Source organism: Oncorhynchus mykiss, chromosome 9, assembly GCF_057628025.1.
Source record: "Oncorhynchus mykiss isolate SJ-2025 chromosome 9, ASM5762802v1, whole genome shotgun sequence".
In the NCBI taxonomy this organism is placed as follows: domain Eukaryota; kingdom Metazoa; phylum Chordata; class Actinopteri; order Salmoniformes; family Salmonidae; genus Oncorhynchus; species Oncorhynchus mykiss.
Window position 1 is genome coordinate 73573189 of NC_143030.1, and position 144179 is coordinate 73717367.

Genomic DNA, 144179 nt, shown 5'->3' on the forward strand with positions numbered 1-144179 from the left:
CTGTATATTCATTGGAATATAAATTGGAATGGAATATAACTAATAACATGAAATAACATTGGAATATAACATTTAATAACAATAACTTAAATAATTAACTCAGTGTAACATTGATGTGGCAACTCTCTTATGTTCTGCTATTGCACGATTCTAATTTGTACATACAGTAAGTCATGAGCACAACTCCTGCACTGCTCACACCTAATCCAGTCCCCACTGAAACAGGGGGACTGAAAAAAGGGGGAGAAATGCCAATGGAAAAGCTCGCTATTAAAAATGTAGCTAGCTATCTAGCTATATGACACAAATGCTGTGTAAAATAGCTAAAAGGCTATAAAGTCTGGTAGTAAGGTTTCTAGCTAGCACTCCTAGCAGCTTATGCTAATTAGCTAGCTGGCTAGCATTTACTGCTAGTGAAGTTGCTAGCTAACAAGTTAGCATAGACTAGCGCTAACTGGGCAAGTCATTGTTTAAATGACAGGTAGAAATACATTCATAACCATAAAGGGCCAGTTACCCCCTAGGAGGGGGAGTTGCCCCAACACACTCATCCAACATATTACTACTTTACAAAAAAGTATCTATATTTTGTATTATTTATCTTAAGGCTTTCCTACTTGCATATTTTAAAAACAATTATAGATCTAACTTCATTGGAATATATAAACTTACCACACACTCGTTTGGTTGAAATATCTCCAAAAGCTGTGAAATGTTTTGTTGATCAAGACCAGTGGCAGCCAGGGAAAGTTTGGAGAAAATAATTTGATGATATCTTGTGGTTTAAATGTTACCCCAGGCAGTTACCCCAGGAGTCTAGTCACATATTAGCATATGATATTATTCACTTTTTTTTTATTATAATATATATTTTTAATTATTGTATTATGCACTTCTAAGAGTGATTTGAAACAAGTACCTTGCATTGTTTGCTATTGGATTAACTGGTAGTTAAAACGACTAAATTGAAAATATATCATTATGTTGTGTTTTGGTGATTAAACCAATGTTCTCATTACATTTCGCAATAAACATATTTTGAATCAATGGTTGTGTGGTGAGAGATGTTTACAATCCAAATTAATGCAAAATGACAGATTTTGAATGAAAGACTGGCTTCATAACAAGTGTGACCAGTTTGGAGTGCTGTACTAAGAGTTGTGAAAATGTACCACATACAGTAGCCCTACTTGTGAAAATAGTACCAAAGCGATTAAAAAAAGACTGTAATATTTACTACATATAATATTGAGGTATTTGCAACAGCAGGATAGGATTATCCCTAGGCATAGGGCTACAGTGGAGAAGTAATTGTGAAAATTGATCATTCAAGAATGCAGAACGTTCTAGAATTGCCATTTGAAACGAGGAAGGCAACACTAGAATTCGATGTTGTGGGCAACACAAAACTGGGGTAAATATTTCATACCAGGGATGGCTTGAGTGAATATTCAAATTCATTATCATGGGAAAAATAAACCATTATTGACTACCATTATGTATTGAACTATAACCTAACGTTCGATAAAGTGCGACTGCATTCTTGAATGCTCAATTTTCATAATTCCTTCTCCACTGTAGCCCTACGCCTAGGGCTAATCCTATCCTGCTGTTGCGACCAGTTTTACCTCAAAATTATATGTAGTAAATTGTATATATTTTTTATTCCTTTGTAAACATTTCCCTGTAAACTAAGCATGTCACTGAAAGGTCTGTTGTATTCGGCGCATGTGACAAATAGCATTTGATAGCATTTGATTTCAGGCCCAATTCTCATTCAATAGGTAGCCAACATCCAATTTATTCATTGTAGACGGCCTATGCCAGACAGGTTCACTGCCATCTATCGGATCTGTTGATGTCGGGTTAGCTCACGTAGCTCTACATCTTGATCAATTGTGACGCTCCAGCCATGTCACGGCGATTGCCAAATCCATAATCAAAATGTTTACATAATTGCAGGTCGCCGGTGAGATGCGTCATAATCAATACCCTACAGATAGCCTTAGTCTATGAAGACATTTACTAAATAGTGTACTTAAAATATATATATATTATTGTTTATAGGAGCATAGCTATAACAACAACTTCACAAAGTAAGGTAGGCTATCATTTTAAATGAATTATTTGCATGAGCCTATTTAAAGAAAAAGGCCACAATTGAGGCTGTGCAACATAGGATGACAGCCTAGCAGTAGAATATTTGCATAATTGGACTCGAACGATTAGGATCCATACTGGCCAATGTAATTGCTTTTTCTTCATGGATGCTCAAGAAGAGATGTCTGTGAAGGATACCGCGGAAGCTGAGTCCCCGGACAGCATCGAAGACAGACCCCCAGCAATTTATAGTAAGTGAGAAAGCCGTGTACTGGGTCTGACGCTCAGTGTCACTACAGTAGGCAATATGCGCGATGACTGTAGAATACAATATAATATAATTCTAGGGTGAAGAGAGGTCTAGATAGTGCAGTTCAATTGTCTTACCCCATTAGAACCGAAAATATAAGTTTGTTTTACTCCAATGTTTGTAAACAATGTAATTGTAAACACACATTGTGGATGGTAGGCCTACCTTCAAAACATGGTTAAAACCATCATTTTGATCTCATGGATCTCTATGAACTTGGCTACATTTCTCCAGCCCCATCCCTGAGCTTTTTACCCAAACAGTAGAGGGTGACAGCTTTGTTATGGTTTACATTTCAGTTTGCACAAACAGGTAGGCACAATGGTAAGCTACTTTGTAACACTGAAATTACACTATTCCCTATGCTGCCATTGATCAACCAAAACCTCACTTACAGACACTCACACACACTTGTAGACTCATTACATGCTGCTACTCTTTATTCTTCTTCTTATTATGATCTATCCTGATGTCTAGTCACTTTACCCTGTCTTCATGTACATATCTACCTCAAATACCTTATTATGATCTATCCTGATGTCTAGTCACTTTACCCTGTCTTCATGTACATATCTACCTCAAATACCTTATTATTATGATCTATCCTGATGTCTAGTCACTTTACCCTGTCTTCATGTACATATCTACCTCAAATACCTTATTATTATCTATCCTGATGTCTAGTCACTTTACCCTGTCTTCATGTACATATCTACCTCAAATACGTATTATTATCTATCCTGATGTCTAGTCACTTTACCCTGTCTTCATGTACATATCTACCTCAAATACGTATTATGATCTATCCTGATGCCTAGTCACTTTACCCTGCCTTCATGTACATATCTACCTCAAATACGTATTATTATCTATCCTGATGTCTAGTCACTTTACCCTGTCTTCATGTACATATCTACCTCAAATACGTATTATTATCTATCCTGATGTCTAGTCACTTTACCCTGTCTTCATGTACATATCTACCTCAAATACGTATTATGATCTATCCTGATGTGTAGTCACTTTACCCTGTCTTCATGTACATATCTACCTCAAATACATATTATTATCTCTCCTGATGTCTAGTCACTTTACCCTGCCTTCATGTACATATCTACCTCAAATACGTATTATGATCTATCCTGATGTCTAGTCACTTTACCCTGCCTTCATGTACATATCTACCTCAAATACGTATTATTATCAATCCTGATGTCTAGTCACTTTACCCTGCCTTCATGTACATATCTACCTCAAATACGTATTATGATCTATCCTGATGTCTAGTCACTTTACCCTGCCTTCATGTACATATCTACCTCAAATACGTATTATTATCTCTCCTGATGCCTAGTCACTTTACCCTGCCTTCATGTACATATCTACCTCAAACGGCCTATGCCAGACAGGTTCACTGCCATCTATCGGATCTGTTGATGTCGGGTTAGCTCACGTAGCTCTACATCTTGATCAATTGTGACGCTCCAGCCATGTCACGGCGATTGCCAAATCCAAATCTCTCCTGATGCCTAGTCACTTTACCCTGCCTTCATGTACATATCTACCTCAAATACCTTATTATTATCTATCCTGATGCCTAGTCACTTTACCCTGCCTTCATGTACATATCTGCCTCAAATACCTTATTATTATCTATCTTGATGTCTAGTCACTTTACCCTGCCTTCATGTACATATCTACCTCAAATACCTTATTATTATCTATCCTGATGCCTAGTCACTTTACCCTGCCTTCATGCACGTATCTACCTCAAATACCTGGTACCTCTGCACATTGATCTGGTACTGGTACTCCCTGTGTATAGCTCCACATTGATCTGGTACTGGTACTCCCTGTATATAGCTCCACATTGATCTGGTACTGGTACTCCCTGTATATAGCTCCATTCTTGTGTATTTTATTTAATTCCTTATGTTACTATTTTATTTTAACAAGAATTTCACTGTAAAGTCTACACCAATTATAATCGGCGCATGTGACAAATCAAATAATTTTTCTTTCTAACCCCCACTGTAACCCCCATTCTAACCCCCACTCTAACCCACACTATCTATAGAGAAACAAACAGCCTTCAGACTAGCAGGTCCTCTCATCTCCTGCAGTGACACCAAGCCTCCAGTCTCAGGTGACCTGACATCCTGGTGCATTAGTGTCGATAGACAACTAGAGATATATGGAGATGCAGCTCTCTGGTATTTACCTTTCAACAACCAGTGTTCTGTACGCTTGTGTAAAGTATGGAAATGTTTATGTATGTTTATGCAGAGAGACAGAGAGAAGAGACGACAGCGAGGAGGAATCCCTTCAAACTCCCGGCAGACAACATCTTCCTCCTGAGAAACAAGGAAAATGAACAAAGGAAGCTGGTGAAGAAGTCATGTTGTGTTGTCTGTAGTGTTTGAACATTCTCTGTTTGACTCTATCAGGGTTTCATTGCATTCGTGATCCTTTTCCACTGTGACTGTGGACCTGACCATAATATTTGATCAAACTCTGATCCTCAGTGCCATCTTTCAACATGCCATCTTGACCATGCTCATTTGTGTGATGAACCATAGGAGCGCCAGCAACAGAAGACGCTGAAGGTCCATGAGAAGTCCACCTATGCTGGGAGGATACAGGCCAAGCAGGCTAACCTGAGGCAGGAGCTGAGGCAGGGGCAGAATGAGGTGTACTCCACCTCCTGCAGCAAGGCTGTGTCCACCCTCAGGGATGATCCGGCATGGAGGAAAGCTGCCACCCTGAGTGAGTGCCCATCAGGCCTTTCATGACCACCAGAGCCATTTATTTAGAGAGTTTGGACAACTTTTAGAACAGAGGCCATGTTAGTACCTTTGAGCATTTCCCTTAATTCCTCCATTCATTATCAGTATTTAGAATCTTGTACATAGCATTGTTTGAAATTTAGAAGATTCTGTGAACTGCTATAGGTCAATATTGCCAATGGGGAGCTAACATGGCTGTCATGGAATGTAGGTAATGTAAATGCATCATAATGTAGACCCCTCAACATCCTAACTCTCTAATACATGGCTCTGATGACCAGTATATTATGATGCTTCTCTGAGTCATTTTACTGTAGTCTCAGGGGGGTGAATCCTAACTTCCACTGAAGTCAAATCTTCACTTATTCTCCAATTGACATCAGTGCTTGACTAAGTGGAAGCCTAGGATTATCCCCAGAGACATTGAGGATAAGTTGATAACTTGACAAGTTACTGAATCTGACTATTGACGCATAATGAAATTATGTATGCTCTGTTGTTTTCCAAGACCAAATCAAATCATCAAATCAAATCAAGCTTTATTTATGCAGCACATTTCAGAATGCAACGCAATGTGCTTCACAGGAAAAAAACAAAAAAACAATGAAAATAAAAACAGACATATTTACTACACAGCAAACAGAAGAGGATAAAAAAACAAAAGAATAACAATAAAAACTGAGAGATTAAAAAGCACCCTAAGGAAAAGCAAACCTAAAAAGGTTTGTTTCAAGATCTCTTTTAAATATGACCATGGTTTTGGCCCACCTCGTGTTCTCTGGCAGGCTATTCCAGAGGCTGAGGGCATAATAACTAAAGGCTGTCTCTTCATGTGTCTTGGTCCAAGGCTTTGTGATAGTTAAAAAGGCCATTGTCAGAGGACCCGAGGAACCTACTAGGTACATAACTCCAAAGCATGTCTGACATGCTTTGGGGTGCACAATCATGGATTGATTTAAAAACCAAAAGAAGAATCTTAAAACTAATTCTAAAACTCACTGGCAGCCAGTGCATAGACCTTAAAACTGGTTTAATGTGTTCTCCCCATCTGGTCTTGGTCAGTACCCGTGCTGCAGCATTCTGTATGTTTTGCAGTTGACCAATGGCTTTCTTGAGTAGACCAGACATGAGACCATTACAGTAGTCAAGCCTGCTTGTAATAAAAGCATGGATGAGTCTCTCTGTATCTGCCTGAGAGAGAAACGGACACACATTTACAATGTTTCTCAGGTGGTAAAAAGCTATTTTGGTCACATTCCTAATGTGTGATTTCAAAATTGAGTTCAGAATCTAAAATGACACCTAGGTTTTTTTACCTGGTGTTTTATCTTTATTACCAGTGAAGTAAAATGTGAAGCCAAATTCTCTCTCTGTGCTTTGGCTCCAACAATAAATACCCTGTCTTGATTTAGCTGGAGGAAGTTGTGAGCCATCCAAATATTTAAATCACTAATACAGTCTAATAATTTATCTGTGGAACTAAAAATCCTCTGGTGACACACATGTAAAGTTGTGTATCGTCTGCGTAACAATGAAAATCAATGCTGTGCCCTTCTGATAACGCTGCCAAGGGCTAACATATACAGTATAAACTGACCAGTACCGGACCCAAAATCGAACCTTGTGGAACGCCACATGTGATATATATTTTCTCGGAATTGTGTTCAGGAAGGGTGACAAAAAACTCTTGACAGGTTAAATAGGTCCTACACCAATTTAGAACTCGAGCAGAGAGGCAAACCCACCTCTCCAGTCTTTTCAGAAGGACATCATGATTAACAGTGTTGAATGCAGCACTTAAATCCAAGAGTACAAGGACAGAGAGCTGTTTGGCATCTGTGTTGGCTCTAAGACCATTTACCACTTTAATTAAGCCCGCCTGGCATTTCTAATTGCCTTATATATGCCAAGTTGCTCTCTCAGAATATCATAATGGATGTGCAACTCTGACTTTCTCCACTTCCATTCTGCCTTTCTGCAAATTTCTCTTTAATTGATACGTTTCCTCACTCATCAGGATTACTTAGCTATTGCTAATTTCCAAGACAAAAAGTGTTTTGTGTTACTGTAGTGATGATGCTCCAGAGAGAACGTGTCCTCTCATATTGGACCTGCTCTCCTAATTCTAATCCTAACCATTTAGAGAAGAGAACAAAGACGGTCCTGTATCCAAAGTCAAAGGGACTTCATATGTATTCAATCTTCTGTCTTTGCCTCAAAGTATTTGAGTTTGCAAAAAAGCATTTGACTTAGCATAAAAGCATTTGAGTTAGCATTAAAGTATTTGAGTTAGCATAAAAGCATTTGTGTTAGCATTAAAGTATTTGAGTTAGCGTTAAAGTATTTGCGTTAGCATAAAAGTATTTGTGTTAGCATTAAAGTATTTGCGTTAGCGTTAAAGTATTTGAGTTAGCGTTAAAGTATTTGAGTTAGCATAAAAGTTTGCTAAAAGGACAGCCAGTAATCAATGAGAGTTTGTTTCCTCATCAGACTCCAATGACAGGGAGAATATTAGTGAGTACATCACTAAGAAGAGAGAGATGTTTCTTATTGAGGTAAGAAATGACATAATGCTTAGTACACCAAACCAACCACTGTCCGGTTATGAATGATTACTGTCTCACACTCACAAAACCCCAAAGACATATCAATGCACTTCCAGAAGTTAACATGGCATTGTTGTTTTCACCACGGGAGTATATATTTTCTAATCATTCAAACCAGGCTTCTGAGCTTCAGAGTTAATAACAACAACAAAAGCTGTTTTATACGTAAATCAGTTCAGAGATGAGGTAAGTGGAAAAACAGAAAGGCGCAATTGCTGTTATTGGTAACACAGCGCATGGCTTGGTTCAGCTTCGTGTGCGTCCCCTTTTTGCTTGAAGGCTCCGTTTATATTTGCCCAAAGTTTCCCTGAGCTAAGCTTGTCTGACCTATTACCCAAGCTCTGACAAAACCTGCATTGTCCCTTTAAAAACACACATTTTCGTCCCTTAATTCTTTCCACAGCCTCATAAAAAGATGTAAAAAAAACTAAATAAGGAAAAAGGGCACAATTACATCAGGATATGCTTGTTGTTGTCCAGTCCTAACCATTTCAGAGAAAGTAAATAGCTACATGAACATGAAAACTCTTTGAGGCAGTAGCTTACTTGAAAGGCATCAATCCCCAGGTCTCAAGCTGCATGTCTAATAGGTCCCCTGGCATCACATTTCACCCTCTTAAGTCCCAGAGCTGCAGACATTTACATTTCCTGAGATTACTCACTCTCCAGACCTAACAAAACTACAGTCACTTCCTTCACTGAGGAGTCTGTTTGCCTCAAGGGAGAGGCAGCTCTTTAACTTATTACATGTACAGTATTAGCATATCACAGCATGGAGAAGACGCAAATCATCTCTTCAAATGTGACCTTTTGTCACGTTCTGACCTTAGTTCCTTTGTTATGTCTTTGTTTTAGTATGGTCAGGGCGTAAGTTTGTTGTCTATGTTCCGTTTTCTATGTTGTGTTTTTGCGTTTGGCCGGGTATGGTTCTCAATCAGAGGCAGGTGTCGTTAGTTGTCTCTGATTGAGAATCATACTTAGGTAGCCTTTTTCCACCTGTGTTTGTGGGTGTTTGTTTCCTGTTTTTTCACCTTACAGGACTGTTTCGTGTCATTCACTCTCTTTGTTGTTTTTTGGTCATTCAGTGTTCAGTTTATTTAATTAAATTTACTATGAACACTTACCACGCTGCGTGTTGGTCCGATGATTCCTATTCCTCATCATCAGACGAAGAGGAGAGCTGTTACACCTTTCCTGTTGTGTCTTTCCATTGCTATACCAACAAAACAATAAACACTCTCCGTCTCCGTTCTTACTTGGACCTGTTCTCTGTTTTGAACAGAGAAGTCTCTCCTCTCCTTCCTTCCTGTGGTCACTGACCTTTAACCCTTTCTCCCCAGTACTCCCTGGCTGTGAAGAGGGAGGTGATTCACAAGCTGGCTGAGGTGGCCACCAAGGAAGAGAACAGGCTGCAGCAGGCGGAGACATTTCTGGACGAGGACACGGCCATGTTTGACGAGTTCCTCGAGGAGAATGACAAGAACTCAGTGGAGGCAATCAAAATGTACCAGACTACAGTCCACTGTCTCTACAAAACAGTTTTCATATTGTGTGATTTCACAGTGTTTGTTTTATGGGTATAATGATTATTATGAATAATAACAATAAGATACCTTTTGAATGACTGAACCAACCAGAAGACTGTATTTCCCTCCATGTGCTTCCTTTAAATCATCATTCGTGTTGACTGTTGTAGTGCTGAACACGAGACCAAAGCCAAACTGGAGAAGGTTGCAGAGATCAAGAGGATCTCGGGCAAAATGGTGGCAGTGAAAAGGTAGTATGGCAGACAGTAAAGGGTCCTTTCTTTTACTATGTACTGTGCATGAGTTATGCATAAGTTGACATACTTTGTGTGATGGCTTCTGGATGTGTGCCATTGTTTGTGGTGGGTGTAAGCTTTACAAATGTTATTGTGTACATGCAGTTGAGCATGATGGCACATGTTCATACGTGTCCACAGTGACATCTCCAAGAACGAGGAGATCCTGAAGGAGTACACCCTGTACAATGGCTTCCTGCTGAAGCTGTCCCCTACAGAGTGGCAGGAGAGACAGCAGGCTCGCCGGGCCATGGTGGACAAGATCAAAGCTGCCATCAAGATGAGGGAGGCTCAGCTAGCCGAGCCAGCCAAACCCGGCAGACGTATGTCAATTACAGTAGTTGTCACATCATATCACACCAGTCACATTTGACAGACTGTGATTATGGGTCTTGTTCATTAGAGATCTACATTCTCTCTGTTCAGGTAAAGAGAGTATGGCCAGGGACCTGCCTCCTGTATGTGACCCCAGGACTCCCCAGAGACAGAGTATGATGGGAACCAGAGAGAGCATCAAGCCGTGAGTGGAGCCCCAGTACAGGATCATTAGTCCAGAGCAGGGCTCGCCAACCTTGTTCCTGGAGAGATATCCCCCTGTTCCCTACAACCCCAGTTGTAACAAACCTGATTCAGCTTGTCAACCAGCTAATTATTAGAATCAGGTGCGCTAGATTAGGGTTGGAGTGAAAACCTACAGGACAGTAGCTCTCCAGAAACAGGGTTGGAGTGAACCTACAGGACGGTAGCTCTCCGGGAACAGGGTTGGACTGAACCTACTGGGCGGTAGCTCTCCAGGAACAGGGTTGGAGAGCCCTGTTCAAGAGTGTTGTTGAGATGTCTCTGTTGCATCGTTTAACTGTATCTGTGACAAATAAAATTTGATTTGATTTGATAACTGTATCCCTGTCACGAGGTTGGTAGCACCTTAATTGGGGAGGACGGGCTCGTGGGAATGGCTGGAGCAGAATAGGTGGAATGGTATCAAATACATCAAACACATGGCTTCCATATGTTTGATGCCATTCCATTAACCCTGTTCCAGCCATTATTGTGAGCTGTCCTCCCCTCAGCAGCCTCCACTGCTGCCTATGTCCTTATGTCTCTAACCAAGATGGCGTAGCAGTCAGACGTGTGTTTTGTCTTGTCCCGTGTAAATATAGTTTTTCCTTGTTTTTTTTCATATATATTTTAATATCACTTTCCATCTACGGACTGAATATATTCTCCTGCAACCCGCCTCACCCAACGTGGTGGGGATCTGCTATTTTTTTATACTTAAGAACCGGAACCCCCATCAAAAGTTAGCCAGCTAACGGGCTACTAGCTTGTCGTCAGTTAACCATTGCTAGGCCCATCTGCTAGGCGCATCTCCCGGCTAGCCCGCTAGCTGTCTAGAGCACATCGGACTGTTCCCTTAAGAGGTCCAACGGACATGTTCTTTGGCCACTATATCTATTTTGCCAATTGGCCTGGTTTACTACACGGAGCCCTATTGATCCGTCTGCCGACTTCACAGCACGAGGGGGCCACAACAGACTTTATTCCGTCGCAACGTCCCTCAAAGGCCCTTCTGCTAACTTGCTATTTCGACCCGCTAGCTGCCTGCAGCCACTCACTGGACTCCTGTGATCACTTGGCTACGCATGCCTCTCCCCAATGTCAATATGCCTTGTCCATTGCTGTTTTGGTTAGTAATTATTGCCTTATTTCACTGTAGAGCCTCTAGCCCTGCTCAATACGCCTTAGTTAACACTTTAGTTCCACCTCCCACACATGCATCACATCACCTGGTTTAAATGATATTTCGACAGACAATATCTCTTTCATCGTCACTCTATGCACAGGTTTACCCCCACTGTATTCACATCCTACCATACCTTTGTCTGTACATTATGCCATGAATCTATTCTACCGTGCCCAGAAATCTGCTCCTTTTACTCTCTGTTCTGAACATACTAGACGGCCAGTTCTTTTAGCCTTTAGCCGTACCCTTATCCTACTCCTCCTCTGTTCCTCTGGTGATTTGAAGGTTAATCCAGGCCCTGCAGTGCCTAGCTCCACTCCCATTCCCCGGGTGCTCTCATTTGTTGACTTCTGTAACCGTAAAAGCCTTGGTTTCATGCATGTTAACATTAGAAGCCTCCTTTGTTTTATTCACTGCCAGCCCGGATGTCCTAGCTATCTCTGAATCCTGGTTTAGGAAGACCACCAAAAACCCTTACATTTCCATCCCTAACTATAAAATGTTCCGACAAGATAGAACTGGCAAAGGGGGCGGAGTTGCAATCTACTGCAGGGTAGCCTGCAGAGTTCTGTCTTTGCTACCCAGGTCTGTGCCCAAAATTTGAGCTTCTACTTTTAAAAATCCACCTCTCCAGAAACAAGTCTCTTACCGTTGTCGCTTGCTATAGACCACATTCTGACCCCAGCTGTGCCCTGGACACCATATGCGAATTGATTGCCCCCCATCTATCTCCAGGGCTCGTGCTGTTAGGACCTAAACTGGGACATGCTTAACACCCCGGCCATCCATTATCAATGAACCCACCAGGTACAACCCCAAATCCGTAAACATGGGCACACTCATAGATATCATCCTAACCAACCTGCCATCCAAATACACCTCTGCTGTCTTCAACCAGGATCTCAGCGATCACTGCCTCATTGCCTGCGTCCGTAATGGGTCTGCAGTCAAGCGAACACCCCTCATCACTGTCAAACGCTACCTAAAACACTTCAGCGAGCAGGCCTTTCTAACGACCTGGCCCGGGTATCCTGGAATGATATTGACCTCATTCCGTCAGTCGAGGATGCCTGGTTATTCTTTAAAAGTGCTTTCCTCACCATCTTAAATAAGCACGCCTCATTAAAAAAAAATTGAACCAGGAACAGATATAGCGCTTGGTTCACTCCAGACCTGACTGCCCTTGACCAGCGCAAAAACATCCTGTGGCGTACTGCATTAGCATCGAATAACCCCCGGGATATGCAACTTTTGAGGGAAGTTAGGAACCAATATACAGGCAGTTAGGAAAGCAAAGGCAGATATTTGCATCCTGTAGCACAAACTCCAAAAAGTTCTGGAACACTGTAAAGTACATGGAGAATAAGAGCACCTCCTCCCAGCTGCCCACTGCACTGAGGCTAGGAAACACTGTCACTACCGATAAATCCGCGATGATTGAGAGTTTTAAGTTGCATTTTTTACGGCTGACCATGCTTTCCACCTGGCTACCCCTACCCCGGTCAACAGCCCTGCACCCTCACTGCATCTTGCCCATGCCTCTCCCATTTCTCCTTCACCCAAATCCAGATAGCTGATGTTCTGAAAGAGCTGCAAAATCTGGACCCCTACAAATTAGCAGGGCTAGACAATCTGGACCATCTCTTCCTAAAATTATCAGCCAAAATTGTTGCAACCCCTATTACTAGCTTGTTCAACCTCTCTTTCGTATCGTCTGAGATTCCCAAAGATTGGCAAGCTGCCGCGGTCACCCCCCTCTTCAAAGGGGGAGACACTCTAGACCCAAACTGCTACAGACCTATATATTTCCTACCCTGCCTTTCTAAGGTCTTTGAAAGCCAAGTTAACAGACAGATCACCGACCATTTCGAATCCCACAGTACCTTCTCCGCTATGCAATCTGGTTTCCGAGCTGTTCATGGGTGCACCTCAGCCACGCTCAAGGTCCTAAACGACATCATAATCGCCATCGAAAAGAGACAATACTGTGCAGCTGTATTCATCGACCTGGCCAAGGCTTTCGACTCACCACATGTCAATCGCCACATTCTTATCGGCAGACTCAACAGCCTTGGTTTCTCAAATGACTGCCTCGCCTGGTTCACCAACTACTCCTCTGACAGAGTTCAGTGTGTGGCCCTCTGGCAGTCTATGGGGGTGCCACAAGGTTCAATTCTCAGGCCGACTCTTTTCTCTGTATACATCAATGATGTCGCTCTTGCTGCTGGTGATTCTCTGATCCACCTCTACGCAGACGACACCATTCTGTATACTTCTGGCCCTTCTTTGGACACTGTTAACTAACCTCCAGACAAGCTTCAATGACATACAACTCTCCTTCCGTGGCCTCCAACTGCTCTTAAATGCAAGCAAAACTAAATGCATGCTCTTCAACCGATCGCTGCCCACACCTAACCACCCATCCAGCATCACTACTCTGGACGGTTGTGACTTAGAATTAGTTAGACTGTAAACTCTCCTTCCAGACTCACATTAAGCATTTCCAATCCAAAATTAAATGTAGAATCGGCTTCCTATTTCCTACATCCTTCACTCATGCTGCCAAACATACCCTCGTAAAACTGACTATCCTGCAGATCCTCGACTTCGGCGATGTAATTTACAAAATAGCCTCCAACACTCTCAGACTGCATCCAATTTGCTATCACAGTGCCATCCGTTTTGTCACCAAAGCCCCATATACTACCCACCACTGCGACCTGTATGATCTCGTTAGCTGGCACTCGCTTCATATCCGTCGCCAAACCCACTGGCTCCAGGTCATCTATAAGTTGTTGCTAGGTAAAGCCCCGCCTTATCTCAGCTCACTGGTCACCATAGCAGCACCCACCCGCAGCACGCGCTCCAGCAGGTATATTTCACTGGTCACCCCCAAAGCCAATTCCTCCTTCAGCCACCTTTCCTTCCAGTTCTCTGCTGCCAATGAACGAACTGCAAAAATCACTGAAGCTGGAGACTTATATCTCCCTCACTAGCTTTAAGCACCAGCTGTCAGAGTAGCTCACAGATCACTGCACCTGTACATAGCCCATCTGTAAATAGCCCATCCAACTACCTCATCACCATATTGTTATTTATTTTGCTCCTTTGCACTCCAGTACCGCTACTTGCACACTCATCTTCTGCACATCTATCACCCCGGTGTTTAATTTGCCATACTGTAATAATTTTGCCACTATGGCCTATTTATTGCCTCAACCCCCTTATCCTACCTCATTTGCACACACTGTATATAGACGTTCTCTACTGTATTATTGACTGTATGTTTGTTAATTCCATGTGTAACTCTGTTGTTGTTTGTGTCACACTGCTTTGCTTTATCTTGGCCAGGTCGCAGTTGTAAATGAGAACTTGTTCTCAACTAGCCTACCTGGTTAAATAAAAGGTAAATAAAACATATTGGTTGTGTTTTAGGAAGGAGGTTACAGTACCAGTGGATGAGAGCAAACTGCCTGAATATGAGGTCAGATACGTTTTATGCTATATCATTCACCTGGTGTCAAAGTAGCCTTAACGTTGACCTAAGTAAAGGTTCACTGTGTGTATGTATTACCCCACAGGAGCCGGAGCTGTTCTTCACTGACCCTCAGCAGCTGTTGGACCTGCTGACAGACCTGGAGAAGCAGAACCTGACTCTGATCCAGAACTCCAGAGAGACAGAGGAGACCATGGAGGAGTTCAAACACACTTTGGTCAACACTCGCAACAAGATGTTAGAGAGCCCAGCGACTTTATGTCCTCATATCTACATACAGTGGTCCTTCCTTTAAAATTTTGGATCTTATGCCGCGATCGTTTGTGGTAGATGGTGTCAGATTGTGGTAAATTGCGTCATTCTGGCAACAATGTCTGACACAACGTATAACGTGCCATATCATTCTGTGGCACTCCACACGCTGTGCTGCAGTACGCCAAAACTTTTGAAGGAAGAACCATTGTAGTGGCGATAGTGATTGAACTACCTGTATTCAAACTGCCATTACCTCGGAGGAGCATAATCTGTTGGCGTTTATTAAAAATACTGTGCATTCTCCTGTTTTTACAAGAACGATCTTCAAAGAACACCTGAAGGAGCATACTGTCAAGAATACATGAATGCAAAGCATTCAAAATTGGTCAAATTTTAATCATTGTGTGTGTATCCAGGGACCAGGAGACAGAGCAGCTGACCCAGCAGATTGACATAATTACCCATGCCATCCAGAGAGAGAAGGACACTGCTGCTGAGCTGGAGCTCAAATCGCGACTCTTCTCCTTTGGGAAATACAAGGCAGAGGACCAGGTAAACATGAACTGTTCACAGACAGACAGACAGACAGCACACACAACTGCTTGCATTCATATGTATACACACATACAGTACACAGAGTGAACTCTACTTGGGCAAAGTCACCATACAGACCTAATATAGAGAAAATGAGGTACAGTGGGAGTGTGAAGCAGTGAAGTTGAACTTGATCACCCTCAAATGGCTCTTACACTGACTGACTGACTTCCATTATCCCTCTGTACAGGATGTGATGCTGGAGGCCCTGGGCAGGAAGGTGGCCGAGGTGTACAGGAGCTATGCGGGGGAGAGTGGGGCCAACCTGACCACGCTACAGATGCTGACCAACATCGAGGGCCGCCTGGGGGAGTTGCTGGAGAACGTGGAGCTGGTTCCCAAGGACCGTGTGCTCATGGCCGAGAGGGCCAAGGAGAAGGAGAGGAGACTCAGGTGGGTCATCAAGAGTACAGTCAGTTAGATAACATATCAGTCGTCAGTCAGTTAGCTAACATATCAGTCGTCAGTCAGTTAGCTAACATATCAGTCGTCAGTCAGTTAGCTGACATTTCAGTAGTCAGTCAGTTAGCTGACATTTCAGTAGTCAGTCAGTTAGCTGACATTTCAGTAGTCAGTCAGTTAGCTGACATTTCAGTAGTCAGTCAGTTAGCTGACATTTCAGTAGTCAGTCAGTTAGCTGACATTTCAGTAGTCAGTCAGTTAGCTGACATTTCAGTAGTCAGTCAGTTAGCTGACATTTCAGTAGTCAGTCAGTTAGCTGACATTTCAGTAGTCAGTCAGTTAGATGACATTTCAGTAGTCAGTCAGTTAGATGACATTTCAGTAGTCAGTCAGTTAGCTGACATTTCAGTAGTCAGTCAGTTAGCTAACATATACTACATAACAAAAAGTATGTGGACACCTGCTCGTCGAACATCTCATTCCAAAATCACGGGCATTAATATGGAACTGGTCCCCCCTTTGCTGCTATAACAGCCTCCACTCTTCTGGGAAGGCTTTCCACTAGATGTTGGAACATTGCTGCGGGGACTTGCTTCCATTCAGCCACAAGAACATTAGTGAGGTCGGGCACTAATGTTGGCTGATTAGGCCTGGCTCGCAGTCGGCGTTCCAATTTATCCGGAAGTTGGTCGATGGGGATGAGGTCAGGGCTCTGTGCAGGCCAGTCAAGTTCTTCCACACCGATCTCAGCAAAATATTTCTGTATGGACCTCGCTTTGTGCATGGGAGCATTGCCATGCTGAAACAGGAAAGGGCCTTCCCCAAACTGTTGCCACAAAATTGGAAGCACATATTTCTCTAGAATGTCATAGTATGCTGTAGCATTAAGATTTCCCTTCACTGGAACTAAGGGGCCTAGCCCGAACCATGAAAAACAGCCTCAGACCATTATTCCTCCTCCACCAAACTTTACATTTGGCACTATGCATTGGGGCAGGTTTAGTCCAGATTAGTCCGTCGGACTTCCAGATGGTGAAGCGTGATGATTCATCACTCCAGAGAGTGTGTTTCCACTGCTCCAGGGTCATTGATGATCACAATGATCATACCAAGCTCAAAGTTGCTTAGGTCACTAGTTTTGCCCATTCTAACATTCAATTGAACAGTACCTGAATTCCTCGGTCCTGTTTGTCTGATTTATATAGCAATCCACGGCCACTTGATTCACTGTCTGTAGGAATGAATGGGGTGGTGTACCTAATAAACTGTATGTGTCTGTGTTTCCAGGCTAAGGGAGGAGAAGGTTCGTGTGCAGAAGATGCAGCAAGAGGAGCGCCTGCGTAAAGCCCTGGAGAGAGCTCAGGCTAACACCAAGAGACCTGTGAATCAAACACCCAACAATACAAAACACAACACACTAAATGTTGGTGACAGACCTTACAAAAGAAAGCATCATACATGACAACCCTTACCAGATAGATGTCAGTGTATAGACATAGACACAGACACTAATATTAATTTTGTGATTTCAGACGGGGAAGAAGCTGATGCCTCGCTCACTACCTCCGGTGACTGAGCAGTTAGTGAACAATGATGACAGAGACACTGACACGGAGAAGGAGAAGCAGCTCTACTTCTTCACCTGAACCCCTCCAGCCTAGACCATGGTCCCTGATGGATCTTCAGTAGTTGATGTGTTCTGTATGTTAATGTTAAATTAAAATTCAATTGTCGATATGTGCAGATTATACTTTGGAGAGTTGATACTTTGCCAGTACATTTTCACTGCCACGTGGTGGCATCAAGAGATCCTGAGATCAGGAGTATGTGTAGAGGCTAAAGAAGAAGACATCATGAACGGTCCTGTAAACTGAAAGTACAGACCTCCAGAAATACTGAACACAAATACTTCCACACACTTTGGAACTCTGTTTTAAAGTGCTTTAATGTCACCTGATGCGTTCACGTAAAGCTGAGTTGGTTCAGGATTCAATCCAATACATATGTTGTGGGCATTACAATCCAATACATATGTTGTGGGCATTACAATCCAATACATATGTTGTGGGCATTACAATCCAATACATATGTTATAGACATTGTGGCTTTTAAAGGCAATTTCCGATTGAGCCGACATACGCAGCGTTTACTGTGAATGGGATCTCTACGAACGTGGGAACATTGCCTTTAAAAACCCACAATGCCTAAAATCCCAAGATCGGTTTGAATCCCAGCCTTAGGTATCTGAAGACCACGGGAATGGATCTCAAGGCATGCATACTGTGTGAATTTCAACATCTTAACCAGACCGCCAACTCACAGACATGACAGGTTTACAAAAAGGTTTATTTTATGTGCATTCATTTAGCCTTTTACATTACTACGGGCTCTCTTTTGATAGAGTTCCCTCCCACCTTCTGTAGCCTATAAATGTGTAATAATCGCTCAAATTAAATCAAGATGATTGAATCATATCCAATATGGTAAACTAAAGTTATTCACATGAGTTGGCTGTCCTTGGTTGAAATACATGAGTTGGCTGTCCTTGGTTGAAATACATGAGTTGGCTGTCATTGGTTGAAATACATGAGTTGGCTGTCAATGGTTGAAATACACGAGTTGGCTGTCATTGGTTGAAATACACGAGTTGGCTGTCATTGGTTGAAATACACGAGTTGGCTGTCCTTTTTTGAAATGCACAATCCATTTGACACAAATAACAACGGATTACTATAGGTTTACGTTTACATTCATAACACATCAAAATGTGAAGACACCCTGATAGAAAAAGTAACCTACTTCCTAGCGTAGTACTGTAACAAAGTCATCATTTGATGTTCCTATTTACAATGGATGGACATTCAAATCATATCCATTGCATTATACATCTGCATAGAGAGACAACATAGTATTTACATTAATTTATCTATTCACACGTGTTGTTCTAAACACTTAACTAAATCCCATGGCGTAAAACATTTAGCATTCTCTGTTTGAAGGAAATTAAGTTGATCAAAAGGAGAATGTTAAGTAACACAAGTGAAATGCATATTAAGATATATATATTTTCAGCTGTAGTGGACAGTGACCAAACATCATCATCAAACACCAAGAACAAGGATTGTATAGTATAAGTCATGCGAACTCTCCTCTTCACTGCACAAGACAAGGTATGATCAAGAGACGCACAACTAACTGTGGCACACACACATACATCCCTAGCCACACTGACAAGACATGGCTTTGCAAAGTGAGGGATTGTAAGGCCACACAACAGTCCACATATTCAGTTAACCAGTATAGCATGAGCCAGGGTCAACCCAACCTCACCGTAAAGGAGCCAGGGTCAACCTCACCTCACCGTACAGGAGCCAGGGTCAACCTCACCTCACTTCACCGTACAGGAGCCAGGGTCAACCTAACCTCACTATACAGGAGCCAGGGTCAACCTAACCTCACCTCACCATACAGGAGCCAGGATCAACCCAACCTCACTATACAGGAGCCAGGGTCAACTTCACCTCACCTTACAGGAGCCAGGATCAACCCAACCTCACTATACAGGAGCCAGGGTCAACCTCACCTCACCGTACAGGAGCGTTATCAGCTCAACACATCTACCAGGAAATCATGTCAGTCTGTAGCATCCTCATACTGTACTGAGCTCAGAAGAGCCTCAATTAGCAGTGACCGCTAGGTGGTAGAGCTGAGCCACTCTACAGAACAGTTAGTTGAAAACATTCTTGAATTATTGCTGTATCTTAGTGATTACCTCAGTTTCCATTCCATCTGATACTGTGCAAATAACATTGAAAGTAGGATGTACAGTGTTCTCAACATTGGCAACGTGAGGGGGTGGTCAACTCCTACTGGTGTAAAAAAAAATGCTTTGCTGTATACATTTTAGGTTGGTGAACATTTTGAGATGGGGATTCTAGTATCCTGCGAGTTTTTTCTGACATGCTTTTTAATGAGGTCACAAAAAGGAGATTTAATGACAGTGTATAATTGATTGTAATGCTTTGATGTCAGAATCAGAACCATAGAAACTATGATCAGAACTAAGCCTGGAGCTTCAGGTGGCAACAGGGTTGCTAACCTGATTTCTCCAATGTATTATGACAACAAGAAATCCAAGAAATCTTTCCTCTTTCATTTCTGACAAACACACAAAAAATAAAAACATCAACCAAACCGCTGGAGCCCTACTGTCACAGCCCTTAACCTCCCCTCCCTCCCTATCTCTCCTCAACCTCCCCCTACCTCATCGGTCTCCCTCTCCCTCACTGCAGGAGGGCACTGAGACTGGCATTTCTGTTCCAGCAGGGTGTAATCTGCGCCCAGCATCATCCCATGCTGGGCAGGATGGTATGATAGACAGGGGGGTGAGAATGACTGGCGCTAACGAACATGTGACCTGGGCCCCATGCCAGCCGTGTCAACACTCTCCAGGGCCACATGTTCAGTTGCCAAACATTTCAGATAGAAATGCCTTGAATAGAGCCAACATGATTGCTTGTTTTACATGTCGGAAAGGCATGCTTGTTCTACATAACATATTTCTATCCGAACGTTCCAAAACGCTGTGTCCTGCTGAACCGACCCCTAGTTCATGACACAAGACAAGCTTCAGATAAATCATCAACAAAACAAACACATAATAAAGTTTGCCCAGGATAACCACTTCATTCACCTCCCCAAAGACAGTCAACTGCACTCATGTGTTTTGGTGCTTGGTTTTTATAAATCACTCTGAGTCATTTAGTTTCAGAAAATCAAATGAAAGGCAACAGAAAACACCCATTGTGCATTATAACATGACACTCAGAGAGAGGGAGTGGATACAGTAATTGAAGAAGATTTTGTGTGGAGGTATGGGCTGAAAGCAATATGTCAAGTTTGTTTAGCAAATCAATAAATCAGCAATGATCATTGATTGAAGTTTTTTTACCTGTTCTCTCCAGTTGATGGCTAAGCTGCTTTGCATATACAGTGCCCTCAGAAATTATTTTTCCACATTTTGTTGTGTTACAAAGTGGGGTTAAAATGGATTTAATTGTCATTTTTTATTTATTTATTTATTTAAATTGACTGATTTCCTTATTTGAACTGCAACTCAGTAAAATCTTTGAAATTGTTGCATGTTGCGTTTATATTTTTGTTCAGTATATTTTCTACATCAATAACTTTCACAGACTGTAAACTCCTCCCTCTGCATATGCTTGTGAACGTTATAAGTGTACAGCATGGCATCACGGCATAGTCAGTTATATTTCTCCCTTCTCTTCAGAAGTGACGGTGCTTGTGGCTATTGCATTGGGTGCTCAATCTACCCGCTCCTACGTGTTCAATGGCACAATGTATGAATACATTCATTCTATGTGTAGATATAAACTGTGTTAAGCATGCGCAGTTGTAGGGGGAGGCGACATCGGCTTGCAATGAAATGGCAATGGCATAGGGTTAAAAGAGATGAGAGAGATGTCAAGTGTGTGTGTGTGTGTGAGCATCAAATATGTGTAGACCCAAGGGGGGGTGGGGGGGGGGGGTTGAAAGGTGCTGTCCCACTACAGTGGGGGTGTCAGATGTGCCTGTGGAGGTCGGGCAGGTCTGAGGTGGTGAGGGCGGGCCGGGGCTCGATGCCTCTGGTCTTCATGAACCCCAGCAGCTGCTCAGGGATCTCAGCCAGCACGTCCTTAGCCAGCCGGGCCATGCTCAGGACCTGGTTCCCCGACCGGTCCATGTAGTCCCGGAAAGGAACGAACTGTAGGGGGGTTGGGGGGACAATGACAGGAACAGGACACACTGTAGTAGAGCACGGGAAGTCCTCCCTAACGTCTGGGAGAATAAACTCGTTGGTCCTTGTGAATAAATACATGACTGTAACAGAACTACTACAGCGTGTGGTTTTCCTTCTGTCAAATATAACGTTATTGCACATACATAAATGTTTAACATTTCTCGGTTGTCTGGCCACAACCTACCTGCACAATGTCTCTTTCAGCAAAGTGCCCCCTGAAGGACACTCTGACCTCATCACCATCTAGCTCCTCCATGGCTAGACAGAGAGGGGGGGTAAAGGTCCAAGCAAATAATATAAAAACAAAGATAGGGAACACAAGTCAGTTTGACACGATACATGACACGTTTTCAGACTAGCACTCCTGGGAACAGCTCAAGTCAAACCTTCTGCAGATAGTAGAATGGGACTGTTAAGTGCTGCTAGCAGTTATTTAAAATCAGACTAACCAGTTAAAGGACCGTCGACCCATTGATACTGCGTGGCTCAGTTGGTGGAGCATAACGCCAGGGTTGTGTGTTCGACTCCCATGGAGGACCAGTATGAACAAATATAAAAATTTATACACACTACTGTAAGTTGCTCTGGATAAGAGCGTCTGGATAAGACTAAAATGTCAAATGAATAGAAGGGTAATTCTAATGGTCTTACAGAACATCTCATTGAGTCTGATACTGAGACAGATCAACCCTGACATAAAGAAGTATTCATAACCGCACACAGGATCGGACAAATAAACCAGACAAGCACACATAGACACACATTTTCTCACAAAGCTACTGGTGAAGAGTGGCTCCCCTGTGCTGCTAACAGGCAGTCTGACCGTGTGACCTGAGCAATTCTTGGCTGACTTCAATGCGTTCGATTGCCTAACCAAGGGGAACATTTAGCCAAATCGAGCGCAGATGATGCCTAGGATAATGCCTCGGTGGGCTGGAACGGAGACTCCCCTCCCTCCCTTCGTTAAGGAGACATTGATCTGAAGAGGGCCACACTGATGTTCTAAAGGAACCCTCAAAGGAGAAAAGCTCCTTATAAGTAGTCCAATAACAGCTGACAGGAGAGTTTGCTCCTCTGTCCTACCTCTAGGGGCGCCATGCTCACCGTCAAACTCTGCAGGTCCGACCCCGATGATGATGATGGACATGGGGAGAGCAGCTGCCTGTAGGTAGAGAAAGAACTAGGAGTTACAGACAGACAGTAGTAGGCTATGCTTGGTTTGCAGACAGCCGCAACTCAGAACAATGCACTGTCCGCAGATAAGATGAACTGTACTGTACTCACATTGACTACAGCCTCCTTGGTCTGCAGCATGTCAGAGATAACTCCGTCTGTGATCATCAACAACACAAAATACTGAGAGCCATCCGTCACATCCTGCGCAGACCTGAGGGGAACACGCACGCACACACTGGAGAGTTCAAACTCAGGGAGGACTGTGTGCCTAAATGGGATTGAGAGTATGTGTGTTAACGTCAATTTATGTAATGACAAATGTTTACAGCCTCTCACTAGAGACTAAACGAAGGACCGTTTTCCAGTGAGCCTTGACCCTTTGACCTCTGTCATTACCCAGCAGTCACCTCTCATCTCAGAACGAGAAGATTGAGCCCCCCCCCAAAAAAAATTATATATAAAAAAATACAAGAGAAAAATGTCACGTGGTAGTTTTTTTCCAAAACAATTTTCATCAAGAGAGCCACAGGCACTGCAAGAAATAAAATGAACAACAGAGAGACTAGATACATTTCAGGTCCAATCTGTTATTATGTTAGACAAGCTCCAAGACGTGTGTCACAGTTGTTTGTCTGTAGGCCATCGACAAAGTCCTCCCTGGACTTTCCTTCACCTGGTTTAGGCAAAATACACCCCTAATAAACATGGAATTAAGGTGTTCCACTTAACTGAGTGTAGCATGGATCCTTGTCTGAGACCTTGGCTGAATGAGGTCTTTCCAGTGCTCTGACATATCTAAGAGCCAGGTAGCAGTGTGCTGTGAGGGTCTAGGGATGAGACACAGGGGCTGTGATACAGGGCTGGTTATTACAGCACACAGAAGAATTAAAAAACAAACCCCTTGCCTTTCATATTGAACCTTTATTTAACTAGGCAAGTCAGTCAAGAACAAATTCTTATTTACAATGACTGCCTAACCCAGCCAAACCTAGACGACGCTGGGCCAATTGTGCGCCGCCCTATGGGACTCCCAATCACGGACAGAAGTGAAACAGCCTGGATTTGAACCGGGGACTGTGGTGAAACCTCTCGCACTCTGATGCATTGCCTTAGACCGCTGCGCTACTCAGGAGCCCCCTGAGTGATACTGTGTCATGGATGGTCAGTCCTTGCATCCATCCATAGCTATGTCTATGAATTTGACAGTGGTTACATTTCTCCAGGCCCATCCATCAGCTGTTTACCAACCAGGTGAGGGGATAATGCCTTGTTATTATTTATACTGTTGATTGACGCTTTAAGATAGCTAGGTGAGTCCACCACATAGTAAACATTTTCTCCACTCAATAAAGCAGCTATCAGCAAAGTCAAAGCATTTTTTACATTTTAGCAGACGCTCCTATACAGAGCGACTTGGTGCATACATTTTCATACTTTTTAATTTTTTTTTATTCTGGTCCCCCGTAGGTATCAAACCCACAACCCTGGCATTGCAAGTGCCATGAGGTACCAACTGAGCCACAGTTAGTATGAAAAGACAAGTAGTTAGTATGAAAGTTAGTTAGTATGAAAAGGCCTTTATGTAGTTGAATGTGATTGCTTAAATATGTTTATTTTGTTATTGTGTGCTGAATTATATTGTTTTGTACACATGTGTATGTTTTATTATTCTGTTTTAGGTTCAATAAAAAAAAAAAAAGTTAGATCTAACCATATATTGTTTGTTTACATTTACTCTGTTTACAAACATTGGAGTAAAACAAGGTAATATTTTGGATTCTGATGGGGAACGACAGTTGAATAAAGTTCACGAGGCATTTATAAGTTATAATCTTCAAGAATCAATGGGTACATATCATTAAAGGTCATGAGCATGAAAAATCATGTTTTTCATGAAATTGGATGATATTTGAATGAAGGAAACCTAGATCAAAGTATGATGACCAAAGCATGAAAAATGACTGTTGCTTCTACAGTGGGGAGAACAAGTATTTGATACACTGCTGATTTTGCAGGTTTTCCTACTTACAAAGCATGTAGAGGTCTGTAACTTTTATCATAGGTACACTTCAACTGTGAGAGATGGAATTTTATCCCTGATGTCACTGATGTCCTTACACAGCTTTCTGGTCTTGGCCATTGTGGAGAGGTTGGAGACTGTTTGATTGAGTGTGTGGACAGGTGTCTTTTATACAGGTAACGGGTTCAAACAGGTGCAGTTAGGTCTGTGAGAGCCGGAATTCTTACTGGTTGGTAGGTGTTCAAATACTTATGTCATGCAATAAAATGCAAATTAATTACTTAAAAATCATACAATGTGATTTTCTGGATTTTTGTTTTAGATTCCGTCTCTCACAGTTGAAGTGTACCTATGATAAAAATTACAGACCTCTACATGCTTTGTAAGTTGGAAAACCTGCAAAATCGGCAGTGTATCAAATACTTGTTCTCCCCACTGTACATTGATCAAGTCTGGTTACCTCCCCCATGTCAAACACTTGGATTCATTATTAAGGGGACTAGGTGACATCACCTTACCTCTCATTTTAATACACCAACGGTAACATGATATTCTCTTATCTAATTTAATTTAAATAAGTGTCGGCTTGTATAAATTATATCACTGACGCAAATGTCAATGTTTGAGTTGCTTTGTGTTTCACCAAATTAGATTAAATTAGATTTGACTGCAACACTGCTCAATGCATCCAAGTTGCTTGACATAGGCGTTTCAAAGAGCTGTCAGTCAAGGCGTGCTCATGAATGTAAGCTCCCCACCCTTTCAGCAGGTCTTTACAAAGTTCCTGGTAGTTAGCCATGAGAAAAATATATTTTTCAGAATGACTGTTCAGAACCATTCATTTCTAAGTCCAAAAATGGATTTAGCAACTGCTGATTGCCCCTTTAAGATGAATGCACTAGCTGTAAGTTACTCTGGTAGGTCTGCCAAATGACTAAAAGGTTCATTGTAATTATTCGGGTAAATTTACACATCTGCTAGAATGGCCTTCCAATGCCATGTTGTCTTCAATTTCCCATCACATGGTCAGTAACCTGAATGCAATTAAAAAAATACATCTTAGCCAGAGCTCTCTTGAAATGACTGCTTACACGACTTGAGAAGCACCAAAAACTTCTAAACCAGTTGTTTTGTTTATTCCCCAAAAAAGATCCCATAAAATTACTCCCTGCCTCCCTGTTTCAGAACTACCAGAAACTTCTTAATGACACTTGAGGAATCAAATGCTCTCAGCACACATGAAGACTACTCTCAGCAGAAGCTACAGAATAACATCACTAGTCTGAAATACACATTCTTGAAACATTTCTCCAGACACCTCCACATTGTACCTTTGGTGCAGCAGTCTGCTAGAGGGAGAGGGAGAGCAGCAGTCTGCTAGAGGGAGAGGGAGAGCAGCAGTCTGCTAGAGGGAGAGGGAGAGCAGCAGTCTGCTAGAGGGAGAGGGAGAGCAGCAGTCTGCTAGAGGGAGAGTGAGAGCAGCAGTCTGCTAGAGGGAGAGTGAGAGCAGCAGTCTGCTAGAGGGAGAGCAGCAGTCTGCTAGAGGGAGAGCAGCAGTCTGCTAGAGGGAGAGCAGCAGTCTTGCAAGAGAGGGGAAAACATCAGTCTGCTAGTCAGAAAGGGAGAGCATTGTTGCCTAGGGGTGAAAAAGTCTGGCAGAGAACACAGCTTCAAGTACATAGTTTAGCCTTGCAACTCCAGGGGATGTGTGTTTCTACTCTAGTATGTATGAATGTGCTGCTATGTGAACCATTAGGCAGCAGTGTTCTGTATTGTCTCCTGAGATCATAATGAACATATATAGTGGGTCAGAGATCACCAGGTCTAGCCCATTGTAATCTCCTTACCGTGCCACCTGGTTGATGACTGGAGAGAAGTTGGTGGGTCCGTAGAGTTGGACTGTCCTGAGGCTCTGGAAGTACGCCTCCAATACTCCCTCTATCCCCACACAGTTTGGGTTTTCATTGTCACCACTCTGCAAGGAACAGGAAGAGATGCACGTCACCATGTCAGCCTTTACGTACTTCAAGACATTCAGTTATCAATAACGCCATGGTAAATTGTTTCACCGTTGATCCAAACCTCAACCATCAACCCACTTTTTACACATCCACTTCTTTCAAAGACAAGGCTCAGGAAAAGTAAGATCTAAATGTGCATTGTGGTAATAACAATAAAAAGTCAAGTGCCTGCCACAAAAAAAATGTAAATAATAAATAAGGTTCTATTTATAATTAATATGGGACGTTAATATTCCACTAGCCACTGGAGAGCGACCAGCCCTGTTCACGGAGCTCCTGTGCTTGTTGTTGTTGTTGTTTGGGAAGTAATTCTGCAGGTCAGAGAGAGATAGAAAGCTGTTGGCTTGACAACAGCAGCCAGCGGAACAGAGCCTGTGATTGGAGAGGCTCCTCAGGAGGAAGTGAGAGGATGCTGGGAGTCCCCCGCAAGGCTGGGAGATGAGCTGGCTGCTGAGCGCGTGTGGCCAGCTGTCACCGAGGCGATGAGGTTTGGCCCCTGCGCCACACCCTGTCCTCACTCAGGTCCTCTCTCAGCGAGCTGAGCGCTCTCACAGCTGCATTGAGACAATGTCTGGGCACGCTTACTGCTGGTGGTGAAGATATCTGATCCTACAGACATACACCTTCAGGGGTGACCTTGAGACGTTCACTTACAGTATATACACCGAACAAAAATATAAACGCAACATACAATAATTTCAAAGATTTTACTGGGTTAATGTTCATATGAGGAAATCAGTCAATTGAAATAAATGCATTAGGGCCTAATCTTAAACGTTTACCTAAAATAAATTATTTCTCATTAATTCAGTTTCAGAAGAAAAAGACATTGTGACAATGTACACTGAACACAAATAAACGCCACATGGTAACATATACCCTCATAATGGGCCTCAGGATCTCATCATGGTATTTTTGGGCATTCAAATTGGCATCGATAAGATGCAATTGTGTTTGTTGTCCGTAGCTTATGCCTGCCTATACTATAACCCCACCGCCACCATGGGGCACTCTGTTCACAACGTTAACATCAGCAAACCACTCACCGGTTGGACGTACTGCCAAATTCTCTAAAATGACATTGGAGGGGGCCTCCCGAGTGGCACAGTGGTCTAAGGCACTGCATCGCTGTGCTAGTTGTGCCACTAGAGATTCTGGGTTTGAGTCCAGGTTCTGTCGCAGCCGACCGCGACCGGGGGACACATGGGGTGGCGCACAATTGGCCAAGCATCATCGGGGTTTGGCCGGTAGGGATGCTCTTGTCCCATCGCACACTCCTGTGGTGGGCCGGGCACAGTGCACGCTGACATGGTCGCCAGGTGTACGGTGTTTCCTCCGACATATTGGTGCAGCTGGCTTCCGGGTTAAGGGGGCATTGTGTCAAGAAGCAGTACAGCTTGGTTGGGTTGTGTTTCGGAGGACGCACGGCTCTCGACCTTCGCCTCTCCCGAGTCCGTATAGTAGTTGTTGCAATGAGACAAGACTGTAACTACCAATTGGATACCACGGAATTGGGGAGAAAAAGAGGTAAACATTTATTTTTTTAAATAAATAAAATAAAATGAAATTGGAGGCAATTTATGATAGAGAAATTAACATTCAATTCTATGGCAACAGCTCTGGTGGACATTCCTGCAGTCAGCATGCCAATTGCACGCTGCCTCAAAGCATGAGACATCTGTGGCTTTGTGTTGTGTGACGCACTTTAGAGTGGCCGTTTATTGTCCCCCAGCACAAGGTGCACCTGTGTAATGATCATGCTGTTTAATCAGGTTCTTGATATTCCACACCTGTCAGTTAGATTAATTATCTTGGCAATGGAGAAACGCTCACTAACAGGGATGTAAACAAATTTGTGCACAAATTTCGAGAGAAATAAGCTTTTTGTATGTATGGAACATTTCCGGGATCTTTTATTTCGGGCTCATTAAACATGGGACCAGCACTTTACATGTGGCGTTTAGATTTTTGTTCAGTATACATTGTCACAATGTCCTTGTCTTCTGAATCTGAATTATCTGAGAAATCATTTCTTTTACGTAAACGTTTAAGTGGAGAGAAAGTATTTAAAGCCAAACAATGGAAATGTACAGAGTAACTTTTATTTGTCTGCCAGTCTCTCTCTCTATTTGTTTTTTCATCATTCTTTTTTCTCTCCATATACTTCACTGTGTGCTGCAATGGCCAAAAACCTCTCTGCGCCCTGTCAGACACATTCCAGCACCTTCCCAGCCCGTGATTGAACCCAGCTGAGGCTCTTAGGCCAAACAAGGGCATGATTGGCAGCACAATCAGCCCCATCCCTTTAAAACGCCACTCTTATCCTGAAACCGAGTAGCCAATTTGATTGAATATGGCCCTGAGACAGTGTTCTCTCTGGCATTTCCTCCCACTTTCTTTCCCTGCTTCCTTTTCCTGCCTCTCCCACACATGAAACACAGATTATAGCACACACTAACACTCACAACTACACACATTAATCCCCCTCCTCCCTCCTCCCTCCACACACACACACACACACACACACACACACCACACACACACACACACACACGTATTGAAGGTGCTAATAGGAGAAGTACAGTATGAGGATCTGATATATGATACTAGAGGTGTTTTACTCTAATCTGATACATGATACAATAAGTGTTTTACTCTGATCTGATACATGATAGAGGTGTTTTACTCTAATTTGATAAATTATACTAGAGGTGTTTTACTCTAATCTGATACATGATACAATAAGTGTTTTACTCTGATCTGATACATGATACTGGAGGTGTTTTACTCTCATCTGATATCAAATAAAATCTTATTTGTCACATACACATGGTTAGCAGATGTTAATGCGAGTGTAGTGAAATGCTTGTGCTTCTAGTGCCGACCATGCAGTAATATCTAACAAGTAATCTAATCTAACAATTTCACAACAACTACCTTATACACACACAAGTGAAAAGGAATAAATAAGAATATGCACATAAAAATATATGAATGAGTGATGGCCGAACAGCATAGGCAAGATGCAGGAGATGGTATAGAGTACAGTATATACATATGAGATGGGTAACGTAGGGTATGTAAACATTATATAAAGTGGCATTGTTTAAAGTGGCAAGTGATACATTTATTACATACATTTTCTTATTATTAAAGTGGCTAGAGAAGAGTCAGTGTGTTGGCAGCAGCCACTCAATGTTAGTGATGGCTGTTTAGCCTTGAGATTGAAAAACAGCTTTTGTCTCTCGGTCCTCGCTTTGATGCACCTGTACTGACCTCGCCTTCTGGATGATAGCGGGGTGAACAGGCAGTGGCTCGGGTGGTTGTTGTCCTTGATGATCTTTTTGGCCGTCCTGTGACATCGGGTGGTGTAGGTGTCCCGGAGGGCAGGTAGTTTGCCCCCGGTGATGCGTTGTGCAGACCTCACTACCCTCTGAAGAGCCTTACGGTTGTGGGCGGAGCAGTTGCCGTACCAGGCGGTGATACAGCCCGACAGGATGCTCTCGATTGTGCATCTGTAGAAGTTTGTGAGTGCTTTTGGTGACAAGCCAAATTTCTTCAGCCTCTTGAGGTTGAAGAGGCGCTGCTGCGTCTTCTTCACCACGCTGTCTGTGTGGATGGACCATTTCAGTTTGTCTGTGATGTGTACGCCGAGGAACTTAAAACTTTCCACGTTCTCCACTACTGTCCCGTCGATGTGGATATGGGGCTGCTCCCTCTGCTGTTTCCTGAAGTCCACGATCATCTCCATTGTTTTGTTGACATTGAGTGTGAAGTTATTTTCCTGACACCACACTCCTCCCTGTAGGCCGTCTCGTCGTTGTTGGTAATCAAGCCTACCACTGTAGTGTTGTCTGCAAACTTGATGATTGAGTTGGGGGTGTGCATGGCCACGCAGTCATGGAGGAACAGGGAGTACAGGAGAGGGCTGAGAACGCACCCTTGTGGGGCCCCAGTATTGAGGATCAGCGGGGTGGAGATGTTGTTACCTACCCTCACCACCTGGGGGCGGCCCGTCAGGAAGTCCAGGATCCAGTGGCAAAGGGCGGGGTCGAGACAAAGGGTCTCGAGCTTAATGACGAGTTTGGAGGGCACTATGGTGTTAAATGCTGAGCTGTAGTCGATGAACAGCATTCTTACATAGGTATTCCTCTTGTCCAGATGGGTTAGTGCAGTGTGCAGTGTGATTGCTATTGCGTTGTCTGTGGACCTATTGGGGCGGGAAGCAAATTGGAGTGGGTCTAGGGTGGAGGTGATATGGTGCTTGACTAGACTCTCAAAGCACTTCATGATGACGAAAGTAAATGCTACGGGGCATTTAGCTCAGTTACCTTCATTTTCTTGGGAACAGGAACAATGGTGGCCCTCGTGAAGCATGTGGGAACAGCAGACTGGGATAAGGATTGAGTGAATATGTCCGTAAACACACCAGCCAGCTGATCTGCGCATGCTATGAGGACACGGCTGGGGATGCCGTCTGGGCCGGCAGCCTTGCGAGGGTTAACACGTTTAAATGTTTTACTCACGTTGGCTGCAGTGAAGGAGAGCCCGCAGGTTTTGGTAGCGGGCCGTGTCAGTGGCACTGTATAGTCCTCAAAGCGAGCAAAGAAGTGGTTTAGTTTGTCTGGGAGCAAGACATCGTGGTCCGCGACGGAGCTGGTTTTCCTTGCATTTAAGAGCAGTTGGAGGCCACTGAAGGATAGTTGTATGGCATTGAAGCTCGTCTGGAGGTTAGTTAACTCAGTGTCCAAAGAGGAGCCAGAAGTATACAGAATGGTGTCACCTGCGTAGAGGTGGATCAGAGAATCACCAGCAGCAAGAGCGACATCATTGATGTATACAGAGAAGAGAGTCGGCCCGAGAATTGAACCCTGTGGCACCCCCATAGAGACTGCCAGAGATCCGGACAACGGCCCTCCGATTTGACACACTGAACTCTATCAGAGAAGTAGTTGGTAAACCAGGCGAGGCAGTCATTTGAGAAACCAAGGCTGTTTAGTCTGCTGATAAGAATGTGGTGATTGACAGAGTCAAAAGCCTTGGCCAGGGCAATGAATACAGCTGCACAGTATTGTCTCTTACCGATGGCGGTAATGGTATCATTTAGAACCTTGAGCGTGGCTGAGGTACACCTATGACCTGCTCGGAAACTAGATTGCATAGCGGAGAAGTACTGTGGGATTTGAAATGGTCGTGATCTGTTTGTTAACTTGGCTTTCGAAGACCTTAGAAAGGCAAGGTAGGATAGATTATAGGTCTGTAGCAGTTTGGGTCTAGAGTGTCTCCCCCTTTGAAGAGGGGGATGACCGTGGCAGCTTTCCAATCTTTGGGGATCTCAGACGATGCGGAAGAGAGGTTGAACAGGCTAGTAAATAGGGGTTTCAACAATTTCGGCTGATAATTTTTAGAAAAGAGAGTGTCCAGATTGTCTAGCCCTGCTGATTTGTAGGGGTCCAGATGTTGCAGCTCTTTCAGAACATCAGCTATCTGGATTTGGGTGAAGGAGAAATGGGGGAGGCTTGGGCAAGTTGCTGTGGGGTGTGCAGGGCTGTTGAACAGGGTAAGGGTGGCCAGGTGGAAAGCATGGCCAGCCATAGAAAAATGCTTATTGAAATTCTCAATTATTGTGGATTTATTGGTGGGGACAGTGTTTCCTAGCCTCAGTGTCATGGGCAGCTGGGAGGAGGTGCTCTTATTCTCCATGGACTTTACAGTCCCAGAACCTTTGGGAGTTTGTGCTACAGGATGCAAATTTCTGTTTGAAAAAGCTAGCCTTTTCTTTCCTAACTGCCTGTGTATGCTGGTTCCTAACTTCCCTGAAAAGTTGCAGGATGTTTTTGTGCTGGCCAAGGGCAGTCAGGTCTGGAGTGAACCACGGGCTATATCTGTTCCTGGTTCTACATTTTTTGAATGGGGCATTCTTATTTAAGATTGTGAGGAAAGCACTTTTAAAGATTAACCAGGCATCTTCTACTGACGGAATGAGGTCAATATCCTTCCAGGATACCCGGGCCAGGTCGATTAGAGAGACCTGCTCTCTGAAGTGTTTTACTAGAATCTGATACATGATACTAGAGGTGTTTTACTAGAATCGGATACGTGATACAATAAGTGTTTTACTCTAATCTGATACATGATACTAGAAGTGTTTTACTCGAATCTGATACATGATACTAGAAGTGTTTTACTCGAATCTGATACATGATACTAGAAGTGTTTTACTCGAATCTGATATATGATACTAGAGGTGTTTTACTCTAATCTGGCACATGATACTAGAGGTGTTTTACTCTAATCTGATACATGATACTAGAAGTGTTTTACTCGAATCTGATATATGATACTAGAGGTGTTTTACTCTACCGGTAATCTGATTCATGATACAAGAAGTGTTTTACTCTAATCTGGCACATGATACTAGAGGTGTTTTACTCTAATCTGATTCATGATACTAGAGGTGTTTTACTCTAATCTGATTCATGATACTAGAGGTGTTTTACTCTAATCTGATACATGATACAAGATGTGTTTTACTGTAATCTGGTACATGATGTGTACGTCCTTCTGGGTTTGGGACTGACAGTGTGTCTAATCATAGCAGTGTGTGTGTGTGTCTAACCAGAGGGAATGCGTGGGATATCTTTCCATCGGGAGGTAACTTGGCTCCGAAGCCGTAGGCAGGAAAGAGCTTGTCACTGTCATAGTCCTGGATGATGTCCCCTACAGCCTTCAGGGCCATGGCATACGCATTCATCTGGTACGGGTTCATGTAGTGGAGGGAGGTGGGCTGAGACGGGTCACCTGTCACATAGCACAAATTCAACGAATCAAAATTATTTTATAAAGCCATTTTTACCACCAGCAATTTTCATAGTGCTTTACAGATACCCATCTTAAAACCCCAAAGAGCAAGCAGTACACAGCCACAGTGGCTAGTTAAAACAGACACACAAATAGCTACAACTGAAATGAAGCTAGATCCATGTCTGATCCCTGCTGATGCATGTAGTTACCTACAGTATACCCCTGTTATTTAATGTGCATAAATGACCTAAATATACTGTATACACAAACTTATGTGGAGACCACTTAAAGTTAGTGGATCCTGCTATTTCAGCCACACCCGTTACTGACAGGTATATACATTCGAGCACACAGCCATGCAATCTCCATTGACAAACATTGGTATTAGAATGGCCTTACTGAAGAGCTCAGTGACTTTCAACATGGCACCATCATAGGATGCCAACTTCCCAAAATCGTCTGTCCTCAGTTGCAACGCTCACCACCGAGTTCCAAACTGCCTCTGGAAGCTACGTCAGCATAAGAACTGTTCGTCGGGAGCTTCATAAAATTGGGTTTCCATGTCAGAGCAGCCGTACACAAGCCTAAGATCACCATGCGCAATGCCAAGCATCGGCTGGAGTGGTGTAAAGCTTGCCGCCATTGGACACTGTAACAGTGGAAATGCATTCTCTGGAGTGATGAATCACTCTTTACCATCTGGCAGTGCCAACGACAATACCTGCCCCAATGCATAGTGTAAAGTTTGGTGGATAATAAATAATGGTCTGGGGCTGTTTTTCATGGTTCAGGCCCCTTAGTTCCAGTGAAGGGAAATCTTAACGCTACAGCATACACTGCCATTCCAGACGAATATGTGCTTCCAACTTTGTGGCAACAGTTTGGGGAAGGCCCTTTCCTGTTTCAGCATGACAATGCCCTGTGCACAAAGCGACGTCCATACAGAAATGGTTTGTTGAGATTGGTGTGGAAGAACTTGACTGGCCTACACAGAGCCCTGACCTCAATTCCATCAAACACCTTTGGGATGAATATGAATGCCGACTGCAAGCCAGTCCTAATCGTCCAACATCAGTGCCCAACCTCACTAATGCTCTTGTGGCTGAATGGAAGCAAGTCCATGCAGAAATATTCCAACATCTAGTGGAAAGCCTTCACAGAAGAGTGGAGGCTGTTATAGCAGCAAAGGGCGGACCAACTCCATATTAATGCCCATGATTTTGGGATGAGATGTTCGACAAGCAGGTGTCCATACTTTTGGTCATGTAGTGTAATTAGTATGCATTTGCATTTGAAATTCATCTACTGTGTGTTTAAATGTTTTAGATGGCCAATGACCGCCCTGAGCTCCACTTACCATTAGAAGCAGTGAAGTCGATGGCTACTGTGAAGTTGAGTTGTGTCCTGTTGGGAAAGAAGGGGTTGAAAATCATTAAAAAGATAAACTTGATCCAAATTAGAATACTGCCCTCTGAGGACCAAACCTCTTCAACCAGGACGTTGATCAATAGTTTATTGAGTAGTTGTTATATTACTCTTGCCATGACCCTAATTGACTAACTGGTTAGATGAAGCAATGTGAGTTCAAGGCCTGTAATCACAGGGGTTCCCAAGCTGTTTATCCACACAGGCATAGGCTTAATTGACCCTGGGCTAATTAACATTCCACTCACCCGCCTCGGATGAAATCCACAAACGTATATTCCGACTCCACTTTGAAGGACAGCAGTGTTACCTGATGATAGTAGTGATGGGGGCAGGGGGAGGGGGGGGGGGATAGTATGATGACAATAGTGACCCATATAAATCATTACAATGTTGAAGCTGACAGGCAGATAAGCAGAATGTACTTACCGTGCCAGATAAGTACTTACCGTGCCAGATAAGTACTTACCGTGCCAGATAAGTACTTACCGTGCCAGATAAGTACCTACCGTGCCAGATAAGTACCTACCGTGCCAGATAAGTACCTACCGTGCCAGATAAGTACTTACCGTGCCAGATAAGTACCTACCGTGCCAGATAAGTACTTACCGTGCCAGATAAGTACTTACCGTGCCAGATAAGTACCTACCGTGCCAGATAAGTACTTACCGTGCCAGATAAGTACCTACCGTGCCAGATAAGTACCTACCGTGCCAGATAAGTCCTTACCGTGCCAGATAAGTACCTACCGTGCCAGATAAGTACCTACCGTGCCAGATAAGTACCTACCGTGCCAGATAAGTACTTACCGTGCCAGAGTTAATGTATTTCTTTTTCTTGCCCTTCTTTTTCGGATTTAGAACCTGGTTTATGAAAAATAAAAGCATGGATAAGAAAACACAGTAAGTAGTTATTTCAAAAGCAATATGAACTTAAAATGCTTGTGGTAGATATTTTTCATAATGTGTACATGGATGTACACATCTATTCAAGGATATTCATGACAATAGTAACCACATATACTGGTATATACTGGCATTAGAAACCCCTCGACTTTTTCCACATTTTTTTTACGTTACAGCCTTATTCTAAAATGTATTAAAAAGTATTTGTCCCTCAATCTACACAAAATACCTCATAATGACAAAGCAAAAACTGGTTATGAATTTTTGCAAATTTATTTCTAAATAATCAAATAAAATATAACATGTCCATATGTATTCAGACCCTTTACTCAGTACTTTATAGACGCACCTTTGGCAGCGATTACAGCCGAAGGTCTTCTTGGGTATGACGCTACAAGCTTGGCCCACCTGTATTTGGGGAGTTTCTCCCATTCTTCTCGGTTGAACCTCCAAAGTTCTGTCAGTTTGGATGACAGAGCTTTTCAGGTCTCTCCAGAGATGTTCGGGGTCAAGTCCAGGCTCTGGCTGGGCCAGTTAAGGACATTCAGAGACTTGTCCACAAGCCACTCCTGCGTTGTCTTGGCTGTTTGCTTGGAGTTGCTGTCCTGTTGGATGGTGAACCTTCGCCCCAGTCTGAGGTCCTGAGCGCTCTGGAACAGGTTTTCATCAATGATCTCATTCTATTTTGCTCCTTTTATCTTTCCCTCGATCCTGACAAGTCTCCCAGTCCCTGCCGCTAAAAAACATCCCCACAGCATGATGCTGCCACCACCATGCTCACTGTAGGGATGGTGCCAGGTTTCCTCCAGACGTGACACTTGGCCTTCAGATCAAAGAGTTCAATCATGGTTTCATCAGACCAGAGAATCTTGTTTCTCATGGTCTGAGAGTCTTTAGGTGCCCTTTGGCAAACTCCATGCGGGCTATCATGTGCCTTTTACTGAGGAGTGGTTTTGTGTCTGGCCGCTCTACCATAAAGGCCTGATTGGTGGAGTGCTGCAGAGATGGGAGAACCTTCCAGAAGGACAACCATCTCCACTGAGGAACTCTGGAGCTCCGTTAAAGTGACCATCGGATTATTGGTCACCTCCCTGACCAAGGCCCTTCTCCCCCAATTGCTCAGTTTGGCCGGGCAGACAGCTCTAGGAAGAGGAAGAGTCTTGGTGGTTCCAAACTTCTTCCGTTTAAGAATGATGGAGGTCAGTGTTCTTGGGGACCATCAATGCTGCAGACATTTTTTGGTACCCTTCACCAGATCTGTGCCTCAACACAATCCTGTCTCGGAGCTCTACGGACAATTCCTTCGTCCTCATGCCTTGGATTTCTCTCTGACATGTACTGTCAACTGTCTGACCTTATATACACAGGTGTGTGCCTTTCCAAATCATGTCCAATCAATTGCATTTACCACAGGTGGACTCCAATCAAGTTGTAGAAACATCAAGGATGATCAATGGAAACATGATGCACCCGAGCACAATTTCGAGTCTCATAGCAAAGGGTCTGAATACTTATGTAAATAAGGTATTTCTGTTTTAAAGTTAATACATTTGCCAAACATTCAAAAAACCTGTTTTCGATTTGTCATTATGGGGTATTGTGTGTCGATTGATGAGGAAATTGTTTTATTTAATCCATTTTAGAAAAAGTCTAATGTAACACAATGTGGGAAAAGTCAAGGGGTCTGAATACTTTCCGAATGCACTGTATGCTCCTGAAAATGAACAAACATTTGTGGCTCACCTCATAGACATTAAACTGGTTTTGTCCACGTGAGAAATCTCTGTAACTTGTGGTGAACTCACCAATGAAATCATGGCTGCAGGAAAGAATAACTGACGGCATGAGACACATTCACAAAGCATTAGATATTCATGTGGAAATCAAAAAGTGCACAAAAAATACCTTCCATCTCTGTCCCAGTCATATACATCCACCTTCACTGTTCTAGGATGGGAAACAGAAGAAAAAAATATTGGAAATACCCTAAAAATTAAAGCTGACAGTCTGCACTTTCACCTCATAGTCATTGTATCATTTCCAACCCAAAGTGCTGGAGTACAGAGCCAAAACAACAACAAAATGTGTCACTGTCCCAATACTTTCAGAGCTCACAGTATTTCTTTTGTTCAACATGACCTTTGACACAACCACCATAGATCTATTCCTTCTAAAGAAAAAGGTGACATTCTGATACATGTTCATGAGAGGTAGGCTTCTGTCTTGTCAACACAACACTGACTCACAGAGACTCCATCAGCATCGTTGACAGTGTATGGTGTGGTAACGTGGTGTGAATACTCTGAGTCAATCCCAATAACACCAGTGCTGGCCCCTAGGAAACCAGGGCCGACTGCTGGCATTATTCTGATCGCCCCCAGTGACTGACAGTCGAAGTCATCATTCTGCTGCTCGTACTGTAGAGGTCCCCCATTGGTTCCCCCAAAAAGTGTCCCAATGTTTCAACGTTATTGATATCCTACAACATACCTGACCTGACGAAGGTCCTTGTGTATTGAAACGCTGTCAATAAAGGTAACTGGGAGCATATTCATACACGTTTTTTATGGATGTGCGAATGACCACAATCCTTTCACACAACATAGTCATAGATTGTCCTTCAGGCTGGGGGTGTGACTATCATTGGTCATGAAACCCAAAGCATACTGTCCCTCTGTCCTCTCCACTCTAACCTGTCATAGTCCCCATTACAGAGGGCCCTCACTGGGATGGTGAAGGGCTGCCACACAGGATTCAGTGTGTTCTTAACCACCTCCGTCTTATGACAGATAGTGAACCTGGAACAGAGTTGAAGAGAACATTACAGAGAGGAACTCACAATGTACTTAGGTGATATCACTAGCAATCACTAGAGACAATCCCAAGATGAGGACAAATGATACTCAGAGCTAGAACCGAACCCACAGACTACATTACATACTGTGGTTAAGCATAGGAAAGATGAAGATGTAGATGAAACTAGACATTACTAGGAAACTAGGACATTTCCTCGGACGCTACACTCACGTTCCATCCTCGTTACTTCTGTAGAAGACCAGGAAGGGGTCAGACTTCCCAAAAAAGTCTTTCTTGTCCAGCTTGTTGGCACACAGCTGCATGGTAGCAATGTCCTGGAGAAGAACATCAACAGAGAACCTTTGCATAGCATCTCACCGTAGCACACCATAAACAGCCAACTGGGCACATACTGTACTTGTTGAATCAATGTTGTTTCCATGTCATTTCAATGAAATTACGTTGAACCAACGTGGAACATCAAATAAAATACAATTTGATTTGTCACATGCCCCGAAGACAACTTACAAGACGTTAACCAACAATGCAGTTAAGAAAATATTTACTAAATAAACTAAAGTAAAAAATGGTCTATAACAAAATAACAATAATGTTAATCTGTCTGTAAATAACTGTTGGAAAAATTACTTGTCATGCACAAAGTAGATGCCCTAACCTTGACAAAACTATAGTTTGTTAACAAGACATTTGTGGAGTGGTTGAAAAACAAGTTTTAATGACTCCAACCTAAATGTATGTAAACTTCCGACTTCAACTGTACATTGAATTGACGTCTGTGCCCGTTGGGATATATCTCATGGGTCAAGTATAACCCTAAAGAATAGTCTTCTGGACAACAGCTCTAAAGTACAATAAATGTTCTGATCTTCAACATTTAAAGCTAGTCGGACAGCATAATAACCACAGGAAACACGTTTTTAATTGTGACTCCGATCCAACCTCCACTTTAAGTGGAAATGAAAAAGCAACACCATACACTCTTAGAAAAAAATATTATTTGGGGTTCTATATAGAACCTTTTGGTTATTTTGGTGAGATTAAAGAACCCTTTACTAAAACAGGCTTTATACAGTATATACTGTATACATACCCAGTGAAGCCAAAGAACGTTGAGGGTTCTATCCCTACACTCTTAGGAAAAAAAGGTTCTATCTAGAACCTTAAAGGGTTTTTCGGCTGTCCCCATAGGAGAACCCTTTGTATAACCTTTCTGGTTGCAGGTACAACCCTTTTGGGTTGCATGTAGAATCATTTTTACAGAGGGATCCACATGGAAACAAAAAGGGTTCTACCTGGAACCAAAAAGGGTTCTCCTATAGGGACAGCCAAAGCACCCTTCGGAACCCTTTTTTCTAAGAGTGTACCCCAGAGTGTAATGGGGATTTTAGAAATCAACAGCAAACAAAAGCTAACCCAGTCACATCAAGCTCAAATGACAGCTAACATTCCCTTTTAATTTGTTTGACATTTATGTCCATATTAATGATGCTGCTGCATGATTTCGCCTGGTCATAAAAACGACGTCCGACACCGTTAGAGCTCTATGGCAGGAGGAAGATCAAATTCAGATTTTTAAACATTGTTGCCAAGGTCTGAGATGAAAACAGCAAGGTTCATAAAAACCTGTGCTGTTGCAAATTAAAAGCAAGAAGCAGGAGAAAATAACGGTGGTTGAACCAACTTGCAAGTAGCCTATCAATAAGCACATAATTTTTCAAGGTATTAAAGTGGAACTGACAGCGTTTTATCTACTTTGCAGATATGAAACAAACAGAATCATAATATCAGTAAAAAATAACAAATTCCCAGTTTACGCTTCAAAACGAACTTTATAAGAAGTTAAAAATGTTATATTTGACAAAAATGCATTGAATTCAACTTAAATTGCGCTGCTTTTGTGTGTTCGAGGGAAAGGCTACTATAATGTTGCAGTCTGGCATCAGTTTTTAAAGCTTGACAACGAATAACCAAATGACTAAATCTGCAACAAAACACCATGCAAAGCAGAAACGTGTAGGCCAATTACAGCAACATTTGAGCAGTAGCCTAGGCTGGCTACCCAACTACAAGACATTTGAGCAGTAGCCTTGGCTGGCTACTCAACTACAAGACATTTGAGCAGTAGCCTAGGCTGGCTACTCAACTACAAGACATTTGAGCAGTAGCCTGGGCTGGCTACTCAACTACAAGACATTTGAGCAGTAGCCTAGGCTGGCTACTCAACTACAAGACATTTGAGCAGTAGCCTAGGCTGGCTACTCAACTACAAGACATTTGAGCAGTAGCCTGGGCTGGCTACTCAACTACAAGACATTTGAGCAGTAGCCTAGGCTGGCTACTCAACTACAAGACATTTGAGCAGTAGCCTAGGCTGGCTACTCAACTACAAGACATTTGAGCAGTAGCGTAGGCTGGCTACTCAACTACAAGACATTTGAGCAGTAGCCTAGGCTGGCTACTCAACTACAAGACATTTGAGCAGCAGTCTAGGCTGGCTACTCAACTACAATATATTTTGAGTGCACCATACAGCAATGCTGAATTCAACGGCACCGGTGATCCCTACAAATCAGCAGGGCTAGACAATCTGGACCCTCTCTTTCTAAAATTATCTGCAGAAATTGTTGCAACCCCTATTACTAGCCTGTTCAACCTCTCTTTCGTATCGTCTGAGATTCCCAAAGATTGGGCCTGTGTCCGGACCTCTGGCAGTTTCTATGGGGGTGCCATAGGGTTCAATTCTCGGGCCGACTCTTCTCTGTATACATCAATGATGCCGCTCTTGCTGCTGGTGATTATTTGATACACCTCTACGCAGACGACACCATTCTGTATACTTCTGGCCCCTCTTTGGACACTGTGTTAACTAACCTCCAGACGAGCTTCAATGCCATACAACTCTCCTTTCGTGGCCTCCAACTGCTCTTAAATGCAAGTAACACTAAATGCATGCTTTTAAATCGATCACTGCCTGCACCTGCCCGCCCATCCAGCATCACTACTCCGGACGGCTCTGACCTAGAATATGTGGACAACTACAAATATCTAGGTGTTTGGTTAAGACTGTAAACTCTCCATCCAGACTCACAATAAGCATCTCCACTTCCTATATCGCAACAAAGCATCCTTCCCTCATGCTGCCAAACATACCCTCGTAAAACTGACCATCCTACCGATCCTCAACTTCGGCGATGTCATCTACAAAATAGCCTCCAACACTCTACTCAACAAATTGGATGCAGTCTATCACAGTGCCATCCGTTCTGTCACCAACGCCCCATACACTACCCACCACTGTGACCTGTACGCTCTCGTTGGTTGGCCCTCGCTTCATACTTGTCGCCAAACCCACTGGCTACAGGTTGTCTACAAGTCTCTGCTAGGTAAAGCCCCGACTTATCTCAGCTCACTGGTCACCATAGCAGCATCCACTCGTAGCACGCGCTCCAGCAGGTATATCTCACTGGTCACCCCCAAAGCCAATTCCACCTTTGGTTGCCTTTCCTTCCAGTTCTCTGCTGCCAATGACTAGAACGAACTGCAAAAATCACTGAAGCTGGAGACCCATATCTCCCTCATTAGTTTTAAGCACCAGCTGCTAGAGCGGCTCACAGATCACTGCACCTGTACATAGCCCATCTGGAAACAGCCCATCTATCTACCTCATCCCCATACAGTATTTATTTATTTATCTTGCTCCTTTGCACCCCAGTATCTCTACTTGCACATTCATCTTCTGCACATCTACCATTCCAGTGTTTAATTGCTATATTGTAATTACTTTGCCACCATGGCCTATTTATTGCCTTAACTCCCTTATCTTACCTCATTTTCACTCACTGTATATAGACTTTTTGTTTTCTTTTTTTCTACTGTATTATTGACTGTATGTTTTGTTTATTCCATGTGTAACTCTGTGCTGTTGTATGTGTCGAATTACTATGCTTTATCTTGGCCAGATCGCAGTTGAAAATGAAAACTTGTTCTAACTAGCCTACCTGGTTAAATAAAGGTGAAAAAAATTCAATAAAAAAATCCATGCAGTGCAAAACAAATGTAAACATGTTTTACGTTTAAATGTTACAACAACCTACAGCAACGTTTGTTAGTTACTAAATACTTTTTGATTAGGGTCGCAGTATATTATGCACATCTGCAAGCATAGCAGCAAAGGCTGGACAAATATTACTGATCTCTTCTTTTGTTTTAATATGTTAAAACGCTGAATACAGCATCCCATGTACATCAGCGGACTTTATAAAAGGGACATATTTTTTTCAAATAAAACAAATTACCAGTTGCCCCTTTAAAATGTTTTAAATAGTGTTTGTCTGGCCTGCAAATTCATTGTGTTATTTCAATATGGTCTGTGCGTTGATTGAGTTTAACACCCCTTGGCTTGCGTATTTGGCATGGGCGGGCAGGCAAGTTCCCATTCAGTTGTTAAAAAGTGGGTGGGACAAGCATACATTGGCAGGTAAGTTCCCATTCAGTTGTTAAAAAGTGGGTGGGACAAGCATACATTGGTAGGCAAGCTGCAGAAGGACAAGCAGCCTACTATTCCCTTTTGTTTCAGTGCAATTTGGACGGCAAACTAGCTTAAACATTTTGAGAGGGTTTATCTAATATTCCCTCATTAGATTTTAGCTCATCTTGCTCTGGCTAACATTAGTTGTTGATCTTGTTGTTGTTGATGTGCATAGGCAACTGAGAGAGAGCCTACCTTTTCATGATTGTTTGATCAATAGGAATGTGAAGTTCCCAAATGTAAGTGGACTCCTGTGGTATTTACATATTTACAGAAATCCATTCAGGTGTTGTGGCTTTTGGTGAATGTGTTGTAATGATCTGAAGTCGCGCTGTGGCTACTGCCTGGAAACACACAGTCCAGTTCAAGGTGAATGATGGCAGGGCCTACTGCCTGGAAACACACAGTCCAGTTCAAAGTGAATGAGGGCAGGCCCGTGTGTGCACATAGGCCTATTGTAGCTCTGATTGGCTATGGCGCACTGGCCCATGTCTTGGACAAAACATACGTTTTTATTAGTTTTTTTTATGGCAGTGTCTATTAATTGTCCAAACGCGCAGCAGCTTTACCACTCTGAATTGCTATAGAATTTTCACAAATGCCTTTGTCATTCCCAAACATTATTAGAATTAATGAAAATGTGAAAATGACCACATCTAAGTGCTCACTTGTGAGAAAATGTCGACAAAAAAGGGTAATTTCATCCTGGGGTGTTTATTTTTTATTTTTATTTTTATTTCACCTTTATTTAACCAGGTAGGCTAGTTGAGAACAAGTTCTCATTTGCAACTGCGACCTGGCCAAGATAAGGCATAGCAGTGTGAACAGACAACACAGAGTTACACATGGAGTAAACAATTAACAAGTCAATAACACAGTAGAAAAAAGGGGAGTCTATATATACATTGTGTGCAAAAGGCATGAGAAGGTAGGCAAATAATTACAATTATGCAGATTAACACTGGAGTGATAAATGATCAGATGGTTATGTACAGGTAGAGATTGGTGTGCAAAAGAGCAGAAAAATAAAAATAAATAAATAAAAACAGTATGGGGATGAGGTAGGTGAAAATGGGTGGGCTATTTACCAATAGACTATGTACAGCTGCAGCGATCGGTTAGCTGCTCGGATAGCAGATGTTTGAAGTTGGTGAGGGAGATAAAAGTCTCCAACTTCAGCGATTTTTGCAATTCGTTCCAGTCACAGGCAGCAGAGAACTGGAACGAAAGGCGGCCAAATGAGGTGTTGGCTTTAGGGATGATCAGTGAGATACACCTGCTGGAGCGCGTGCTACGGATGGGTGTTGCCATCGTAACCAGTGAACTGAGATAAGGCGGAGCTTTACCTAGCATGGACTTGTAGATGACCTGGAGCCAGTGGGTCTGGCGACGAATATGTAGCGAGGGCCAGCCGACTAGAGCATACAAGTCGCAGTGGTGGGTGGTATAAGGTGCTTTGGTGACAAAACGGATGGCACTGTGATAAACTGCATCCAGTTTGCTGAGTAGAGTGTTGGAAGCAATTTTGTAGATGACGTCGCCGAAGTCGAGGATCGGTAGGATAGTCAGTTTTACTAGGGTAAGTTTGGCGGCGTGAGTGAAGGAGGCTTTGTTGCGGAATAGAAAGCCGACTCTTGATTTGATTTTCGATTGGGGATGTTTGATATGGGTCTGGAAGGAGAGTTTAGAGTCTAGCCAGACACCTAGGTACTTATAGATGTCCACATATTCAAGGTCGGAACCATCCAGGGTGGTGATGCTGGTCAGGCGTGCGGGTGCAGGCAGCGAACGGTTGAAAAGCATGCATTTGGTTTTACTAGCGTTTAAGAGCAGTTGGAGGCCACGGAAGGAGTGCTGTATGGCATTGAAGCTCGTTTGGAGGTTAGATAGCACAGTGTCCAAGGACGGGCCGGAAGTATATAGAATGGTGTCGTCTGCGTAGAGGTGGATCAGGGAATCGCCCGCAGCATGAGAAACATCATTGATATATACAGAGAAAAGAGTCGGCCCGAGAATTGAACCCTGTGGCACCCCCATAGAGACTGCCAGAGGACCGGACAGCATGCCCTCCGATTTGACACACTGAACTCTGTCTGCAAAGTAATTGGTGAACCAGGCAAGGCAGTCATCCGAAAAACCGAGGCTACTGAGTCTGCCGATAAGAATACGGTGATTGACAGAGTCGAAAGCCTTGGCAAGGTCTATGAAGACGGCTGCACAGTACTGTCTTTTATCGATGGCGGTTATGATATCGTTTAGTACCTTGAGCGTGGCTGAGGTACACCCGTGACCGGCTCGGAAACCAGATTGCACAGCGGAGAAGGTACGGTGGGATTCAAGATGGTCAGTGACCTGTTTGTTGACTTGGCTTTCGAAGACCTTAGATAGGCAGGGCAGGATGGATATAGGTCTGTAACAGTTTGGGTCCAGGGTGTCGCCCCCTTTGAAGAGGGGGATGACTGCGGCAGCTTTCCAATCCTTGGGGATCTCAGACGATATGAAAGAGAGGTTGAACAGGCTGGTAATAGGGGTTGCGACAATGGCGGCGGATAGTTTCAGGAATAGAGGGTCCAGATTGTCCAGCCCAGCTGATTTGTACGGGTCCAGGTTTTGCAGCTCTTTCAGGACATCTGCTATCTGGATTTGGGTAAAGGAGAACCTGGAGAGGCTTGGGCGAGTAGCTGCGGGGGGGGGGGGAGCTGTTGTCCGAGGTTGGAGTAGCCAGGCGGAAGGCATGGCCAGCCGTTGAGAAATGCTTGTTGAAGTTTTCGATAATCATGGATTTATCGGTGGTGACCATGTTACCTAGTCTCAGTGCAGTGGGCAGCTGGGAGGAGGTGCTCTTGTTCTCCATGGACTTCACAGTGTCCCAGAACTTTTTGGAGTTGGAGCTACAGGATGCAAACTTCTGCCTGAAGAAGTTGGCTTTAGCTTTCCTGACTGACTGTGTGTATTGGTTCCTGACTTCCCTGAACAGTTGCATATCGCGGGGACTATTCGATGTTAGCGCAGTCCGCCACAGGATGTTTTTGTGCTGGTCGAGGGCAGTCAGGTCTGGAGTGAACCAGGGGCTATATCTGTTCTTAGTTCTGCATTTTTTGAACGGAGCATGCTTATCTAAAATGGTGAGGAAGTTACTTTTAAAGAAAGACCAGGCATCCTCAACTGACGGGATGAGGTCAATGTCCTTCCAGGATACCCGGGCCAGGTCGATTAGAAAGGCCTGCTCACAGAAGTGTTTTAGGGAGCGTTTGACAGTGATGAGGGGTGGTCGTTTGACTGCGGCTCCGTAGCGGATACAGGCAATGAGGCAGTGATCGCTGAGATCCTGGTTGTAGACAGCGGAGGTGTATTTGGAGGGCCAGTTGGTCAGGATGACGTCAATGAGGGTGCCCTTGTTTACAGAGTTAGGGTTGTACCTGGTGGGTTCCTTGATGATTTGAGTGAGATTGAGGGCATCTAGCTTAGATTGTAGGACTGCCGGGGTGTTAAGCATAAGCATTTATGAACAGATTTGAATAAGATTTCATGTTGCTAAAATGCTGTCATCTCCACTTTAAGGTCAGCAAAGTGTATTATTTTATTCAAATACACGAAGCCAAAATAATATGATAAACTAAAGGCAAGATAAATAAAGTTTAAACATTATTAGAATAACTTACATAGCTAAACAGAAAAGGCTACTTTAATTTTCCACTTTACAAGCTAGCCAGCTAACTCTTTCAAATATATATTGTTTTATGATGTGATATGACAGATAGAGTTACAGACCCAGCCTGACATTTGAAATTAGCTAACTTTTCCTTTTATTTCAATATTTCACTGTGGAGTCAGGTGAGGGGACTAGCCTGTTTCATGAAGCCATTTGAAGACTGAGAGGAGGTTTGTATATATATGACATGATAAATAACCTATAATAAGTCTGATCCAATAACCTAGTTAATCATTACATGACTTTTAACACACCATCTATAGTAACTATCAGAGGATTTCTTTTGGCTGCTGCTGACAACGACTACATGTAAGTTGTTCTTCTAAACATAATAATTAAATGTCTGCATAGCATTTTGTCTTCATTTTGGCAGATTAACTCATGCTATCTATCGCTTCTTTTTTCTCATTATCTGGAACCAGTCAAGCAGGTAGTCCAACAGCTTAGCAGTTGGACCTGTAGCAGGAGTTGGACCTGTAGCAGGAGTTGGACCTATGGCCAAAAGGTGGCAAGTTCGAATCCAACTGTTTGTGTGAGGTCTGCTGTCAGGAGGGGTTGAGAGCAGAAGACACAATTTTGTTGTTCACTGTAACTAATGGGCAGTATATTGTATTGTAAAGAAGTAAGCCAGTGTTGACGTAGGTTATCATTCAAACAAAGAGATGCCTCCCTGGCCACCAGTTCATATTTCTAAACTACTGTATGTTTGCATAATATAATAATACATTCTAAAAATGATGCTGGTATTATTTTGTCCTTTATTCAATTGTTTATTCAATTATGTTCTTAGCTCAAAGTATTACTATTTAATAGTAGTAGCCACAATTCATAAATGGCACCATGCAGGGTTCTATATGCAACCATTCATGTTCAGTCAAGAACAACCCCTAGGTATAAAAGGGATCTACATAGAATCTTTAGGGGTTCCATTTATGAAACAAGAGATGGAACCCTTATTTGTTTCTATAAGCAACCTTTTCTTCTAAGAGTGTACAGAATTAATCACATTGCACGGAGACTATTTATTTAGCTTGAGGCTCATCAATATGTATGGCTGTTTATGGTCTGTCGGTGGTGGTGCATGCGTTGATCGGTACACTGCTCTGTTTTGGGGAGTAGGACAGGTCCCTGGGGAGATGCAACGGGACTGAAGCATGACGTGTGGAGCCACCGTAATGAGCAGAGGCAGAGGGGTCTGACAGCAAGAGAGGGCATCATGGGAAATCCCTTAGCAGCCAGTTTCTCACTGACAGAGTAGTGAGCTCCGCCCACGCTCCTCTACATTTCTAAACTGTCTGTCTGTCTGTCTGTCTGTCTGTCTGTCTGTCTGTCTGTCTGTCTGTCTGTCTGTCTGATAATAAGTCTGGCTGCACCTCTGACTGGCTGACTTACTGCAAATGTTGAAATTATATGACTAAACTCAACAAAAACAAGAAGAAGCTGTATTATGAAGCCAAGGTCAAACGTAGGCAGGAAATACCAACAATGAGCAGTGAGTCGATTATTGTTATCGATCGATAATGACAAACCTCCTGGCATTGACAACTTAGATGGAAATCTACTGAGGATGGTAGCTGACTATGGCCACTCCTATCTGTCATATCTTTAAATCTAAGAGCAATGCGTTAGTCCTCAGGTCTGGAGGGAAGCCAAAGTCATTCCGCAACCCAAGAATTGTAAAGCAGCCTTTACTGGTTCTAACAGCCGACCTATCAGCTTGCTGCTCGCTCTTAGTAAACTGTTGGGAAAAATTGTGTTTGACCAAATACAATGCTATTTCTCTGTAAACAAATGAACAGACTTTCAGCATGCTTATAGAAGGGCACTCAACATGTACTGCATTGACACAAATGACTGATGATTGGTTAAAATAAATGTATACTAAGAAGATTGTACTGTTAGATTTCAGTGCAAATCTTGATATTATTGACCATAACTTATTGTTGAAAAACCTTAAGTGGATTTCAACTTCAGCCGTGAATCCACGATATGGCTATTATCTAATAGAACATGTAGGGTTTTCTTTAATGGAAACTTCTCTAATGTTAAACTTTTAAAGTCTGGTGTACCGCAGGGCAGCTCTCTAGGCCCTCTACTCTTTTATATTTTTACCAATGACCTGCCACTGGCATTAAACAAAACCTGTGTGTCCATGTATGCTAATGATTCAACACTATACAGGTCAGCAACCACAGATAATGAAGTCACTGAAACCCGTAAGAAGGAGTCGGAGTCAGTTTTGGAATGAGTGTCCGGTAATAAACTGGGTCCTGAACGTCTCAAAAACGAAGAGATTTGTATTTGGTACAAATCATTCCCTAAGTCCTAGACCTCAGCTGAATCTGTGAATGGTATGGCTCTTGAGCAAGTTGAGGAGACTAAATTACTTGGTGTTACCTTATATTGTAAGCTGTCATGGTCAATATATATACAGTGCCTTGCGAAAGTATTCGGCCCCCTTGAACTTTGCGACCTTTTGCCACATTTCAGGCTTCAAACATAAAGATATAAAACTGTATTTTTTTTGAAGAATCAACAACAAGTGGGACACAATCATGAAGTGGAACGACATTTATTGGATATTTCAAACTTTTTTAACAAATCAAAAACTGAAAAATTGGGCGTGCAAAATTATTCAGCCCCTTTACTTTCAGTGCAGCAAACTCTCTCCAGAAGTTCAGTGAGGATCTCTGAATGATCCAATGTTGACCTAAATGACTAATGATGATAAATACAATCCACCTGTGTGTAATCAAGTCTCCGTATAAATGCACCTGCACTGTGATAGTCTCAGAGGTCCGTTAAAAGCGCACAGAGCATCATGAAGAACAAGGAACACACCAGGCAGGTCCGAGATACTGTTGTGAAGAAGTTTAAAGCCGGATTTGGATACAAAAAGATTTCCCAAGCTTTAAACATCCCAAAGAGCACTGTGCAAGCGATAATATTGAAATGGAAGGAGTATCAGACCACTGCAAATCTACCAAGACCTGGCCGTCCCTCTAAACTTTCAGCTCATACAAGGAGAAGACTGATCAGAGATGCAGCCAAGAGGCCCATGATCACTCTGGATGAACTGCAGAGATCTACAGCTGAGGTGGGAGACTCTGTCCATAGGACAACAATCAGTCGTATATTGCACAAATCTGGCCTTTATGGAAGAGTGGCAAGAAGAAAGCCATTTCTTAAAGATATCCATAAAAAGTGTTGTTTAAAGTTTGCCACAAGCCACCTTGGAGACACACCAAACATGTGGAAGAAGGTGCTCTGGTCAGATGAAACCAAAATTGAACTTTTTGGCAACAATGCAAAACGTTATGTTTGGCGTAAAAGCAACACAGCTCATCACTCTGAACACACCATCCCCACTGTCAAACATGGTGGTGGCAGCATCATGGTTTGGGCCTGCTTTTCTTCAGCAGGGACAGGGAAGATGGTTAAAATTGATGGGAAGATGGATGGAGCCAAATACAGGACCATTCTGGAAGAAAACCTGATGGAGTCTGCAAAAGACCTGAGACTGGGACGGAGATTTGTCTTCCAACAAGACAATGATCCAAAACATAAAGCAAAATCTACAATGGAATGGTTCAAAAATAAACATATCCAGGTGTTAGAATGGCCAAGTCAAAGTCCAGACCTGAATCCAATCGAGAATCTGTGGAAAGAACTGAAAACTGCTGTTCACAAATGCTCTCCATCCAATCTCACTGAGCTCGTGCTGTTTTGCAAGGAGGAATGGGAAAAAAATTCAGTCTCTCAATGTGCAAAACTGATAGAGACATACCCCAAGCGACTTACAGCTGTAATCGCAGCAAAAGGTGGCGCTACAAAGTATTAACTTAAGGGGGCTGAATAATTTTGCACGCCCAATTTTTCAGTTTTTGATTTGTTAAAAAAGTTTGAAATATCCAATAAATGTCGTTCCACTTCATGATTGTGTCCAACTTGTTGTTGATTCTTCACAAAAAAATACAGTTTTATATATTTATGTTTGAAGCCTGAAATGTGGCAAAAGGTCGCAAAGTTCAAGGGGGCCGAATACTTTCGCAAGGCACTGTATATATATATATATTTAAAACCTTTATTTATATATTTATATATATTGATTCAATGGTTGTAAAGATAGGGAGAGTGCTGTCCGCGATAAAGAGATGCTTTGCTTTTTTGACACCACACTCCACAAAGCAAGTCTTGCAGGCTATAATTGTATCTTATCTTGATTATTGTCCAGTGATATGGTCAGGTACTGCAAAACAATACCTAGTTAAGATGCAGCTGGCCCAGAACAGAGCGGCACGTCTTGCTCTTCATTGTAATCAGAGGGCTAATATCAATATTATGCATTTCCTATACATTGTTGAGAGACTCTCTTGGCTAAGAGTTGAGGAAAGACTGACTGCATCAATTCTTGTTTTTATAAGCAACAATGTATAGGAAATTCCAAATTGTTTTCATAGCCAAATTACACACAGCACTGAAACACACAATTACCCCACCAGACATGGCAACAGAGGGTTTTTTCCCCACAGTCCCCAGGTCCAGAACAAATTCAAGGAAACGTACAGTATTATACAGAGCCATTATTGCATGGAACTCCCTTCCATCTCATATTGCTCAAGTGAACAGCAAACCTGGTTTTAAAAAACAAAGAAGAAGCGACACCTCATGGCACACCGCCTCTTCTCCATGTGACCTACTTGTTGTGTGTATGTACTGACATGTACAGTACCAGTCAAAAGTTTGGACACACTTACTCATTCAAGTTTTTTTTTTATTTTGTACCATTTTCTACATTGTAGAATAATAGTGAAGACATTAAAACTATGAAATAACACATATGGAATCATGTAGTATCAAAAAAAAGTGTTAAATCAAAATATATTTTAGATTTTAGATTCTTCAAAGTAGCCACTCTTTGCCTTGACAGCTTTGCACATTCTCTCAGCACTCCATCACTCTCCTTGGTCAAATAGCTCTTATACATCCTGGAGGTGTGTTTTGGGTCATTGTCCTGTTTAAAAACAAATGACAGTTCCACTATGCTCAAACCAGATGGGATGGCGTATCGCTGCAGAATGCTGTGGTAGCCATGCTGGTTAAGTGACCTTGAATTCTAAATAAATTACTGAGTGTGACCAGCAAAAAACCCACACATTCACACCTCCTCCTCCATGCTTCACAGTGGGAACCACACATGCAGAGATTCTCCATTCACCTACTCTGCGTCTCACCAAGACACGGCAGTTGGAACCAAAAATCTCAAATTTGGACAGGATTCATCAAACCAAAAGGATACATTTCCAATGGTCTAATGTCCATTGCTCATGTTTCTTGGCCCAAGCAAGTCTCTTCTTATTGGTGTCCTTTAGGAGTGGTTTCTTTGCAGCAATTAGACCATGAAAGCCTGATTCACGCAGTCTCTTCTGAGCAGTTGATGTTGAAATGTGTCTGTTACTTGAACTCTGTGAAGCATTTATTTGGGCTGCAATCTGAGTAGCAGTTAACTCTAATGAACTTAACCTCTGCAGCAGAGGTAACTCTGGGTCTTCCTTTCCTGTGGCGGTTCTCATGAGAGCCAGTTTCATTATAGCGCTTGATGTTTTTTTTGCGACTGCACTTGAAGAAACTTTCAAAGTTCTTGAAATTTTCCAGATTGACTGACCTTCATGTCTGAAAACTTCTTAAGTGTAGGGGTCAGTATTTTCGTTTTTTTGGCTAAAAAACGTAAAAACCTGAGGAAAATCCAACAAGGAAGTGCTGTTTTTCCTGAAAGCTCTCTGTTCCATTGGATGCCTTGCCTCCATTTAAAGGGATATCAACCAGATTCCTTTTCCTATGGCTTCCTCAAGCTGTGAACAGTGTTTAGACATAGTTTCAGGCTTTTATTTTGAAAAATGAGCGAGAAAGAACCCATCGCGTCCTAACTCCTAACTGGTGCCAGCAGAGTTTTTCATGCGCAACAGCCATTTTCTCTCTCTCGCCTATGGAAGAAGCTACATTCCGGTTGACATATTAAGGATTATATATTGTAAAAACAACCTGAGGATTGATTATAAAAAACATTTGACATCTTTCTACGCACTTTACGGATACTATTTGGAATTTGTGTCTGCGATGTCGTGACAGCTCGAGCCTGTGGATTTCTGAACATAACGTGCCAAACAAATGGAGGTATTTTGGATATAAAAATAATCTTTATGGAACAAAAGGAACATTTATTGTGTAACTGGGAGTCTCGTGAGTGCAAACATCCGAAGATCATCAAAGGTAAGCGATTTAATTTATTGCTTTTCTGACTTTCGTGACCAATCTACTTGGCTGCTAGCGGTTTGTAATATTTTGTTTACTGAGAGAGATGTTCTTACATAAACGCTTGTTATGCCGAAAAGCTTTATTGAAATCTGACACGCCAGGTGGATTAACAACAAGCTAAGCTGTGTTTTGCTATATTGCACTTGTGATTTCGTGAAAATTAAATATTTTTAGTAATTTAATTTTAATTTGGCGCTGTGCAATTCAGCGGATGTTGATGAAAATGATCCCGCTAACGGGATGGGTGCGTCAAGAAGTTAAGGTAATGATGGACTGTCATTTCTCTTTGCTTATTTGCGTTGTTCTTGCAATAATATGGACTTGGTCTTTTACCAAATAGGGCTTTCTTCGTATACCACCCATACCTTGTTACAACACAACTGATTGGCTCAAACACATTAAGGAAATTCCACAAATGAACTTTTAACTGTTCATTGAAATGCATTCCAGGTGACTACCTCATGAAGCTGGTTGAGAGAATGCCAAGAGTATGCAAAGCTGTCATCAAGGCAATGGGTGGCTACTTTGAAGAATCTCAAATATAAAATATGTTTTGATTTGTTTAACACCTTTTTGGTTACGACATTATTCCATAGGTGTTATTTCATAGTTTTGATGTCTTCATAGTTTTGATGTCCACTATTATTCTATAATGTAGAAAATAGTAAAAATAAAGAAAAACCCTTGAATGACTGGTACTGTATGTGTAACTGATGACACACACACATTAATGTTTTTAAATGTATGTGAATTCATTGTGAAGTATTTTGTCTGTAACGTATTTTTCATTATGTGTCGGACGCATGTAAGGTTAGCTTTCGCTATTGGTGTCAGCTAATGGGTGGTTAGCTTGTAGGGTTAGCTTTCGCTATTGGTGTCAGCTAATGGGTGGTTAGCATGTAGGGTTAGCTTTCGCTATTGGTGTCAGCTAATGGGTATACTAATAAAAATCTAAAACTTGTCACCAAATGGATGAGATGCTCAGAGTTAGGAATTAAGGAATCTTATTAATACTGGAGGGTTTAGACAGGGGAGTTGGGGATAGTTGCGTGTGTGTGTGTGTGTGTGTGTGTGTGTGTGTCGAGGGGAGCACTACAAAGGAAAATGTTCAAATGACGAAGTGAAACATTTAACAGAAGAGGGAACAGCGAGCCAATTTTGAAAATATAGAAAATATAAATAGACGGGATAAAAAATAATAATAAAAAATAAAAAAAGAGTTTGCCACCCTCCTGAAAGTCAACTACAGTATGTGAATGGCAAAGAGATACAGAAGAAGTATCTTAGACATTATGGATCCATATAATGCTTCTTGAGGTGGGGTTTACTGGCACGCTTCTCCACAACAATGGCTGAAACATTGGCTGACTCGTGTCCTCCGGCTCAGAGGGGAATAGGTGACATGTCAGATACTGACCCTACAGTTACTGAGCTCCTCCGCCGTGAAGATAATGGCCCCTAACTTCTTCCCAGGAATCCCACTGTAAAAGAGAGAAAGAGAAGGAGAGGGAGAGAGAGAGTGATGGAAACAGAGAGAGAGAGAGACAGAAAGAGATGTTTAAATATGAATGACATTACCATACATAGTCGTATAGTCACAGGCATACCTTTCCGTTATTTTTAGATTACTACCCCCTAAGTGGCATTAGAAGAAGACAAACATTTATATTATCATTTGAACAACATCAACTGCAGGTAAATCAATGTTAGAGTTTACATAGCCGGCCATAAATGGATTTTTCATTGTATTTTATGGGTTGGTTATGGTAGGCTATGGTAGGCTTATTCTAACCCATTGCCTTCTGCTACAGATAATAATATGTTTAGGCTATATCTTTACATAAAATAAAATAAAAGTCTGGCAGATTTTCACTCATTCCCAATGCATTTAATAACCCTCGGTCTTCAAGAATAGGCACATCCCCTTTGCAAAGAGATGATCAGGCTGTTGATTGTGGCCTGTGGAATGTTGTCCCACTCCTCTCCAATGGCTGTGCGAAGTTGCTGGATATTGGCGAGAACTAGAACACGCTGATGGGTGGCCAGTCCTCTTCTGGCTGTGTCGGGTGGAGATTATAACAGTGGCAAAAGGTGTTCATAGATGACCAGCAGGGTCAAATAATAATAATCACAGTGGTTGTAGAGGGTGCAAAAGGTGAGCACCTCAGCAGTAAATGTCAGTTGGCTTTTCATAGCTGAGAATTCAGAATTCGAGACAGCAAGTGCGGTAGAGAGAGAGAGAGTCGAAAACAGCAGGTCTGGGGCATTTTATTTCAGGTCATGAAACATAGGACTAACACTTGACATGGTGTTTATATTTTCGTTCAGCATAGATTAGCCAAATTGTTTTACCTGAGCATAACCCAAAAACGAAAAACTTATTAGCCTACGCTGTTGTTTATCATTTTGTGGTCACAGAGCATTGATTGGGCTCATAGGTTGAGTTGGAAAATAAATGCTGCTCTCATGGAATGGCATGCTTTGAGCACTATACTGTGCTATTTGCATGTGAAAATGAATGCCATTTTCTATAGGCCAATTGTTTAAGTTTTTGTTGGTGACAGTTTAATATCTCAATCATTTGCAGCTGTTTTAAGTCTATCAAAAGTGCCTATGGATGATCTTTTTTATCAATCAGTACGAATTAGATTGAGCGATAAAAGCCCGACTCGTGGTCTTATTAAACGAAACTGTTTGTTGACAGTATGGAGCATAAATACCACAGGGGAGTTTAGAAGGAACTCCTTCAGACTTTAATTCCATACGCTGGGATGAAAAGTCTGACTGCATTCGACCCATACTGCATAGCACATTCACACAGCTGTATTTTCTTTTTTGTTCTGCTTTAATGAAGTTGCCATCACATCAAGGTTAATGCTTTGTTTTTTACTTCCATTCAACCTAGTGGATTCACCAAGTGAATGAGAGCGAGGATAATGAAAGCCAGAGCAGATGAGAGGAGAGAAGTGTAAGAATGGGATGAAGCGTGAAAGCGTGTGAGAGAAGATAAGCGAGAGGCTATGCGACAGTTAGGGGCTTGCAAGGTCAACCCTGCAAGCTGGTCAATTACTGTGCAGTGGAGGTGGACTGCTGAATAAACCTGGGTCACTCTGGGCTAGCTGCATCTCACTCCACAGCTTTCCACTCCTCTCCTCCAGTCATTAGTAGGGACCTCTGACTTTCTCATCAAATGGATTTTGAGAAGGATGAGAGGAATTAAGGAAATGCTATTGAGACTCTCCCCTGGTGCAGCTCATCCTCTCACCACATCTCTGTCTAATCTAACCATGTACAATCTCAGAGAGTCCTCACTGAGTTAAAGAAGTGACACAGTGCAATACTATTCCAGTCTGCAATTCTGACCGACAATGGACACCCCTCATTATAATTACAAACCTCTGTTTTAACTATGAGGTGTTATACAGTGCCTTCAGAAAGTATTCACACCTCTTTTTCATTTTTCCAAACGTTGTTGTGTTACAGCCTGAATTTCAAATGTATAAAATTGAAATTTTGTGTCACTGATCTACACTCAATACCCCAAAATGTCAAATTAGAATTTTGTTAGTACTTTCTTTTTATGAATAACAAATATAAAGCTGAAATATCTTGAGTCAATAAGTATTCAACCCCTTTATTATGGCAAGCATAAATAAGTTCAACAGCAACAATGTGCTTGACAAATCGCATAATAAGTTGCATGGACTCGTTCCGTGTTCAACAACAGTGGTTAATATGATTTTAAAATGACTACCCCATCTTTGTACCCCACAGATGCAATTATCTGTAAGGTTCCTCAATTGAGTAGTGAATCTCAAGCATAGATTTAAAATATTCAAAAACATGCATCCTGTTTGCAACAAGGCACTTAAAGGAATACTGCAAAAAATGTGGCAAAGAAATTAACTTCTTGTCCTGAATACAAAGTGTTATGTTTGGGGCAAATCCAACACATTACTGATTGTTTTCAAGCATGGTGGTGGCTGCATCATGTATGGGTATGCTTGTCATTGGCAAGGATGAGGGATTTTTTTTTAGGACAAAATGAAATGGAATATAGCTATAAACATAGCAGCAGCGATGTGTGGGTATTATCAGTGGGGAAGTCAAGCCAGAAAAAAAAGCCATATTACAACCTATGTGATAATTGCATTGTTTGCTCTATAACCTGTTAGTTCATATGCCTTGCGACCGTGATATATAGGCCTAAACCAGAGAGCAACCTCTGTCCAGTGAAGTCCACAAAGCATATTGCATGTAACAAACAGTTACATGACCTACAGCATGGTCAAGCAAGTTAACGTTTTGATTTTTTGGACTAATTATCAACTATGATTTAGACCCAGGGAGAGTTACCACAAGTCACAAAGACAACAGGCTCTGCCTCCACTATTTCAACACCATTTCAACATCATCAAATCACCTCTGCTTAGTCTAATTCAGCGACAACTAAGACACCAAAAACAATTTAGTCCAACCAACGTAAGCTAAATATGATTTGGCTGTCCATGGTTATGATTTCACTGTGTCTGTCTGTGTGTGTCTTTGTGTGTGTGTGTGTGTGTGTCTCTGTGTGTGTGTGCGTTCGTGCAGGTACTATAGAAAACATATTGACTCACCCTACTTGTAGGGAAACGCCAATGCCATCCTACTCCCCTTCATGTTGACGAAACGATCTATGTTTTTGCTGTAATAGGCTACCTGGCTAAAATAATCACAGTTCAGCTCAACGCAGATTGGCTATTATTTAATTTTAAAAATGTATCAAGGGAGGCCAAATGCTCGCTGGCTGGCTTCCCTTGCATTCAATAAGACGGGCGGCAACAATGTCATACTCTTTTTGACCAGACAGCATCAGATAGTTTCTATATGTGTAACTCATCTAGCCCTGAGGGGCGCTGTTTCGCTCTCTGGTGAGCTACATTCAACCTCTTGCGAATTGCAGGAAAATTATAAAACACAGAGAGAGTAATGAAATTATGTATTTTTCATTTTTTGGAACATATTTTGGGGAAGCCTGGCTTCCCAGGAATCATAGGCATCCACAAATACACACCACAAGCAAAATCTTAGAGGAAGCCTGGTTCAGTCTGCTTTCCAAAAGACACTGGGAGACAAAATGTTCCTTTCAGCAGGACAATAACCTAAAAACACAAGGCCAAATCTATACTGGGGTTGCTTACCAAGATGATATTGAATGTTCCTGAGTGGCCTAGTTACAGTTTGACTTAAATCCGCTTGAAAATCTATGGCAAGACTAGCAATGAATAACAATCAACATGACAGAGTTTGAAGAATTTAAAAAAATAATAATGGGAAAATATTGTACAATCCAGGTGTGCAAAAAATATATTTCTGTATTTAATTTTCAATGTATTTGTAAACATTTGTGTGTAGATGGGTGAGCAAAAACATCTATTTAATCCATTTAGAACTCTGTAACAAAACAAAATGTAGAATAAGTCAAGAGGTATACATCATTTCTGAAGGCACTGTATAACACATGGTGAGTAATGGCAGTAAATTGTGGAGGAAATAGAACATTTAGTGAAAAACAGAGCGTTCTGTCTCCACCATCCTGATGGTATCTGGATATGAGGAGGAAATAACAAATGACCGTAAGTTTCCTTGGTAACGGAAATCATAGCAGCAGCAGCAGCAGCAGAAAACAGGACACATCGTCTAACTATGTCATAGCAGACAACAGAGCCCCGGGGCAGAAATCCTGTTAGCTAAAGGCCCACCACGTCTCAATGTGATTAGACCTGGGAGAGAATGTCCTTCAGAAACATAACCTCCTCCCTGTCACTCCCATCCCCAGTCTGAAGGCAAATGGAATGGCAAGAGTAGCAACAGGTAGGCAACCTATTATTACGGAAGACCAGAGAGGACATATGAATAAATAAATACAACCTATTACTACGGAAGACCAGAAAGGACATATGAATAAATAAATACAACCTATTACTACGGAAGACCAGAGAGGACATATGAATAAATAAATACAACCTATTACTACGGAAGACCAGAGAGGACATATGAATAAATAAATACAACCTATTACTACGGAAGACCAGAGAGGACATATGAATAAATAAATACAACCTATTACTACGGAAGACCAGAGAGGACATATGAATAAATAAATACAACCTATTACTACGGAAGACCAGAGAGGACATATGAATAAATAAATACAACCTATTACTACGGAAGACCAGAGAGGACATATGAATAAATAAATACAACCTATTACTACGGAAGACCAGAGAGGACATATGAATAAATAAATACAACCTATTACTACGGAAGACCAGAGAGGACATATGAATAAATAAATACAACCTATTACTACGGAAGACCAGAGAGGACATATGAATAAATAAATACAACCTATTACTACGGAAGACCAGAGAGGACATATGAATAAATAAATACAACCTATTACTACGGAAGACCAGAGAGGACATATGAATAAATAAATACAACCTATTACTACGGAAGACCAGAGAGGACATATGAATAAATAAATACAACCTATTACTACGGAAGACCAGAGAGGACATATGAATAAATAAATACAACCTATTACTACGGAAGACCAGAGAGGACATATGAATAAATAAATACAACCTATTACTACGGAAGACCAGAGAGGACATATGAATAAATAAATACAACCTATTACTACGGAAGACCAGAGAGGACATATGAATAAATAAATACAACCTATTACTACGGAAGACCAGAGAGGACATATGAATAAATAAATACAAGTGCATTGTTATGTCGAGATCACGATTTACAGTATTTCTCATGATCACTACATAACAATAGTTGTTTGGTCGAAAGTACAATCCATCCATTTGTTCAGATGCACGATAACCACATCATCAAGGAGCCATGTGATCGCAATGCCGTCGTGGGGCATTTAAGCCCTGAACGATGCCTGACAGGCAGTTCTGTCTCCCAGGCTGTGTGCCGCCCCAAAGAACAAAGCCAATCGCATGCAAGGAAAAACACAGCTCACTTGGCTAGTTTTATGAGCTAGCTCGCAAGCTACACTATTCAAATTTAGTGGATTTGGCTATTTCAGCCACGCCCATTGCTGACAGGTGTATACAATTGAGCACACAGCCATGCAATCTTCATTGACAAACATTGGCAGTAGAATGACCTCACTGAATAGCTCAGTGACTTTCAACATGGCATCTTCATAGGATGCCACCTTTCCAACAAGTCAGTTCGTCAAATTTCTGTCCTGCAAGAGCTGCCGCGGTCAACTGTAAGTGCTGGTATTATGAAGTGGAAACGTCTAGGAGCAACAACGGCTCAGCCGCAAAGTGGTAAGCCACAAAAGCTCTCAGAACGGGACCGCCGAATGCTGAAGCGCGTAGAGAGTAAAAATGGTCTGTCCTCGGTTGCAAAACTCACTACCGAGTTCCAAACTGTCTCTGGAAGCAACGTCAGCACAAGAACTGTTCACCGGGAGCTTAATGAAATGGGTTTACATGGCCAAGCAGCCACAAACAAGCCTAGGATCACCATGCGCAATGCCAAGCATCGACTGGAGTGGTGTAAAGCTCGCCGCCATTGGACTCTGGAGAAGTGGAAACACGGTCTCAGGAGTGATGAATCACGCTTCGCCATCTGGCAGTCCAACGGAGGAATCTGGGTTTTAGCGGATGCCAGGAGAACGCTATCTGCCCGAATGCATAGTGCCAACTGTAAAGTTTGGTGGAGGAGGCTGGGGCTGTTTTTCATGGGCTAAGTTTCATGGGCTAAAGACAATGAAGCAGCAAACTTTGTGGAAATTAATATTTGTGTCATTCTCAACTTTTGGCCACGACTGTACAATAAGGCCATGACAACAAAAAGACAACCGTCACACAGTGGCAGAGTAAATTGAACTACAAATGCGTTTCTTTAATAAAAGAAAACTGAGAACAACATCTGTCTGGTGAAGTCCAAGAAGCAAATATTGCAAGTAAAATAAGAAATGTTGACTTGCGCTACTTGTAGACTAGTTGAACGCCAATGCCATCCTCCTCTCTTTAATTTTGGCATAACAGTCCATGGCTCTGTCATACAGTACTAGGCTACATATTGTAGAATAACCTACAGGCATAATCATAATCTACAAACAACAAATAATCTACAGGCATAATCTACAAACAACGAACACAATTGCATTTTATCCAGTGGTGTAAAGTACTTAAGTAAAAATACTTTAAAGTACTACTTAAGTAGTTATTTGGTGTATATGTACTGTTTACATTTTTTTTACAACTTTAATTTTACTCAACTACATTCCTAAAGAAAATAATGTACTTTTTACTACATACATTTTTCCTGACACCCAAAAGTACTTAGCAGGACAGAAAAATTGTCCAATTCACAACCTTATCAAGAGAACATCCCTGGTCATCCCTACTGACTCTGATCTGGAGGACTCAGTAAAGATACACACTTTGTTTGTAAATGTAATCTGAGTGTTGGAGTGTGCCCCTGGCTATCCTTAAATAAAAAAATTAAAAAAAGTGTTGTACTTTTACTTTTAATACTTAAGTATATTTGAAACCAAATACTTTTACTCAAGTAGTATTTTACTGTGTGATTTTCACTTTTACTCGAGTCATTTTCTATTAAGGCATCTTTACATTTACTCAAGTATGACACTAGGTACTTTTTACCCCACTGATTTTATTAATGGCAGATTGAATGCACAGAGATACCATGATGACTATAGTTGTACATCAGTAGTTTTCCTCTTGTCACTCACTGACAGTCACTCAATTAGCCCATATCAGTAAAAACATTTTAGATTGGTAAATGAGTCTAGTTAGTCTAGCCAGCTATCTAAACTTGTTGTAATCTTGGCTGAATTACCGACCGGACACACAGGGCATGTGTCCAGGAGCCCTGACCTCCAGGGGGCCCCCATTGATTTTGTTAGACACTCTTACTCAGATATTATATTAACATGACATAAGTCAAGGAAAATGTGTACAATTGCATTAAATTAGCTTTAACACGGCAAAAAAAAAAGTATACCCACCCCATGGCAAAACGTGTAGAAATAGCAGCAAATTAGCTGTTAAACTGCAACCCCAAAACAGTTCTGTAAAGCAAACTCATGTTTTTATGATAATGCTCTTCTAGTGTAAGAGCTGTTTGAAAAGGCTGCCTGAAATTTCAACCTGTTTGGTGGGATGGAGTTTTGGCCTGCCTTGTGACATCACCAGGCAGAAAATTAGTCGATAGACCAATAAGAAAAAGAGTTCCAAACCTCTCTTCCAATAACAGCTAGTTTTCAGACCACTCCCAGACAGTCTTAGCAACATTTAAATGATTTGATATTGAGATAAAAACAGCTGAATCTGACCTTAATTACAATACTTTTTCTGTTAACAGATCCCTCTGCACAATTTAAATTATAGTTTTTTAATTTCCAATGTAGAGTTAATGTGAGTAAATGTGTAGTGGCTAATTTTATAACTAATAGGCTATGTGTTTATAGATTGACTGAGGTGAATGAAGCTACAGCAACCAATGTGATAATGTCTGGAGTCAGTTTTGCTTGTTTTTTCTGTTCTCCAAATACAATTTTAGAGTTTTTAAATAGTATAGAAATGCCCGTAAATGAGCTTTAACTTTCTTAAAACTTCACTGACTACCTGCAAGGAGCTTTTTCTATTAAACAATCCTGACTTATCAGCCTCTGAGGCTGCTACTGAATCTGATCCAGGTCTGAGGCTAAAACTGAATCTGATCAGCCTGTCAGGAATGGAGCTCACCCACTCTGTAAATGTAAATATTATCCATAAAACATAAAGTGTCCCATACAATGGTATACTGTATTCATCAGTTATGCAAGATAACAAACAGCATAACCAACAAGCTAGCTAGCTAACAAGACTACCTAGCTAGCTCACTCGCTCACAAGACCAGCCAAGTTAGCTGCGTTGTGGCTTGCATGTAATTGGCTGTGGTCTTGGGGGTGTCACACAGCCTGGGAGACAGTGTTGCCTGTCAGGCATCGTTTAGGGCTTAAATGCCCCACGAGGGCTTAGCTCTCCCAAGAGCTCTTAGCTCAAGGTAAATGACATTTAACTTGCTTACACTTCTAACTTATTAACAGATAATGAGCTCCAAACACAAATTAATGAATTATGTCAGCATGAAATGTACCATCCCTTAGTGTAACAATCAATAAAAACGTGGGAGCCGGTCCATCGTGGGCTTTGCCGCCTCAGCCATACTGTCTATCTATCATCAATACGTACACTCCTATTTATAGAGTTTATCTTGTGATCTCGACAAAACATATTTTGTTATGTCGTGATCATGAGGTAAAAAGTTGTGATCGACATAACGAGGGAATTCTTTTTTTAAATTCATATGTCCTCTCTGGACTTCTGTATACTCTTAAGCTGATCCCATAGATCTTTATTTCTGAGCTGTTTCTATTGCAACGCATTGTCTACACTGTACTACGCAGATCAAAGTCCAAAACATGTATTTGCATTAACAATACACTTACAAGTATGGCAAAACAAAACCCTTGTATTTTGAATTGCATTCCACAAGAAGTAGAGAATGACAGATGTGGACGCATTACAACTAGCCATTAAAAGATGAAAGAACACCTAGTTCATTATGCATGTATTTGCCTGCCTTGTTCCATCTTTGCAGCTGGCCTTACCCAAAGGAGTCGAATACAAACTTTAGGATGTGTGAGCCCGTCTAGAGTCAACAGTCCTCAATATTTCAGGACCATGCCCCAGATTCAGACGGTGGGATGAAGCAGAATACTGGCACATCTTTATGAGACTGCTCTGTTCTCTGCCAACTGAATCAGAGATGGTCCCTGCATTCTGTGGCTGACAAGGAGACAGTGGGATGTCTGTGACGCACTTAGGGAGAACAGAGTTCCCTAACTTCCATGTACATGACACATTAACAACTGAGGAATGACTTATGAGAAATGTCAATCCAACTTTACCTAGCACTATTGTACGGTCTGCATTTATAGACTGGACATATGGTCTTGAAAAGTCTGGCACATAAATGTTGAAAATGAAATCCCCAAAAATGTCCAAAGTAATTAGATAAAGATGAGCTGTAGTTAAAGTACGCCACAAAGATGAGCTGTAGTTAAAGTACGCCACAAAGATGAGCTGTAGTTAAAGTACGCCACAAAGATGAGCTGTAGTTAAAGTACGTCACAAAGATGAGCTGTAGTTAAAGTACGCCACAAAGATGAGCTGTAGACGTAGTAACTTGGCTGGCATGACTCAGCATGTTTGTGCATGTCCTCTTAGTAACAAGTGGTGTCCCTTATCATCCAATACCTCCTATTCCCTCCACACTTCCAATACCCCCTCCACATTTCCAATACCCGCTATCCCCTCCACACTTCCAATATCCCCTCCATACTTCCAATACCCCCTCCACATTCCAATATCCCCTCCACACTTCCAATACCCCCTCCACATGTCCAATATCCCCTCCACACTTCCAATATCCCCTCCACACTTCCAATACCCCCTCCACATGTCCAATATCCGCTATCCCCTTCACACTTCCAATACCCCCTCCACACTTCCAATACCCCTCCACATGTCCAATACCCGCTATCCCCTCCACACTTCCAATATCCCCTCCACACTTCCAATACCCCCTCCACACTTCCAATACCCCCCCTCCACACTTCCAATACCCCCTCCACACTTCCAATACCCCCTCCACACTTCCAATACCCCCCCCCACTTCCAATACCCCCCCCACACTTCCAATACCCCCCCCCCACACTTCCAATACCCCCTCCACATTTCCAATACCCGCTATCCCCTCCACACTTCCAATACCCCCTCGCACACTTCCAATATCCCCTCCACACTTCCAATACCCCCTCCACACTTCCAATACCCCCTCGCACACTTCCAATACCCCCTCGCACACTTCCAACACCCCCTCCACATACTTCCAACACCCCCTCCACATACTTCCAATACCCCCTCCACATACTTCCAACACCCCCTCCACATACTTCCAACACCCCCTCCACATACTTCCAACACCCCCTCCACACTTCCAACACCCCCTCCACACTTCCAACACCCCCTCCACACTTCCAATACCCCTATACCCGTTCCATAATGCGTGATTACCTGTAATCATTGTAGCATCCACATTCATGTGTTCAGAAACATATTCTATTCTTATTTACAATAACAGTGACTCCAAAATGACGCAATACAATATTTATCATGAATTTCTACTGGGCACAAAATAATCTGAAACACAATCAAAACAAACTGCAAATGCAACCAACACGTTTGTAGAGACACAAGCAAAATACTAAACTTTTGACTACATTAATACAAATAAGTGAATTTGTCCAAATACTTATGACACCTTCACCTTCACCTCTTCACTAGATACATAAGTGCTAAACGGTAAAACAGATATATGTAGGAAAATACCCTCAAATAAAAAAGGTGACATTCTGTACCGTTGCCTCATGAAAACCTTTTAATAATCTCGAAATCCCAAATGCTGAAGTTTAGAGGCAAATTATACAGTTTAGTTTCACTGTCCAAATGAATACATAGGGGAGTGTTATTCTTGGTGTAAAGTGTCAAATATATAAATAATAATCCACAGCGATACCTCAATCACAGTGGTCAGGTCTGCACCTACATGATTAGGATATTATTATTTAGCTACATATGGACTGCATTATATCCACTAATCTGATGCGTCTGCATTGGCATGCAATTATCTCCACAATTGTGTGTGCGAGAGCGAGTGATCACGTGGATGCAAACTCACAGCAGGTGTGAAGCATGGGGTATGCTCTCCACACCACATTTTACAAATAAAAATACAACCAGTTTGCATTGACCTGTAAAGCACTTATCTTCTAAAATGGGAAAATGAGGTGTATTTGCCCAATCATCCTTTTAGGGAAGCTAACAGTCACCCTCGGTTACCATAGAAACCAACAGGTAAGTGGTAGAGAAGTGCTTCTTCCTCCACAGCGTGCTACCCCGTTCTAAAAACAGTGACCTACAAAAATACGCCCACTGCCGTGCAGAGGCCATGGCCAGGCTCTTCGGCTCTCCTCCTCCTCTCACTGAGGGGAGTGTGTGGCATAAAGTCAACACTGAGAGGATGTGTGTTTGAGGCTGTTTTAACAGACATGTAAAACACATACAGGAGTGTCTCTGTCACACACACACACACACACACACACACACACACACACACACACACACACACACACACACACACACACACACACACGGCTGTATGGGAATCCCTTATTTAAGACAGACAGACATGGTTTTTGGACACATGAAGTTTCACATGTTTTTTGTTCACTACTTTCAGCTACATCTAGTCTCCCATTCAGGGACCAACCAGAACCAACCCTGTTTAACTTCAGAGGTAAACCAGCAGTAGGATGCAGGGTGCTATGCTGCTGGAAAGGAAACTTAATACAAAAAGTATATTACAAAACCATATTCATTCCACAGTGGGCCTAGTGGCTTCAATTAAGACCTAGACAACCAGCTGAGGAGAGTTCCTTTATAATTGGTGACCTAAATTCATCAATCAAGTACAAGGGAACAATCACATGTGGAAGTTTCACATTTAAAGGTTTTTCACATGTGAAAGTGCAATGCCATTTCCACATTTGCAGTTCTTACATGTGAATCTGCAAATTTGACTTTCACATGTGAACTTGCAAAAGGATGTGTTAACATGTGAACTCTAAATTTAAATCAGCAGTGTGTATTCATTGTGCCAAAGGAAGCCAGGGTTCCCCAAATATTTTACCAATAATAATGATCAAATAGTTTATTTCGTCTCTCTGTGTTTTCATAATTTTCTGTCAATTCACAAGTGGCTGAATCTCACCGGATAAATAATCAGAGCTGTCTCAGTACGTGTTGCCCATGTATCAGAGCTGTCTCAGTACGTGTTGCCCATGTATCAGAGCTGTCTCAGTACGTGTTGCCCATGTATCAGAGCTGTCTCAGTACGTGTTGCCCATGTATCAGAGCTGTCTCAGTACGTGTTACCCATGTATCAGAGCTGTCTCATTACGTGTTGCCCATGTATCAGAGCTGTCTCAGTACGTGTTGCCCATGTATCAGAGCTGTCTCAGTACGTGTTGCCCATGTATCAGAGCTGTCTCAGTACGTGTTGCCCATGTATCAGAGCTGTCTCAGTACGTGTTACCCATGTATCAGAGCTGTCTCATTACGTGTTGCCCATGTATCAGAGCTGTCTCATTACGTGTTGCCCATGTATCAGAGCTGTCTCATTACGTGTTGCCCATGTATCAGAGCTGTCTCAGTACGTGTTGCCCATGTATCAGAGCTGTCTCAGTACGTGTTGCCCATGTATCAGAGCTGTCTCAGTACGTGTTGCCCATGTATCAGAGCTGTCTCAGTACGTGTTGCCCATGTATCAGAGCTGTCTCAGTACGTGTTGCCCATGTATCAGAGCTGTCTCAGTACATGTTGCCCATGTATCAGAGCTGTCTCAGTAAGCGTTGCCCATGTATCAGAGCTGTCTCAGTACGCGTTGCCCATGTATCAGAGCTGTCTCAGTACGTGTTGCCCATGTATCAGAGCTGTCTCAGTACGCGTTGCCCATGTATCAGAGCTGTCTCAGTACGTGTTGCCCATGAATCAGAGCTGTCTCAGTACGTGTTGCCCATGTATCAGAGCTGTCTCATTACGTGTTGCCCATGTATCAGAGCTGTCTCAGTACGTGTTGCCCATGTATCAGAGCTGTCTCAGTACGTGTTGCCCATGTATCAGAGCTGTCTCAGTACGTGTTGCCCATGTATCAGAGCTGTCTCAGTACGTGTTGCCCATGTATCAGAGCTGTCTCAGTACGTGTTGCCCATGTATCAGAGCTGTCTCAGTACGTGTTATCCATGTATCAGAGCTGTCTCAGTACATGTTGCCCATGTATCAGAGCTGTCTCAGTACGTGTTACCCATGTATCAGAGCTGTCTCAGTACGTGTTGCCCATGTATCAGAGCTGTCTCAGTACGTGTTGCCCATGTATCAGAGCTGTCTCAGTACGTGTTGCCCATGTATCAGAGCTGTCTCAGTACGTGTTACCCATGTATCAGAGCTGTCTCAGTACATGTTGCCCATGTATCAGAGCTGTCTCAGTACGTGTTACCCATGTATCAGAGCTGTCTCAGTACGTGTTGCCCATGTATCAGAGCTGTCTCAGTACATGTTACCCATGTATCAGAGCTGTCTCAGTACGTGTTGCCCATGTATCAGAGCTGTCTCATTACGTGTTGCCCATGTATCAGAGCTGTCTCAGTACGTGTTACCCATGTATCAGAGCTGTCTCAGTACGTGTTGCCCATGTATCAGAGCTGTCTCAGTACGTGTTGCCCATGTATCAGAGCTGTTTCAGTACGTGTTGCCCATGTATCAGAGCTGTCTCAGTACGTGTTGCCCATGTATCAGAGCTGTCTCAGTACGTGTGCCCATGTATTGGAACATGTCTGGACCAAAAGAGTATGGCATGTTGCATTTGACTGATTGATGCCAGCAAGCATTGGCCTCCCATGATAAACAAAATTATAAAATAAATAGCTTGAGCTTAGCTCAACTGTGGCTTGTCCTGTTGCAACAAAATTCCTCAAGGAAGGCCAGTTTGGATTTTGGCTTCACACCAATCAATCCCATCCTAAGGAAAACGTCATTATGGTCAGAAAACATGTCTGTAGTGTACTTGTGTTGATATCGTGCAGTAGCTAGCTTGCTAAATCTGACTTTTCCTAAGACATGGATGGAGATGGGGATTTGGACTTGTGGTTTTGACTTAATTCTCTGTACAGGCCAAGGATTATGATGGTGATTTGTTCTAGCCATAAATGTATATATTGTGCCACTGGCCTGAGATGACTGAAGTACAATAAGTAGCCTAGTACTGTATGACAGAGCCATGGACTGTTATGCCAAAATTAAAGAGAGGAGGATGGCATTGGCGTTCAACTAGTCTACAAGTAGCGCAAGTCAACATTTCTTATTTTACTTGCAATATTTGCTTCTTGGACTTCACTGGACAGATGTTGCTTTCAGTTTTCTTTTATGAAAGAAACGCATTTGTAGTTCAATTTACTCTGCCACTGTGTGACGGTTGTCTTTTTGTTGTCATGGCCTTATTGTACAGTCGTGGCCAAAAGTTGAGAATGACACAAATATTAATTTCCACAAAGTTTGCTGCATCAGTGTCTTTAGATATTTTTGTCAGATGTTACTATGGAATACTGAAGTATAATTACAAGCATTTCACAAGTCTCGAAGGCTTTTATGACAATTACATGAAGTTGATGCAAAGAATATTTGCAGTTTTGACCCTTCTTTTTCTGCAATCCGCCCTGGCATGCTGTCAATTAACTTCTTGGCCACATCCTGACTGATGGGAGCCCATTCTTGCATAATCAATGCTTGGAGTTTGTCAGAATTTGTGGGTTTTTGTTTGTCCACCAGCCTCTTGAGGATTGACCACAAGTTCTCAATGGGATTAAGGTCTGGGGAGTTTCTTGGCCATGGACACAAAATATCGATGTTTTGCTCCCCGAGCCACTTAGTTATCACTTTTGCCTTATGGCAAGGTGCTCCATCATGCTGGAAAAGGCATTGTTCGTCACCAAACTGTTCCTGGATGGTTGGGAGAAGTTGCTCTCGGAGGATGTGTTGGTACCATTTTTTTTTCATGGCTGTGTTCTTAGGCAAAATTGTGAGTGAGCCCACTCCCTTGGCTGAGAAGCAACCCCACACATGAATGGTCTCAGGATGCTCACCTTGTCTTCTCCGGACAAGCTTTTTTTCCGGATGCCCCAAACAATCGGAAAGGGGATTCAGAGAAAATAGCCCAGTCCTCAGCAGTCCAATCCCTGTACCTTTTGCAGAATATCAGTCTGTCCCTGATGTTTTTCCTGGAGAGAAGTTGCTTCTTTACTGCCCTTCTTGACACCAGGCCATCCTCCAAAAGTCTATGCCTCACTGTGCATGCACTCACACCTGCCTGCTGCCATTCCTGAGCAAGCTCTGTACTGGTGGTGCCCAGATCCCGCAGCTGAATCAACTTTAGGAGACGGTCCTGGTGCTTTCTGGACTTTCTTGGGCGCCCTGAAGCCTTCTTTACAACAATTGAACCGCTCTCCTTGAAGTTCTTGAGGATCCGATAAATGGTTGATTTAGGTGAAATCTTACTGGCAGCAATATCCTTGCCTGTGAAGCCCTTTTTGTGTAAAGTAATGATGACAGCCCGTGTTTCCTTACAGGTAACGATGGTTGAACAAAGGAAGAACAATGATTTCAGGCACCACCCTTCTTTTGACGCTACTAGTCTGTTATTCAAACTCAATCAGCATGACAGAGTGATCTCCAGCCTTGTCCTCGTCAACACTCACACCTGTGTTAACGAGAGAATCACTGAGATGATGTCAGCTGGTCCTTTTGTGGCAGGGCTGAAATGCAGTTGAAATGTTTTTTGGGGGGATTCAGTTCATTTGCATGGCAAAGAGGGACTCAGAGGGGCAATTAATTGCAATCCATCTGATCACTCTTCATAACATTCTGGAGTATATGTAAATTGCCATCATACAAACTGGGGCAGCAGACTGTGAAAATAAATATTTGTGTCATTCTCAACTTTTGGCCACGGTGGTGTATGAACTAACAGGTTATAGAGCAAACAACACAATTATCACAACACAGGTTGTAATATGGCTTTTTTTTTGACTGGCTTGGCTGGTCTTCCTCAGTGATTTTATCTACGCACCGCTACTGAATTGAACATATGTGAAAAAATTGTTTCACGTGCTAAATTTAAACTCAACATGTGAAAACAGTGGTTTGTGTTTTTTTGATCAGCTTGAAACAAATACATAGAGAATTGGGTCAAGACACAGCCAGAGAGACCTTTCATTGTGATGGAGTAAAGTCAATGACTGGCCTCTGTTTTTAAGAGGTCTGTTCCTGATGAAGAAAACATGATTGGTATTTACACATGTTGTGTATGTGTCTCTCCAAATGCCTCCAAAAATACAGAACATCTACATGACTACACAGACAAAGAGCTGAGAAACGCTCAGTCTGAAAGAAATTTGCACCGAACAACTTAGCTTCTACTCTGCAATTACCATTTCTTCCATCTGATTAACTCATAAAATAAATGCACTCTGCACAAACGGCACCTTATTGTTGATTGCTGAAAGCATTAGAAAATGCCAAATTACCCTATCAAGAAGTTGATTACAAGATGATTTGATGTTGAGCACGGGGGGAACATCGGGAATCCACGCTTCTGTCTCTTAGTGATGCAATAGGCTTGGATGATTAGCATATTAAAATCTCAACGTTGTTTCATTTACAGTTAATCTAAATCACTGTGCTCCATTTCCAATCCACAAACAGATAGTCCTCCTCAAGGCCGAGCTCCTTTTACCATTCACATGACCCATCACATACAGCCAGCCAGAGAGGTACCATTGCTCTAGATTGAGAGTCAACTACGGGTCAGACTCATTCCAGAGTTGTCCCTTCATTAGGCCTGTAATGGTGTGATGGATAATGGGGGAGAGGGTTTGACTTACGATAAGCTGTTCTCCAGCCGCCCGCCAGTGGATCCAATGATCTCCCCCAGAGTGCAGAAGGTCTGACCCAGGAAGTCCTGGTGGAGAGAGCCTGGGGTCAGTCTTATGACCCGTCTGATCAGGTTTGGAGTCAAATCCATTTAAATTCATGAAGTAAACCAAATTCCAATTCCAAATTTTCCTAATTGAAAAGCATTGAAGAGAATTGGAATTCGAGGTAGAATTTCAGTGTTCTTCCTGAGTGGAAATGGAATTGACCCCAACCCTGTTTCTAACAGCAAGGCAGTTCACAGTACCACAGTACGTGCAGTGCTTTCAGATGGTGGTGAGTAAGATGTAATACAGCTAGGACATCCCACATGCCAGGTTGAAACCAAAGTTATTCAAAGTGGTTGAAGACATTGGGAGCCATTGTGACAATGAAAACTATTCATTTTATAATCTGGACATACGGTACGTTATCAAAAAGGCTAAAAGAACAAGATCACTTATTTATTTTAAACCAAATCTCTATTTTTTTTATGTAAATGCCATCTTATAGAAGTGTCCAGACACTTTTTTCTCGATTTCACTTAGTTGTGAGAAACGTACCAGAAATAGACTTCCTCAGGCTCATTCTGCAGTATCGGGGCAGTGATAAAATATTAGCAAATGTTCCAAAAACATTAAAATACATCCTTTTATACTCTCAGTATAGTGAGCTCTCCAGGAACAGGGTTGGAGTGAAAACCTACAGGACGGTAGCTCTCCAGGAACAGGGTAGGAGAGCCCTGCACTACATTATTCTGTTTAAAAAAACAACTAGCCTACTGTAGCTCTGGCTTTGAAGTCTCCTCTCAAAGTGCTTTACCTGAGATTTTGATATAGTGGGAACGGCTGAATGAGACTATGGTTGACATGACTGCTTGGTTTTGAGCCAACGTTTGTCCTTGATTGGAACAGAAAAAACACCCCACAGACATCACATTGGACAAGCGAAAACAGGAGTGTAAAAAAAAACACATCTCACATCATGAATGTGTGTTGTGAAATACAAATCAGTAGACGTTACATGACATGCCATAATGACTGACATTACAACAATAAATGTCTTTACTAGGTGCATCGATACTAACCTTCTGCTCTCCCGGATTTTGTTGAGGTCAAAGGGAATAGAACACAGTCAGAGGTCAAATCTAAAATACAATATTGCATTCATGCAAAGACAACAAGCTTCCTTCTGATAACTATCCTTCCTCTGTACTGTCAGTATTGGCATAACATTGCATAATGAACAACATAACATTAACAACATGATGCATTATATACTGATGGGAGACACTTACAAATTTAGAAATATTTGAACTTCTGGAGTCCACATTGTATCTGCAAGAAACCAAACATAGTTAGGTACAAATCACTCCAAATGACAAACTATGTCAGTGTGAATAGCCAGTTCAGATATTAGATAAGTTTGCTTCTTACGAACTAAATGGGCAAATCTAATTATCTCTAAAATAACCTTGAATTTAACAGGGATGTTTCTGCAGGAGGGAGGAGGGAAACAATGTAGAAGGGTCGAGAATATACTCCCTGTTTGCTAACATTAGAACATCCACTGACTGTTGGACTATACCGCTGACAGACTGTCTCTGAATCCTATTCACTGTGGATATGAAGCCAATCATCTACCTCGGGCCTCAGGACTGTGATGCTTGCTTAACTTTTTCCTTGGTCAAACTCAATAGCTCATTGGTTCATAACATTTATTTTGTCTCATCATTTGGGAGTTCTGTCTGACTGTAGGGTGTCTGTTATGCTGGAGTAGACTGATTGATTATTTGCAGTTTGTTAAAAATTAATATTGGCCTTGCTAACACCTGAACCACACTGATTGTTTCTAAGAGCTTTGTCACAGTGCAAAACCATTGCAATTGATTCTTGATTGATTTTCCAGAGCTTAAATAATAGCACCTGAAACAGTCGGAGCAAGAGCTCTACACAGTAATAGCTTGATAACAACCTATTTAAAGGGCATAATTCAATCTTTAACAGTAGTTATGTAAAACGTCATTTTCTCCCCACATCCCTATGATACAAACGTCTAACATGTAGCCACAAATAGTTATTCAAATAAAATACTTTTCGCAGTTCAACACTAGAATTTTGCAGTTGCATATTACCTGACTTTGAAGAGCAGATAGAACAGTCTATAATGAATAACAGACTGCTCAACAAAACCTACTGTGTATCACTGACTACATTAAAAAGCTATACTGATCTTTCTCTAGTATTGATCTGGACTAAGAGGTGTGGTGGCTGACCAGAATAACCAAGTGGACATAGAGATAGCACTTAAATCACGGTGATAAATGAAAAGGCTCGTTCTTCGGAAAGTATTTACACCCCTTGACTTTTTACACATTTTGTTGTGTTACAGCCTGAATTTAAAATTGATTTAACATAGATTTTGTGTCACTGGCCTACACACAATACCCCATAATGTCAAAGTGGAATTATGTTTTTCTAAATTCTTTACAAATGAAAAGCTGAAATGTCTTCAGTCATTAAGTATTCAACCCTTTTGTTATGGAAAGCCTAAATAAGGTCTGGAGTAAAAAAGTAACATAATAAGTTGCATGTGTTTAACATGATTTTTGAATGACTACCTCATCTCTGTACCCCACACATACAATTATCTGTCAGGTCCCTCAGTCGAGCAGTGCATTTCAAACACAGATTCAACCACAAAGGCCAGGAGGTTTTCCAATGCCTTGCAAAGAAGGGCATCTATTGGTAGATGGGTAAAAATGTCAAAAGCAGATATTGAATATCCTTTTGAACATGTTGATGTTATAAATTACACTTTGGATGGTGTACCAATACACCCAGTTTCTAAAAAAGATACAGGAGTACTTTCTAACTCAGTTGCCGGAGAGGAAGGAAACCACTCAGGGATTTCACCATGAGGCCAATAGTGACTTTCAAAAGTTGGTGGTGGCCCCCTCACTCATGGTGGCCCCCTCACTCTTCCGAGAGTGAAGGCCGCCTCTGCGACCCGAAAGACTAACAAGGGAGCAAAGAAAATTCTTGAAACTACTTATAAATTGGTCCTATGTATACAACTAATAAAGTTTATTTAGGCTTTTAGCCTAGCAGTAGGTATTTCCCAGTTGGAGACAGATAGGTTGGTCACTTACACGTCAAAGCGGAGGTTCTGCTTCTCTTCGAAGAAGAAGTCCAGGAAAAACTTCCTCACAAAGTTTGGATTCAGTGTGTTGTCAATAACCTCTGTTCTGCCAAACTGAAACAGTAGCCAGGAAAAGGAAACACAGCTTACAGAGTGATACTTCATCTAACAGAACCTCTATGGAAAGACGGGTTACAGAGTGATACTTCATCTAACAGAACCTCTATGGAAACACGGGTTACAGAGTGATACTTCATCTAACAGAACCTACAGTGCCTTGCGAAAGTATTCGGCCCCCTTGAACTTTGCGACCTTTTGCCACATTTCAGGCTTCAAACATAAAGATATAAAACTGTATTTTTTTGTGAAGAATCAACAACAAGTGGGACACAATCATGAAGTGGAACAACATTTATTGGATATTTCAAACTTTTTTAACAAATCAAAAACTGAAAAATTGGGCGTGCAAAATTATTCAGCCCCTTTACTTTCAGTGCAGCAAACTCTCTCCAGAAGTTCAGTGAAGATATCTGAATGATCCAATGTTGACCTAAATGACTAATGATGATAAATACAATCCACCTGTGTGTAATCAAGTCTCCGTATAAATGCACCTGTACTGTGATAGTCTCAGCGGTCCGTTAAAAGCGCAGATAGCATCATGAAGAACAAGGAACACACCAGGCAGGTCCGAGATACTGTTGTGAAGAAGTTTAAAGCCGGATTTGGATACAAAAAGATTTCCCAAGCTTTAAACATCCCAAGGAGCACTGTGCAAGCGATAATATTGAAATGGAAGGAGTATCAGACCACTGCAAATCTACCAAGACCTGGCCGTCCCTCTAAACTTTCAGCTCATACAAGGAGAAGACTGATCAGAGATGCAGCCAAGAGGCCCATGATCACTCTGGATGAACTGCAGAGATCTACAGCTGAGGTGGGAGACTCTGTCCATAGGACAACAATCTGTCGTATATTGCACAAATCTGGCCTTTATGGAAGAGTGGCAAAAAGAAAGCCATTTCTTAAAGATATCCATAAAAAGTGTTGTTTAAAGTTTGCCACAAGCCACCTGGGAGACACACCAAACATGTGGAAGAAGGTGCTCTGGTCAGATGAAACCAAAATTGAACTTTTTGGTAACAATGCAAAACGTTATGTTTGGCGTAAAAGCAACACAGCTGAACACACCATGCCCACTGTCAAACATGGTGGTGGCAGCATCATGGTTTGGGCCTGCTTTTCTTCAGCAGGGACAGGGAAGATGGTTAAAATTGATGGGAAGATGGATGGAGCCAAATACAGGACCATTCTGGAAGAAAACCTGATGGAGTCTGCAAAAGACCTGAGACTGGGACAGAGATTTGTCTTCCAACAAGACAATGATCCAAAACATAAAGCAAAATCTACAATGGAATGGTTCAAAAATAAACATATCCAGGTGTTAGAATGGCCAAGTCAAAGTCCAGACCTGAATCCAATCGAGAATCTGTGGAAAGAACTGAAAACTGCTGTTCACAAATGCTCTCCATCCAACCTCACTGAGCTCGAGCTGTTTTGCAAGGAGGAATGGGAAAAAATGTCAGTCTCTCGATGTGCAAAACTGATAGAGACATACCCCAAGCGACTTACAGCTGTAATCGCAGCAAAAGGTGGCGCTACAAAGTATTAACTTAAGGGGGCTGAATAATTTTGCACGCCCAATTTTTCAGTTTTTGATTTGTTAAAAAAGTTTGAAATATCCAATAAATGTCGTTCCACTTCATGATTGTGTCCCACTTGTTGTTGATTCTTCACAAAAAAATACAGTTTTATATCTTTATGTTTGAAGCCTGAAATGTGGCAAAAGGTCGCAAAGTTCAAGGGGGCCGAATACTTTCGCAAGGCACTGTATATGGAAACATCAACTCCATAATTGATATCAGTATGAGCCATATGATAATCAATGACACAATGTCACTAAATCTAAGTATATGAAAGTTTAACATCACTAGCAATATTATCCACATACGTCAACCGTAACATTGGGATCAACTCAAAAACAATGATCAGCAAATCCCGAGTACTCTAAATGAAATAATCAGCACAGAGCCACAGCCATTACCAATACAGCCTGTGATCTAATCTACATCCTTAGTAAGTTAGAATCACCACTGGGTTTAAACCAATGGAGTGTTGTGTTCTAATTGCTGGCTCCTCAGCCAGAACAGAACCAATGGAGTGTTGTGTTCTAATGGCTGGCTCCTCAGCCAGAACAGAACCAAGGGAGTGTTGTGTTCTAATTGCTGGCTCCTCAGCCAGAACAGAACCAAGGGAGTGTTGTGTTCTAATTGCTGGCTCCTCAGCCAGAACAGAACCAAGGGAGTGTTGTGTTCTAATTGCTGGCTCCTCAGCCAGAACAGAACCAAGGGAGTGTTGTGTTCTAATTGCTGGCTCCTCAGCCAGAACAGAACCAAGGGAGTGTTGTGTTCTAATTGCTGGATCCTCAGCCAGAACAGAACCAAGGGAGTGTTGTGTTCTAATGGCTGGCTCCTCAGCCAGAACAGAACCAAGGGAGTGTTGTGTTCTAATGGCTGGCTCCTCAGCCAGAACAGAACCAAATGAGTGTTGTGTTCTAATGGCTGGCTCCTCAGACAGAACAGAACCAAGGGAGTGTTGTGTTCTAATCAGAACAAAACCAAGGTAGTGTTGTGTTCTAATGGCTGGCTCCTCAGACAGAACAAAACCAACGGAGTGAGAGTGTCTGAGTGATTCTGTCTCAGCCGGCCGGCCCCAGGGCTGGAGCTCCATTTGTATCTACCAGACACGAATCCCCATTGGGCAGAGGGCCTGGCTGGTATGGTCCAACAGCACAGAGTAATGAGCTATTGATCCCTGCACTGCTTTAATACCCGGCTCATGACCTTAGCGCCCAGCGCACATAATCCCAGCTATCAACTCTGTCCCTCCCAATCCATTATCCGGCCTGGGAGGGGAGTTTATTGGAACCCTACCTACCTGGCATCCATCGACTAAGGAACCATCTGTCGTCACCTGAGACACTTCCACCTGTTCTATTTTGGGGCATTGTTTTCTGAGATAAGATTAGTTAATGGGTAGTGGAGCGTTGTGGGGAATGTTTGTGTATAAAACGGAAAGTGATTGAAATTGCTGTGAAGTGACTGAAACTAAGAGGGCAGAGCACTATAGTGTGTCAATGTTACAGTTAGCTAGAAACAAATAGATTTACTCTTAACATTTTACTTTTAGTTTACACCAACACATAAGTGCATATCATTTATCAACCCTTGTCTCAGTGTATGTGGTGGTGATCAGAAATAGAGAGATGGGAAGTGAGGGAATATGATTTGGCTTGTGAGTCTTCACTCAATGAATGGTACACATACGTATGTCTGTATTTGGGGATTGAAAGTTAACTGTGCTGATTATATAAAATATATACAGCACCAGTTAAAAGTTGGGACACACTTACTCATTCAAGCGTTTCTTACTTTTTTCTACATTATAGAATAATAGTGAAGAAATCAAAACTATTAAATAACACATGGAATTGTCACACCCTGTCACACCCTTTTTATGTCTCTATTTTGGTTTGGTCAGGGTGTGATTTGGGGTGGGCATTCTATGTTCTTTTTTCTATGTTTTGTATTTCTTTGTTTTGGCCGGGTATGGTTCTCAATCAGGGACAGCTGACTATCGTTGTCTCTGATTGGGAACCATACTTAGGTGGGAAAAAGCTACCTATGTTTTGTGGGTAGTTATTTTCTGTTTAGTGTTTTCTGCACCTGACAGGACTGTTTCGGATTAGTTTATTCTCTTTGTTATTTTGTTATAGTGTTCAGTATAAAATAAAAAGCATGAACACTTACCACGCTGCGCTTTGGTCTGATCCTTCATGCAACGACAACCGTTACAGGAATCCTGTAGTAACCCCCCCCCCAAAGAGTGTTAAACAAATCAAAATATATCATCTTCAAAGTAGTCACCCTTTGCCTTGATGACAGCTTTGCACACTCTTGGCATTCTCTCAACCAGCTTCATGAGGAATGCTTTTCCAACAGTCTTGAAGGAGTTCCCACATACACTGAGCACTTGTTGGCTGCTTTTCCTTCACTCTGTGGTCCAACTCATTCCAAACCATTTCAATTGGGTTGAGGTCGGGTGATTGTGGAGGCCAGGTCATCTGATACAGTACTCCATCACTCTTCTTCTTGGTCAAATAGCCCTTACACAGCCTGGAGGTGTGTTTTGTCATTGTCTTGTTGAAAAACAAATGACAGTTCCACTAAGCGCAAACCAGATGGGATGGCGTATAGCTGCAGAATGCTGTGGTAGCCATGCTGGTTAAGAGAGCCTTGAATTCTAAATAAGTCACCTGAAAAGCACTCGCACACCATCACACCTCCTCCTCCATGCTTCACTATGGGAACCACACATGCGGAGATCATCCGTTCAGCTACTCTGCGTCTCACAAAGAAACGTAACCAAAAATCTAAAATGTGGGCCAAAGGACAGATTTCCAGCAGTCTAATGTCCATTGGTCGTGTTTCTTGGCCCAAGCAAGTCTCTTCTTATTGGTGTCCATTAGTAGTGTTTTTTTTGTAGCAATTCGACCATGAAGGCTTGATACCCTCAGTCTCCTCTGAACAGTTGATGTTGAGATGTGTCGGTTACTTGAACTCTGTGAAGCATTTATTTGGGCTGCAATTTCTGAGGAGCAGTTAATTCTAATGAACTTATCCTCTGCAGCAGAGGTAACTCTGGGTCTTCCTTTCCTGTAGCGGTCCTCACGAGATCCAGTTTCATCATAGCGCTTGATGGTTTTTGCAACTGCACTTGAAGAAACATTCAAAGTTCTTGAAATTTTCCGGATTGACTAACCTTCATGTCTTAAAATAATGATGGACTGTCGTTTCTTTTTGCTTATTTGAGCTGTTCTTGCCATAATATGGACTTGGTCTTTTACCAAATAGGGCTTTCTTCTGTATACCACCCCTACTTTATCCCAACACAACTGTTTGGCTCAAACGCATTAAGAAGGAAAGACATTTCACAAATTATCACAACTGTTAATTGAAATGCATTCCATGTGACTACCTCATGAAGCTGGTTGAGAGAATGCCAAGAGTCTGCAAAGCTGTCAAGGCAAAGGGTGGCTGCTTTGAAGAATCTCAATTTAAAATATATTTTGATTTGTTTAACTTTTTTGGTTACTACATGATTCCATATGTGTTATTTCATAGTAGATGTCTTCACTATTTTTCTACAATGTAGAAAATAGTAAAAATAAAAGAGAAACCCTTGAATGAGTAGTTGTGTCCAAACCTTTTTACTGGTACTGTATTTTATTTGGCACATACACCGGATAGCTGCTGTGCAATGTGTTGTTCTACAGGGTCAGCCATAGGACAGTGCCCCTGGAGCAAATTAGGGTTAAGTGCCTTGCTCAAGAGCATATAGATTTTTCACCTTGTCGGCTCGGGTCTTCGAACCAGCAGTTTCTGGCCCAACACTGACCGCTAGGCTACCTACCACCCTATAATTATGCCCGCTCTTTGATTAGCCCTGTCGCAATGAAAAAGGTAGTGGAAGACGTCTTGCTGTAAGGGGATCGACTCAGACAAAGCCCTTAATGACATTCTTTAGTCAAGCAGTGTTGACTTATTAAATATATAAACAAACAAAAACCGTCAGCACTGTGGCAGAGATTCAATTGGTTCTGCGCTTTAGGATAAAGGTTCTCTCAAAAGAAATGCAAGAAGAGGATATTCAAGAGAGGTAGAGGGAGCGATAGAGATTGAGAGAGATAGAGGGAGAGAAAAAGACAAAGATAGAGATACAGATTGAGAGAGAAAGAGAGAGAGCACTTTGAGAATGAGCTAGCTTGCTGCTGATGATATTCCCAGCTAGACATTCCTCTGCATTGTGCAGTGCTCATGGCTTAGGCTGTGCCGGCTGGCATAGCAGCAGTTTTGCTATGTAGAGGGACTATCGGCAAAGTCGACAGAGAAGGGCCGATAGCCGACAGAGAAGGGCCGATAGCCGACAGAGAAGGGCCGATAGCCGACAGAGAAGGGCCGATAGCCGACAGAGAAGGGCCGATAGCCGACAGAGAAGGGCCGATAGCCGACAGAGAAGGGCCGATAGCCGACAGAGAAGGGCCGATAGCCGACAGAGAAGGGCCGATAGCCGACAGAGTAGGGCCGCTCCAAAAACCAAAGAAGAAGATGGAACAACATGAGTCTCAGTCTGGAAGGTTCTTACGTTTCCCCGAATTGTATGAATAAGTACCTTTAACAGAACAGCGAGTCAAGACGCAAATTAAAAAAAGGCTGAAAATAGAACTTCATTTTCAACTCACCTCCCTCCACTCTTTGGTTCCGATACCCTGCACATACAGCACAACCACTGCAGAGAGACAAAGAGAGAAGACAGAAGGCTATAGAACTGGAGAACATGGGGCCAATTGCATTTGTAGAGTGTTTTTCATTTACTGACATAAAATCACAAAGCTCTCTACATTGTAGAGCAACTATTAAAATAAAAATGCTTTAACAAGGTCAAAACATTGAAACTAATAGAGATCTAATTTGGTAGCATAGTATATGACAGTCATTAAATTCTCCCTGAAAACATATTTCTCTAATAAGCATTCAGAAAAAAAAACACTTGTTGATTCAGTTCAGGTTGGTCAACCGTTGCCACAGCCATTTAAACATAGCGGTTGAATGTTGGGCATCAGCAGTAATGCCCTTCACTCTGGCTTCGTGCAGGCAATTAAAAATATGTTCTCTCTTCTAAAGACCAATTAGGAATGTTGAGAAAACAGCATTGGGGCAAGTGTCTGGGCACCTTGGCAACATTACTGCATTGGCAATTGCTGCTCATGACAGATCCAAAATAGTAACACAAGAATGGAGCTATATACAGGGAGTACCAGTACCAGATCAATGTGGAGCTATATACAGGGAGTACCAGTCCCAGATCAATGTGGAGCTATATACAGGGAGTACCAGTACCAGATCAATGTGGAGCTATACACAGGGAGTACCAGTCCCAGATCAATGTGGAGCTATATACAGGGAGTACCAGTACCAGATCAATGTGGAGCTATACACAGGGAGTACCAGTCCCAGATCAATGTGGAGCTATACACAGGGAGTACCAGTCCCAGATCAATGTGGAGCTATATACAGGGAGTACCAGATCAATGTGGAGCTATATACAGGGAGTACCAGTACCAGATCAATGTGGAGCTATTTACAGGGAGTACCAGTCCCAGATCAATGTGGAGCTATATACAGGGAGTACCAGTCCCAGATCAATGTGGAGCTATATACAGGGATTACCAGTACCAGATCAATGTGGAGCTATGTACAGGGAGTACCAGTACCAGATCAATGTGGAGCTATATACAGGGAGTACCAGTACCAGATCAATGTGGAGCTATATACAGGGAGTACCAGTACCAGATCAATGTGGAGCTATATACAGGGAGTACCAGTCCCAGATCAATGTGGAGCTATATACAGGGAGTACCAGTACCAGATCAATGTGGAGCTATATACAGGGAGTACCAGTCCCAGATCAATGTGGAGCTATATACAGGGAGTACCAGTACCAGATCAATGTGGAGCTATACACAGGGAGTACCAGTCCCAGATCAATGTGGAGCTATACACAGGGAGTACCAGTCCCAGATCAATGTGGAGCTATATACAGGGAGTACCAGATCAATGTGGAGCTATATACAGGGAGTACCAGTACCAGATCAATGTGGAGCTATTTACAGGGAGTACCAGTCCCAGATCAATGTGGAGCTATATACAGGGAGTACCAGTCCCAGATCAATGTGGAGCTATATACAGGGATTACCAGTACCAGATCAATGTGGAGCTATGTACAGGGAGTACCAGTACCAGATCAATGTGGAGCTATATACAGGGAGTACCAGTACCAGATCAATGTGGAGCTATATACAGGGAGTACCAGTACCAGATCAATGTGGAGCTATATACAGGGAGTACCAGTACCAGATCAATGTGGAGCGATATACAGGGAGTACCAGATCAATGTGGAGCTATATACAGGGAGTACCAGTACCAGATCAATGTGGAGCTATATACAGGGAGTACCAGTATCAGATCAATGTGGAGCTATATACAGGGAGTACCAGTACCAGATCAATGTGCAGAGGTACAAGGCATTTGAGGTAGATATGCACATGAAGGCCTGGTAAAGTGACTAGGCATCAGGATAGATAATAATAAGGTATTTGAGGTAGATATGTACATGAAGGCAGGGTAAAGTGACTAGGCATCAGGATAGAAAATAATAATAAGGTATTTGAGGTAGATATGTACATGAAGGCAGGGTAAAGTGGCTAGGCATCAGGATAGATAATAATAAGGTATTTGAGGTAGATATGTACATGAAGGCAGGGTAAAGTGGCTAGGCATCAGGATAGATAATAATAATAAGGTATTTGAGGTAGATATGTACATGAAGGCAGGGTAAAGTGGCTAGGCATCAGGATAGATAATAATAATAAGGTATTTGAGGTAGATATGTACATGAAGACAGGGTGAACTGACTAGACATCAGGATAGATAATACTAATAATAAGGTATTTGAGGTAGATATGTACATGAAGGCTGGGAAAGTGACTACGCATCAGGATAGATAATAAGGTATACACTTAGGTTGGAGTCATTAAAACTCTTTTCAATCACTCCACAAATGTCTTGTTAACAAACTATAGTTTTGGCAAGTCGGTTAGGACATCTACTTTGTGCATGACATAAGTCATTTTTCCAACAATTGTTTACAGACAGATTATTTCACATATAATTCACTGTATCACAATTCCAGTGGGTCAAAGTTTACATACACAAAATTGAATGTGCCTTTAAACAGCTTGGACTATTCCAGAAAATTATGTCATGGCTCTAGAAGCTTCTGATAGGCTAATTGACATCATTTGAGTCAATTGGCTAGGAGGTGTACCTGTGGAGGTGTACCTGTGGATGTATTTTAAGGACTACCTTCAAACTCAGTGCCTCTTTGCTTGACATCATGGGAAAATCAAAAGAAATCAGCCAAGACCTCAGAAAACATTTTTTGTAGACCTCCACAAATCTGGTTCATCTTTGGGAGCAATTTCCAAACGCCTGAAGGTACCACGTTCATCTGTACAAACAATAGTACGCAAATATAAACACCATGGGACCACGCAGTCATCATACCGCTCAGGAAGGAGAAGCGTTCTGTCTCCTAGAGATGAATGTACTTTGGGGCAAAAAGCGCAAATCAATCCCAGAAAAACAGCAAAGGACCTTGTGAAGATGCTGGAGGAAACAGGTACAAAAGTATCTATATCCACAGTAAAACGAGTCCTATATCGACATAACCTGAAAGGCCGCTCAGCAAGGAAGAAACCACTGCTCCAAAACCACCATAAAAAAAAGCCAGACTGCAGTTTGTAACTGCACATGGGGACAAAGATCGTACTTTTTGGAGAAATGTCCTCTGGTCTGATAACGACCAGCGCAATGTTAGGAGGAAAAAGGGGGAGACTTGCAAGCCAAAGAACACCATCCCAACCGTGAAGCACAGGGGTGGCAGCATCATGTTGTGGGGGTGCTTTGCTGCAGGAGGGACTGGTGCTCTTCACAAAATAGATGGCATCATGAGGCAGGACAATTATGTGGATATATTGAAGCAACATCTCAAGACATCAGTCAGGAAGTTAAAGCTTGGTTGCAAATGGGTCTTCCAAATGGTCAATGACCCCAAGCATACTTCCAAAGTTGTGGCAAACGGCTTAAGGACAACAATGTCAAGGTATTGAAGTGGCCATCACAAAGCTCTGACCTCAATCCTATAGACAATTTGAGGGCAGAACTGAAAGAGGGTGTGCGTGCAACGAGGCCTACAAACCTGACTCAGTTACACCAGCTCTGTCAGGAGAAATGAGCCAAAATGTACCTAACTTGTTGTTGGAAGCTTGTGGAAGGCTACCCGAAAAGTTTGACCCAAGTTAAACAATTTAAAGGTAATGCTACCAAATACTACTAGAGTGAAAGTAAACTTCTGACCCACTGGGAATGTGATGAAGGAAATAAAATCTGAAATAAATAATTCTCTACTATTATTCTGACATTTGACATTCTTAAAATAAAGTGGTGATCCTAACTGACCTAAGACAGGGAATTTTTACTAGGATTAATGTCAGGAATTGTGAAAAACTGAGGTGTATGTAAACTCCTGACTTCAACTGTATGAACATGAAGGCAGGGTAAAATAACTAGACATCAGGATAGATAATAATAAGAGTAAAATAAAAGAGTAGCAGCAGCATATGATGTAAAAGTGTGTGTGTGTGCATGCGCGCATGTGTGTGTCATGTCGGTGTGTGTGTGTGTGTGTGTGTAGTAAATGTGAATGTTTGTTGGTTTTGTATGGGACCGTCTATGTATGTATGTATGTATGTATGTATGTATGTATGTATGTGTGTATGTGTGTGTGTGTGCATGGTGTATATAAAGTCTAGTGAGTGTGCGTATTGTCAGTGCAAGATAGTTGGTACAGATGGTTTGGGTCCCATAATTGACTATTTAACAGTCTGGCTATTTAGCAGTCTTATGGCTTGGGGGTCGAAGCTGTCTCAGAGCCTGTTGGTCTGAGAGCCTATGCACCAGTACGGTTTGTCAGACCTTGGCAGAGTGAACAGTCTATGGCTTGGGGGTTGAAGCTGTCTCAGAGCCTGTTGGTCTGAGAGCCTATGCACCAGTACGGTTTGTCAGACCTTGGCAGAGTGAACAGTCTATGGCTTGGGGGTTGAAGCTGTCTCAGAGCCTGTTGGTCTGAGAGCCTATGCACCAGTACGGTTTGTCAGACCTTGGCAGAGTGAACAGTCTATGGCTTGGGGGTCGAAGCTGTCTCAGAGCCTGTTGGTCTGAGAGCCTATGCACCAGTACGGTTTGTCAGACCTTGGCAGAGTGAACAGTCTATGGCTTGGGAGTCGAAGCTGTCTCAGAGCCTGTTGGTCTGAGAGCCTATGCACCAGTACGGTTTGTCAGACCTTGGCAGAGTAAACAGTCTATGGCTTGGGGGTTGAAGCTGTTTCAGAGCCTGTTGGTCTGAGAGCCTATGCACCAGTACGGTTTGTCAGACCTTGGCAGAGTGAACAGTCTATGGCTTGGGAGTCGAAGCTGTTTCAGAGCCTGTTGGTCTGAGAGCCTATGCACCAGTACGGTTTGTCAGACCTTGGCAGAGTGAACAGTCTATGGCTTGGGGGTCGAAGCTGTCTCAGAGCCTGTTGGTCTGAGAGCCTATGCACCAGTACAGTTTGTCAGACCTTGGCAGAGTGAACAGTCTTATGGCTTGGGGGTCGAAGCTGTTTCAGAGCCTGTTGGTCTGAGAGCCTATGCACCAGTACGGTTTGTCAGACCTTGGCAGAGTGAACAGTCTATGGCTTGGGGGTCGAAGCTGTTTCAGAGCCTGTTGGTCTGAGAGCCTATGCACCAGTACGGTTTGTCAGACCTTGGCAGAGTGAACAGTCTATGACTTGCGTGGCTGGAGTCTTTGGCGATTTTTTGAGCCTTCCTTAAACACCGCCTGGTATAGAGGTCCTGGATGGCAGGGAGCTCTGCCCCAGTGATGTACTGTGCCGTCCGCACCACCCTCTGTAGCGCTTTGTGGCCAAGGGCGGTGCATTTTCTATACCAAGGGTTGATCCAGCCAGTCAAGATGCAAAGAATAATCTGTCTACCCAAGTTGCCTCTGTGTTTGTAAGCATGTCAGAGGACAGTAAGTGAGATTGAGACGGACTTAGTCAAGGCAGAGCTATGAGAGCTCACAGTAGTGCCCTGTAGTCTAATTCTAAAAGCTAACAGGGTGTGCTGGAGCCACAGTTAGCTCCTAGCAGTGCAGCCCATTAAAATATGTAACTCTGGTCGGTCAACAAAGTAAACAGCTATCGGGGGGGTGCCTTGCAGAAACAGCCTTTGAACAACAGCATGGAGCGAATCATTCAAAGGAGATAAGAAGTGCTTCCTTGACCTGTGATATACCGTAGGATTCCAGAAACGAGTACTCCTTTAGATTAAGCTACTTTTGAGGAAAGATGAGAGAAGCCCACAGCCTAAGTAGGCTTGGACGACATATCGTTTATACCGTATAATTTAAAATGTGGTTTGCTAACTTGCCAGCTAAGTGGCTAGATGTTAAGATGAAGCTTCTTGGTTACAGCAGAGACATTGAAACCCCCTCCTGGATCAAGATCCCTGTTGACTAAATTGTTTTGTGCTTCCACAAAATAGAAATAGTGCCCCCTTGTGTGCACAGTCGGTAATACCGTATACGCCGGTAGGTACAGAAACGGTATGAACATCTGGATATCGCCCAACCCTTAACCTAACTCCCAGCAGCAGATTGATTGTTTGCTTTATGGAAGGTGACTGGGAGAGGACAGCCCATCTGGTGGGATACAGCAGAGCCAAATCCAAAGGAGCTGCATGCCAACTTTTCTCCTTTGGCTTCAGGATCAGGTAACCAGGTGAACAGAATTCAATCAGCCTTACTATTGAATCCATTATGCTGAGTGTTGAGGTAGCCAATACATTTTTTTTTTAAAGTTCACAATTCTATCTATTGTACAACAGAGCTTATTGTCGTGTAGAAAATGTTGGCAAAGTAATGCAAAAATACATGCAGACATGCAGACTTCCTATTAGATCTGAAAAGACACCCATCACAAGTCTAGCTGACAGTGCATTCATTACATTAGGCTGACGGTGCATTACATTAGGCTGACAGTGCATTACATTAGGCTGACAGTGCATTACATTAGGCTGACAGTGCATTACATTAGGCTGACAGTGCATTACATTAGGCTGACAGTGCATTACATTAGGCTGACAGTGCATTACATTAGGCAGGACAGTGCATTACATTAGGCAGGACAGTGCATTACATTAGGCTGACAGTGCATTACATTAGGCTGACAGTGCATTACATTAGGCTGACAGTGCATTACATTAGGCAGGACAGTGCATTACATTAGGCAGGACAGTGCATTACATTAGGCTGGACAGTGCATTACATTAGGCTGACAGTGCATTACATTAGGCTGGACAGTGCATTACATTAGGCTGGACAGTGCATTACATTAGGCTGGACAGTGCATTACATTAGGCTGGACAGTGCATTACATTAGGCTGGACAGTGCATTACATTAGGCTGACAGTGCATTACATTAGGCTGACAGTGCATTACATTAGGCTGGACAGTGCATTACATTAGGCTGACAGTGCATTACATTAGGCTGACAGTGCATTACATTAGGCTGACAGTGCATTACATTAGGCTGACAGTGCATTACATTAGGCTGACAGTGCATTACATTAGGCTGACAGTGCATTACATTAGGCTGACAGTGCATTACATCAGGCTGGACAGTGCATTACATTAGGCTGGACAGTGCATTACATTAGGCTGGACAGTGCATTACATTAGGCTGGACAGTGCATTACATTAGGCTGACAGTGCATTACATTAGGCTGACAGTGCATTACATTAGGCAGGACAGTGCATTACATTAGGCTGGACAGTGCATTACATTAGGCTGGACAGTGCATTACATTAGGCAGGACAGTGCATTACATTAGGCAGGACAGTGCATTACATTAGGCTGACAGTGCATTACATTAGGCAGGACAGTGCATTACATTAGGCTGGACAGTGCATTACATTAGGCTGACAGTGCATTACATTAGGCTGACAGTGCATTACATCAGGCTGGACAGTGCATTACATTAGGCTGGACAGTGCATTACATTAGGCTGACAGTGCATTACATTAGGCTGGACAGTGCATTACATTAGGCTGACAGTGCATTACATCAGGCTGGACAGTGCATTACATTAGGCTGGACAGTGCATTACATTAGGCAGGACAGTGCATTACATTAGGCAGGACAGTGCATTACATTAGGCTGGACAGTGCATTACATTAGGCTGGACAGTGCATTACATTAGGCAGGACAGTGCATTACATTAGGCAGGACAGTGCATTACATTAGGCTGACAGTGCATTACATTAGGCTGGACAGTGCATTACATTAGGCAGGACAGTGCATTACATTAGGCTGACAGTGCATTACATTAGGCTGGACAGTGCATTACATTAGGCTGGACAGTGCATTACATTAGGCAGGACAGTGCATTACATTAGGCAGGACAGTGCATTACATTAGGCTGACAGTGCATTACATTAGGCTGGACAGTGCATTACATTAGGCAGGACAGTGCATTACATTAGGCTGACAGTGCATTACATTAGGCTGGACAGTGCATTCATTACATTAGGCTGGACAGTGCATTACATTAGGCTGACAGTGCATTACATTAGGCTGGACAGTGCATTACATTAGGCAGGACAGTGCATTACATTAGGCTGGACAGTGCATTACATTAGGCTGACAGTGCATTACATTAGGCTGACAGTGCATTACATTAGGCTGGACAGTGCATTACATTAGGCTGACAGTGCATTACATTAGGCTGACAGTGCATTACATTAGGCTGGACAGTGCATTACATTAGGCTGACAGTGCATTACATTAGGCTGGACAGTGCATTACATTAGGCTGGACAGTGCATTACATTAGGCTGACAGTGCATTACATTAGGCTGGACAGTGCATTACATTAGGCTGACAGTGCATTACATTAGGCTGACAGTGCATTACATTAGGCTGGACAGTGCATTACATTAGGCTGACAGTGCATTACATTAGGCTGGACAGTGCATTACATTAGGCTGGACAGTGCATTACATTAGGCTGACAGTGCATTACATTAGGCTGGACAGTGCATTACATTAGGCTGACAGTGCATTAAATTAGGCTGGACAGTGCATTACATTAGGCTGACAGTGCATTACATTAGGCTGACAGTGCATTACATTAGGCTGACAGTGCATTACATTAGGCTGACAGTGCATTACATTAGGCTGACAGTGCATTACATTAGGCTGACAGTGCATTACATTAGGCTGACAGTGCATTACATTAGGCTGGACAGTGCATTACATTAGGCTGGACAGTGCATTACATTAGGCTGGACAGTGCATTACATTAGGCTGACAGTGCATTACATTAGGCAGGACAGTGCATTACATTAGGCTGGACAGTGCATTACATTAGGCTGACAGTGCATTACATTAGGCTGACAGTGCATTACATTAGGCTGGACAGTGCATTACATTAGGCTGACAGTGCATTACATTAGGCTGGACAGTGCATTACATTAGGCTGACAGTGCATTACATTAGGCTGGACAGTGCATTACATTAGGCTGACAGTGCATTACATTAGGCTGACAGTGCATTACATTAGGCTGGACAGTGCATTACATTAGGCAGGACAGTGCATTACATTAAGCTGACAGTGCATTACATTAGGCTGGACAGTGCATTACATTAGGCTGGACAGTGCATTACATTAGGCTGGACAGTGCATTACATTAGGCTGGACAGTGCATTACATTAGGCTGGACAGTGCATTACATTAGGCTGGACAGTGCATTACATTAGGCTGGACAGTGCATTACATTAGGCTGGACAGTGCATTACATTAGGCTGGACAGTGCATTACATTAGGCTGGACAGTGCATTACATTAGGCTGGACAGTGCATTACATTAGGCTGGACAGTGCATTACATTAGGCTGGACAGTGCATTACATTAGGCTGGACAGTGCATTACATTAGGCTGACAGTGCATTACATTAGGCTGGACAGTGCATTACATTAGGCTGGACAGTGCATTACATTAGGCTGACAGTGCATTACATTAGGCTGGACAGTGCATTACATTAGGCTGACAGTGCATTACATTAGGCTGACAGTGCATTACATTAGGCTGGACAGTGCATTACATTAGGCAGGACAGTGCATTACATTAAGCTGACAGTGCATTACATTAGGCTGGACAGTGCATTACATTAGGCTGGACAGTGCATTACATTAGGCTGGACAGTGCATTACATTAGGCTGGACAGTGCATTACATTAGGCTGGACAGTGCATTACATTAGGCTGGACAGTGCATTACATTAGGCTGGACAGTGCATTACATTAGGCTGGACAGTGCATTACATCATCCTGTCTAAAATGCATGCATAAGGGCAAAATACCAGACAATATTATTCACACTGTTAATTTATCAGAGTGTGAATCAAGTTGAAGTAAGCAGAGGGTACTTTTGTGGTCTATGATGAATGATCTTACATAGTCACATGGATGTTTATTACACTGTTGATTGCCATAGGCTGGGTTTTGGATTTGCCTTGCAAAAATAATCACACTGGATCAGGCCTAAAAACTCCTTGCTTGTGGGCATTGCATAAAAGCTGCTTGCTATGAGGAACACAGGAAGATGGAGTGAGGAACCAAAGAGAGGAGGAATATGTTTGCTTGGCAGACAGAGGGAGAAATTATTCACTCACAAACACATCAAGCCGGTCACGGATTGAGGGCTACGCTGCAGGTTTCAGGACTCGACTGTGAGAAATCCCCCCTAAATCTCTCTCACAGCAATTTAGGAGGGAGGATAGGGTTTAGATCCCGGCTAATCTATTGGGGGGAGAGGGGGGCTGACCCTGAATGAATCAAGTGTGGAACCCCCTAAACCCTAGCAGGGATCTGTTTTAACAAGATCACATAGAAACACCACCAGTCTGCACACATAGTGACAATGGCAGCTATGAGTGACACTTCTGAGTCCTTATAGTTGACACATCACAACCTTGAAACAGAGGAGACACACACTAGGGCTGACTCCATTTAGTTGACTGGTCCATTGTTTGTTCGATAGGCTGTTGGTCGACTGAGATTTCTTTAGTCGAGCAGTAGCATAAAATAAAAATCACAGTGTACAAGACCTGTCTGATGTGGCTCCTGTCTGAGTGGACTAATCCATTGTGGAGGCCTGTCTGAGTGGACTGATCCATTGTGGCTCCTGTCTGAGTGGACTGATCCATTGTGGCTCCTGTCTGAGTGGACTGATCCATTGTGGCTCCTGTCTGAGTGGACTGATCCATTGTGGATGCCTGTCTGAGTGGACTGATTCATTGTGGCTCCTGTCTGAGTGGACTGATCCATTGTGGCTCCTGTCTGAGTGGACTGATCCATTGTGGAGGACTGTCTGTGGACTGATTTATTGTGGCTCCTGTCTGAGTGGACTGATCCATTGTGGAGGCCTGTCTGAGTGGACTGATCCATTGTGGAGGCCTGTCTGTGTGGACTGATCCATTGTGGAGGCCTGTCTGTGTGAACTGATCCATTGTGGAGGCCTGTCTGTGTGAACTGATCCATTGTGGAGGCCTGTCTGTGTGGACTGATCCATTGTGGAGGCCTGTCTGAGTGGACTGATCCATTGTGGAGGCTGTGGGTATGGCACACCCCATCAGTCTAAGACATGTGTTACTGAAATTGTATATGGTTATATTACGTAAACAAACACTAATAAAAAATAATATAATTTTATAACAAATGCGCAACTGAGAAGATACATCCACGTCAATATCCCAGGTTAAGGCATTGTGTTGGAAATGGACTGGGAGTATAGACGGATATCTTGGTCTTATAGTCAATGTCAGTTCTTTAAAACCTGTTAGATAACATGTGTTGTAAAGGACCAGTAAAATAACCAGTAGCCCAACTTATTTTATATCATAAACCACATTGCTGATGGCAGTAATGTTGTGTGTCACCTGTAAGGTAGTTCTGAGTGTAGTATGCATATATACGGCTGCCAATGAGATGGTGGCTTAGGTGGCTAGAAAGGGTCCATTTTAGCTGTGTCATGATTCTAAAAGAGAGGAGAAATTCTTACTTAAAAGAGCCATGGTAAACAATGATTAATGATAGTCAGTGTGGGTGAGATTGCATCTTTTATATTAATCTGCTGGGGAGACCTATACAACTCCTATTAAAATATGACCTTTTTGAAAAGCTCCTTGAGTGGCTTAATAAGATTTAATAAACGAACGTACAACATTAGGATCTTAATTACACCCACGGCAGGGACTGCCGTTTCCAAGCCTCAATCAGGGAGTATAACTTAATGGATGGAATAATGGGTTTGTGGTAGGTATTAGACCTGCTTAAATTACTTTTCGGGGAATGATCTCAGCAGGGAAGCAGTCCTTGAGTACCTTCCTTTCTAAAATAGACTGAGAAGGTTATGCACATCGGAGGAAATAGTTTTTTTTCCACACTGCCTACATTTCTCTCATATCCAGAGCAACTTACAGTACAAATTACAGTTAAATGCCTTGCTCACGGTCACATTGACAGATTAGTTAACTAATCGGTTCGGGGATTTGAACCAACGACCGTTCGGTTATTGGCCCAATGCTCTTAACCGCTTACTACTTCATATTGAGGAGTCTGGTGGTTCTGCATCGGTGTGGGAGTTCAACTACTTGAGTCATACAGATCAGCTATTGTAAGCTATGGAAAGCAATTGTCTCATTCTGACCAATTTACTATTATGCAAAATAAGACTGACGTTTAACTATTTTGGAGAGAGATTAAAGCATTATAATTCTTTACATTTAGTAGACACTCTTATCTACAGCGACTTACAGTAATGAGTACATACATTTTTGTACTAGTCGCCCATTGGAATCGAACCCACAACTCTAGAGTTGCAAGCAACATGCTCTACCATCTGAGCCACAAACAGACCTCCAAACTGCAAAGAAGTGCAGTATACAGAACAGTGAAGTGCTCTAAAACAAAGGACATCTCATACATCACATTATGTATATCGCATGCCAATCAAAGAGATTATGCTCGGAACTCAAATTTTATTTTCAGGATGCAACTCTAAGAAGCAATCACAATACGGAATGGATTTCAGCGAGAGGAATTTGTGAGAGCAGTTTTCATCTCCTCAAGGGTAGTCCATGCTTGGGTTAAAGGTCACACATGCCTAGAATATATTTAGGTTAGCCTGGATCATATGGATATAAAGAGTGACGAGTCAATGGGAAACGTCCTCTCCACCAAAGCACTAGTTAAGTTAATCAACCTCCATACATATTCATGAGCATCTTTGTGGAATTCATACAACACTTTGACAGCACTTTGACAGTCCATGACAAAAAAAAGGCCATGGCCAATAACATACTGTATTCTGAATAACTGAAACAGTTTCTGGTTTCTAAAATAGATTAATGAACACTAGGGCTGTCCCCGACTAAAAAAAAAAAAATGTTGGTCAACCGAAAGTCGTCTATTCTTTCGACCAATCGATTGGTCAACATTTTTAAATTTGTATTTTTTTCCCATAAGGTGTGTTTTTTTGTTGTGTTATAATAAAATACAATATATGTATTGAGCTTGTCTGATGCTTAAAGCACACTGATGAAATAAGATGCAAATGACTCAAGAGGAAGCCAGAGATCAAGATAACCAGAAGAGAAAAACCTTAACCTGACCCGACCGTCCTCCTCTCGCTCCTGCTGGCTTTAGCAGATTCTACCGTTGCTCTCCTGAAGTTGCTGGTAATAGGCGAGGATTTGGCAACCTCGTGTGGAATGCCAATTTACAGGGCTTTCGGAAACTATCCAGACCCCTTGACTTTTTCCACATTTTGCTACGTTACAGCCTTATTCTAAAATTGATTTGTTTAAATCCTCATCAATCTACACACAATACCCCCTAATGACAAAACAAAAAACAGGTTTATTAAATGTATTAAAAATAAAAAACTGAAATATCACATTTACATAAGTATTCAGAGCCTTTTCTTAGTACTTGTTGAAGCACCTTTGGTAACGATTACAGCCTCAAGTCTTCTTGGGTATGACGCTACAAGCTTGGCACACTTGTATTTGGGAAGTTTCTTCCATTCTTCTCTGCAGATCCTCTCAAGCTCTGTCTGGTTGGATGGGGTGCATTGCTGCACAACTTTCATCAGGTCTATCCAGAGATGTTCAACTGGGTTCAAGTCTGGGGTTTGGCTGGGCCACTCAAGGACATTCAGAGATTTGTCCCGCAGCCACTTCTGTGTTGTCATGGCTGTGTGCTTAAGGTCGTTGCTCTGTTGGAAGGTGAACCTTCACCCAAGTCCGAGGTTCTGGGCGCTCTGGAGCAGGTTTCATCAAGGATCTCTGTACTTTGCTCCATTCATCTTTCCCTCAATCCTAACTAGTCCCTAAGTCCATGCCGATGAAAAACATCTGCACAGGCGTCCCGAGTGGCGCAGCAGTCTAAAGTACTGCATCGCAATGCTGGAGGATACACTACAGACGCAGGTTTTATCCCAGGCTGTGTCGCAGCTGGCCGTGACCGGGAGACCCATGAGGCGGCGAACAACTTGCCCAGCATCGTCCAGGTTAGGGGAGGGTTTGGCCGGCCAGGATGTCCTTGTACCATCGTGCTCTAGTGACTCATTGTGGTTGCTGGGCACATGCACGCTGACTTCGGTCGCCAAATATATGGTGTTTCTTCTGACACATTGGTGTGCGTGGCTTCCGGGTTAAGTGAGCAGTGTGTCAAGAAGCAGTGCGGCTTGGCAGGGTCGTGTTTCGGAGGATGCATGGATCTCTGCCTCTCCTAAGTCCGTACAGGTGTTGCAGCGATGGGACAAGACTGTAACTACCAATTGGACATCAGGAAATTGGGGAGAAAAAGGGGTAGAAGGTACCAACAAAAATAAAATACAAATATTTGTCACCTGTAATAAAACTATGGTAGATGGCATCAAGAGAGTAGTGGCTGCTGCATTCTGGTAAATGGTGTCAGAACTGTCAGGTACCCTTCCCCAGATCTGTGCTTCAGCATAATAATAATAAAACTATGGTAGATGGCATCAAGAGAGTAGTGGCTGCTGCATTCTGGTAAATGGTGTCAGAACTGTCAGGTACCCTTCCCCAGATCTGTGCTTCAGCATAATAATAATAAAACTATGGTAGATGGCATCAAGAGAGTAGTGGCTGCTGCATTCTGGTAAATGGTGTCAGAACTGTCAGGTACCCTTCCCCAGATCTGTGCTTCAGCATAATAATAATACAACTATGGTAGATGGCATCAAGAGAGCAGTGGCTGCTGCATTCTGGTAAATGGTGTCAACATAGTTAAGAACTGTCAGGTACCCTTCCCCAGATCTGTGCTTCAGCATAATCCTGTCTTGGAGCTCTACGGACAATTCCTTCAACCTCATGGTTTTTGCTCTGACATGCACTGTCAACTGTGGGACCTTATATAGATAGATGTGTGCCTTTCCAAATAATGTCCAGTCAATTGAATTTACCACAAGTGACTCCAATTAAGTTATAGAATCATCTCAAGGATGATCAATGGAAACAAGATGCACCTGAGCTTAATTTTGAGTGTCATAGCAAAGGGTCTGAATACTTAAGTAAATAAGATATTTATGTGGTTTTTTTTTTAATTTGCAAAAATTTCCCAAAATTGTGTTTTGCTTTGTCATTACGGGGTGTTGTGTGTTGATTGCTGAGGAAATGTTTTATTTAATACATTTTAGAATAGGGCTGCAACGTAACAAAAGGTCAAGAGGTCTGAATACTTTCCTGTACTGTAGAGATGCTACTGCTCGACTAAAAGAAAACTTGATCGATGAACAGCCAAAAATCGACCAGTCGAATAATTGGGGTCAGCCAAAAATTAACATTAAATTTAAATAGCATAAAACACACACACACACACACACACACACACACACACAACATAAATCACTTAGACACACATGGGTAATTGCACAGGTACATAAACAAAGCATAAGGTAATTCAATCATGGACACACACGCAGGCAACAATCTATTTAACTTCTCATAGCAAAGAGAGCCCCGGCAAAGAATTGGTACAAGAACAAAGTTATTATGTCTGAGCCATCTATTACTATGAGTTCAGAGCATATTCTTCTATTTACACAAAGCATGCACACAAACACACATGCACACAAACACACATGCACACAAACACACATGCACAAACACACAGCAAGTGTAATCTATGTGATTGGTTAGTTGATAGCACAAACTAGAAGAGGAAAAACATCCATATCACATTTCACATTCTCAACTAGTTGGAGATTAGGCAGAGCACCTGCACCAGCGGCCTAAATCAATTAAGGACCACTAAACTCATAATCAAAGACCCCAATCTCTGAGTACCTTGGCGGGGCTGTTCCTGTTGCTAATGTGCACCTTCATCAGAGCCCCATGGTGTCTCTGATTCTGTGGGATTGCTGTGGTGACATCCATCCCCATGAGCCCTGTCCTGTCAGCTCAAAGCCGTCACCCTGTTCTGACCCCAACCTGACAGACTGTTGACCAACATATAGTAGCGTTCACCAAGCAACACTAGAGCAGGAATAATTTCTGCATTGTATCAAGCATTTGAAGAACGGAACAAAATATAGGTCAAGTAGAGGGTTATTTCATTCCTGAGTTCCAAAGTGACCTGTACAGTTTATAAGTCGAGTCCCACCGCAAAGAGCAATCCGACACTCAAAACAAAGTGAAATGAGAGGCCATGAACAGGAGTAAAAACAAATGTTTAAACATGAAATAGATCACAGCCATGTAATTATAGAGTTGGGCCAACTTGTAGAATTTTGAATATTGTTCTAATTTTAGACATTTAGTTACATAGCATTGTTTAAATATCCCCCATGTAATGTTAGTGGAGCTAACATGGCTGCCATAGAATGTTGTAGTGTCATGTAAATCCATCCTAATGCAGAAACACCAATGTCCTAACCAGAATAATTGTAATTCAATAGGATCGCTATGGTCCCAACTCTCTAAATGCATGGCTCTTGATCAGATCAGAAACTCTTCAGTCAAACAGATAACACTGCAACTGTGGTTGTGTTTCTGAGACCAAATTTTTGAGTCAAGCAGAAACTAGTGAAAAACTGAGATGTAGGGAACAGATAAGGTAATGTCGTCGACTTCCGCTGAAGTCGGTCCCTCTCCTTGTTCGGGCGGTGGATGGCGGTTGACTGTATGTTTTGTGTATTATGTGTTGATGCGCAACGGGTTTTGTTCTCACATTTGTATTATTTTGTCAATTAGGTTTTGGAGTTTTGTGAAGCACTGATTAAACAACTCTGTTTATACCTAGTTCGATTCTCCTGCGCCTGACTTCCCTGCCTACCAACGCGCAACCCATTACAGTTAACCTATCTGACTTTGAAGACCAACAGATAGGAGTGAATGATGAGTAAAACAGATGTTAAAACTGACTATGAACCTGTGACGTGTAATCTCTGTAATTTTTCCAATGTCATATTTCAAATCTCAGAAAAGACGTGTGTAACCATTCGAATAGCAAAGGACGCAAATGTTCTCCGCTCCTCAGTCTTCAATCAGCTGTTTTAAACGGTTATGATGGGAGTTTTATTGTCATGACAGTCTTCATCTATAACCGTTGGTTACACAGTTACACAGAAATACAGTAACTGTACAAGCCCTGTATCTGGATATAACAAACGGCTTTATAAAAGGATGTGCTTAATGGAATGTTCATAACATCCAGTCCCTGAACTAACTCTGAACAAAAACAAATCAATTTACTTGAGTATATTCTGGAAAGATAGAACATACACATGGAATTCCACACATTCTTATCAACATTCACTCAAAAAGATGAAGGAGAAGGACACATACCAGGATCAGACTTGGAGAATGTGTCCACATGCAGAAGATCCCTATGGAAATAACATACAGGGGAAAGAGAGAAGGGGGGGGAAAGAACTATTAAATCAGACATTTCTTTCTCATAAAATCTATTCAATGTCACTGCAGCATCCACTTGAAAATTTTTCTATGAAGTCTTTGTTTCCTTGTTAGTACATCATTTCTCATGGAAAACACCGTGATATTAAACACCTGTTATTTTCCCTCATCAAAACAAAATGTATTACATACAGGTAACTGACAAAATAATGGAAAAACCAACATAAAGTGTCGTAATAGGACATTGGGCCACAACGATCCGCCAGAACAGCTTCAGAGCACCTTGGCATCATAGATTCTCCAAGTGTCTGGAACTCTATTGGAGGGATGCGACACCATTCTCCCACGAGAAATTCCATCATTTGGTGTTTTTTAACATTATCAGTCATAGTAACCAACTCTTTCCTCCGCCGATGAGGACAGCCTCCTGGGACAATTTCTATATAGTCGGTATTTGAGTGACTGCCATTGGGTTCATGGTTCATATTATATCAAAGGGGGAAACAACTATTCCCCATGAAAGAAATGACAAAGACACGGGGTCTCTGTTGAGCTCTGGACCAGTGAGCGAAGGTACATTTGCCCCACAGCTGACATGTTTTCCAAAGGTCTTCCTTTTAGGTTGGCAGTTTGCCAGGTGCAAAAAACACATAAAGGAAATGGGTTGTTGAGAGGCAGACAAATTAAATCAATGCTGTGCCTGATTGTGTATTCTCCTAGCAATGTTCTATTAGATATGATAAGAGGAGACGTTGCAGATGTGTCTCACAGAGAACGATCCTCGTTTCTAAGCATGGAGGAAATCCAAAATTAAGGCTTAGTAATCTCCTAGGAGGCACCAGCAGCCGATCCATTCATTATTCAGGGTCAGGGAGGATTATTGTTTGGTGCCAGTGGTGGCTGGGGTTGTGACCATGGATTTCTGACCATCAGAGACATTTTTTTTTAGGACAGACGACACAAAGACCACTCAGGCAATAGTGTATAATCGCACAGTATATGAGGAAATGTTCTTAATTCGCTCTCCAACAGAGAAACGGACAGCCACCACAATCCCAGATCCACATTCTCAATTTTGATCAACAAATGTGAGACTTGAAATACAACCACAGTATGACATTCTCTGTCTGTATTAGATATGAGGAATGTAACCTGGCCAGTAGGATGAGTTGCTACAGGTTAGTGACAGGGGTCTCAGGGACCATTGAACAGCCTGAAGGGACAATACAGTATAGATACCTGCTAACAGTATACATATCTTTTTCATGTAGGATATAGACTTACTTGACAGTTCATGAACACACGTCACTGGTCAAAGTGTTAGAGGCCCCTTGTAAACTCAAGTTAGTTTGTCAGATGCCTTGTGAAACCTCTATATGTGCTGTTGGTTTTGTACAGTAGTACTGTAGGTTACGCAATATCAACATTTATCTGTCTCAGTGTGATTTGCCACTGACCTTTCCGGGAAATAACATGACTGAAAACAAACACGTACTACTGTGGAAAACACTGGAACGGCTGAGACCTAGAGAGCTGAACATTTTTCACATTTTGTCTCCCAAAAACAGTGAGTCCATTTGTTTCCTGAGCTATAACATACTATAATATACTATAATATAATACCTGTATAGATCATATTGGACCTGCCGTGGTATGAATTTATTTCTAAATCGATTGATAAATAACCCAACAATTTTCAGATTATATACAGTGCCAGGGCATTTATGCACACTGCAAACTGATGTGATGAAACATTTTACTGTGGGGGCAACAACAGGCAAAAGATGCTATTGCGGGCCGCGTGCAGAGGTACGTAGAGGAGCTTGCTTATTATTGAGGTACTGTATTTAGAGGATATAATGGCAGACATGTTCATGAAGACAATAAGGTGCAAAATGTGGGTATATACATTCCACACATGTAGAGTAGCCAAGCTCTATTGTATTTATGGTTTTAGGCTATACCTGCTTGAGGTGATTAATCAATGGTCACACCACAACATTATCCAGTCTTGGTGCCTGGCACCTCTATCACTGACTACACAGGGCTGATGTACAGTCAGTCACATCTTGGCACACCTTCGAAGGTGTATCAGGAAAGACGTTAATAGGTATGCAAGAGGTGAAACAATAGTTTTATCATACTTCTACTGGATGCTTGAGATTCTAAAAATGTTGACTAAATTCAGCGATATCTAACTTGGTATGCAAACTTAAGTAACTTGTTAACACAGAACATGTGCTATAAATAATGACAATCAAATAATGATAATCAAATATTAGCACACATCTCATCTGCATGTTGTGAAATAATTTCAATACAAGACCTTTCACTTTATAGAAGACATCGTCCTGTAATTTTACATTTCATCATACATTCATGACCTTACCTGCATGACACGGTAACTTCTATTTTAGTAGCAGGAACGATGTTGTTCAGCGGATCAAACTCCCCTATTGATGCCATCATCGCGACTCTGAAGTTTATCTCTTTAAATTTGCACGTGTCAAGCTATTCTGATGAAATATCTCAAGAATATTATCGACCATTAACTTAAATCAGACCACAAGTTAGCGGTAGAGACATATCTGTCTTCATTGAGTTTTGGAAAGAAGCGCGTCGTAGATTAAAGACATTGCGTTGGAGAGAAAAGCAATTTATCCTTTACGCCACCGTGTAGCTTAGAGGAGGACTGAAGCGCGTGCCTCTCGGTACCGATGGATTCCCTTCAATTTATATTCCTCCAGTGCTTTCGACAGGTGGTGTTAGAAGCACAGTATGCACTTTTGCTGAAGGTATTTCTTTGGAAATATTGTATTTGTTTCTTTCGCTGACATCATTTCAACCTTGAATGCGTTTGTTTATTTGATATATTTATTGTTTCACACATTTTAAAATTATTGCGTTGATTGACACGAACAGACAGTCGTCATTGTATCCTGTATAATTAAGCAACAAAGGCATATTCAAATGTTGGTTATTTTTGTCCTGGATACAGAACTAAAATAAGTCTAATTCTGAAACACATTTGTTCATCTGAGAACTTATTATTTAGTAGCTTGAATTATTTATAATTTCCCTCTACCAAAACAGGCCACCTAGTCTGTGTTTATACAGGCAAGCCCGGTTCTGATCTTATTCCCACTAATTGGTCTTTTGACCAATCACATCAGATCTTTTCACTTGAGATCCTTTACAGAGCTGATCTGGTTGGTCAAAAGACCAACTAGTGAAAGAAAAAAATCAGAATTGGGCTGCCTGTGTAAATGTAGCCCCAGTAATGCAGACTGTGCGTTTTCCCATTGGGCACACACTGGTTGAATCAATGTTGTTTCCACGTCATTTCAATTAAATTAGGTTGAACCAACGTGAAATAGATGTTGAATGGATGTCGGTGCCCAGTGGGTTGTTTGTATAGGGTTAGTGTTCACTCACGGCCATATCTCCATGTTACAGTGTGTGTTTACCGAAGACAGACAGAAGACACACGAAAGACAGAGGTGATTGACTACCTGCGCTAATTAGCTATCTAGCATGCTCCAAACACCTGTTAAAACAGTCTACAGTAAATGTTTATTTTGCATTTGTGAAATTATTTTGATGTGATATGAAAGTATGTTTCTAGAACCATATCACAATTGAGAATCGATTTGCGTTTAGATGGAGTATTTGGCTGTTTTGACTCCCAGAGCCAGTCTAACTCTGAAAATAACATCCCACTGGGCACACACTGGTTGAATCAATGTTGTTTCCACATCATTTCAACAAATTTTAGTTGAACCAACGTGGAATAGACGTTGAATTGACGTCTGTGCCCAGTGGGATATAAAGTCATTGGACCTTGTGGATGAACAGAAGGCTTGTCTACATTCCTTAAGAGTACATTCTGGGGCTAAGGCAACCTAGTCTCAGAGGTAGTTAGAGTTATGGATCACAGTGGAATTTACTAGAATCATGTTTGCCTTTTTTTCTGCTTACACCAAATTCTTGATAAACAAATACACAAACATGTAAGACGGTTTAATTGAATCCAGCCACTTTTTTGACAGTAGGTTGTTTTTATAATCGGGTAAGATTGCCTCAGGGACAGCAAACCTTTAGAATGGAAACCCACCCGACTTGGGGTCCATTATAAGTCCTGACACTGGGAAGGGATGGAGCTTCAACTGAGAGAGGCAGAGAGAAGGCCCAGTTGTGTGTGTTCTGTTCTTACCACATCCTTTGCCCCAATGGAACCCAAAGGGAAGGTTTGAGGATGAAGATAAAGGGAAGGCTTGAGGATGAAGATTAAGGGAAGGTTTGAGGATGAAGCTTAAGGGAAGGTTTGAGGATGAAGGTAAAGGGAAGGTTTGACGATGAAGAGAAAGGGAAGGTTTGAGGATGAAGTTAAAGGGAAGGTTTGAGGATGAAGATAAAGGGAAGGTTTGACGATGAAGGTAAAGGGAAGGTTTGAGGATGAATATAAAGGGAAGGTTTGAGGATGAAGATAAAGGGAAGGTTTGAGGATGAAAATAAAGGGAAGGTTTGAGGATGAAAATAAAGGGAAGGTTTGAGGATGAAGATAAAGGGAAGGTTTGAGGATGAAGATTAAGGGAAGGTTTGAGGATGAAGGTAAAGGGAAGGTTTGAGGATGAAGATAAAGGGAAGGTTTGAGGATGAATATAAAGGGAAGGTTTGAGGGTGAAAATAAAGGGAAGGTTTGAGGATGAAGTTAAGGGAAGGTTTGAGGATGAAGATTAAGGGAAGGTTTGAGGATGAAGATAAAGGGAAGGTTTGAGGATGAAGGTAAATGGAAGGTTTGAGGATGAAAATAAAGGGAAGGTTTGAGGATGAAGATAAAGGGAAGGTTTGAGGATGAAAATAAAGGGAAGGTTTGAGGATGAAAATAAAGGGAAAGTTTGAGGATGAAGATAAAGGGAAGGTTTGAGGATGAAGATTAAGGGAAGGTTTGAGGATGAAGGTAAAGGGAAGGTTTGAGGATGAAGCTAAAGGGAAGGTTTGAGGATGAATATAAAGGGAAGGTTTGAGGGTGAAAATAAAGGGAAGGTTTGAGGATGAAGTTAAGGGAAGGTTTGAGGATGAAGATTAAGGGAAGGTTTGAGGATGAAGATAAAGGGAAGGTTTGAGGGTGAAAATAAAGGGAAGGTTTGAGGGTGAAAATAAGGGGAAAGTTTGAGGGTGAAAATAAAGGGAAGGTTTGAGGATGAAGATTAAGGGAAAGTTTGAGGATGAAGATTAAGGGAAGGTTTGAGGATGAAGATTAAGGGAAGGTTTGAGGATGAAGGTAAAGGGAAGGTTTAAGTATTTTTTACCTTTTATTTAACTTGGCAAGTCAGTTAAGAACAAATTATTATTTTCAATTATGGCCTTGGAACAGTGGATTAACTGCCTTTTTCAGGGGCAGAACAACAGATTTTACCTTGGCAGTTCAGGGATTTGATCTTGCAAACTATTGATTACTAGTCCAATGCTCTAACCACTAGGCTACCTGCCACCCCAGCTAAAATGGGTTTTGAGGATGAAGGTAAAGGGAAGGTTTGAGGATGAAAATAAATGGTAAGTCTCAGGATAATTTTTTTAACTAGGAAAGTTGGTTAAGAACAAATTCTTATTTACAATGACGGCCACTGGGGACCAGTGGGTTTTCTGCCTTGTTCAGGGGCAGAACGACAGATTTTTATCTATGTCAGCTCGGGGAGTCAATCCAACAACTCTTTTGGTTACTGGCCCAACACTCTAACCACTAGGCTACCTGCCACCCCAAAGATGAAGGGAAGGTTTGAGGATGAAAAATAAAGTTTTCCAGAAGCACTGGCTGCAGTAGGGGGAAAAATCTAATCACATCCATCATTAGAGATGATGCGTTTCCCTGTATGAGTTATTTATTTTTGAAGTAGCCGAGTGTTCAAACAAGGAACACGAAAACAATTTAGTTCTCACTTAATCAATTACAGAGAGGTGTAGTGAGCAGTGTTGTTGAAATGATTCACTGCTACAAGCAATCAGACAGACATAATCAATTAGACCTCACTAAAATAGGAAAATAAGAGACGGAAGATAAACCTCTGACCACCCGGACCCATTTAATGACATACACAAACAAGATGACATATTGTTGTATTGAATAGAATAATAATACACTCCCTCATCCTTAGTCCACTTCAGCTCTAATTGACAGTGAATGTGATGGTATCTTTGCTCCAGTCGCTGACGTGAGCAAATGAAGACGGATAGATGTTATTTATACCTGCTGGCTGTGTGCACACTCAATTTGGCAGCTGATCATGCAAAAATTGAAATTCTTCACGCCAAAAAAATTAACTGAGGGAGAAAGAGAGAGGGGGAGAGAGAGAGAACGACAGTTTAGGGTAGGGTAGTAAAAGAGGGAGAGGACATAGTTACCTGCCCATTTTCCACTTTTCTCTTTTTTGGGAGCCTCTATATCTTGCAGGGTGACAGAATGATAAACTCTGCTTTGGCCTCACTGGCTACATCTGTCTGCTGGGAGATTTAATTGTCCTCCGGGTGGATTCCTGTTTAGTTTTCCTCTCACAGACCAGGGGCTAGCAAGGGAAGAGAGAACCCAGGTGTTAAGTTATTGTCAGTACACCTGCCAACAAAAGGCTGGTGGGGTTCTTATACCCTTGAGATGCCAGTGCACCAGCTAGTTCTTAGCCCTGACAGAGGAGGTAAACAATGTTCCACAGTGGCCTAATTCCCTATCAACACTGCAGGGAGAAAGACTATCCCTGGTCCTTATTGTCCTCATCATCCTATGCACTCTTGCAATGCAACCACATCCATAACAGGAGTCTTGCTGGAGTCAAATTCATACTGGCTACATGGGCAGTTGTCAGCTCAGAGAATAGCCTGGAGTTCTCATCAGTTAAAGTCACTATTCATCACGTTATATCATATATCTGTTCCCAAACACCAACCCACAGATGTTTTAAGGCTTCAATCCAGCTAAATGTCTAGTACCGATTAGGCCAGTTTGGATGCTCAAAATAGGGCACTCCACTACAATCTCCACAGGGTAGATACTGAAGTACACCCCCCCCCCCCCCCCACCCCCCACCCCACACACACACACACCCCACACAACAAGGTAAGGTGCAATCAGGCATTAAGTGTATAATGGGCAGGACTGAGATAGAGAGTGGAGCTTGTGAGTCAGAATTAATGAAGCAATGTACAAATGCTGGACTGGGTTCTGTTGGCTGCACTGGGTTCTGTTGGCTGCACTGGGTTCTGTAGGCTGCACTGGGTTCTGTTGGCTGCACTGGGTTCTGTTGGCTGCACTATGTTCTATTGGCTGCACTGAGTTCTATTGGCTGCACTGAGTTCTATTGGTGGGCGGGGGCCTTTCTGGCTTACTCTAGTTATTCATAAGATAGTGCCACCCTACCTGGCAAAAACTGGTTGCATCATCATAGTTTCCACATAATTTCAACAACAAATATTACGCTTTTCTCCCAACTGTTAACCTAAATCCAATGACGCAGTGACATTTGTTGGTTGAATTCACGTTAGTTGACATCTCAACCAAATGTAAACCTAAATTAGACGTTGAAATTACATCTGTGCCCAGAGGGACAGGAACTCCCACACAGAACCTAGATTCCATAATCCTTTAAGAACCATCTCAACCCCCCCCCCACCCCCCACCCCCATCACTGACAACATTGTGTGCGTTTAGCAAAGCAAAACTAGCGCCGATTCCTAAATCAAGTGTCAATCCCACACACACCCACATTTTCAAGTATTCTATGCTGAAATAAGTTAGCAATTTATTGCATTATAATGATTTGATGCCATTCACAGCATGATACTGGAGTGTGAAACATTTGATGGTATATCTATCTACAGTGCATTCAGAAATTATTCAGACCTCTTACGTTACGTTACAGCCTTATTCTAAAATGGATTACATTTTTAAAATAATTCTCAATAATCTACACACAATACCACATAATGACAAAGTGAAAAGAGGTTTTTAAACATTGGAATTTGGCAAAAGGCACCTAAAGAACTCTCAGACCAAGAAAAACAAGATTCTCGGGTCTGATGAAACCGAGATCGAACTCTTTGGCCCGAATGCCAAGCATTCTGGAGGAAACCTGGCACCATCCCTACGGATGCTTTTCAGCGGCAGGGACTGGGAGACTAGTCAGGATCGAAGGAAAGATGAACTGAGCAAAGTACAGAAATATTTTGATGAAAACCTGCTCAGGACCTCAGACTGGGGTCCTCCAACAGGACAACGACCCTAACCACACAGCCAAGACAACGCAGGAGTGGCTTTGGAACAAGTCTCTGAATTTCCTTGAGTTGGTCCAACCAGAGCCCAGACATGAACCTGATCAAACATCACTGGGGAGGCCTGAAAATAGCTGTGCAGCGATGCTCCCCATCCAACCTGACAGAGCTTGAGAGAATCTGCAGCGAAGAATGGGAGAAATTCTCCAAATACAGGTGTGCCAAGCTTGTAGCATCATACCCAAGAAGACTCAAGGCTGTAATCGCTGCCAAAGGTGCTTCAACAAAGTACTGAGTAAAGGTTTTCATTAATTTTACAAAATGTTTCTAAAAACCTGTTTTTGCTTTGTCCTTATGGGGTATTGAGTGCAGATTTATGATTAAAAAAAATTGTATTCCAATTTAGAATAAGGCTGTAATGTAACAAAATGTGGAAAAAGTCAAGGTGTCTGAAAACTTTCCGAATGCGCTGTATAATCAAATACTTTTTTTTTCTTCCATTCCATGCAAGCACTGCCCATCTCTGGGGAGGAGTTCAGACAGCCCAGGGGTCTAGAAGATCTCAGATCTACTGTGGGTTGCTTATGAAGGCACCAGTTCTAGGACACAGAAGAGCTGGAGGGGACTGCATGGGAATGAGCCGACAAGACAAATCAAATCCAATGTTATTGGCCACATACACATGTTTATCAGATGTTATTGCGAGTGTAGCGAAATGCTTGTGCTTCTAGTTCCGACAGAGTGACGAGCTCTCCAGCAGAGTCTCACAACCCGTGCTTCTACACCTGCATTGCTTGCTGTATGGGGTTTTAGGCTGGGTTTCTGTACAGCACTTTGATATATCAGCTGATGTAAGAAGGGCTTTATGAATACATTTGATTTGATTTGACAGTGCAGCAATATCAATTAAGTAATAACAATTCCACAACAGATACCTAATACACACACATCTAAGTAAAGGAATGGAATAAGAATATATACATATAAATATGTGGATGACCAATGTCAGAGCGGCATCGTCTAAGATAATTTAGATAGCACAGAATACAGTATATACACATGAGATGAGTAATGCAAGATATGTAAATATTGTAAATATAAGTGGCATTATTAAAGTGACTAGTGTTCCATTTATTAAAGTGGCCAGTGATTTCAAGTCTATGTAGGCAGCAGTCTCTCTGTGCTAGTGATGGCTGCTCGGGTAGTTGTTGTCCTTGAAGATTTGAAGATCATTTTGGCCTTCCTGTGACATTGGGTGCTGTAGGTATCCTGCCCCTGTGATGCGTTGTGCAGACCCCCCCCCCCCCCCGTACCAGGCAGTGATACAGGATGCCCTTTATTGTGCATCTGTAAAAGTGTGTGAGGGTTTTAGGTGACAAGCCAACTTTCTTCAGCCTCCTGAGGTTGAAGAGGTACTGTTGTGCCTTCTTCACCACACTGTCTGTGTGGGTGGACCATTTCAGTTTGTCCGTGATGTGTACCCCGAGGAACTTGAAATTTTCCACCTTCTTCACTGCTGTCATGTCGATGTGGATAAGGGGGGGGGGGTGCTCCCTTTGCTGTTTCCTGAAGTCCACAATCGTCTTCTTTGATTTTTGACATTGAGTGAGAGGTTAAATTCCTGACACCACACTCCGAGATGAAGTGATGGGGTAATAAACCGCTCCTCCTCCCTTAAGGTGCCTAATCAAAAGCTCTTCACCCGTATCACCTATAGCACTCCCATGACTGCCTCACCTCTACCCAGCACATTCCAAAGCCATCTGGCTCCTACAGATAGCCATTAACTTCTGATGTAAAAACCAGTCTCTATCACTCCTCATACTATAGTATTACTCCTGATGTATCATGTCACTAGTATAACAATGTTCCAAGTTTAACCCAGAATCTAACAGAGGGTACTGTGGTGTTGACTGCTGAGCTGTAGTCAATGAGCAGAATTCTTACATAGGTAATCCTCTTGTCCAGATGGGATAGGGAAGTGTGATGGCGATTGCATCGTCTGTGGACCTATTGGGGCGGTAAGCAAATTGAAGTGGGTCTAGGGTGACAGATAAGGTGGAGGTGGATCCTTGACTAGTCTCTCAAAGCACTTGGCGATAGTCATTTAGTTCAGTTACCTTTGCATTCTTGGGTACAGGAACAATTGTGGTCATATTGAAGCATGTGGGGACAACAGACTGGGATAAGGAGAGATTAAATATATCCGTAAACACACCAGCCAGCTGGTCTGCACATGCTCTGATGACGCGGCTAGGGATGCCGTCTGAGCCGGCAGCCTTGCGAGGGTTAACACGTTTAAATGTCTTACTCACGTCGGCCACGGAGAAGGAGAGCCCACAGTCCTTGGTATCGGACCACATCGGTGGCACTGTATTATCCTCAAAGCGGTTAAAGAAGATGTTTAGTTTGTCTTGGAGCAAGACGTCGGTGTCCGTGAAGTGGTTGGTTTCCATTTGTAGTCCGTGATTGTCTGTAAATCCTGCCACATGCATCTTGTGTCCGTTGAATTGTGACTTCACTTTGTCTCTATACTCACATTTTGCTTGTTTGTATTCGGCCGTATTCCTAGTCGCCTTTCCATGGTTAAATGCGGCGGTCCATGCTTTCAGTTTTGTGCGAATGCCGCCATCTATCCATGGTTTCTGGTTAGGATAGGTTTTTATAGTCACAGTGGGTGCAACATCTCTTATACACTTCCTTATAAACTCACTCACCGACTCAGCGTATACATCGATATTATTCTCTGAGGCTACCCAAAACATATCCCAATACGTGTGATCAAAACAATCTTGAAGTGTTGATTCTGATTGGTCAGACCAGCGTTGAATAGTCCTTAGAATGGGTGCTACCTGTTTGAGTTTCTGCCTATAGGAAGGGAGGAGCAAAATGGAGTCGTGGTCAGATTTGTCGAAAGGAGGGCGGGCGAGGTAATAGTGGTCCAGTGTTTTTCCAGTGTGAGTACTACAGACGATATGCTGATAGAATTTAGGTAGCCCTGTTCTCAAATTAGCTTTGTTAAAGTCCCCAGCTACAAGAAATGCATCCTCGGGATATACGGTTTCCAGTTTGCATAAAGTCCAGTGAAGTTTATTGAGAGCTGTTGTGGTATCGCTTTGAGGGGGGATATGCACGGCTGTGACAATAAGGGAAGAGAATTATCTTAGAATATAATACGGTCGGCATTTGATTGTGATGATTTCAAGGTCAGGTGAACAAAAGGACTTGAGTTCCTGTATTTTGTTACAATTACAACATGAGTCATTAATCATGAAATATACACCCTTGCCCTTCTTCTTCCCGGAGAGATGTGTATTCCTGTCGGTGCGACGCTCCAAGAATCCGGGTGGCTTTACCGACTCCGACAGCATATCCCGAGAGAGCCATGTTTCTGTGAATCAGAGTATGTCAGAGTATCCCTGATGTCTCTCTGGAAAGCAACCCTTGCCCTAATTTCGTCGACCTTGTTATCTAGGGACTGGACATTAGCGAGTAATATACTCAGAAGCGGTGGGTGGTGTGTGAGCCTCCAAAGCCTGACCAGAAGACCGCTCCATCTACTTCTTCACCAGCAGCGTTGTTTTTGGTAGGCCTCTGGGATCAGTTCAAATGCCCTGGGTGGTGCGGACAAAGTATCCGCTTCGGGGGAAGTCGTAATACAGGATGTAGTGCTGGTAAATTGACGTCGCTCTGATATCCAATAGTTCTTCCCGGCTGTATGTAATAACACTTAAGATTTTCTAGGCTAACAATGTAAGAAATAATACATTAAAAAAACTAAGTACGTCTCTGATAGTGTGCTTACATCTTCAGATTCTGTATCACCAGCATCAACATCCTCACAGACAACACCTGGGCTCGTATCCACAAAGCCTCTCAGAGTAGGATTGCTGATCTAGGATCTGTCCATATAATCTTATTCATTATGTTTTAAGACTAAACTGATTCTAGATCAGAACTCCTACTCTGTTATGCCTTGTGGTTACTTGCCCTGGACTGGCAAAGTCAAACACAGGGATAACAAAGAATTACCATGGCTCCTTTAGGGCAAACTTAAAAAATCCACTGTGATTTTGAGGAAAGTTGACAGTGTATGATGCAGGCGTGCAACTTTCAGGGGAAAAGAGAGGCCAATTTTACCCCCTCAATAATATACCATGATGAATTTGAGGGATTAGAAATGATTTTCCAACCGTAGCTACTGGCTTCATGTGGCTTTAAACTACACATGTCTATTAAATTCCTCATTTTATGATTTGATCCACCCGCAGCCAATTATGATTTTGGTTTGGCCCGGTCCTCAGAGGCCGTGGTTTGTGAAGGGAAAAAAAGTTGTGCAAGGCTTGTAAGGAGAACGAAGCAATAGCTTCTGTCTTTCTCTCCTCTCTCTTCATAATAAACACTTCATTCTGTGAGCTAACTTGTAACAAATAAAGAAGTAGTCACATTTAACATGGTCAATTCATCAACGAATAAGAATTATATAGAAATGAATGTTTTTCAAAGTGAGGATATGCGTATCTCTGTAACACTTTACTTGACACCCTGCTATGACACAGTCATAACCATGTCATAATATGTCATAACATCTGACATTCTTGCAATAACCTGTCATAATATGGTGAAAACACTGTCATAACACTGTCGTGACCCTCATGTTTACACCTGTTGTGACATATATTGTTATTTTATAGCTGGTTATATGACACCTACATAACAGTGTCAAAACCCAGAAGATGTTTCCTTTCGTTTGAAAGTTTGTTTCTTAAATCTTTTGTTGTTGTAATGAATTATTTACATGTTTTTTTCATCATATTTTAAATAACTTTATGACACTGTGAAGAAGCATTATGACCATCATAACCATCACCCACATACATGACCCTTATATCAGTCATCAGACAAAAAGAGGGTGTCTTGTCCTGCTCCTGAAATCTGCTCCTGCATTCATCCCAGTCATCACTAACAGAACATTGGGGTAGGTGCATGACTGACATCAATGTGTGCGCAATTCAATTAAAATTTTATATGGTCAATGAACAGAAAATGTTTTATAACAAACATACTGTTGATACGGAGGCTACGGTGTAATGGAATGTTTTGCCTTGTGTGGTAGGTTTTGGGGGTTTTGACACCCTTATGTAGGTGTCATAACCAGCCATAAAATAACATAATATATGTCACAACAGGTCTAAATATATGTCATGACAGTGTTATGACCATATTATGACAGGTTATGTCAGCTGTTATGCCATATTATGACATGGTTATAACCGTGGTGTGTCAAGTAAAGTGTTACTTGCATCTCGCGTGTGAGTGGTATCTATGGTAACGGTTATACTGGGCTCAATTTTGTGAGTTCAAAGACAACTTTGGTAGTATATAAACTTTTCACCAACTGATTTCTAGCAGGCCAAGGAATTAGAGAAAGGCTGTTTCTCTGAATCTCAGGCAGTAGGCTCAAGCAAGCCTGTTACTCTCCCCAGTCAGAGGCAGCATGCCTTTCTCACAGACTGACCAGCAGCAGCAACCTATTATCCTTATTTACGTTTTCAACAAAAAAACGATCTGGCCAAAATTGTGTGTGTGTTTGTGTCGGGGGGAGTACTCCTCATGTTTATGCAACCTAATAAACATCCCCTAAGACTACTTCCAGAGTCACCTTTATATTTTATTTCAATTTAGAAAATTGACAAATAAATTGGCCCAGCCCAGTTTATTTCTTATTTTACCTTTAGGCAAGTCAGTTAAGAACAAATTATTTTTTTCAATGACAGCCTAGGAACAGTGGGTTAACTGCCTGTTCAAGGGCAGAACGACAGATTTGTACCTTGTCAGCTCAGGGGTTTGAACTTGCAACCTTTCAGTTACTAGTCCAATACTCTAACTACTCTAACTACTTCACTATATCCACATAATTGTCCTGCCTCATGATGCCATCTATTTTGTGAAGAGCACCAGTCCCTCCTGCAGCAAAGCACCCCCACATCATGATGCTGCCACGCCCGTGCTTCACGGTTGAGATGGTGTTCTTCGGCTTGCAAGACTCCCACTTTTTCCTCCAAACATGATGGTCATTATGGCCAAACAGTTCTATTTTTGTTTCATCAGACCAGAGGACATTTCTCCAAAAAGTACAATCTTTGTCCCCATGTGCAGTTGCAAACCGTAGTCTGTCTTTTTTATGGCGGTTTTAGAGCAGTGGCTTCTTTCTTGCTGAGCAGCCTTTCAGGTTATGTCGATATAGGGCTTGTTTTGCTGTGGATATAGATACTTTTGTACCTGTTTCCACCAGCATCTTCACAAGGTCATTTGCTGTTGTTCTGGGATTGATTTGCACTTTTCGCACCAAAGTACGTTCATCTCCAGGAGACAGAACGCTTCTCCTTCCTGAGCGGTATGGCGGCTGCGTGGTCCCATGGTGTTTATTCTTGCGTACTATTGTTTGTACAGATGAACGTGGTACCTTCAGAATTTCTTTTGATTTTCCAATGATGTCAAGCAAGGAGGCACTGAGTTCGAAGGTAGGCCTTGAAATACATCCACACCTCCAATTGACTCAAATGATGTCAAATAGCCTATCAGAAGCTTCTAAAGCCATGACATAATTTTCTGGAATTTTCCAAGCTGTTTAAAGGCAGTCAACTTAGTGTATGTAAACTTCTGACCCACTGGAATTGTGATACAGTGAATGATAAGTGAAATAATCTGTCTGTAAACAATTGTTGGAACAATGACTTGTCATGCACAAAGTAGATGTTCTAACCAACTTGCCAAATCTGTAGTTTGTTAACAATACATTTGTGGAGTGGTTGAAAAACAAGTTAATGACTCCAACCTAAATGTATGTACACTTCCGACTTCAACTGTAGTTGAAATGTCACTGATAGTTTAGAGCAACTACAGATGGAATATCCAAATGGAGTTCAGTCTCAAAGACACCTGAAAAAATGGTAGTCTCTGGTCACAGTCTTAACAAAACTGAGTTAGTGGTGTCTGTTACGAGGAGCGAACACAGGGGAACCCAAGAGCGGACTCAGATGCAGAAGCAGGGATGAATGAACCAATATGTTTATTGTAACACAGAGAGATATGGAGTGCAGAACCGGGGTAGCTCAGATGAGTTGCAGAAAAGCCTGAAGTGTAGAGTGAGGTTGTAGTTGACTGAGTTGAACAGGGTAAACAGGTCCTGAGGGGAATCCCAGGTGGTTGTGGTGAGTGAAGTCCAGAGCAAGGTGGTTGGGTGGTGAGACGTGGTACAGGAGACAGGGAGCAGTACTGCAACGAGAGGACAAAACGGTATAAGGCAGGGAAACAGCACAGCAGGGTAACAGGATCTTGAGAACTGACAAAAGGCTAGGATAACAACTGACTAAGCATAGATTACGATCTGGCAGAGTGGAGGTGGAAGGAATGAGTATATATAGAGGTCTTGATTTATGGGACGATTTGCAGCTGGTAGGGATCGTCTCTGACTCCAGCACACCTGTCTCCAATCACACAGAGAGAGAGAGAGAGAGAGAGAGAGAGAGAGAGAGAGAGAGAGAGAGAGAGAGAGAGAGAGAGAGAGAGAGAGAGAGAGGGAGAGAGAGAGAGAGAATATACAGGTTAGATGGACACCAGAGGGCATAGTGGGAGAAGATGTGACAGTGTAAAGTAGCCTGACTTAGTAAAAATACTATAAAGGTCCAATGCAACTGTTTTTACCTCAATATCAAATAATTTCTGGTTAACAATTAAGTACATTCCTGTGATTGTTTTCAATAAAAGAAATCTAAAATTAACAAAAATAGCTCCTTAGCAAAGTTTCACTTTTCAACCAAGAATTTTGCTAGGACTGTCTAGGACTCGTCTGAGTGGGGAGGGAAGAACTGAAAACTAGCTGTTATTGGCGGAGAGGTTTGGTACTCTTTTTATTGGCAGAGAGGTTTGGAACTCTTATTATTGGTCTATTAACTAATGTACTGCCTGTTGATGTCACCAGGCAGGCCAAAACGCCATCCCACCAAAACAGGCTGAAATTGAGCTGGTCTTTTCAAACAGCTCCTACACTAAACGGGCATTATCATTGTTTCACAATATTAATCCAACCTCATAGTGTGTAACTAAATAGAAATACTGCTCTGGGCCTTTCAAGTACTACTTAACCCCTAAAGTCGATTGATGCACTTGTGCGTCAATCTCTGTTACATAACAACAACAAAAAAACAACAAAATCCATCAGTTTAAGCTACAGATATATGTCTATATGAATTGGATGCGTCTCAATCCAGCACCTCCGCCAGGTTCGCACCTCCGCCAGGGTCGCACCTCCGCCAGGGTCACACCTCCGCCAGGGTCGCACCTCCGCCAGGGTCGCACCTCTGCCAGGGTCGCACCTCCGCATCTGCGGTGAAAGGTGGCAGAGCTAGAGCGGTGTTTGTCAGACAATAAGACATCTCCAAATTCGGTCTTCTCACAAAAACGGTCTGATGGTTACGACCCCCACAAGTGTCGGGCCTCGTCTGAAGGTAACCAGTACAGGTTGTTATTTTAAATAATGGATGTATGAAGGTAGTTTTGTGCCTACCAGGATAAAAAGGAGTTAAATATGTGTACATTTTTTTTTTATATCTCTAGATTTAGGACAGAAACTTCAAAACATATGATACATTTTTTTTACTTTCCATTTTGCCATTTATGAATGTGTTTTTCAATGTGTTTCGATAGGATTAGTATTCAAGGCCAAAATCAATACTTTATCAAATAGCGTCTAAGACTCTAAGGAATTTGGTCGTTTTTTAGGGTGTCTGTACTTTTCTTTTCTATTTTACTTTTACTCCACTACATTCCTAAAGAAAATATGTACTTTTTACTCCATACATTTTCCCTGACACCCAAAAGTACTTAGCAGGACAGGAAAAAATGGCCCATTTCACACACACATCAAAATAACACGTGGTCTGGTCTTCCCTTCTGATCTGGTGGACCCACTTAAAGTGGTACTCCAGTCTCCTTTACACCTCATTTAACACCTGATTTACTTAACAAAACGGACATCTCAATAGGTGGTCCAGGTATGTTATGACATAGCACAAGTGGGGAAGGGGCCATTACTCTTTTGTTCTCTGTTGCTCGTCATGCAAGAGGGGACAACGATGACATCACAAATTCCCATCAAACCAACTGCTTGAAGTGTGCAGTTGTTTCTAAAAAAAGAATATGTACTTTACTCTGTTTATACTTGGGATGTCGCTTTCCAACATTAAAAGTAAAAACAACGCTGGAGGGTGTCTTCAACACAAAGGCATTGTTTGTAATTGATGCCTTCGTGTTAAAGTGGCTATCCCGTCAATAAATAGAAAAACAAGGAAATCATGCTTTCTGATGTACTTACTGATTTATAGCATTTAGTTTGGATACTTAAGTATATTTTAACATTTAATATGAATTTTGATACTCAAGTATATTTAAAACCAGATACTTTGAGACTTTTACACAGTAGTATTTCACTTGGTGACTGACTTTTACTTGAGTCTACTAAGGTATCTTTACTTTTACTCAAGTATGACAATTTGGCACTTATTCTACCACTGCCGAGTTGCTGATTTGGTTCTTTGTGCTGAGATTAGACAACTTGTTTCCAGACATGGCCTGAAATAGATGTAATGAAATACTGCCCCCTGGTTTTACTAAACAGAAGTGCCCCTTTTTTGTATCTCTAGCAGGCACAATATTCTTGCAGTTCCTTCTCCATCCAGCAGGTGGAAGCATATGATAAGACTAGTGTGAATTCACACAGAGGGAACCGTTGTTTAAGATGTAGCTACTAGTTTTAGCACGAAAATATGTTGAGAATTAGTCCCTAGAGTAGCGACAGACCAGACAATCATAAAGCCACTCAAAAGGGTCAAGCATAACTGTGCACATACATATTAACACTAACACATACATATTAACACACATTAACACATATTAACACAAACATATCTAACACAGACATATTAACACTAACACAGACATATTAACACTAACATATACATATTATTTAACACTAACACTAGACAGAAACCTGAGCACAACATACAGAGATATACACTCTGTGGCATAGAAACACAAGTGGGTGTTGCGGTTGCATCTCTCGGTGCATGCTGAGCACAGAAATAGTAACAACCTCTGTGAAGGCTGAATGTATCCCAACACTGTATGTGTCTATGAAGGCTGAACGCATCCCACCACTGTATGTGTCTGTGAAGGCTGAAGGCATTCCACCACTGAATGTGTCTGTGAAGGCTGAAGGCATCCCACCACTGTATGTGTCTGTGAAGGCTGAAGGCATTCCACCACTGAATGTGTCTGTGAAGGTTGAAGGCATTCCACCACTGAATGTGTCTGTTAAGGCTGAAGGCATCCCACCACTGTATGTGTCTGTGAAGGCATTCCGCCACTGAATGTGCCTGTGAAGGCTGGAGGCATCCCACCACTGTATGTGTATGTTAAGGCTGAAGGCATCCCACCACTGTATGTGTCTGTGAAGGCTGAAGGCATCCTACCACTGTATGTGTCTGTGAAGGCTGAAGGCATCCCACCACTGTATGTGTCTGTGAAGGCTGAAGGCATTCCACCACTGAATATGTCTGTGAAGGTTGAAGGCATCCTACCACTGTATGTGTCTGTGAAGGCTGGAGGCTGGAGGCATCCCACCACTGTATGTGTCTGTGAAGGCTGGAGGCATCCCACCACTGTATGTGTCTGTTAAGGCTGAAGGCATCCCACGGCTGTATGTATCTGTGAAGGCTGAAGGTATCCCACTACTGTATGTGTCTGTGAAAGCTGAAGGCTGAAGGCATCCCACAGCTGTATGTATCTGTGAAGGCTGAAGGTATCCCACTACTGTATGTGTCTGGGAAAGCTGAAGGCTGAAGGCATCCCACCCCTGTATGTATCCAGTCCATATGTCAACTGCTGCACTGCATGCCTCTCTCAAACTGGCTGTGCTGCATCACGCTGGAAACTCCCCTGCTATTCCCCAGTGTGTTTGTTTGTGTGTGTGTGGTGTGTGTCAAATCAAATCAAAGTTGTGTGTGTGTGTGAGAGAGAGAATGAGAGAGTGTCTGTGTGCATGTGTCTCTGTGTATGTATAGCCTCTCTCTCTGTGTGTGTGTGAGAGAGAGAATGAGAGAGTGTCTGTGTGTATGTATAGCCTCTGTGTGTGTGTGTGTGTGTGTGTGTGTGTGTGTGTGTGTGTGTGTGTGTGTGTGTGTGTGTCAGACAACATGGTGGGGGTGCAGTGGAACTCCATTGGCTATGTCCTGTTTGTTTGTTAAACCATGTGGATAAAACGTGTGTGCAGTCTCAGGTGGAAGCCTCTGACCGATTTTAGACGTTCTAGGCTTTTCCTAATGCACAGATGATTCTGATCCTCCTGTTATTCTCTTATCAACATATATGAAGCATGCCTCCATTCGTAAAACAATATGTAGGCCTACTGAGGCATGACCTCTTGTCCTAGATATTCATGGAAATGGCAGTGCCAGATGAATTTTCCTTAATAGCTTTGAGAGCTATTAAGGATTCAGTGGTTGTGTTAAATGACACATTTCAGTTGAATGCATTCAGTTGTACAACTGACCTGGTTATCCCCCTTTCCCCTCTCCCTAACAATACTTAACAAGATTCAAACAACATATTAAATCCAACCACTTCCCATTCTACTTGCTGATGGACACCTGACAATGGATCGTCTTGATTACCATCATTAGAAAAATACATATTCTGTAGTCCGGCCTATGTCTAATCAAAAATGGTCAACCTAAACCTGAAATAAAATAAAATTACGCTTCTTTCTGCATACTAACAACCGTTACAATTATATTAAAATAATAAGTAGGAGTGGGGAATGTTTTTCATGCAAATCTATATATTGTGCGGTACAGTGCACGCGCCGTCATCAACAGTGCTCAGCATCTTCTGAGAGCTGCGCGAGGGAGAGAAGAGGAGGAAGAGGGGGAGAGACGGGGGAAGGGCGCAGGACAAACAGGGGAAATCACAATAATGGAGTGGCGGCGGAAGAGGTTGGTTTCGCGAGCTCGGACTCTTCATATTTGACATTTACATTTTCTGTAAATTGAATCTAAATTCTGTTTTTAAAGGGCTGTGCGCCGATATCTCCAGTAGCCTAGCTCACCTAGCTCAAGAAGCCCTCCACAGATGCAGCAAATGCTACACGTAAACGGGGGATCCACCACTGGCACTAGGCAACGGTTTATCAATTCTGGTGGGCTTGAATTAGAATACTAAAGGACATATTTTGAAGGTAGCATTGGTTGAGTAGATTACAAAACCATTGACCGTTTTACTGTGAAATATTGCATTTTGGACTCTACTTGTTTTTTCCAAAAAGGAAATGTTAGGCATTATAAATGATGAATTAACAGTATATCTATTCAAGTCTCATTTCAACAATGTGTAACCATGTAGGTTCGCAGGTTGAATGTACAATGTTTTGGTAAATTAAAATAAAGGCTAGTTAATAATAATAACAACAATAATAATAATAAAAATCAAAGTCTTTGAAATTGATTTCTTCTGAAAAGCTACATTGCTACCAAATGACAAGCACACCTTTGGGAACTCGTGGAAACAACCAGAGACGAGCAAAAACTGTGAGTGAGTCACTGAAATAAACTAAAGAAACCTATAGTGGAAAACATGTTGCCTTCACAAGAAGCCGCCAAGATTTACCATGACAACTACATGCGGAACTCCCGTGCCATCGGAGTACTCTGGGCGATATTCACCATATGCTTTGCCATCATCAACGTGGTTGTCTTCATTCAGCCTTACTGGATCGGGGACAGCGTGAGCACGCCGCAGGTGGGTTACTTCGGTTTGTTTCACCAGTGCGTTGGGAGTGGACCGCCCAACCGAGAGCTCGACTGCACGGGCAGCTTTACTGAGTTCAGCTCCATCCCCTCCGGTGCCTTCAAAGCGGCCTCGTTCTTTGTACTGATGTCCATGATTCTGATTCTGGGCTGCATCGCCTGTATGGCGCTCTTCTTCTTCTGCAACACCGCCAGCGTCTACAAGACCTGTGCCTGGATGCAGCTCCTATGTGGTATGTATAAAACCAATGGAAATTCAGTTACACAATCTTGTTCCAGCGCATTTAATCACAGACATTCATGCAGGCACTGATTTAATTTAAGGAAATATCATTGCCTGATGATAAACTGCCCCTGCAATTGGATATTTATGACATTCTCGTTGCATTCTAAAGAGGATTTTCTGTATCTGCAGATAGGATGTAGGCTATGTTTGATTCATTCATCAATTCAATCAGTTAGTAGTGTTCTAGTGCCAAATCTCCAGGTGACCTATTGGATTGTGGGGGATTTGGGTTGATGAGATTACAATGTGTTAATGTGTTTTTAAATTATATTTGGGGGTATGATTTTCACTGGTATGTCCACAGATGACTGAAAACACATGGATCTCCAACACTGATTACATGTTACATGCAAACAACCTTGTCAAAACATACTGCTTGTACTGTTACTATTGCTAAGGATGTTGGGTTGGATCTAGAGGCAGATTAGATTCACCTCGCCACAAAAAAAAAAAATGTTACTTCACATTTCTACACAGATTCCAGGCTCAGCTGGCTTACTGGCAGTGGAAGTTGTGTCTCATCATGTAGAATCCGTCTGCGGTACCATTGTCTCTAAGTCATGAGTCATGGAGCTGTGGGAGGAAGACAGAATTCCTATAGGCTGCTACAATCACCCACATTGAGCTCATGAGATTGCAGATGAAGCATTCATTTGCTCAACAAATCGATCTTAAAAACAGGCAACACACAACAAAAAGCCTCCTTGTGTTGGGGTAGATGTATTCCTTCAACCAGAACCTAACCACAGAGAGCTGCCCTTCTCATAAATAGAAGGAAAAAAACTAAATGAGAGTTATCATTTTCCGGGATATGAAATTGGGTGTGTCTATATGGAACTAAATTCACTCACTCCCACTCAGATCTATACATCTAGGAGCTTCCAGGGCAGGTATAACTTGATCAGTGTGATGATATACACCAACGTGTGGGAGTAAGATTAACACAACAGTCAGCAAACTGAGAGAAGAGAAATATCAGCAGTTTATTCACTTTCTATTGTTGTTTTCTTTATCTGCCCACTCTCCTTTCTGATCTGCAGAGTCAGTTTCACAGGTTGGAAGAACGATCAATCAGCAAGATGGAGAAACAGTTTCCATGACATACTCTTTTCTCTTAGGATGCCGGAACACTCACTGTATGCACTCTTATGAAAAGAAACATGCATGAAGATATCAATGCTGGTATTCACAAAGCAAGTGCACACACCTGGGTCTATTTATCTGACCATCTCTGTGTTTGCGATTGAGTCCCTTTCCCATTCCCATTTTCTGATGGATCAACTCTATTTCGGTACAGGGTATAGCCTTGTGATGAGGCTGCCTTGTGTACAGGTGAGAGGCCTGATACTGTTGGCTATGAGAGGCTTGATAGTGTTTGCTATGAGAGACCTGACGGTGTTGGCTATGAGAGGCCTGATGGTGTTCGCTATGATAGGCCTGATGGTGTTGGCTATGAGAGCCCTTATAGTGTTGCTTATAGGAGGCCTGATAATGTTGGTTGTGGGCCTAATGCTCTCTCACTACTGAGGAGATGCTAGTTTAATAAGCTGCTGTATCCTGGGCCGTGGCAGTGTGTGGTGCCAACAGCGGGCTAGAGCTGGGCAGAGGAATAAGAGGACCACCTGCTTCTCCCAGTGCCCATGGGACTACCATCATACCCCATGGTTCTCCTCCCAGTGCCCATTGAGACTACCATCATACCCCATGGTTCTCCTCTTTAGTCAGGAGAGGTCAATGTTATATATACAAAACCATAAACTGTACTGTTCTCCCATTCTCCCTTTGCAGCTACATCGTGGACAGAGAAGTTAGATGACAAGACAGAACATAATGACTCAGCTTTTCTTTCTCTCTTTCTCAGTGAGTTGATATGACATGATCTCTGCACTGTCTGTCCTGCTCCACTCTCTCGCTCTCCGAGCAGCAGAGCCGGCGACTGCTCCCTTAAGTCTTTTCACGGGTGCCCTGCAACTGTGTTAAACGGCAGCAGGAGAAATCACACATTTCATTCCAAACACATCGAGAGAGGGATGGAGAGCATACGGACAGAAATAGAAACAGACAAAATCATAGGGCCATGAAAGTGTAGTAAAAAATTGTGTAGTAGAAGTAATATTTCCACTACAGTACATAATTACAAAAGGATAGCCTGATTTCTATGGGCCGGTGGTTTCCAACTCTATTCCCCATCTCCCTCCATCAACTCATCCCTCCACTGATTTCCTGACCCTGTTTCTCTAAAAAATTCAACTCTGCTCGGTGTACTACTAGCTATTCATGTAGCAGCATACCATATGCCTGTTCAGTTACTTCAGGGTTTTACTACTGTTTCTGGCACTGAACAAGGTCCTGAAACTGACATCTAAGGCCATGATACACTGGCAATTCATTGAGGTAATATTGATGAGCAATATTGCTGGCAACGGAGTGGGGTGAGACACTGTAGCAATGATGAGCAATGTGCACATGGACATGAATAATAGATTTCATATGAAGAAGCACATATCAATTTCCCTATTTATTTACTAATCTACTATAGCTTGTTGTTGCCAGTTGACTGACACATCGGTACTGAAATGTATCAGCTAGCAAACAAGCAACAAAGAGGTGTTGCCGCTGCCCTGGGCATCCACTCAACCTACTGCCAGTCAAGTCAATGGCAACGCAGACATAAAGATAACTAGATTTAGAAAACGTTTTACATCACAAATCTAATCTAGGAAGTATAAATGGTATTCGTCAAGCTAGCCAGCTAGTTAAACATACAAAAACAATCTAAAACTAATTGTAAATCATGGCTAGCTAGCTAGCGAATTAGCCTGTTTGTCCCATTGGCTTAGCATAGGTTGTGGCTAGCATGCTAATAGATTAGCATGCGCACCACCACGGATATTTTCGGCAGTAAATAACATTTTACTGCCGTGGGCTAAATCAGGATCACACATAGTGATTATTGGTAGACTTATACAAGGGATAGGGTGGGAGTAAAGCACACTGTGTGCTAGCTTAGCCATCTAGTCCTGAGGAGTTTTCCGGGACACAACAGATGGAAGGCGGTGGTCGACACCGTGTGCTAGCTTGTGCTAGCTTGCGGAGGCGCTAACTAGCGTTCATATAGGAACCAACGGGGTGCTCGAGGGGTCGTTCATGCAGGAACCAATGGGATTCTCGAGGAGGGATTGTTCGTGAAGAAACCAATGGGATGCTTTAGGGGGTTGTGTTCCTGAAGATGCAGGAATGCCCACATGCAGGAATGCCACGAATTGTGGGCTGCAGTTGCACACTATTGACCATTGCTGGCAACATTACTCAGCAATATTTCATCTCAAAGTTGCCAATATATCATGGCCTTCAGAGAGAGAAGAGAAAAGGAAGCAGCAGTTTCTACAGGATGTGTATATTGTAGTATTTTATTGATCACACAAGGCCTGACAATAGACAGAGGAAGATCAAACTTTAAGGCGAAGGTAGCAGAGCTGTGAAAATTGTTTCATGTTTGGGTTGACCTCTAATCAGATAGAAAACAAGTCCAACGACACAATGGAGAATGGAATAGAATGAAACTAAATGTGCATCAGCTTTCACATACCCTGAATGAGAGGAGAAGCTCTGAACCAACAGAGCTTGTTGTACAATGGGATTCCCTTCACCAGTGGACCCTTCATGGACAAGAGCTGTAGGCTCCCAAGGGGTGTGTGTTTGAGAATGGCGCTGTACCACTGCATTAGCAACATAGCCCATGTGTATCTCCCGTTCCCCCTGTTCCTCTCGTTCTCGCTCTCCCCATCTATCTCTTTTTCTTTCCCTCTCTCTTGCTCTCTTTCAATTTCCATTTAAGGGCTCTATTAGCATGGGACACATGTTTACATTGGCAAAGCAAGTGAAGTAGATAATAAACAAAGTGAAATAAAGAATAAAACAATTAAAAGTAAGCATTACACTCACAGAAGTTCCAAAATAATAAATACATTTCAAATATCATATTATCCGTAAGTAGTTAAAGTGCAAAAGGGAAAATAAATACTGCTTGCTCTTTTCTTGTGGCGACAGGTCACCAGTCTTGCTGCTGTGAAGGTATTTCACCCAATAGGTATAGGAGTTTCTCAAAATTGGATTTGTTTTCTAATTCTTTGTGGGTCTGTGTAATCTGAGGAAATACTGTATGTGTTTCTAATATGGTCATACATTTGGCAGGAGGTTAGGAAGTGCAGCTCATTTTCCACCGCATTTTGTGGGCAGTGTGCACATAACCTGTCTTCTGTTGAGAGCCAAGTCTGCCTACGGCGGTCTGTTTTGTGTTTGTAAACAGAGCCCCAGCACCAGCTTGCTTAGGGGACTCTTCTCCAGGTTCATCTCTCTTTAGCTGATGGTTTTGTTATGGAAGGTTTGCTCTGTATAAGTGCATGCAGGTGAAAGTGTTTTCCATAACGTTGCAAAGGGAGGTGTTGTAAGAGTTAGTTTACATAGAAATAAAGAGGAGAGTTTATGCCGGGGGATTACATTTAAATTTGAGTCATTTTGCAGATGCTCTTATCCAGAGCAACTTACAATGCATTTAGAAATTATTCATACTCCTCTACACACAATACCCCATAATGACAAAGTGAAAACATGTTTTTAGAAATGTCTGCATTTTTATTGAAAATGAAATACAGAAATATCTCATATCTCACCCCTGAGTCATTCATTACCTGTTAGAATCACCTTTGGCAGTGATTACAGTTGTGAATCTTTCTGGGTAAGTCTCTTAAGAGCTTTGCACACCTGGATTGTTCAATACTTGCACATTATTCTTAAATTATACAAGCCATTTTAAAGTCTTGCCATTGATTTTCAAGCTGATTTAAGTCACAACTGTAGCTCATTTACTTAATATTCAAATCACTCAACATTTCCCAGGGAGGCTGGGGAGACCAGGGGAGACCACGTAGGCCATGAAGGCTGGGGGAGCTAGGGAGGCCAGAGTGGCTGGGGAGGCCAGAGTGGCCGGTGGGGGCTGGGGAGGCCAGGGAGACTTGTGAGGCCAGGGAGCCAGCCTGGCGAGGCTAGGGAGGGATCTAGTACACACTGCTAAGTGTTACTCACTACTGAACCAAACCTCAGGAGAAGCTTTACAGGGCTGACCGAGGAGGAGAAAGACAATTCCTATAGAACAGAGCCCCAAAAACACACCATGCCCCAAAAACACACCAAGCCCCAGAAACACACCAAGCCCCAGAAACACACCAAGCCCTAGAAACACCCCAAGCCCCAGAAACACACCAAGCCCCAGAAACACACCAAGCCCCAGAAACACACCAAGTCCCAGAAACACACCAAGCCCCAGAAACACACCAAGTCCCAGAAACACACCAAGTCCCAGAAACACACCAAGCCCCAGAAACACACCAAGCCCTAGAAACACCCCAAGCCCCAGAAACACACCAAGCCCCAGAAACACACCAAGTCCCAGAAACACACCAAGCCCTAGAAACACACCAAGCCCCAGAAACACACCAAGTCCCAGAAACACACCAAGCCCCAGAAACACACCAAGCCCCAGAAACACACCAAGCCCTAGAAACACACCAAGTCCCAGAAACACACCAAGCCCTAGAAACACACCAAGCCCCAGAAACACACCAAGTCCCAGAAACACACCAAGCCCCAGAAACACACCAAGCCCCAGAAACACACCAAGCCCTAGAAACACACCAAGCCCTAGAAACACACCAAGTCCTAGTAACACAACAGCATCAGAGAAAAAGGGTATTGTTTCACCTCAAAGGCATCCTCTCTACAGGCAGCAAATTACTGTTATCCAAACATGTTGGGAAAAGAAGAGCCCTTGAGAATGCACACCGGGAGAGGGGAGGGGGTGTAAATTAGAATATCTATTATAGTCAAAATTTAGTACAGGCTTGTCTACATTTATCAAAGTTATTATTGTAGAGTTTCAGTCGTGTCTTTTCATCTCTCTGTCTGTCTGTCTTGCTGTGCATTTGTCTGCGGTTGCATAATGCCATCTTTATCAACCAGAATTTTCCATTGATGGATCAGCTGTTTGGTCATTTTATTTAACCAGGCAAGTCAGTTAAGAACAAATTCTTATTCACAATGACGGCCTACCCCGGTCAAACCCAGACGACGCTGGGCCAATTGTGCACCACCCTATGGGACTCCCAATCACATTCAGATGTGATGCAGCCTTGATTCAAACCAGGTACTGCAGTGACGCCTCTTGCACTGAAATGCATTATCTTAGACTACTGCGCCACTCTGGAGCTAATGACGGGAGGGCGTGTGTTTGGTAATGACGGGAGGGTGTGTGTTTGGTAATGACGGGAGGCCGTGTGTTTGGTAATGACGTGAGGGCGTGTGTTTGGTAATGACGGGAGGGCGTGTGTTTGGTAATGACGAGAGGCCGTGTGTTTGGTAATGACGGGAGGGCGTGTGTTTGGTAATGACGGGAGGGCGTGTGTTTGGTAATGACGGGAGGGCGTGTGTTTGGTAATGACGGGAGGCCGTGTGTTTGGTAATGACGGGAGGCTGTGTGTTTGGTAATGACGGGAGGGCGTGTGTTTGGTAATGACGGGAGGGCGTGTGTTTGGTAATGTTTGTCTCTGCTCAGCAGTATTGTGCATATGGGAAGCCCAGAGTTTGGTAATGACGGGAGGCCGTGTGTTTGGTAATGACGGAAGGCCATGTGTTTGGTAATGACGGGAGGCCCAGTGTTTGGTAATGACGGTAGGCCGTGTGTTTGGTAATGTTTGTCTCTGCTCAGCAGTATTGTGCATATGGGAGGCCCAGTGTTTGGTAATGATGGGAGACCTAGTGTTTGGTAATGATTGGAGGCCCAGTGTTTGACTCTGCTCAGCAGTATTGTGCATATGGGAGGCTGTGTGTTTGGTAATGATGGGAGGCCCAGTGTTTGGTAATGATGGGAGGCCCAGTGTTTGGCTCTGCTCAGCAGTATTGTGCATATAAGAGGCTGTCTTACAGGCTCACTACTATGACATCAGCAGAGAGATTGGAGTTAGCTCAGCAGTGGAAGCAGCAGCAGCAGCAAGGCAGGGCCAGGCGATTCAGGAACTGGGGGACAGGAGAATGAGAGAGAGGTGGGGACTCAGAGGCCCAGAGCTGAAAGATAAGAAGCAGTAGGAACATCAGCAGAAAATATCCTGTTCCACCCCACCAACTCCCTGAGAGCCAGGAACAGGGATCTTACTTACTCTCTCACTCAAGGAATAGTGACTCATGACTTCATAATGTCAAGGCTTATGTCTTCTTTTCTGACGACTCATCCTGAATTTATCCTGAATCCGCTGCTCTATCGATGGTATATGGTCATGACATACATTCAGTCTAAATCTGTTTTCTTAGAAGTCGTTTGCGTGACATCAAAATTACAGGCGTTGTACAACACAAATTAATCAGCGATTGGATTGTCTCTAACAAATCTAACCAATCAGAGTTTTGAAGCTGATAACGTCATCGGTTTCTGGGACCAATCAGAATGGTCAGAATGTGTTCGCATTTTAGAAGTCGTCAGGGAAGGAGGCAAATGCAGAATCATGGTGGAGAAGAAATGTTAGTGGGCTTGGCATTTGGCAGGAGCGATGTGGATGGTTATGTTTCCACCATGTCCCCACTATGTCTCCACCATGTCTCCACAATGTCTCCACCATGTCCCACCATGTCTCCACCTCCACCATGCATCCACCATGTCTCCACCATGTCTCCACCATGTCTCCACTATGTCTCCACCTCTACCATGTCCCCACTATGTCTCCACCATGTCCCCACTATGTCTCCACCATGTCTCCACCTCCACCATGCCCCCACCATGTCTCCACCATGTCTCCACCATGTCTACACTATGTCTCCACCATGTCTCCACCATGTCTCCACCATGTCTCCAGCTCCACCATGTCCCCACTATGTCTCCACCATGTCTCCACTATGTCTCCACCATGTCTCCACTATGTCTCCACCATGTCTCCACTATGTCTCCACCATGTCTCCACCATGTCTCCATCATGTTTCCACCATGTCTCCACCTCCATCATGTCCCCACTATGTCTCCACCATGTCTCCACTATGTCTCCACCATGTCTCCACTATGTCTCCACCATGTCTCCACCTCCACCATGTCTCCACTGTCTCCACCATATCTCCATCATGTCTCCACTATGTCTCCACCATGTCTCCACCATGTCTCCACTATGTCTCCACCGCCACCATGTCTCCACCATGTCTCCACCATGTCTCCCCCATATCTCCACCATGTCTCCACCTCCACCATGTCTCCACCATGTCTCCACCATGGCTCCCCCATATCTCCACCATGTCTCCACCTCCACCATGCCTCCACCATGTCTCCACCATGTCTCCACCTCCACCATGTCTCCACCATGTCTCCACTATGCCTCCTCCATGTCTCCACCTCCACCATGTCTCCACCATGTCTCCACCTCCACCATGTCTCCACCATGTCTCCACCATGTTTCCACTATGTCTCCACCATGTCTCCACCTCCACCATGTCCCCACTATGTCTCCACCATGTCTCCACCATGTCTCCACCATGTCTCCACTATGTCTCCACCTCCACCATGTCCCCACTATGTCTCCACCATGTCCCCACCATGTCTCCACTATGTCTCCAGTATGTCTCCACCATGTCTCCACCATGTCTCCACTATGTCTCCACCATGTCTCCACCATGTCTCCACTATGTCTCCACCATGTCTCCACCATGTCCCCACTATGTACCCACTATGTCTCCACCATGTCTCCACCATGTTTCCACCTCCACCATGTCCCCACTATGTCTCCACCATGTTTCCACTATGTCTCCACCATGTTTCCACTATGTCTCCACCATGTCTCCACCATGTCCCCACTATGTCCCCACTATGTCTCCACCATGTCTCCACTATGTCTCCACCATGTCTCCACCATGTCTCCACTATGTCTCCACCATGTCTCCACCATGTTTCCACCATGTTTCCACCTCCACCATGTCCCCACTATGTTTCCACTATGTCTCCACCATGTCCCCACTATGTCTCCACCATGTCTCCACCATGTCTCCACCATGTCTCCACTATGTCTCCACCATGTCTCCACCATGTCTCCACTATGTCTCCACCATGTCTCCACCATGTCTCCACCATGTCTCCACCTCCACCATGTCTCCACTATGTCTCCACCATGTCTCCACTATGTCTCCACCATGTCTCCACTATGTCTCCACCATGTCTCCACCATGTCTCCACCATGTCTCCACCTCCACCATGTCTCCACTATGTCTCCAACATGTCTCCACTATGTCTCCACCATGTCTCCACTATGTCTCCACCATGTCTCCACCATGTCTCCACCATGTCTCCACCTCCACCATGTCTCCACTATGTCTCCACCATGTCTGTTATAAAACATCATTGCAATTACAGTTGCATTTTGTTATCCAACACCCATTGCCTACACTGTATTTGTACTTGCTGTGACTGGCCTTTTGATTTAAATTATAGAATAAAGTTGAACTTACCTTCATTTGAATCATGCATCTTTGTTTTCCATAGACTACAGCTTCCTACATTCTCTCTCTCTCTCTCTCTCTCTCTCTCTCTCTCTCTCTCTCTCTCTCTCTCTCTCTCTCTCTCGTCTCCCCCAGCTGTATGCCTGGTGTTGGGCTGTATAATCTTTCCGAACGGCTGGGATGCGGAAGTGGTGCGGGACCTGTGTGGGGAGGAGACGGGGAAGTATACGCTGGGTAACTGCTCTGTCCGCTGGGCTTATATCCTGGCTATTATGGGCATCCTGGACGCCCTGATCCTGTCCTTCCTGGCCTTCGTTTTGGGGAACAGACAGAACGACATGTTCCTGGAGGAACTCAAGGCTGACAACAATAAAGGTGAAGGATGGTTTTAGACCAAGTCTATGTGTGAAATGGCTCTCTTTTCTCTATACATTGGGTTCTGGTCCAAAGTAGTGCACTCAGGAAGATGGTGTCATTTCAGACACACACAAGCAATCACCAAAACCCATCTATAATTAATCAACACTAAATGGACGTTGATTTCCAAAGTCAGATGTGCTTTCCTCTATATAGACAAGAGATAGATTGCACAACCGGCCCTCGTAGTTGACATATTGTCGTAATGATAAAATAGGATCTGGTATTGTAATTCAGTTAGTGTAGCCTATTGCACTCACCATGGAACTGCATGAAAGAGGGTAGGAATGTCCACCCAAAGTCTGTTCTCACTGTTTGCACAGGATTGCATCAGACTGGTCTGTCCATATTGACTGATTCAAGGGGGACTTTTGAAGAGACTGACGTCAGAACATTGTTAGAAGTCTTCTAACTCATTCTTACAGAAATGTAATAGACCCCTCATGATGTTGTCAACTGTCAGATCAGAGGATTACATCATTTGGTTGGAAAATAGGATTTCTTTGTACCATACTCTCTGTAGTGGTTTCCATGGTTACTCACCAGATTCCAGTGGGATATAGCCTACTCTGCCGTGTCTCTCCCACCGCTCATCTGATTAACCTTGCACTAACTCACTGATAGAGATTATACCATGTGTAATATTTTGAGTTCTGTACAATTAATTACATCCTGCGTACAATAATATTTGACTTTGTTCTTGCAGATTTCGCTGTGTCCAAGGTAAGTGACTTTGTAAGTAAACAGTTAACAGTGTCATGACTTTGTGCACCGTGGTCTGTGGTTGTTGTGCAGGGCTGTTGTGTAGTGTTGTTGAGGTATCCTTGGCAGTGTTTGTCTCTATGGATAAGTGTGTTAGCCCCGTTACTCCCATCTTGTACAATATATGTTTGTCAGAATAAGCTCCAAGCACTATCTTGTTGTTTATTGTAAAAGGTTTATATATAATGTGTATTATTTCAATATCCTTACATGATGTACTGCTGGGATACTTTTTTCTTGCCTTTAGATTGAGGTCCGGGACAGAAGACGCGACCCAAGGTATGTTGCAGTCCAGAGGTTCCACTGAGGAGCTCCTTGCCTTGGATGACCCCCCTCTTAGAGGATTCCTGCCTTGGATGACCCCCCTCTTAGAGGACCGCTGCCTTGGGTGACCCCCCTCTGAGGGGATCCTTGCCTTGGATGACCCCCCTCTGAGGGGATCCTTGCCTTGGATGACCCCCCTCTCCTCTACTCCCTCTCATCCAGTCATCAGGCTAATATCCAACCTGGCTCCATGCGCAGACCACATGTACAGCATTCTGTAATATAAAACTGGGAGAAACTATATTTTACATAGTATTATGTTGTAAAGTTCATTAACACTACTATAAAAAAAAGACTATATTTGTAAAAAAATGTGTCCAAATGGAACTATACTTTGCAGCTTTACAGAAATAGACCTCTGGGAATTTAGATACTGTACATACAAGGCAATGTATATATTTGGAACTGTACAATGAGCAGCAAACTATATAACCCTTCAATGGAAATTTTGTTCAGTGTATTTCTACCCTTTGCAAAATGATTTGAGTACGAAAATTAGAATAAAGCAGAACAAAACAAATATTTTGTAAACATTTAATAGACCCCATAAAACTGAAGCGTTTGGAGTCTTTTTAAAAGGTATTTACTGTCAAGCAATTAAAAGTAGAGAATATTTTCTGAAATGATTCATCTGAAACAGGGTAGGCTAAAGAAATGATTCATCTGAAACAGGGTAGAATAGAGAAACAGTGTAGACTAAAGAAACAGGGTAGACTAAAGAAATGATTCACCTGAAACAGGGTAGACTAAATGAACAGGGTAGACAAAATAAATTATTAATCTGAAACAGGGTAGACTAAATACATGATTCACCTGAAACAGGGTAGACTAAATACATGATTCACCAGAAACAGGGTAGACTAAATGAACAGGGTAGACAAAATAAATTATTCATCTGAAACAGGGTAGACTAAATACATGATTCACCTGAAACAGGGTAGACAAAATAAATTATTCATCTGAAACAGGGTAGACTAAATACATGATTCACCTGAAACAGGGTAGACTAAATACATGATTCACCTGAAACAGGGTAGACTAAATAAATGATTAATCTGAAACAGGGTAGACTAAATACATGATTCACCTGAAACAGGGTAGACTAAATAAATTATTCATCTGAAACAGGGTAGACTAAATACATGATTCACCTGAAACAGGGTAGACTAAATAAATGATTAATCTGAAACAGGGTAGACTAAATACATGATTCACCTGAAACAGGGTAGACTAAATACATGATTCACCTGAAACAGGGTAGACTAAATAAATGATTCATCTGAAACAGGGTAGACTAAATACATGATTCACCTGAAACAGGGTAGACTAAATACATGATTCACCTGAAACAGGGTAGACTAGATAAATGATTCATCTGAAACAGGGTAGACTAAATACATGATTCACCTGAAACAGGGTAGACTAGATAAATGATTCACCTGAAACAGGGTAGACTAAATACATGATTCACCTGAAACAGGGTAGACTAAATGAACAGGGTAGACAAAATAAATTATTCATCTGAAACAGGGTAGACTAAATACATGATTCACCTGAAACAGGGTAGACTAAATACATGATTCACCAGAAACAGGGTAGACTAAATGAACAGGGTAGACAAAATAAATTATTCATCTGAAACAGGGTAGACTAAATACATGATTCACCTGAAACAGGGTAGACAAAATATATTATTCATCTGAAACAGGGTAGACTAAATACATGATTCACCTGAAACAGGGTAGACTAAATACATGATTCACCTGAAACAGGGTAGACTAAATAAATGATTAATCTGAAACAGGGTAGACTAAATACATGATTCACCTGAAACAGGGTAGACAAAATAAATTATTCATCTGAAACAGGGTAGACTAAATACATGATTCACCTGAAACAGGGTAGACTAAATAAATGATTAATCTGAAACAGGGTAGACTAAATACATGATTCACCTGAAACAGGGTAGACTAAATACATGATTCACCTGAAACAGGGTAGACTAAATAAATGATTCATCTGAAACAGGGTAGACTAAATACATGATTCACCTGAAACAGGGTAGACTAAATACATGATTCACCTGAAACAGGGTAGACTAGATAAATGATTCATCTGAAACAGGGTAGACTAAATACATGATTCACCTGAAACAGGGTAGACTAGATAAATGATTCACCTGAAACAGGGTAGACTAAATACATGATTCACCAGAAACAGGGTAGACTAGATAAATGATTCATCTGAAACAGGGTAAGCTAAAGAAATGATATGGTACACTAGATACAGTAGATGTCAGGAAAACATATTTGAGATATTAGTCCTCTCAGAAGGAAGCCCTGTCTGCTGCATTCCCCTCAGGTCCCTCCACCACACCATCCTAGCAGGCTTTCTACTGCACATTGCAGTGACCAACACGCACTGGGCCTGTGTGGATTTAACCTGTTAACCCCACAATGGGGAAAGAATACTGGGAAAAATCATCATCTATGTAGAGGCAGAATTTCTACAAACTTAAAAAAAATAATATATACATCAAATGGCATCTAGTGAAGAACTACACGTTTACTTCTTGTCCATAATCCATGATACACTGTACAGAGTTGCTGTAAATTGAGAAGCTAAACGCTATGTTATTAGGTGGCAGCCAATTCCCAGGAAGCTGTACTGTAGGGGAGAGTGGGGTATGTCTAGGAAACCATACACAAAATAAATCATGTTACTAAATATGTAGGAAGTCTGTGTGAAGGAAGAAACCACATGGAAAAAGTGGTAAGCAAGTTAGGTCCCAAAAAATAACAGATTTTCATAAAGTCAAATAAATGGATTGTCTTACAGGTTTCATGATGCTTGTATCTAAACCAAAGTAGATAATTTTAAAACTGTTTTATACATCAGTTGGGATCTATAGAAGCTACAATATGTGGTCCTAAATTTAGCATGAAAGTGCATCTTTGTAGCAATGTGAGCTAATATAGTAAAAAGTGTTGCTTTGGGGTAAATTGTGCCATTTTACTAGGGGCAAGTTGATCCAATACAAATGATGATTACATTTTGTAAGTTTTATGCATAATATGCATAGTATTTTGAAGAGACTTCATATTCATGTGATTTTCAAATGATGAAAAATGCCTTCATCAGTTGGGTTCGGCCACCTCTAGGCCACAATTGAAGTGTTTTCTTCTCAGACTGGTGGTGGTAATGCCTGGCATATGAGGTTACACCAGGGTCTGAGCCTATGTTAAAAGTGCTTTAAAAAGTACCAAGTGTCATACCAAGAAATATGTCCCTATGCTTACCCTGTTCCTATGTTCTGTTTACGCCATACCCGGAGTAAGTAGTGCCAAGAGAACACTGTTTTAGGACAAGCTATGTTTTCAAAATTATTATGGCTATGTGAATTCTGATTATGTCACAACATCCGGAAATATATGCATATATCTTTATTAGAAAGAAAACCATATTTCATTTGACATAGTGATGTTAAATGTAAAAAATTCTCAACATACTCCGCTCTCCAATACTGTAAGACACTAAATCAAACACTACTGTTACTCCAGAATAGAGCCTTGGGTCTGATCGGACAAAACATTGCTTTTGTAAATATCTGTTTCTCTCCTTTGTGTTGTTATTTTGAGAGCTTGACAACTTGTTTTCCTTAACTTAATGAGCACACTACAGTACCTACAGATGGGTTACGCAACCAGAGACGGTTTACATAACCATAGATGGGTTACATAACAACTCTTTTTTTTCTTCTGGCTCCAAAGTAAGGTTGAGCTCTGAGTGCTGTCTTTGCCCCATCACTCAACTCAGTGGGAGGCCTCTTTGAATTACAGTCAATTAACAGAGTCAAGGAGAACAGTGGGCTTCAACACAAGCACACATAAAGAAACACTGGAATATACAGTCACTGGCCAGTTTATTATTTACCATCTAGTACCGGGTCGGACACCCCCTTTGGATCCAGAATGGCCTGAATTATTTGGGGTATTCTACATGGTGTCAGAAGAGTTCCACAGGGATGTTTGTCCTTGCAGACGCGATGGCATCACACAGTTGCTGCGGATTGGACGGCGCTACGTTAATTCCATCTCATCCCAAGGATATTCTGCTCTATTGGGTGGAGGTCTGGGGACTGAGTGACCAGGCCACTCAAACTGAACTCACTGTCATGTTCCAGGCCATGTTTTTCCACTCCTCAATTGTCCGGTGTTGGTGATCAAGTGCCAAATGGAGCCGCTTCTTCTTGTTTTCAGCTGATAGGAGTGGAACCCGGTGTGATCGTCTGCAAAAGCCCATCCATGACAAGGATCAACGAGTTGTGCGTTCCGAGATGCCGTTCTGCACACCACTGTTGTACTGCACCGTTATTTGTCTGTTTGTGACCCACCTGTTAGCTTGCACGATTCTTGCCATTCTCCTTCGACCTCTCATCAACGAGCTGTTTTCGCCAACAGGACTGCCGCTGACTAGATGTTATTTTTTTTAAATCGCTACTATTCTCGATAAACCATAGACACTGTCATGCATGAAAAGCCCAGGAGTGCGGTAATTTCTTATATACTGGATCCGGTGCGCCTGGCACCGATGATCATACCACATTCAAAGTTGCTTAGGTCACTAGTTTTGCCAATTCTAACGTTCAACTGAACAGTACCTGAATGCCTTGATGCCTGTCTACCTGCATTATATAACAAGCCACGGCAACGTGACTCCCTGTCTGTAGGAGCAATCAATTTTGGTGAAAAGAGTGGTGTATCTAATAGACTGGCCGGTGAGTGTATATTACAGATATATCATTTCAATCCGAAAAATTCTTATGAGATTTTAGATATCAGTTTGTACTTCTTTTTTTTATATATCTTACCAACAAAAATGTTGACAATATGTTGGCATCATCTGAAAAAATGTATTAATGACAATCTGTGGATTTGTTGTACATTGAACTATAATACTGTATACCAGTGGTTCCCAAACTTTTTATAGTCCCGTACCCCTTCAAACATTCAACCTCCAGCTGCGTACCCCCTCTAGCACCAGGGTCAGCGCACTCTCAAATGTTGTTTTTTGCCATCATTGTAAGCCTGCCACACACACACTATACGATACATTTATTAAACATAAGAATGAGTGTGAGTTTTTGTCACAACCTGGCTCATGGGAAGTGACAAAGAGCTCTTATAGGACCAGGGACAAATAATATTATAATAATAATAATTTCTCTTTATTTAACCATCTTACATATAAAACCTTATTTGTTCATCGAAAATTGTGAAGTACTCACCACAGGTTAATGAGAAGTGTGTGCTTGAAAGGATGCACACAACTCTGCAATGTTGGGTTGTATTGGAGAGAGTCCCCAGTCTTAAATCATTTTCCATACACAGTCTGTGCCTGTAGAATCCACTCTCACATGGGTACGTGGTTGCAAAGGGCATCAGTGTCTTAACAGCGCGATTTGTCAAGGCAAGAAACTCTGAGCGCAGCCCTATTAAATAACATGATTAAATAACATGAGGCTCATTGTTCAGATATCGGTAAGTGGACTGGAGGCAGGGCATGAAAGGGATAACGAATCCAGTGGTTTGTGTCAGTTGTTTCGGGAAAGTACCTGCGTAATTGCACACCCAACTCACTCAGATGCTTTGCTTTTTCACATTTGACTTTGTCCGTAAGCTTGAGTTCTCTCTCACCCCGATAGGTCAGTCGTGTGAGAAACTCATCCTCATGCAAGCGGTCAGACAAGTGAAAATTATGGTCAGTAAAGAAAACTTTAAGCTAATTTCTCAACTCAAAAAAACGTGTCAATACTTTGCCCCTGATAACCAGCGCACTGCTCTGTATGTTGTAAAAGTGTTACATGGTCGCTGCCCATATCATTGCTTAGTGCAGAAAACAAAGTTAACCATTTTCACTGTAATGTCCAAAACGTCTTTGAAGCTGTCAGGCATTCCCTTGGCAGCAAGAGCCTCTCGGTGGATGCTGCAGTGTAACCAACTGCTTGTACGTACATTAACACAACACTGTCTCCCTGTCATGGCTTCTGCGCCATCAGTACAGATACCAACATGAGCAGCAGCTACGTCCCGCGAGAGAGTAACGGTTAATTTGATTGGAAGTTCATTATTTGACTACGCTACCTGTTTTTGATATTGTGTTGTTATTTTGCTGAACACTAGATGGTTTAATTTTATTTTTGGCAGTGAAACAAGGCTACTCAGGTGAGAGAAAAAACCCAGATGTATAGCCCTGTTGGAAAATAAATCTGAATCACATTTCTATTTGGCGACGGCATTGCGTTCCCCAGTTTGGGAATACCTGACCGTATACAATATTTTTGAGATTTTCTGATGACATTTTAGTTGTCTGTGTTATGGAATGAAGCAGTAATGTATTGTGAGATTTTCACTGGAAGTGTAATGATGATCATTCATTCTCTGACAATTGTAAAATGTCTTAAACCTACAAAGGCTAAATGAATTGGTAAGAGTGTTGGTTCAGCAACTACAACAAAACAACAACAATAACAATATCAACTAATCAAGTAACATTTTACCATTGTTCAATGTGTGTCCAAAGACATAAACGTGTCCAAATTTTGTACCATTTTCTGACTGTGTTGCCGTTTATTGAGGATTCTCTGAACTGTGTGAATATACAGGTAACTGTATAATAAAGAAAATGCCAACATAAAGTGTATTTATAGGAGTTGGGCCACCACGAGCCACCAGAACAGTCATAGATTTGACGTGTTCTAAGTGTCTGGAACTCTACTGGAAGGATTCGGCACCATTCTTTCATGAGAAATTCCATTGTCTAATGTTGTCTAATGTTTGTTGATGGTGGTGGAAAATGCTGTCTCAGGCGCCTCTCTAGAATCTCCCATAAGTGACTGAGACACCGACGGACACGTACACGCACGCACACACACACTACTACACAAACACACCCTTTAAACCCCCTATGCTTCTTTGAGACTCCTCTTAAAAAGTCAGAGCTCTTCTTCTAGCCATGCTAGCCCAAATAATGGGCAACTGGGAATTTTTATACAAGACCCTAAGCATGATGGGATGTACACTGAATAAAAAATATAAATGCAACATACAACAATTTCAAAGATTTACTGAGTTACAGTTTATAAGGACATCAGTAAATTGAAATAAATGCATTAGGCCCTAATCTATAGATTTCACATACCTGAGACAGATATGCATCTGTTGGTCACAGATACCTTAAAAAAAGTAGGGTGTGGATCAGAAAACTAGTCAATATCTGGTGTGACCACCATTTGCATCATGCAGCATGATATACAGTGCCTTGCGAAAGTATTCGGCCCCCTTGAACTTTGCGACCTTTTGCCACATTTCAGGCTTCAAACATAAAGATATAAAACTGTATTTTTTTTTTGTGAAGAATCAACAACAAGTGGGACACAATCATGAAGTGGAACGACATTTATTGGATATTTCAAACTTTCTTAACAAATAAAAAACTGAAAAATTGGGCGTGCAAAATTATCCAGCCCCCTTAAGTTAATACTTTGTAGCGCCACCTTTTGCTGCGAATACAGCTGTAAGTCGCTTGGGGTATGTCTCTATCAGTTTTGCACATCGAGATACTGAAATTTTTTCCCATTCCTCCTTGCAAAACAGCTCGAGCTCAGTGAGGTTGGATGGAGAGCATTTGTGAACAGCAGTTTTCAGTTCTTTCCACAGATTCTCGATTGGATTCAGGTCTGGACTTTGACTTGGCCATTCTAACACCTGGATATGTTTATTTTTGAACCATTCCATTGTAGATTTTGCTTTATGTTTTGGATCATTGTCTTGTTGGAAGACAAATCTCCGTCCCAGTCTCAGGTCTTTTGCAGACTCCATCAGGTTTCTTCCAGAATGGTCCTGTATTTGGCTCCATCCATCTTCCCATCAATTTTAACCATCTTCCCTGTCCCTGCTGAAGAAAAGCAGGCCCAAACCATGATGCTGCCACCACCATGTTTGACAGTGGGGATGGTGTGTTCAGGGTGATGAGCTGTGTTGCTTTTACGCCAAACATAACGTTTTGCATTGTTGCCAAAAAGTTCAATTTTGGTTTCATCTGACCAGAGCACCTTCTTCCACATGTTTGGTGTGTCTCCCAGGTGGCTTGTGGCAAACTTTAAACAACACTTTTTATGGATATCTTAAAGAAATGGCTTTCTTCTTGCCACTCTTCCATAAAGGCCAGATTTGTGCAATATACGACTGATTGTTGTCCTATGGACAGAGTCTCCCACCTTAGCTGTAGATCTCTGCAGTTCATCCAGAGTGATCATGGGCCTCTTGGCTGCATCTCTGATCAGTCTTCTCCTTGTATGAGCTGAAAGTTTAGAGGGACGGCCAGGTCTTGGTAGATTTGCAGTGGTCTGATACTCCTTCCATTTCAATATTATCGCTTGCACAGTGCTCCTTGGGATGTTTAAAGCTTGGGAAATCTTTTTGTATCCAAATCCGGCTTTAAACTTCTTCACAACAGTATCTCGGACCTGCCTGGTGTGTTCCTTGTTCTTCATGATGTTCTCTGTGCTTTTAACGGACCTCTGAGACTATCACAGTGCAGGTGCATTTATACGGAGACTTGATTACACACAGGTGGATTGTATTTATCATCATTAGTCATTTAGGTCAACATTGGATCATTCAGAGATCTTCACTGAACTTCTGGAGAGAGTTTGCTGCACTGAAAGTAAAGGGGCTGAATAATTTTGCACGCCCAATTTTTCAGTTTTTGATTTGTTAAAAAAGTTTGAAATATCCAATAAATGTCGTTCCACTTCATGATTGTGTCCCACTTGTTGTTGATTCTTCACAAAAAAATAGTTTTATATCTTTATGTTTGAAGCCTGAAATGTGGCAAAAGGTCGCAAAGGTCAAAGGGGCCGAATACTTTCGCAAGGCACTGTACATCTCCTTTGCATAGAGTTGATCAGGCTGTTGATTGTGGCCTGTGGAATTTTGTCCCGCTCCTCTTGAATGGCTATGCGAAGTTGCTGGATATTGGCGGGAACTGGAACACGCTGTCGTACACATTGATCCAGAGCATCCCAAACATGCTCAATGGATGACATGTCTGGTAAGTATGCAGGCCATGGAAGAACTAGGACATTTTCAGCTTCCAGTAATTATGTACAGATCCTTGCGACATGGGGCCGTGCATTATCATGCTGAAACATGAGGAGATGGCTGTGTGATCAAGACCTTTAAACAGGTCAATATTCACAAGGCCACGGGGCCAGACAGATTACCAGGATGCACGGAACAACTGGCATTTTCAACCTCTCCCTGACTGAGTCTAATATCTACATGTTTCAAGCAGACCACAATAGTCCCTGTGCCCAAGGAAGCAAAGGCAACCTGCCTAAATGACTACTGCCCTGTAGCACTCACATTGGTAGCCATGAAGTGTTTTGAAAGGCTGGTCATGACTTACATCAGCATCATCACCCCGGAAACCCTAGACCCACTCCAATTCGTATACCGCCCCAACAGATCCACAGATGACGCAATCTAAATTGCACTCCATTCTGCTCTTTCCCACCTGGACGAAAGGAAAACCTATGTGAGAATGCTATTCATTGACTACAGCTCAGCATTCAACACCATAGTGCCCACAAAGCTCATCACTAAGCTAAGGATCCTGGGACTAAACACCTCCCTCTGCAACTGGATTTCCTGACGGGCCACCCTCAGGTGGTAAGGGTAGGCAACAACACAACACTGGGGCCCCTCAGGGGTGAGTGCTTAGTCTCCTCCTGTACTCCCTGTTCACCCATGACTGCATGGCCAAGCACGACTCAAACACCATCATTAAGTTTGTTGATGTCAAAACAGTGTTAGGCCTGATCACCGACTATAGGGACTATAGGGAGCAGGTCTATAGGGAGCAGGTCAGAGACCTGGCAGTGTGGTACCAGGACAACAACCTCCCCCTCAATGTGAGCAAGACAAAGGAACTGATTGTGAACTACAGGAAAAGGGTGCTGAACAATCCCTCATTAACATCGGTGGGCCTCTTATGGAGCGGATCGAGAGCTTCAAGTTCCTTGGTGTCCAAATCACCAACAAACTATCATGGTCCAAAGACACCAAGACAGTCGTGACGAGGCCACGACAACACCTTTTCCCCCTCAGGTGACTGAAAAGATTTGGCATGTGTTCTATAGCTGCACCGTCGAAAGCATCCTGACCGGTTGCCAAGTCAAGTTAGAGTGTTGGACTAGTAACCGGAAGGTTGCAAGTTCAAACCCCCAAGCTGACAAGGTACAAATCTGTCGTTCTGCCCCTGAACAGGCAGTTAACCCACTGTTCCTAGGCTGTCATTGAAAATAAGAATTGGTTCTTAACTGACTTGCCTAGTTAAATAAAGGTAAAATAAAATGGTAGAGAAGTGAACATTCAATTCTCTGGCAACAGCTCGGGTGGGCATTCCTGTAGTCAGCATGCCAAATAGACATATGTGGCATGAAAAAACTGCATATTTTAGAGGGGTCTTTTATTGTCCCCAGCACAAGATGCACCTGCTTATTTTACTAGGCAAGTCACAAGAACAAATTCTTATTTTCAATGACGGCCTAGGAACAGTGGGTTAACTGCCTTGTTCAGGGGCAGAACAACAGATTTTTACCTTGTAAGCTCGGTGATTCGATCTTGCAACCTTGACCAACGCTCTAACCACTAGGCTTCCTGCCACCATATAATGATCATACTGTTTAATCAGCGTCTTGATATGCCACACCTGTCAGGTGAATGGGTTATCTTGGCAAAGAAGAAATGCTCACAAAGAAATGTGTGCAATGTTTTGATGTTGAGAAATTCTTTCTGCAAATTGAACATTTCTGAGATATTTTACTTCAGCTCATGAAACATGGGACCAACACTTCACATGATGCGTTTATATTTTTGTTCAGTATAAATCACTTAATTAACTGAGGAATCACACCTGTGTGGAAGCAGCTGCTTTCAACATACTTTTTATCCCTCATTTACTCAAGTTTTTCCTTTTTTGGGGCAGTTACCTGTAGATCAAATTCACCATCGGACTGTTTTAAAGTTTTGGAGTATATAGTGGAGCTGGTAATCCTTATCCTGATGACATACTTTGGACAGGGACAGTGTATAGAGCAGCCTGTGCCACTCCAACAGGAAGTGAGTCACCAAGGAGGAAGTCAAGGCCATGAAGAAGTGCGGCAATAGGAAGAAAGCCTCATAAATGCTCACTCTGTCACATCAGTTTGCGCTTCAATGTGTGGTCGTTTCTTTCACCTCATCCCTTCAATATCGGCAATTACACACAAGAAGAGCTATGTTTTAAGGGAATAAAGGTTTGTACCAGATTGACATTCCATTAGAATGATAAACAGGTAGATTATCATAACCAAAACGTAAATTAAAAAAAGATGGAAGCAGAGGAATTGTAGTTACAGTTAAAACTCGTTTTTCAACCACTCCGCAAATGTCTTGTTAACAAACTACAGTTTTGGCAAGTCGGTTAGGACATCTACTTTGTGCATGACACAAGTCATTTTTCCAACAGTTGTTTACAGACTTATAATTCACTGTATCACAATTCCAGTGGGTCAGAAGTTTACATTCACTAAGTTGACTGTGCCTTTAAACAGCTTGGAAAATTCCAGAAAATTATGTCATGGCTTTAGAAGCTTCTGATAGGCTAATTGACATCATTTGAGTCAATTGGAGGTGTACCTGCGGATGTATTTCAAGGCCTACCTTCAAACTCAGTGCCTCCTTGCTTGACATCATGAGTAAATCAAAAGAAATCAGCCAAGAGCTCAGAAGGAAATTGTAGACCTCCACAAGTCTGGTTCATCCTTGGGAGTAATTTCCAAATGCCTGAAGGTACCACGTTCATCTGCACAAACAATAGTATGCAAGTATAAACACCATGGGACCACGCAGCCGTCATACCGCTCAGGAAGGAGACGCGTTCCGTCTCCTAGAGATGAGCGTACTTTGGTGCGAAAAGTGCAAATCAATCCCAGAACAATAGCAAAGGACCTTGTGACGATGCTGATGGAAACAGGTACAGAAGTATCTATATCCACAGTAAAATGAGTCCTATAACGACATAATCTGAATGGCCGCTCAGCAATGAAGAAGCCACTGCTCCAAAACCGCCATAAAAAAGCCAGACTACGGTTTGCAACTGCACATGGGGACAAAGATCGTACTTTTTGGAGAAATGTCCTCTTGTCTTATGAAACAAAAATAGAACTGTTTGGCCATAATGACCATCGTTATGTTTGGAGGTGAAAGTGGGAGGCTTGCAAGCCGAAAAACCACATCCCAACCGTGAAGTACGGGGGTGGCAGCATCATGTTGTGGGGGTGCTTTGCTGCAGGATGGACTGGTGCACATCACAAAATATATGGCATCATGAGGCAGGAAAATTATGTGGATATATTGAAGCAACATCTCAAGACATCAGTCAGGAAGTTAAAGCTTGGTGGCA

At 42.4% G+C, this 144179-nt stretch overlaps 3 protein-coding genes and 1 long non-coding RNA gene across 4 annotated transcripts; 2 read left to right on the forward strand and 2 right to left on the reverse strand.

Annotated features, from left to right (window-relative positions):
* The first annotated feature begins 4989 nt into the window (after positions 1–4989).
* Positions 4990–17852, forward strand: LOC110531253 (cilia- and flagella-associated protein 100). The gene is made up of 11 exons (XM_090185315.1): positions 4990–5176; positions 9143–9306; positions 9499–9579; positions 9766–9947; positions 10051–10144; positions 14804–14852; positions 14950–15101; positions 15536–15671; positions 15904–16106; positions 17403–17496; positions 17648–17852. Exons 2-11 carry the CDS (start codon positions 9251–9253, stop codon positions 17759–17761), a joined length of 1161 nt encoding a protein of 386 aa, XP_090041441.1. The 5' UTR covers positions 4990–5176; positions 9143–9250; the 3' UTR covers positions 17762–17852.
* A 196-nt stretch (positions 17853–18048) lies between these two features.
* Positions 18049–101971, reverse strand: LOC110531254 (copine-9-like). Its single transcript, XM_090185317.1, has 20 exons — positions 101626–101971; positions 99168–99208; positions 81821–81867; positions 75470–75573; positions 73612–73655; positions 72291–72381; positions 55056–55119; positions 39294–39397; positions 38960–39064; positions 38172–38213; positions 38010–38085; positions 36171–36224; positions 35610–35671; positions 35294–35340; positions 33752–33933; positions 26959–27086; positions 23200–23302; positions 23020–23077; positions 22100–22173; positions 18049–21879 (listed from the first exon to the last, which is right to left on the reverse strand). The coding sequence occupies exons 1-20, from the start codon at positions 101703–101705 to the stop codon at positions 21697–21699; spliced, it is 1689 nt and encodes a 562-aa protein (XP_090041443.1). The 5' UTR covers positions 101706–101971; the 3' UTR covers positions 18049–21696.
* Positions 101972–114550: 12579 nt separating this feature from the next.
* LOC149981331 (uncharacterized) lies at positions 114551–114985 on the reverse strand. The gene is made up of 2 exons (XR_016483428.1): positions 114869–114985; positions 114551–114773 (listed from the first exon to the last, which is right to left on the reverse strand). It is a non-coding gene; the product is annotated as an uncharacterized LOC149981331 (long non-coding RNA).
* A 4501-nt stretch (positions 114986–119486) lies between these two features.
* On the forward strand, positions 119487–132189 carry LOC110532749 (LHFPL tetraspan subfamily member 4 protein-like). The gene is made up of 4 exons (XM_021616872.3): positions 119487–120591; positions 130302–130541; positions 131290–131306; positions 131593–132189. The coding sequence occupies exons 1-4, from the start codon at positions 120186–120188 to the stop codon at positions 131650–131652; spliced, it is 723 nt and encodes a 240-aa protein (XP_021472547.1). The 5' UTR covers positions 119487–120185; the 3' UTR covers positions 131653–132189.
* The last annotated feature ends 11990 nt before the right edge of the window (positions 132190–144179 follow it).

What these genes read in the sequence shown, in the direction of transcription:
- LOC110531253 (XM_090185315.1), top strand. Translation starts at nt 9,251, where the DNA reads ATGTTTGACGAGTTCCTCGAGGAGAATGACAAGAACTCAGTGGAGGCA. An exon ending in GCCAGCCAAACCCGGCAGAC is followed by an intron (nt 9,948 to 10,050) that starts GTATGTCAATTA and finishes CTCTCTGTTCAG; the next exon opens with GTAAAGAGAGTATGGCCAGG. An exon ending in AGGCTAACACCAAGAGACCT is followed by an intron (nt 17,497 to 17,647) that starts GTGAATCAAACA and finishes TTGTGATTTCAG; the next exon opens with ACGGGGAAGAAGCTGATGCC.
- LOC110531254 (XM_090185317.1), bottom strand. Translation starts at nt 101,705, where the DNA reads ATGATGGCATCAATAGGGGAGTTTGATCCGCTGAACAACATCGTTCCT. An exon ending in ACCAGTTTAATGTCTATGAG is followed by an intron (nt 36,225 to 38,009) that starts GTGAGCCACAAA and finishes TTCATAAACCAG; the next exon opens with GTTCTAAATCCGAAAAAGAA. An exon ending in CTGAAAGAGACATTGTGCAG is followed by an intron (nt 21,880 to 22,099) that starts GTAGGTTGTGGC and finishes ACCCCCCTACAG; the next exon opens with TTCGTTCCTTTCCGGGACTA.
- LOC110532749 (XM_021616872.3), top strand. Translation starts at nt 120,186, where the DNA reads ATGTTGCCTTCACAAGAAGCCGCCAAGATTTACCATGACAACTACATG. An exon ending in CTGGATGCAGCTCCTATGTG is followed by an intron (nt 120,592 to 130,301) that starts GTATGTATAAAA and finishes CGTCTCCCCCAG; the next exon opens with CTGTATGCCTGGTGTTGGGC.